The 125,467-nt window shown below is 41.0% G+C and overlaps 5 protein-coding genes and 1 long non-coding RNA gene across 9 annotated transcripts; 2 read left to right on the forward strand and 4 right to left on the reverse strand.

Moving 5' to 3' along the window:
- Positions 1-1,050: 1,050 nt before the first annotated feature.
- On the forward strand, positions 1,051-21,105 carry KLB (klotho beta). 2 transcript variants are annotated; one of them, XM_076336110.1, is made up of 6 exons: positions 1,051-1,120; positions 1,170-1,894; positions 10,593-11,100; positions 14,868-15,136; positions 16,761-17,904; positions 19,971-21,105. In XM_076336110.1, the coding sequence occupies exons 1-6, from the start codon at positions 1,051-1,053 to the stop codon at positions 20,330-20,332; spliced, it is 3,078 nt and encodes a 1,025-aa protein (XP_076192225.1). In that variant the 3' UTR covers positions 20,333-21,105. The 2 variants fall into 2 exon arrangements, with proteins under 2 accessions (XP_076192225.1, XP_076192224.1); XM_076336109.1 differs by having other exon boundaries at positions 1,095-1,894.
- LOC143159388 (uncharacterized) lies at positions 16,702-18,319 on the reverse strand. Its single transcript, XR_012995167.1, has 2 exons — positions 18,265-18,319; positions 16,702-16,835 (listed from the first exon to the last, which is right to left on the reverse strand). It is a non-coding gene; the product is annotated as an uncharacterized LOC143159388 (long non-coding RNA).
- Positions 21,106-23,211: 2,106 nt separating the features above from the next.
- On the reverse strand, positions 23,212-28,657 carry RPL9 (ribosomal protein L9). Its single transcript, XM_076336111.1, has 8 exons — positions 28,620-28,657; positions 28,125-28,171; positions 27,927-28,042; positions 26,933-27,028; positions 26,475-26,607; positions 24,965-25,045; positions 24,363-24,481; positions 23,212-23,321 (listed from the first exon to the last, which is right to left on the reverse strand). The coding sequence occupies exons 2-7, from the start codon at positions 28,168-28,170 to the stop codon at positions 24,375-24,377; spliced, it is 579 nt and encodes a 192-aa protein (XP_076192226.1). The 5' UTR covers position 28,171; positions 28,620-28,657; the 3' UTR covers positions 23,212-23,321; positions 24,363-24,374.
- A 163-nt stretch (positions 28,658-28,820) lies between these two features.
- LIAS (lipoic acid synthetase) lies at positions 28,821-39,582 on the forward strand. Its single transcript, XM_076336112.1, has 11 exons — positions 28,821-28,924; positions 29,668-29,840; positions 30,546-30,639; positions 31,421-31,501; positions 31,734-31,890; positions 32,750-32,807; positions 33,865-33,993; positions 34,891-35,036; positions 36,703-36,773; positions 37,554-37,665; positions 38,635-39,582. Exons 1-11 carry the CDS (start codon positions 28,844-28,846, stop codon positions 38,685-38,687), a joined length of 1,155 nt encoding a protein of 384 aa, XP_076192227.1. The 5' UTR covers positions 28,821-28,843; the 3' UTR covers positions 38,688-39,582.
- Positions 39,583-42,153: 2,571 nt separating this feature from the next.
- On the reverse strand, positions 42,154-59,984 carry UGDH (UDP-glucose 6-dehydrogenase). Of its 2 annotated transcripts, none has more exons than XM_076336115.1 (12): positions 59,827-59,984; positions 58,886-59,054; positions 56,422-56,523; positions 54,877-55,077; positions 54,594-54,791; positions 53,949-54,096; positions 52,116-52,210; positions 48,836-48,966; positions 47,968-48,101; positions 46,704-46,795; positions 46,513-46,623; positions 42,154-45,164 (listed from the first exon to the last, which is right to left on the reverse strand). In XM_076336115.1, the coding sequence occupies exons 2-12, from the start codon at positions 59,045-59,047 to the stop codon at positions 45,054-45,056; spliced, it is 1,485 nt and encodes a 494-aa protein (XP_076192230.1). In that variant the 5' UTR covers positions 59,048-59,054; positions 59,827-59,984; the 3' UTR covers positions 42,154-45,053. The 2 variants fall into 2 exon arrangements, with proteins under 2 accessions (XP_076192230.1, XP_076192231.1); XM_076336116.1 differs by lacking the exon at positions 59,827-59,984 and adding an exon at positions 59,187-59,221.
- Positions 59,985-68,493: 8,509 nt separating this feature from the next.
- SMIM14 (small integral membrane protein 14) lies at positions 68,494-111,303 on the reverse strand. 2 transcript variants are annotated; one of them, XM_076336118.1, is made up of 5 exons: positions 111,245-111,303; positions 94,697-94,807; positions 79,919-79,967; positions 72,263-72,411; positions 68,494-71,684 (listed from the first exon to the last, which is right to left on the reverse strand). In XM_076336118.1, the coding sequence occupies exons 2-5, from the start codon at positions 94,769-94,771 to the stop codon at positions 71,652-71,654; spliced, it is 306 nt and encodes a 101-aa protein (XP_076192233.1). In that variant the 5' UTR covers positions 94,772-94,807; positions 111,245-111,303; the 3' UTR covers positions 68,494-71,651. The 2 variants fall into 2 exon arrangements, with proteins under 2 accessions (XP_076192233.1, XP_076192232.1); XM_076336117.1 differs by lacking the exon at positions 111,245-111,303 and adding an exon at positions 97,277-97,345.
- Positions 111,304-125,467: the final 14,164 nt, after the last annotated feature.

The raw sequence follows: 125,467 nt of genomic DNA on the forward strand, positions 1-125,467 counted from the left end.
TAAGTTGTTCCCGCGTTCAGATTTCAGTGCATATCTTTCTTGCGTGTAAAGTTACTTTACACTGCTATCTTGTTCCGCAAATCTCTTCAGCAACTGTGGTCTACGTGTGGATACACTTTATATTACTGTACCTCAAGAAAAGCAAAAATGGCAGGCATCAGTCTTACTGTATTGAGTAAATGGACTATATCTCAACACGTGTAGTTTTGCTATAATTTGAAATATGTTAAAAGATGAAATTATATTGCATAACTGCTCTGTAAGATATTCGCTGTACTGATGCCCCAGCTGTGTATACCAAGATTGTTAAATTAATCAATACTGAAATAGCATCTTTTGGGGCTAATTATCTTTGCTAATTGTGTTTATTTGAAGAAATCCAGGGAAATTGCTTAAGGACTGAAACAGACCCCTGTTAATTTTGTACTGCTGCTGTATGTAGAGCTGTACAGCAGGCTTTTATATAGGATAGAAAAACAGTTGCATGTGTTTGAAAGAAATATTGACTTGCTTTGCACTTTTATATAATTAGTGGGATGTGTGTATATCTCTTGTCCACAGCAAAATTTCCCACGAGTCCAGGGAGAATTTTTCAGTGGAAGTAGGATGTTTGAGCAGGGCAGGACTGAGGAATGACGCACTGCCCTTCCAGCCATCCAATTACACAGATGGGATAAATCACCTTTTAATTGGAGACTCTGTAGTCTGAATTATATTTCTGCCACATTTCCTCGAAATACAGCTGCACGAGGAATAAAGGATGTGATAGCTTCTTAGCACCCTCTGTCACCTATGTTCTCCCACCCAAATGACTAAGCTTAAAATAATGACAAATTAGTTACTAGCATTTATATTGTTCAGGCAATCTATTTTCCTGCAGTAAGAAGCCAGCTAGGTGTCTCAGTGGTCATACAGAGGCCACCTCCCTAAAAATTACGCCGTTCTCTGACCCGTTTTAGGTCTCACAGTTCAAGCTAATCATTGACAGGCCTTTTACAATCACAAGCTTTTAGTGAAGCTTTGATAAGACACTCCAGCAGTTCGTGGCAAATGAAGACAGTCTGCACGGCGGGGACTCCAGTGGATGAATGGATTTTTTTTTTCAGCGTCAGTGCAGGAAATCTGACTTTTAACACTGGCACTATAAACCGGCATAATGTGTGGCCGACAACTGGAGAGATTTGTTGCTTTTTGGACATTAGTTTTCATAAGGATAGTTACTGGGCTTGCTGGAGAGGGAAGATCTGTGTGGAAAAAGGACCCCTACTTCAGCCCCGTGAGTGAAACACAGCTGTTTTTGTATGACACGTTTCCCAAAGAGTTTCTCTGGGGTGTAGGGATGGGGGCTTTCCAGGTGGAAGGCAGCTGGAGAAAGGATGGGAAAGGCTCCTCCGTCTGGGACCACTTCATCCACTCGGAGTTCAGGGATGCTGACAGCACAGATGCCTCCAGTGACAGTTACACCTTGTTGGACAAAGATTTGTCTGCTCTGGATTTTTTGGGAGTTACTTTTTACCAGTTTTCAATTTCATGGTCAAGGCTTTTTCCTACAGGAGTGGTAGCAGCTCCCAATGAAAAAGGACTCCAGTATTATAACACCCTTATTGACTCGCTACTCTACAGAAATATTGACCCTGTGGTTACGCTGTACCACTGGGACTTGCCCTTGATGCTGCAAGAAAAATATGGGGGATGGAAAAATGAATCAGTAATTGATATCTTCAATGACTATGCCACCTTTTGCTTCCAGACCTTTGGGGATCGTGTTAAGTACTGGATTACAATCCACAATCCGTATTTAGTTGCTTGGCATGGGTATGGCACAGGTATTCATGCTCCTGGAGAGAGAGGGAAAATAACAACCGTCTACTCTGTAGGACACAATTTGATCAAGGTACAGTATAGTAAGATTTTACAAACTGATCTTGCACCGCCACGGGAAATGATGGGAGGGATCAATCATGTAGTCAATGTTTAAAAAAAAAAAATCAAGGAATGTGAAAACATCGAGAAATTACCCTTAGCTAAGGCAGTCTTTTTTTAATCCTCATGTTGATTTTATTGTTGTTGTCACAACAGCTGACTCGGTAATTATTTGTTTTAAAGTGCTTGTTTATTACTTTATTTAGACTAGGTTTTGCCTACAAAATCTGGCTATTAAAAAGCATGATTTTCCTTCTTTATTCTTTTCACTTAAACACATTGACATGACCATTCATTTGGCTACACTGAAATGACTATTCTATCAGTTTAAAATGAAATGTATTTGCATTTGCATATTGGATCAATTCTACTAGCAATAGAGTATGTATATACTCTCTCTATGTAATATATATAATCCTTATATATATATTTATATATAAGTACCGTGTATATATATAAAGTTCTAGCTTAGTAAGATCATATTGCAAAATGTTTATCGCTGAACTAGCCAGGTCAGCAGTTCCTGGGTTTGGAAGAAAACGAATGTCCCCTTCACTATTTGAGAGTTTCAAAATTACATTATTTCCATTATGTTCTCAGCATTTTAATTTTTATGTCAGTCTTATTTTATTTATCAGCTGTCTTCTACAGAATTACACATCCAAAAGGCTTGATTGCATGATCAGTAGTTTCAACAGCTGCAGTACTGGGTCCTCAGTTCATGGTATTCTTTCTTTGGGAAGGACAAAAAGAGAAATCTGAAGCAGACTAAGGACTAAGGAGAAAGTGCAAACGTTCATGGTATTCTCAACAGCATTACAGAGTTTACAGCATCTCCTCTGATAGATTATTAATTTCATTCTACAGAATAGCTAGTTCCTATGCATAGGAGCTTATATTCTTATTTTCTTTTGCTATAATTTAAAACAATTTCGAATAACAGCAGTTTAAGATACAATACAGCATTTTTGTCATCTGTCGTGCTCGAAGTACTTTACAGAGCAGGTCACTATCCTGTCTCTGTTTGATAGAGCAGCTGGTATAATTCCCCCTGCTCAAACTATTCCTAGCTGTCACAAAGAGAATTTTTCTACTACTTACCATACATTATAAATGTAATCAACAAATAAATCTGAATGTATTTGTCCTACGGAAAGAAGTATGCATGTGGGAAAAAATTAATTGCCAGAGTACTTAAAAATATTCTGCAACTGACCATTTCTGTTTTTGCTTCTGGGCTTGAACCTGCAGAACCTCCTTTTTCAGAAAACTCACACTGCAGTCAATAGAAGTTTTACACATAGAAAAGTCATTGAGCATCCTGAGTCACTGATTTCAGACATAGCACAAGAATGATTTAACTATAGAGATTTGTGAAGCATCTCAAAGAGAACTGATGCTCAATCATTGTTTTTATTTTCAAATGCTATATAAAATATATGTGATACAATACACGTAAAAGATACAGCATAAGTTTGTAGCATTTCTTGCCTTCATTTCTGAGTGGCACAATCAAAACTGGGGTACCAACTAGGCAGTCTCTGCATTTTCCCACTCTGTGAAATCCATGTTAGCAGCACACAGCACGAAGAGAGTAATGCCTCTGCTGAAGAATCAATTGGGTGTTCCAGGGAGCCAAGCACAGCTGGGTCTGATGTACAAATTACTGACCTAAGTTCCTTGGTCAATATTATTTAACTCTCAGACATGATCTGATAGTTGGTTCTAGTTTTAAAGTCTGTGAATCTGGGTATAAAATAAATACTTCAATGAAACAGTTAATGAGACTTTCAGCAGCATTAACAATCCATTAACTAGTATTTTATTATTCTTGGGCAGAAATTATTTTCGTGTTCTATCTTTCTTACAGCCCCATCAACATTACCTAAAGTATTAGCAGTTCTCTCCTGTGGCACTGTAAAATTTCTGAAGATTTTAGGTCTTCATGAAGAATCTCAAATTTGTAGTAATATATTTGAGGAACTGGAGTTTGATGTTTGGGGTTGGAGGTGGAATGGAAGCTCTTGAGGTACCAGTCGACATGAGTCAACTCTTCTTATATTTTTTTTTTTTTCTTAATAAAATGTTATTGAAGCCAGTCATTCCACAGAAGTCATAGGTGGTATTGTATGTTTCAAGCCAACTAGCCAGAAGATTGTTGTGGGTATCTAAATGTTCAGTTTGTTTAGTATTGTTGATAATACCGTATTAATATAATGTATTGATGCACAATCAGGATTCATGTGTTGTGAAATGTCTCCCCTTTGAGACGTAGGGAATGTTACAAGAATCTCTCTTTAAAGAGATTTCACATGGCTTTTTATATCAGGGCTGGTATATGCAAATCTGTGTCTCAGACATTGTATTATGGCTACCTTCTAATTTACCACTGCAAACCAAAAATGTCCCCCCCAAAATAAAAGACCAACAAAAATGTTAGGTTTTGGCAGCCTGTTAAAGCTGTTGGAAAGATTCCCGTTTATGTCATCGGCTTTAGGAAGAGCCACATTCTTGTCCATGTCAGGGCATCATTTTTGGACAGGCTGTTGAAAGACAGTATTCTCCATGCCAGCCTATGTACATTACCAGGTCCACCCATGAAATATGCTGGGCAGGAAAAACAGGTTTAATCTGTTAACTAATCTGGTCATCACTCTGTTACATAGCAAATTGCTGAATGATCATTCTCAAGCCTTTTTGTAGAACCTTTAGATAAAATAAATGAGGCTCTCTCATGAGTCCTACTTTTAGTTTCATTTACCAGTGCACTGTTGCAGTTGCGGTGTTGTGAGAACTAATCACCATTTATATAAAGGAGTGCTTTTATGTGATATATCAATCATAAACTGAAGCCAAGTTTCATAGAATCACAAAAACAATATAACAAACCATAAACCTCTGCTTTTTTTGGACTTTGGATTATTTTATGGTAAAAACAGTTTGAAAGTTGCTGGAGATTTTTGTGTCTCTAGAAGAGGGCTGAAGAAATTTCTCTTAATTTTAAACTATCAATTTTAGTAGACTAAAGAAATCCAACATCTTAAAACTCAAATAATTGGCTGGCATAAGGAAAAAGTCCATGCATTTTAGAACTGACTAAAAAATGATCTGCTTCCGTGAATGAATTCAGGTAGGTAATTAGGTAGATAATCATCTTATTAAGGCTTTTCAACAAAAGTAGGATTGGTCTGTCTTCATCAAGCCCCAGAGCCCTATGGTGTTGGCTAGCACAAGGCATTGCAGATGCTGCATCACCTAATACGTGTGCTTTCCTTCTGCGCCTTGCATCCTTTTAAGGGAATGCCCCAGACACATCTACTTAAGAGGCAGTCCTGCCTTTTACATGGGTCTTGCTATTCAAGACCCATAAAGAGGGCTGGTGAATGTGGAAGCAAAGGCTGCTAAGCAGGGTGCTTAGGAGATCCACATGGGGAAAATAATCCACAGAAGAACTCAAAATTTCGATTTAAAAAACATATTTGCATGTTACTACGTATGCTTTTCATATGCAGAGGGTAATAATTGCTACTGATCATTTTAAAGGACCTGATACTACTTCCATGGAAATGAATAGGAAATTTGAAGTTTGCCGCTTATAAATTGCTAAGGGGTTCACGTAGCTAAATCTCTATTCAATTGCATGATCATTAACACTAACACGAGGAGCATGTGGAATCTTATAGCAGACGGAGAGTGGCATCAAAAGTGTATCTCCTTTCTTCATTGAAGGAGTCTGTACTTCACAAAAGCAACATCGGAAAACAAGTAATGGTAACATGTAACTTGCCATGCAATATTTGAAAGACACATCAAAGAAGATACAAAACATATGAGCTTGCTCCTGAGGCAGCTGTCATACTGAGGCAGAGAAGAAAAAAACTGCACACAGAAAAATTAGATTGATTTCTTTGATTTAACAGTAAATAAATCTGACAAGAAGCAAGAAAATATAAAGCAGATGAATCATTGTGGCTGGACCTAAATGAGATATATAGCTGATATATTATTACCTTTTTCTCTGGATCTAGTTATGTTCTTTTATACTTTGAGGTTTGTAAAGATCACAAACTGCAGACCAAGCTGTCTTCTTTTCGTCCTCTGTAACAGTGCCCTCCGGGCAGTTCTGCCTTTGCTACCTAACAGGCAGAAAGGGGATTTTTTTTTTTTTTCCCCTGTTAAAGATCATTCACACTCCTTTCCATCTGGCAGAAAAGCCCGGGAGAAAACTGTCAGAGTAAGATCTCCCTAAAAATTTTCTTCATGGACACACCTTCATATCACATACTGGGAAAAGGCAATAAATTCCCTTTCAAACATGGTGTCTCCATACAGATCTGTCACAGATCAGGTTCATCTCTGTGCCCAGCTGCATTACTCCCAGCTCTTTGTTAGCTCTCACTATGCCAGGATCTCTTCGTGGACACTGCTGCCTTTGGGATCTTTGGATGAGCATGTCCCAGAGAAGTCCATTATTCATTCTCCTTAAAAACAAATTTCTACTGAATGAATGGGGAATAATTCTTATCTCTACGTCCAACCAGACACTTTCTTCCCTTCCTCCAAAGGGGCCTTCTTTCCTCAGGATCTAGAAAGATGAAGCTACACCAGTGCCCGTATTTCTTACAGGAGGAGGGAAATCTGTCTCCATCAAGTACAGCTCTAGGGTGGACAGCAGAATTGTCTATGCTTGTAAATGTCTTTGCTGGAAGATTTTTCAAACAGTAGCAGCCATCAGTGATGATGTAAAAGTCAGCACTGATTCACGCTTTTTTTGTATGATTTGTTATTTTCAGGTTAGCTTTCTTATACTTCTTGGAAATCATCAGGAAAAACACAGTCCAAATGCAAGGCAGTTAGCATACAACAAATTTAATGATAAAGCCTCAGTCATTCAAACCACCCTCTTAGAAATTCAGTTGCCAACATCTCAAGAGCCCTTTTTTCCTTCACAAGTATTGAGCTTCAGAGTCAGTTTGCAAAATAAGGGCTTTAACTCTACTGACTACATGGCATCTTTACCACAGGCCAAAAGGGCCTTGAACTGAAATATACTCTCCAAATAAGCTGCACACACCTGCCCTTCTCCTAAGGTGATGTTTAACACCATCATCATTAGACTCTGTATTCTAGCTCTTCATGGTTTAAAAACCAAACAATTAAACACAAAGCCAGAATCATTTTATTAGCATTTTTTTAATTCTAGTTTTCCTAAATGTTCTTTCTCTCCAGCACACTAAAATAACTCCATATACCCCTGACATTGTTTTGTGTGCTCATTGCTGAGACATTCAAGGAAAATTGCTTGACTTTAATGTATCTTAAGAATTTGAAAGTATTGGTCTTTCAATAGTAAGCTCTTTGTGTACGTACATGATAAATTACAGGATCAGATTTTGAAGGAGTATGAGAATATTTCAAGGAGAAGAACAATACTGTTGTCTTGATTTTATTAAATTGACGTATCTAGCCTTTTTACAGGGTTAATACTAACTGACTTAGCACTGTGTGACTTTCAAGTCTATAGTATAATTTCTATATTAATACCGGGAAAATATGGTGAAATTAATGTGTCATATGTATCTAGAATAAATACACAGTATTGATCCTGCTTTCACTGTGTACTTAGCCTTGACATTTGTCCTTGATCTAACAAGGAAAGTGAAAGATTAGGGATTAAACTCTAACTGAAAAAAGATTAGTCAAGATTTACTCAAAATAGTCAATTTGATGTATGATACAGCTTTTAAATTGATGTTTGTTTCATATGTGATCTTACAAAACAAATTATATTAATCAGTTGGTTCCACCAACAATAGTTTGCACTTAGCAAACACCTTCCATCTGAGAATGTTAAGCTGCTTTACAAATAATTAACAACTCAAAACAGAATTATAGACAAGCAAATGCTATTGTCTCTACTACGTCTGTAAAAACCCTTACTATAGACAGAGTGACAATATTTTTTCAATAGAGTTAACCTTTAGAATTAAGAGACATCAGTGACACATATGAATTTGTGTATGGGGATCCTATCTTGACTCATATTAAATGTACTTATTTGTACTTGAGGTCTACTCCTGTAGAATCATACCTATGGCTGTATTCTCTATGGTAGACAGTATTTTTAATAGTAACTTTACTTTTCTCTAATCAACCGCTGGAAGGTGTGTATGAATACAATGGGTTGTCGCTGATTGTCTTTTACCTGTCAGTAATGCATTCTAATTAGTTGGGTTTTTGGCAAAGCCATCTTTCTCCACTTCACCTAGAAGTGTGTGATTGCTAAGATTTACCTGGTGCTATTGTCATGCTACTTGGCACTGTGCATAATACAGCTGAGTTCAGCAGGGTTTTTCTTGTTGAGCCAACGCAACCGTATACTTTTGATTAAACTGTGGTGTTAGTAGCCTGTGTCTGGGGAAAAAAATAAACTAACCAGGTGAGAAGTCACTAGAGGCAGAGAACAAAGCAAGCCTGGACCCAGCAGCCATCCCAGGCTGGAGGGACCTTCAGGAGAGGACGGTGAGGGTAACTGAGGAGATGGCACTTGAATTTTCTGATGAGACTAGTAAGACATCCATTTTATAATATTTTAACTGTATCTTGCAATTTGCCTCATGAATACAATTTTGCTGACTTCTCTTTTCAGCTACAGAACCTGCATTTCAAAGGTTAATGTTACTTTATCAGTATTTTCAAAGACAGACCTTGAACAAATGTTACGAGCGTGACCTTAGAAACCATAAACAACTGATACACAAAATTTCACAAACTGTAATTCTTCGGTACTCCCTAGCTTAACCAAATATCTACCTGCATCAGGTCTTTTGTTTTTTTAAACTGTCAAGGCTGTGTGTTTCTAGATAAATTAACTGAAATTATTGTCAAAGGTAAGCAATGCTGTTTGGCTTGGTAATGATGTCGGTCTATCTCGGCACTCTAAGTGTTTCACAATGCTTCTCAATGTTTTTTCTGGGTGCAAGCAGTTATTTTCTTTCCAGCTTAAGAGTATAAAGCCACACTTCAGGAATAAGGTAAACCCTGAGTTACTTGACAACTCCGTAGCTGGGAGAGGTCAGCTCCCCTCCCCTGTGTCAGATCCTCTGGTGTGATTCATGCTGCGATCCAGAGTCACCCTTCTCTGACAACCTAGCTCTCCCCTTTTCCCATGGGACTCGGACAATGCTAGTGGTTCCTCAGTCGCCCATGTGTTTCTTTTTTCGTTGCTGTATTCTCTTATTTAAGTAATTAACAATATGACATTTGAAGGTAATTCTTGTGTGTGACAATGTTAAGCTTTTTAAAACATGATGATAATCAGAAAAATGGAATTAAGATGTGATACCAGGTATGCTTTCATTGTCACTAACATGAATAGCAAACTTCTGTCTGTCCTAGGACAGTCAATATTTGGCCAATTATGAGTACTAAAACATGCCATACCTAATAGATCTTATGAGATACTGCTGCCAAATTTCCTTTTAAAACCAAAGTGTTGTTGCTCTCTACTTAAAATGAGTAAGCTTCATTCTGTGCTGTTGCACGTACTGTCAGAAAATTTATTATTATAGCAGCTTCAAAGAAGAAATGAACTAAAATCCTGGATCAAAATTCTCACACAGAACTGTGAAACTTGACATTTGGGTTCAAACTTTGCAGCTGGGTCCTTTCTCCAAGTTTTTACATTTAGGGACTGTGCAAATATCAAAAGTTGAACACTTACTCATATGGTTAGGACAAACTAAAACAAATGGAAGTGTATCCCAAGAGGAGGGATGGGGCGGATGTAGTTTGATCAGAGTAAATCCAGGTAACCCCCATAGCACAGAGCAGTTAATAGCACAGAGCCAACACTGACAGAGGAAACATCATTTGAGACCTTATTGCAGCCTATCAGTACTTCAAGGGGGCTTATAAAAAAGATGGCGGCAAACTTTTTAGCAGGGCCTGTTGTGACAGGACAAGGGGGAATGGCTTTAAACTGAAGGGGGGTAGATTTAGACTAGATACAAGGAAGAAATTTTTTATGCTGAGGGTGGTGAAACACTGGCACAAGTTGCCCAGAGAGGTGGTGGATGCCCCATCCCTGGAAACATTCAAGGTCAGGTTGGACGGGGCTCCTGCCCACGGCAGGGGGGTTGGACTAGATGACCTTTAGAGGTCCCTTCCAACCCAAACTATTCTATGATTCTATGATTTGAGATGCATAATTTATGGAAAAATTGTAAGGATGGTTTAAAATTTTAACAGTATCAGCAATCACTGCTTGACAAAGAAAGACCTAGATGGGACTGTCTAGATCACAGAGTTCAAATCCCACCATCAACAGCTGTTTAGTCCCAAAGTGTCCATGTAACAGCTATTCACATCCCTGCCGGGAACTCTTGTGACATTTAGACCTATGTTAAAAGGCAAAAAGCCACAGCCCTAATGTATCATAGGAATAGTGCACATGAGATACTGAGCATTAGCACCATCTTAAGGTACCTTGCAGTATAACAGTCATTGCCCATGACAGCTGTGCGGGGTAATTAGCGTGCCTTAACTGTTTGTTAATCTTTCCATAGAAGTCTGCAGTGAATCAGATGCAGCTACCTGCCTGTCTAGCTGCCGACGCACATGGAGACTTATTAGAGAGTTACAATTTAATGTTATTTTTCTCTCATCAGGCTCATGCAAAAGTTTGGCGTAACTACAAAAAACACTTTCAGCCATATCAGAAGGGGATGATGTCCATAGTATTGGGATCCCACTGGATCGAACCTAACAAATCGGAAGATGCTTTGGACATTTCTAAATGTCAGCAGTCTATGGAGAGAGTACTCGGGTGGTTTGCTAAACCCATCCATGGGGACGGTGATTACCCAGAAGAACTGAAAAATGAATTCTCATTTTTGCCACGCTTTACTGAGGATGAGAAAAACTACGTAAAGGGAACAGCTGACTTCTTTGCATTTTCCTTTGGTCCCAATAACTTTAAGCCTCCAAACACTCTACCAAAAATGGGACAAAATTTGTCACTCAATTTGAGGGAAGTACTGAACTGGATTAAACTGGAATACAACAGTCCTCGAATCTTGATTGCAGAGAATGGCTGGTTCACTGACAGCCATGTGAAAACAGATGACACCACAGCCATCTACATGATGAAAAACTTCATTAATAAGGTTTTACAAGGTTTGTACACAAGTTAGTTGTTGGATTTTCAGAGAGCTTTTTAAGATCATTTGATATTTAGCTCTGTAATGATTTAATCATTTTTTTAAAAGAGATAATGGCAAATAAGTTAATTATTAATTATTTACACTACATGAGTACAAGTCATGGATCAGGATCTACTGGTGCTAGGTGGTGTACAAACACAGAAAAAAACCATAGTCCCTGTCCCAGAAAGCTAAAGTCCAACATCTGCATTGGATTTTAAAACTAAATAAGTGCAAAACTGAGTCAAAAATTAATGAAAACAAATCTATTGGATATCACTTTTCACTGCTGGTAGCCCAGCTGTAAAACCTTTGTGCAGGTACATACCTTGACAGCAGGAAAACAAGACAGTGACTGCAGACTGTCATTGCCACGCTGGGGTCCTACTCCAACGTAAAATGCATGAAGGAAATCAGCAGGAGAAGGGTGATCATTCTTCAGGTTTATTACATGCCAAACAGAGATAATATGTTTTAAAGACACACTTTTAATCTTGATATTTTCCCTTCATAAAGCCAGCATACAGGGGGGTTCTCTGAAGGCAAAAGATTTAATTTTGTATGAAATATAAACGCTTGTAGTACCTAAAGCCTCTGCAAAACCAGTATTTCTTTTCCCCCTCAGCCAGTTTGTAGGTTCGGTGCTGGGAGAGGGACAGCTGCTGGTCCCGAGAGCCATCCTCCCAGCAGGCTGCCCTGCTGCTGATGCCATACTGCAGTGGTGGGATGGCTCGCAGCCCTTTACAAAAACCTTTCTTATCCTCCAAAAAGGGAAAACACGAGCAATCGTTTACTCTGACACCAAGTCAGGAAGTACTGTATCACCGACAAACATAATTAAGCTCCTAATGAAGATTTTCCAGATATATTTAAAGTTGGTTCAAATTGTAAACTTCACATAGCGCAACTATGCAATATGTCCTGCCTTTTCCAGATTTTGAGGAGGTTACATTCCGGTGTTTGGTTTATATTTTAAATACTGCCTTGACACAGCAGGAAAGTTGAGATGCAGACCTGGATTTGGAGTTGTGGAACAGGTAGATTTCTGGACACATGCATAAGAAAATCCATAGTGTGTTCTTTTTTTGAAGCCTTTACAGCAGACCTGGCTGTAATAACCATCCACGGATTCACACTTCTGAAATACTTGCTCAGTGTTCAACCAATAACTACTTCTCAAGAAATGTCATCATCTGTATGCAGATACTTCAACCTCTGCGTCAAAATGCAGGATTCTCTCTTAACTAATGCATTTTTTTGTGAAGCAAACTTTAATTTGTCTGATCAGGAATAATATTTGGAACATATTTTCATATTTTTACTTACAGAGAAGTCAGGTATGAATTTGCTGTTTGCAGCAAAATCGATTAGGTCATGTTAACCTCATAACACCATTTATATAGGCCAAATTGTAACGGGATGGTGGCTGTTCAGATAACATGTAACAGGCTATGAGGAGCTATACTGTGTGTGTGTGTGTGTGGTCAAGGAGAGTGCTGTAAACTTTGTAGTGTATGTCTGTATCTTACAGTCCTGTGAGTCACAAAAATATGTGATGTATAACATCACCATTGCAATGAACTGACCCCGATTATGCTGCAAGGATGCCATGGAAACTACAGCTTCTCAGTGGCATGCATGTGCCTGTCAATACTGAAACTATTACTTCTGCAGAAGGACTCCAAGGCTCCACCTATAGCAGGCACAGAAATGCCTTGAGATCTGCTTCCATGGATGTCACCTCTGGTGACACAGGGAGCTTAGTTGACTCCTGACCTCTCGCGCCTTCAGCCCCTTGTTCCTGCCCCCAGCCATCCCCTTGGTTTTTAGGAGGATTTTCTCATCCCCACTCTAACGTTCAATGAGGATCCTGACTTCTGCTTCTGCCCTTTCCTTTCACTGTCACTGCAGACAATGCTACAAACATACTCTCGCGCTGATCCACAGGATCTCTATCACCCGCCTAACTATTAATTCTTACTACAAAATATAGATAAAATAGTGCTTTTGTCCCTACCCATTTAAACAGCCAAAAATTCTCATCTAGGCATGCACCATCTTGAGTACCACAGCATCTTTTGCTCTGACAACTAAACTTAGTTCCCATCCATTCGGTATGCTTCTAGAAAAAAATATTTTTTCTCAGTTGTCACTTATGCTGTCCCTATGTGTCTACTTCCATTTGTTCAACCTTCCTCATTGCAGACATGAAGACTCATCTTTACTTGCAAGGCCCTTCTGGCCTATCGCTTTATCCTCTACATCATTCTCCACCTCTGTGCTTTGCAATTGATGTTTTCAGACATTTTTGTACTTTCTCCCATCGTTTCCCTAATATTTAGAAGTTGCTTTTCTCGAAAATACATGCCATTGTATTGCTTTGTTACATTCCCTCATCTCCTTACCAGTATTCTGGCCTTGTCTATCAGCTTCTCATATACTTACATTGCAAGCTCTTGGGTTTTCTGATTTCTTCATTCAGCAGCTAGTAAAATGTCACACTTGACTAAGGCAGTACTGCTGGGTACCTTGTTACTCTGCTGCATGAATACAAGTACTGTGCAAAACTGCCTCTGCCTCCTGCTGAAGTTGCGGCATGGTGTGACTAAGGCAAAGAAGTTCAGTGGAAATATAAAATTATGCAAAGTGAAAGGTCCTGAGAAAATAAGGCAAAGCAATGTTGGGTGAGAATAGAGCTTTAAATCAGAATACTTCATCTTTATTCCTTGGCTTACTGTCAGTGGACTACAGGTAAAATATGGCTGTCCGTCTGTCTGTGTCAAAATCCTCAGTAACCCCACTCGGTCACTGCTTTGCCCTTGATATTCCAGCCCTTGTAAGGTTAACGTGAGGAGTTATCCTGCGTTATTTCCTAGCTTAAAGGTGGTGACAGGCAGCTAACATGACTGAGCATGGAGTCTGGACTTTTTCTTCCAGGCTGCCAGCTGGTACACGCTGTAGGTGGGTAACAAACACTGTTGTTAGTTGGTGTCTAGCGAGAAGCTGCTTTGGAAGTTCTGCTGCCCTCCCTGGTGAATCAGGTTCCACATCTGAGAAAGCAGCAATTTTGTCACCTTTCTCATATATTGTATGTGGAAGATTATATGTATACTCCTTTGCAAGGTGGAGGGACATTAAGATTGACTGAAGAAACATACACGTGCTGCACCCATTCTATGAATAAATCAAGCACTTCAGTCTCTGGGTTGATCAACCCAGCTTCTTCTGAAGTTATTACATGTCCCATACCAACACATTTTTCCATTTAGAAGCTGAACAGACATTCCTAAATGTTTGAGCTTGCAGCGATCTTTCAAATAAAGGTAGAGATTTTTAGCTTCATGACAAATACAAAGTCACAAACTGGATCAACTGTCGCACCCTTAATTTTTAGTCATGATTCTCTAATTTTATTGTTATATATTAGTTGCAAATCATCAAATGCAACTTAAAACCTGGATGTGGCATAACATTTCATGTTTGCTCAGAGCAGAAATAAAGCATCCTACAGTAATTTAATTTCTTAAGGAACTAGTGATGTACATATTTTTTTAATGAATAAGGACTAAGATATATAATGTCTGTCACAGTTTTGCAATTAATTACAATGGGCCAGTAACCCTATGAGTGTTGAGAAAACCCTCAAGATTTTCAAAGTGAATAGACCTTTCTCATAAATATCCCTTACATATGTTAAAGTCCTAAATATAAGACTCATGGATGTTACTTTCTCTTATGCAGCTATTAAATACGACAACATAGATGTGTTTGGTTACACAGCCTGGTCACTCCTTGATGGCTTTGAATGGCAACATGCTTACAACATCAGGCGTGGATTATTTTATGTAGATTTCAAAAGCAAAAAAAAGGAAAGGATTCCCAAGTCATCTGCACTTTATTATAAACAAATCATACGAGAAAATGGCTTCTTCCCAAGGGAGTCTACCCCAAGCTTGCAAGCTCAGTTCTCCTGTGACTTCTCCTGGGGTATCACCGAGTCTGTTCTCAAGGTAAGCGTAAAATACTGTGAAGACCGCTGGATGCAGAGCAATCAACGACTTTACTTCATGAATAAATGACTGTGTATGGCACCTTTTGTTCAGGAATCTCAATGCACACTGCAAACAGAAGTTAAGCCTAGCCATAATTGCATAGGTTCAATTTTACGTACTTTACAGGTTTTCGGGTGAGCTAGTCACAGAGCGCCGGGTGCTCCTGCGGCAGCAGACCCCTCTGCAGGGGCCCTTCCAAGGCTGGCCTTCCCTCGCCTTCCCTCTGCTTGTGTCTCCACGGGGCAGATCAGATCAGGAAATTTCAGACCAAGAAGTTGACCCCGGCCAATTGTTCCTGGGTTATTTTTCAAAGAGGGGAGTTTCCCAATCCAGGTCGCCGTGTGGCCATATGACAGCGCAACGGAGAGAGTGGCGCAGGGCAGGGACAAGGTGGTTATGCTGGTGGCAGCAGAGCTACCCACAGGCTCGAGGTCTTGTCTAAAGCTACTGAACAAGGCAGAAACAGATTCCTGGGTTGAGCCTGGCTCTAAGTGCCACTTAGACAAGTCCGTAACAAGCCGTTCTTTAAAAAGACTTATACCACAGGTGAAAATAACCAACATCAGCACATATGGCCTTTATCATCTGAGCTCACATTTGAAAGCAGATCATACCACCTTTTTTCCAAACTGGTTCCTACAGTATCTATTTCTGCTTTAAATGTGGTAGATAAGCTAACCATACGTATGGCCAGTGTTGGGATACTCTTTTTGTCATCACATACAGAAAGATAGTCCAATGACCAACATCAGCCTCAAAAAATAACAGCAAAACTCCATAATTTAACCTACTCACTGACAACCATAGGGAAAAAAAAAAAGCTTCTATAAACTTCGTTAATCATTCTGAGGAAATATGCAGCACGGAAAAGTGCATTTCCTTTTAAAAATCAGATTTAATCTAAATATTTTGAACTTCACTATATTGTATTACAAATACTACAAAAAATCTTTTAAAAAATTGCAATAGTAAAAAAATATCCTGTGCTACACAGGGTACATCCTGTGCTAACCTTGTTAACTAGTAGATGATAGTAAAGCTATAACTAATATCAAACGCTACAAGCTGTTTGTGTCAGATGTTTGCATAGGCAGAAGGACTACCAGTAAGACCAGGGAACACTATGCCACAGTTTCACAAGGTTGATCTCAGCAGCAGTGCCAAAATAATCTGTGCCTGCCTTGTATACCCACCCAGTGATTGTTCTTACCACCCCGCTCTCCTGCCAGCTGCCTGAGAACTGCTGTTTGCATGACCACAGAGTGAACTCGATCCGGGAGATGTATCTGTGCAAAAATGTATGTCAGGTAGGCTGGTGGGAGGGCAAATGCCAGTGTGTAGCTGAATAGAAAGGAGAGTGCAATGTTTTCCGTACATGAAGGAACAGAACAGGTAAGACGACCACTAGCACAGACAAAGCCCATATAGATGAGTCAGTTATCCTCTTCCCCTCGGAGCATCTAAGCAGGATCTTCTGACATCCTGCACTAATCCTACAGCCAAACACAGGCAGAAATGCAGACTACGAGCAGGCATTCATTTAATTAAACCCCATTGTAACATATCATTTTTATTTTCACAGGCAGAATCCGTGGCTTCCTCACCGCAGTTCTGTGATTCCAGCCTGTACCTCTGGAACATCACGGGAGATGGGCTCCTGCACAAAGTTAAAGGGGTGAAGCTAAAAACCCGACCAGCACAGTGCACGGATTTTGTCAGCATTAAAAAGCAACTTGACCTCCTGGAAAAAATGAAAGTCACCCATTACAGATTTGCGCTTGACTGGTCACTAATTTTACCCAACGGAGATTTGTCTGTGGTCAACAGGCAAGTTCTTAGGTATTACAGATGCGTGATTAGTGAAGTACTGAAACTCAGTGTTCAGTCCATGGTCACCTTATATTATCCAACTCATGCCTACCTGGGCCTGCCGGGTCCTTTGCTGCAGACAGGAGGATGGTTGAACCAGTCTACTGCCTACGCTTTTCAAGACTATGCCGCTTTATGTTTTCGGGAACTTGGCGATTTGGTTAAACTTTGGATTACAATAAACGAGCCTAACCAGCTAAGTCATGTCTACAATAGGAGCAGTAATGATACATACCGGGCAGCACACAATTTATTAATAGCACATGCCATGGCCTGGAAAATATACGATGAGCAGTACCGGTCCTTTCAGTATGGCAAAGTGTCCCTGTCCCTGCATTCGGACTGGGCTGAGCCTGCCAACCCCTACTTTGAATCTCATTCAAAAGCTGCCGACAGGTTTCTTCAGTTCGAAATAGGCTGGTTTGCCGATCCCATATTTAAGACTGGGGACTATCCAGCTACCATGAGGGAATACATCAGCTTTAAAAACAGAAAAGGCCTCTCGTACTCTTCACTGCCATCTTTCACAAGCGAGGAAAAGCAACTTGTCAAAGGTGCAGCTGACTTTTACGCGCTGAATCATTTCACCACCAGATTTGTGATTCATGAACCTCAGAATGGGAGCCAGTATGAATTTGATCATGACATCCAATTTCTGCAGGATATCACCTGCCTGAGCTCCCCTTCCCGTTTGGCAGTGGTGCCTTGGGGAGTGCGGAAAGTTCTCAAGTGGATTAAAAAAACCTACGGTGACATCGATATTTACATCACAGCAAATGGAATAGATGACCAGTCCTTAGACAATGATGAACTTAGAAATTATTACTTGGGAAAATACATACAGGAGGTTTTAAAAGGTGAGTATATGATAGATTCAAGTTCCCCAGAGCCATTTCTGTGGCACAGACCCAGGCATTCCTTAAGCAAGCACCTAAGACTTGCCCCAGACAGAGCAAGCAGCTCTAGTTGAGATGCAGGAACCGGCCTGATTCTGCAGGCATGCTCAGGGCAGATACAACACAAAGCAAGGGCATCAAACCCTCATGTGAAATGCAGCCACAGCTGCTTCCAGTTTAAACCATGTGAGAAGCCATCTGGGCATGCATATATAGCAGAGTAGTTATTCAGAAGTTAGTAGGAGATGGCACTTCAGACCAACAACTCCCAAGAGACAACTCTAATTTCTACTCTACAAAGAAAGGTGGGGGCCTCCTTACTTGCTGCTGAACTAGATTCATTGAACAGGAAAGCACAAGCAAGTCCAAGGAGACCCGGAGGGACATACAGAAGAAGTACAGCGGGTCACCAGATTTTTAAGGAGCTGCTGTGGAAGGGAGAGTCAAACTCTAGTTCCTGTTCCACTACTTGCTTTCTCCTGTGCACCTACAGAAATCTAGTTCTTCACTTCAGAGAAAAATTAGTAACAATTATGGAGGTAGAAGACAAAAATGTTCAAGGCAATGATCTTCAGCAATAGTTTATTGTATAAGTTATAGTTACTGTATAAGAAATGCTGCAGGGACATCACACCTCCCATCCCTCTTCCTCCAACGTTTCCTCTTAACCAAATGTTAAGAGGAAAGTAGCAAGCCACAGGATACCAGAAAGGCCTCGGTACCTGAACCATACAGCCAAAACGAGACGTACAATACTTCATTGCACTCACTATTCCCTATTGGCAAGCACTAGCGAGTTCCCTGATCAGGACATGGGGCGTCCAAAAGCTCTTCTGAGGCACCTGTACCCAAGCATAGTCTATGTATCCTGCTTTCTCCTCTCTAGGAGTTAGCTACGTAAGAAATGAGACAGGTCTTACTCATGGCTAAGCATGGCTTCAGATTACTTTTAGACACCAACAAGAAACAGAGCATTCCTGCTCCAGTGCTTAGCTCTTTCTCAATTACTATAGGACTAATGAGCATTTGCTGATTTATTTTCCATGCTAATTTCACATTGCAAACAAAAGAACAGTAAATTATGTAAGGAAAAGGTTGTTTAAAGGGCACTTCATCATAGTATTCCCATTTTAATTTTCAGATAGCATGATGCTTTATAGTACTCACAGAAAGATCCCCCCAATTTACAATGTTCTTGCTTAACCTGGGTCACATCCCCGACTATACTCTCTGCTTACACATGAATTGGAGAGATGCTTACTCACCAAGGACTGCCATCTATGATTTCATTAAAGTATTTTCACCCAACAGTTGGGTGCAGCAGTGTAACATAGTCATACGTGCCATGGGGCTGCGCAGCTGGGTTTGGAGCAGGGCTGGAATTTTCAGAAAGCTCCTCTCATGGCACAGATGAGCAGCTGCTCCCCTTGAGTCATCGCAGCTGGGTTCAGTAAAGAGCAGCATCTGGCTTTTCCCAGGAAAGCAAGCTCCCAGCTCTAACCCTGTTCAAATCCAGCTTTCACAGAGTAGGTCCAGAAAATTCCCAAATTCTTTTTTTTTTTTTAAAACAATGCACTGTTTCTACTTAATTAAGACAGTGGGAGCTGAGTATTGTTAGAAGCAGTAAGTGTAAAGATTTTATGGTGCAATTACGCTTTTTAAATTGATAATCATTTGAAATCTGAACTCATTACCAGAAGGTTTGCAGGTCATGCAAGGTTTTTATTTTTTACAAGGGCAGAAAGAGGGTAGATTTAGATTAGATATAAGGAAGAAATTCTTTACTGTGAGGGTGGTGAGACACTGGAACAGGTTGCCCAGAGAAGCTGTGGATGCTCCATCATTGGACATGTTCAAGATCAGGTTGGATGGGACTTTGAGCAACCTGACCTAGTGGAAGGTGTCTCTGCCCATGGCAGTGGGGTTAGAACTCTATGATCTTTAAGGTCCCTTCCAACCCAAACCATTCTATGGATTCTATGATTCTATTAACAACATTTGTTGGTTTTTTTTCCCCCCCTTCGCAGCATACTACATTGATAAAGTCAAGATTAAAGGCTACTATGCATTTAAGCTGACTGAAGAAAAATCTAAGCCCAGATTTGGATTCTTCACTTCGGATTCAAAAGGAAAGCCTTCAATAAAATTTTACAATAACCTGATAAGCAACAACGGCTTTCCTGCCGACTATTCAGCCTGTGATCCCCCCTACCAAGAAAAGCAGTGTAGCTTCTGCTTGTTTATTTCTCAGAAGAAGCCGTTAATCTTCTTTGCCTGCTGCCTTTTCTCTACCCTTATCTTGCTTTTAACCATTATTGTTTTTCACAAAAGAAAAAGAAGAAAACGTTTTAAGGCAAAAAGCATCCAGCGCATCTGTGTTTCATTTTAAAAAGGGGGCACAAGCCCACTTTCAGTGAGATCCATCACCGTTTGCATTCTACAGAGGACGATGCAGATCAGAGAACAGTAGAAAAGCACTACGTGAGTCACTCCAGTCATGCACACCCAGCATTTCGTTGGAAAATGGAAAGTAATTGTATGCACAGGAAGAAGGCCTATGATGACATTTCTTTCTGGTGAAATTACTTTTATCCACCTTCTGTATGTAGAAGTAAAATTCATCTATTTAAAAAAAGAAAGAAGAAAATTTTATGACTCTCCTGCGCCTTGGAATAACCTTTCAAAGTTTGACTTGAAAAGAGATACTAAGCTGTGAGAACTGATACGCACTTTCTATGAACCTCTTTGGACCAAAGCATCTTGTGATGTATATTCATGTTATGAATGTTGTTGAGCATGAAACTGCAGTTGTTAGGGTTTACAAATAGAAGATTAAAATCCACACACTTTCAACTAAGTACAACACCGAGAATAAAATGTGCTGGGCCAGCTTCTGAAAATACCTCTAAAAGAACAAATCCAAGTTAACTCCATTGTCGACCAACATACCCATATCTCTTACCTATTGGGTGAAGTAGAGATCAGATGTTAACATTTTAAGCAAATGTCACTGGACCCACAGGAGACAAGTCAAAATAATACACAATCACTATTTTCATCTCCAAAATGGGGCAGCCGTAAAAATTTTTACTAGCAGAGAACATCAAAATAAATAGTAACTATTAATCTACTCAAGAGAGTGATGAATATAATTCTAAATTGCTCTTTTTCGTAGAAATAAATATATATTATCATCTTAGCTCTGGTCAAGTGCCAGCGCGAGCCATGGGTGGGATAAAACCGTGAGAGGAGTTTGTTGCTATTGCTGCATTAAACAAAAGCTACCAACCCAGGCATGATGCTCTTAAAGGATAAATGAACCTGCTAATCTCATTTAAACTTTTCAGGGACCAAACCCAGAGGTTTCCCTTGGTCTGGTTTTGGTCATCTCAAAGTGACCCCAACAAGTTTTTCCCGTGAACTGTACCATCATTTAAAATTCACATTGGCCAGCCTTTTCAGTCATTGCATCAAATTGCACGCTCAGATCATCACTGCCCAGGCAGGTACCACGCACCTCTGGAGAGGGGTAGAGAGGCTGCTCTAGAAATGGAAAGAAGGGCAGAAAGAGGCATCGGTTAAGTTCCTACTGCCTTCCTCCACTTTACAACCTTCTTTTCCAGTGGCTAGTACCCTTTTTGGGCCACAGTGAAACCCCCAACCTGTTCTCACTAGAAGCTAGTTACCTCAGTCTTAAGGTCCCCAAAACAGATAGATGCACTTTATCCGTACCCCAGTGCTTCTGAAGAGATGAGGCATATAAACACGTTGCCTTTTCCAACTGCATCTGAACACACAGGATAGCATCAAACACAAGGTAAATGATAATGTATTATGATAAAGTAAACAATAACGTAAATGATAAAGTATTACGGCCACTTACAGACTACTAGAAGCTTTGTGGAAGTGCCACTTTGAGGATTATGTGCAATCGACTGAACCCCAAACCGCCAATACTTGACCCAACCTTGAGTCTCAGTTCATAAATGCATGAGACTATTTCTCCATTATATTTCAAGTATTGGTCAACATCACAGCACGTTCATTAATTCAAAAGGTAAGTACTAGTAAAATGATGAGGGACTCTGGCCCATTTTACACTATAAAATGTTCTACCAGCGCAGCAAACCACTCAGCTGTTAGACGAACATGCATCCTTCCGTTGCCCAAAGACACGGACTAGTTATCACTCACAGCAACTGGGGAATCAAACTGAAGCATACTACAAGGGAACTCCTCTTGAATTCCATGTGCATCGTGGGAGCACAGAAAACTTTGGAAGACTCCTTTAGTTGCACAATTTGAACAGCACGAGAACCCCTCTTAAAAATTTTAAGCAGGCCATGTACGAAGTCCACGCATGCAAAGTTTAGTACCACTACTTGTCCAGGCTGAGAGACCGCTACCACACACCCACCCCTGTTGAACTCAGTAGAATCACGCAAGTGAGCGCTTTGGGCAATTTTCTGAATTTTTTTAGGCGTGCATAGATGCTTTCCTCAATATTAAGCTTTAGCCACTTGTTGCCAAGTACATTTCTGCACTATCCCAGTATTTTCTGTGCAAAATTGAATGTAACAAGTGACAATATGGATGTTACCACAGCACAGAAATAGCACAAAATCCCAACTAGACATTGCTACGTGGCAAGATTAGTAACCAAGAAAAACAGAGAGCTATAGCCCCAGATGACACAAATCACCGCTGGTGAAACTCAGCAATAAACTCTGCCTGAACTCTGGGGTCAAGTCCTTGGTTTTCTTAATTGAGCAATACAGATAAAGCATCGTATTTTCAGACTACTGCTTCCACCTGTATTCAGTTTAAACAAGTCTTATAAATTTGGTTCCACTGATTCCAATTTTGGTTTTAATCTACTTCAGATTCTGTCATCACAAGCCTGAACTCCCCTCCAGAAATGGTACAAGGAAATCAGTTTTTGCGGTCATTGGTTTGAGGTTCTGAGATAATGTGAAAGAACACTAGTCCTTTCTGTGAGAACAATGCTTTTGCTATTTCTTAATGCTATGATCTAAAACTACCACTTCATGGCTTTACACGCTGGGTCCACACTCCACCAGCATGAGGTTTCCAAACCATCAGACTTCATTCAGGCTGAATGTTCTCAGAGACCGGTAAGCAACGCGTCTGCAGCACTGCCTGCGGACTATCTGCCATTATCCTGTGACAATCTGCTTCTCCAAAAGCCAAAGATCTTGAACAGGTTCATGCAATCACCATTTAGTTCTTAAAAAAAAGAGGCCAAGATATGAAATATGTTTTATTTTATTAACCCTCTCATGGTGTTCAGGTTTTGTGTCAGACTCAGTACTTGCCGATATAATGCCTTATTGCCGTTCATTTCAGGATCCAGACAACTGTAAATAAAAAGTTAAGAGCTTTTAGAAAGGTTTTAGCACTGCAAATGTGAAATTGGAAGTTTACAGACATATGACAAGTTAATTTATCTGATAGTTTTGAGCTATTAATGTCTGTCTTGCATTAAAGAATTTGCTTAATTTTATGCAGACAAGATTACTTAAAGATGCCTTCAAACACAACAGCTCACAACCGTTTAACAAGCAGGTTACAAGCTGTTCTGTCTCTCAAGGAACTTGGAACAGCACTAAGATAATTTTTTCAGCAGCTTGCAAGTGTCTGGTACCTGGCTGGTGATAAAAAAATTTAGTTTATGAAACTCACTTTATCTGCATCCTCTGTCTCAAGCTTAGGTTCAAAAGGCACACAACATCTATTTGATTTGCAAGTCAGCCGGTCTCGTTCTGCTCAAGTGTTTTGTACCATGTGTGGAACTATACATAGCTGAAACGCATCAAATTCCTTTGGCAGTTAAAATTCTTAAAATTATCCCAAAATCCTTGTACTCAACTTCAGTGACAAAGGTACATACACAATGTTAAGTAGTTGTCCATGTTAAATTGACCTTTGTTTACAAGCATTTACACACGAACTACACAGAAGACCTTTGTATATAAATTATGTGCTGCCCACTTTTTTTATGGAAGTCAGTGGCCAACCAGGAGGAACCTTTGTCTAAGAAAGTCTTCTCTGTAAATAGCTGTAAACCGGTCTGTCATGCTAGGTCAGTTGGTTTTAAATCCTCAGCCACCATCGTAAGTAGCATGCACAGCACAGAATACAGCACTTGAGAGTTAGGTATTTCTCCATACGGTAGCGTAATACCAAGTTGATGAGAGATGGAAAGTTGCTGTCAAGAGACCTAGCGGAAGTTCAGTTTTATGATACCTCTTATGATGCCTTCTACAAGCACAACTGCATCCCTGCTGGGAACCTGCTTAGCCACAGCCTTGTTAAAGTAGGTAAACCTCGTCAAGTCCCCAGATCGAGTAACCATCTCTACACGGAAGATGCACAATCTGCGTTAAGATGATACCAACCTATTACGAGTTTTACTCATCTGCCTGCTGTACTGTTCCTTTCTCGGAGACATAGATACCATCCAAGAATTTCCTGATATCCTTGTTCTTGACCGTAGTGGCTTGCTGGATCAAGGCAGCTGCAGACAAAGCAAGACCATTAGCACAACGCAAGAGGTCCAAGCCAACTTGTAGCCTTTGTTTACTCTCCAATATTTCAACTAACAAATGAAACTGTCATCTGGAGAAAGGAATTACCAATTTGAAATCCTGTCAGTTCTAAGGAAAACAGAATGCATTTCACCGAGCCTGTCTTGGCAGCTCAGGCCAGTGACAATTTATTACTGCACACTCGTACAACTGAAAAGCTGAAAAGTTTGGTGCCAAAAAGGCCATCAATACTGACTCCAAAAAAATGTTCTGTGGGCTTGTAAAAACATCTCCAAGTTTAGAAAAAGTGTAAAAAACTATGAAAAGCAATTACGGTGACTAGAGGAAAAAAAAAAAAAGACTGAGCTGTCATTTACCTCAGGGTCTGAGAAAAAAGACAGTTTGCTAAGCTGACATCTTCAGATTAAAGTGGCCACATCATTATAGCTTCCCACACATCTACTTTCACAAACCTGAATTGGACACCAGTTCGATGTCATTCCCTTCAAGGATCAGCTCATCTTTCTGGGCTTGAGATACTGCACAGGAAACACCTACAGAAAGGAAAACGCACAATTGTTGGTGAAGACGTTACACGTACTAAAGAAACAGTATTCGTGTCCTGTCCCAGTTTGCAGATCTAGAAAGTAGTACTCTAGGCAATAATTAGCTTCTATGACTTTGTTAAGAGCCCCCCAAACCCCTTCCAGGACTGTCCTCCCTCACACAGTTTCAGAACTCAAAGATTAGTGCAAGTCATGCTCTGGATTGAAAGCAACTAAGTAGTATTCCTACTTAAATGTTACTACATTACAGCATTAATCACCAACACTGCGTACAAGCCAGAGACTTTGCCAGCATGGTTTCGTCAGCTAGGTGGTGCCATTTTCCACATTCTTATGTTCATTAAGACAAAACTGGAGTCACCCCAAACAAAAGTTATTAAAAAACCCTTGCCCTCGACACGTCAAGCACCATGTCTATACCAGCAACACTGCAAATACTCACAAGGAGTAAACACATTCAAGAGTCTAACAGGAAACTTTCATTTGCAAGGAGAACACCACAAGTAAGTTTGTATAGTTTTATCTGTTTAGTCAATAGATGTTAGCTTTTAAGCCAGCATTTTACTATCTTTGAAGTAAATGCCGACTTAAAAAATCAAATACAATAATCAAACCCACCCTTAATATCCCACAGTAAATCAAAGTCAAAGCCACCATTAAGTAACTGTGCTGTATATACCAGTGTTTTTGGACAAGTCTGATGCTATCTTCTAAAGCCACCCCAAAACACCATCAGTCACACTAAATATCCTTACCCATACCTTCACCAGAAGTGGAACTATCAAAAAAATGGATATGGAAATTCTTCCCTACAGTCGTAAGGCAACTGTGTTTACGACATGTCTTGTCTCCTCCTTTCGGAAGTTAAACAAGCTCCACCAAATGCCTACTCCGTTAGACATTTTGCTAGAACTCCAAGTACGCCAGACATAAGACCAACAGGTAAGATGACAATTTTCAAGTTTATCATACATGCTCCTAGACAATCAGGAAATTCGAAATACAACACCACTTCAAAGACCAAAAATATGATGCGGTGTGAATAGTTCACGGACAATGTTTAAAACGGAAACACCAATCTAAAATAAAGCACCTGCAGTATACCAACTATAAACACTGTCACGATCTCACAGTGATGAAAGTAAACACGGGACTCCTTGTAACTCATATTACAATAACTAGCTCTAAACTAGTTATTAGCTATTAGCTAGCTCTCATTACTAAAAATAAATTACAATAGCATTATTAATAATAAATCTAAACAGCGGCAAAGGTATCATAAGATTACGTAAATTTAGACAGGCAAATGCTGCTTCAACCATCATTCACCATCTCCTGTTATCAGTGGCAGTACCCAAAGAAAGTAGTTTAGAAACCCTAGTTAGAAATGGTGAAGTACATCTCCAGACACGCTCACCTGGCCTCATACGCACTCTGCGAATGTACTTCTCTCCCAAGAAGTTTCGGATTTCCACAAGTGAGCCGTTATCCTGGATAACTACGTTGATTGGGAAGTGAGCGTACACTGACCGCATCTTGTAACGAAATCCCTAGGATAAAGGACATCATCAGATATTGAAAGCAGAATGCATCCAAAAGGTGAAACAAATGCGTTAAGCTTACTGGAGAGAGACCTAAACCAAAATATATTGAAAATAGTTTCTTAACAAGGGCAAGCCACTGAGCCCACGAGACACCCAGAGTTTATTGTTTGTGCTTTCTTCCACCTGCAGAACTTGTTTGACAGGACGTGCGGGGGGGGGGGGAGAAAGCTACATCTTGGATGCTTAGAAAAGCTCTCACTGAAGTAAAAGGCTGTCTGTTGTTGTCGTAACAAAAATGACACGAGTTATCCTATTTCAAAATAAAACTCACCAGTGTAACACCCTTTATCATGTTCTGTACATGGCTGCAAATTGTACGAACTGTCGCCAGTTCCTTTCTGTTACCCCACCACTTGTCAACACGTAGCTGTGTTAAAAAAAATAAACAGAATTAAAGAAAGCTTGCAGCTACACTTCAAAACTAGAAACGAAACATTTTTGTGACAAAGTAAGAGCGAGAAGTTCAGGTAAACTGCTTAAAAGCCCTCCTAATAAAAGCACAAAAGTACTTTGTTTCCTTGAAAGACGACTATTAAAGGCCCACCTAGCTCAAGCCTTTTAAGCCCTAACTCCCAGACATATGAGAAATAATTTTTTCTTCATATCTCATTACTAACAAATCTTCAAAGAAGCTGGGATAGATATTCTGACATCTTAAGCTGAAACATGTTTTATCAAATGCTAAACAGTGAATGGGTTGTTCCAAACTCACTCTCCTAGGCCTTAGCTATCAACTTTTTAATGAAACACTGTTGTGGGGGTCCAGTGTTTTAATGGGACACTAGATGCCTGTGAAAAAGTAGCTGAAATCAGCCACTCTTCCCCTTTTTTTGTAGGTTTTAAGACAGCACAAAAATACTACACATTTATTTAGAAAACATCTGCTCTCGTGACGTAACTTGCCAATTCTGAAAATTAAACGTAGAGATTTAGTTTTATCTAGCTAAGACTAACCAGTTTATAAAACAGAGCACGTAGTGATCAATCCCCTTCCCAGTAACCATCTGACTGTAACTACAAAAGAAAATCAACCAACAAATTCACTCCAGCACATCGCAGAACTTCAAGAATTCCAGTTCCCGAGTCGGTCCCAAGGTTCCATGAGACCAGCCTCTTTCAGGAAACACAGCAACAAGCGAAGAATTAAATAACTCACCTGCGGCTAAAAGTTTTGGTTCAATCTCCTGCACTATCGAGAAGTTTTAAAGCTAACCGTAAAGCCACCCTCCCTCTCTGGGCAGAGACACGACCTCCGCAGCACTCACCTTCTTGTGTTTCTTTCCCAGGAGAGACAGCTCCACATTGATGTGGTTAAAATCCCTTCGCAAGGTTCCTCTGGGGCCCTTTACAATGACTGTCCGGCCCTTCAGTGAAACACTGACTGGAAATCAAAGGCAGACGCGGGTTAACCGGCTGCGGGGTCAGCACCCCAAAACGCCTTTCAAAGGCACACGCAGACGTACCTTGCTCGGGGATGTCAACGGTCTGGTTGCTGAGAATGGTCTTCATTCTGCAAAGGACAACCGAAAGAAGCTGCAGACCCTCCAGGCCAGGCCCTTCTCCCGCGCCCTTTCCGCTCCTCCCCCGCGCGTACCCCGGAACGCGCAACTACGGAGCGCTGACCCGACGCCCCCACCCCCCCCGCCACCTCCGAGTCGCCACGGCGCCGGGCTCTGCTTCCGACACGGACGCATCCCGCCCAGGCCCCGGGGGAGCGGCGAGAAGCGGCCGTCCCAGCGCCCGACTCCACAGCGGGGCCCAGCCCGGGCCTAGAACCGCCGGGGGAAGGGGGGCAGGGGGAAGGCGCCGTCCCGGCGGCTTCCCTCCCGCAGGGCTTGGGACGGGAGGTGGCGGCTGCGCCCGGCGCCGCCCCGGGGGGCTGCCCGCGCCCGGGCGGGGCGCTGGGGGGGCTGCCCGCGGCGGATGGCCCCGGATGCCGCCGCCGGCCGGCACCTCACCTTGCGGCGAGCACAGCGGAAAGAGGCAGCGTCTGACGTCATCACGTACTTGTAGCTGCTCGGCCCCTTGGCGTCATCACGCCGAGGTTGCCGTCCAGGAGGCAAGAGTAGCCGAGGACCGATGCTCGTGAGCTGACCGAGGCGGACAGGGGGGGCGGCCGAGCGCTGAGAGGATCGATCGGGCCGGCCGGCAGAGCCGGGCCGGCGGCTCCACTGGCGCCGCCATGTCGCTGCTGCCGCGGGGCTGCCGCTGCGGGGCCGCCGCCACGGCCGCCCGGCGGCTGCTGCTAGGGCCCCAGGGACGGGTGAGCGGGCGCCGTGTCAGGGCCGCGTGCCGCGGGGGGGCGTGCCGGACGGCGGGCTGCCAAGCGCGCCGGGGTGGGCGTTGCGGCCCGGCAGAAAGGAGACCTCGGGACGGTCCCCCGGCGAGGGGACGGGGCGTATCGCGGCGGCAGAAGACGCCGCCGGCACCCGAGCTCGCCTCTTGGCGGCCGCGGGCCGCCCGGCTGGGCGGTGGGGCGCCAGCGCGGTGGTTCACCGCGGGCAGAGCCCTGGCCGGGCCGTCCCCCGCACCGCGGGGGCGACGCCGGGACGTGAGGCAGCCGGAGGGCTGCCGCGCCCGCGCGCCCCCGGGAAACAGCCACGGCTCCCGCCCGCCGCAAACGCCGCTTCCGAGAACCCGGTTTGCGCGATGCGTTTCCATCGGAATCGGGTCCCTCGGTTACTGACTGGGCAGCGTACGGTTAATCGCCTCAACGTCTGGTTTTTCAGCCCCGGAATCTCAAATTAATCCGTGCAATGTTATTTATCCCCCCAAACTATGTGACTTAGCTGGATACTAAGGTATTTTGGAAGAGATCGTGCTTTATGTCTCACGTGACTTAAAATGAAAAAGAGAATTACGTGTTTAACTTAAAGGCAGTTGGGAAAACGCTTACACAAAGTGTACGTTAACCACCAAAAGGACAGGTAGTTACTTAGTGTATAATGCTAAATATAAATGCTAGTGCATTTATAATTCAATAAATTACAGCGTTGCTTCTTTCAGGTGTCTGGGAGCCATGTGTGTAACCAGTACAGAGCATCAGGTTCTTTGCCAGAGGAAAAAAAAGAGTTTCTGAAAAGTGGACCAGACTTACAAGACTTTGTATCTGGAGATTTGTCAGACAAGGGCGCGTGGGCCGAGTATAAAGGCAATTTAAAGCGTCAGAAAGGAGAAAGGTAGTTGTGATTTTAAACAAGTGCAGTTGCTTCCATGCACTATCTTGCATGTTTAGTATTAACTATAAATGTATACAATGTATCTTTATTAAATTCTGTCGTACTGGCTTGCCGATTTCATAATTTTTCAAGGAAGAACAAACACATTATTAACTTCCAATGAATGTGTAACAAAACATGAAGACGTGGTGGTGTTTTCTCACTTGAGTGCCTGTGCCATGGCCTGTACTAAATTACAAATATACATCAGTAGGCGAGTGTACCCTACTTTGGTGTTGAAAAAATATTATTGATAGAGTAAAACAAAAAAATGAAGACTAAATTAAAAAATGCTTACCGCCCCCCCCCCATATTTCCAGTTATAAATTTGATCAGACTTTGTGATAGGTGTGTGACATACGCTGCCATTAACAACTGTTGCAGTCTCCAGTGTGGCACTGTTAAATCCCACCGGTACAGTTAACCGTTTTAAACCTTCCAATGACAACAAACTCCTACTCTTGAATGTTGGGATGATGATAAACATGGAAGAGAGAAGTCCATTATAACCATGAATGATGCTAATCTTGGTTGCTGAATTGCGTCAGTTTTCAAGGAACCTTTCCTAGTTGGGATCTGTAACAAATTAAAGCGGATCTATGAAATTAATGGAAGCTTATCATGTAAATATTATACTGATCTTTATGTTTGCTTGATGTTGTTCAGGCTGCGACTTCCTCCATGGCTGAAAACAAGGATTCCCATGGGAAAGAACTACAATAAACTAAAGAATACCTTGAGAAGTTTAAATCTTCACACGGTAAATCTAGTACCAACCGAGTTTTCCTGTAGAAATAAGGCATTTTTTACAGATACAAAATTATTTCTCTGTGGAGGACAGGTAGAAATAATGTCTTGCATGATTTTCAATGCTGAAACCAAGCCAAATGCTGATCCTTTTTGCCAGCAGTGAATTTTACCCCTAAAGAATGAAGACGGATCAAATAGAGTATTTCATGTTTTTCCTGCTGTGATTTTAAATACTAGGATTTACTACGTGCATCACCAAAGAGATCAGAAGATGCTATGTGTGACTGTTTTTAATGGAAACACGCACAATTTCAGAGTTCCATACATGTTTTGCATGTAAAGAAATTCTAGAAATACATGTATTTCATTAAATATACCTTCCAGATGGTAAGAAGTGGTGGGTATGCATGGAGAGCTTTTTTCCTTTTTTTTTTTTCCCCAGGGTAAGATTGTGCTTTGGTGCATCATAGACTTTGTGAACATTTTATCAATTTTTAAATTTAAAATGTTAATGACTATCTGTGCTAATTAATAAGGCAGTTACGTGGTTGAGGAGATTTTGGAGTTGTGAAGTACAGGAAAAGAATGGTAATGCGTGTCGGGAAACAGTTCTCTTCCCAGCTATTCTACTGACTTCTTACAGAACAATATGCAAATCTGTTAATCTCCCCATTTATCACAGAAGGAATTATGTTTTGTTCGTAGGCTACTATTGAAATTGATCAATAATACAATAATCTTCAATAACAACATTGAAAAAAGACAGGTACGTTACTGTCTTTTAACTTTAGGTATGTGAAGAAGCACGTTGTCCCAACATTGGAGAATGCTGGGGAGGTGGTGAATATGCTACAGCTACAGCTACTATTATGGTAAGCCATTAACCGTTTCGTAAGTATTCTGTTAATGTTTGAGCTGTTTGTAGTGTATTGTTGGATCTCTACTGTAGCGGTGTGGGTTTATTACAAGAAACTTAGAGTAAATCACTGTCCTCGTTGTGTTGCTTAGTATTGGGATTTATCTGATCTAGCTTATGCAGCTGTCTCGCAGCTGAGCAACAGTGATGTGTACAATGTAAAGGTAGGAATGTCTTTCTTATTTCAGCTGATGGGTGACACATGCACTAGAGGTTGCAGATTTTGTTCAGTAAAGACAGCAAAAAATCCACCTCCACTGGATCCCAAGGAGCCTTACAACACAGCAAAGGCTATAGCTGAGTGGGGCTTGGATTATGTTGTATTGACGTCCGTGGACAGAGACGGTTAGTATGTTGTCTCTCAACTCTTCCCGTCTAAGCTGTCGTATGGGTTACACGGGGTGAGCGCAGGCCTCGATAAACATTTATCACTCAGCGCAATTGTTGAGGTTTACTATTTTAAAGAAGTGGACACTGCTGAAACTTTGGAAGGTTTCTACATATTCTTAGTATTTCTCTGTCTGGTAAAATATAACAAGTTACGCTGTTATTAAACATGAAGGATATTACTAAATATTTTATAACTAATTTTTTGCAAAATATGTACATATACACCATGTTCTATAGCTTGATTAGCAAAAAAACACCCCACATTCATTCATATACAATACCAGTATGGAACTTCCTTCCAAAAACTAAACCTGGAATATATTCTGTGTAACAAAACTGAAAGTTGCCTTTTTCTACGGTTGTAGTAGCTCCTTTGTGATGACACCACATAGGTGGGGAAAACCATTGTAAAGACTATTCAGTATACTTTGGTGGAAGGTCCAGTAGCTTCAAAGTGGCTTGCAATAGAAGAGCAATAACATATATATTTAAATTTTTGTAGAACTGTTTCTCAGACCAAAACCGTAAATAGATAAAGCCATTCTGTGCTCAGGCTGACAGTGAACCTAGAGACAGGTAAATTTGGAGTGAACATTTGAAGTCTGCCCTAGATGATCGCAGTTAGACTTTGTGCAGAACAAGGCTTGGTAGAGTATCTTGTAAACCTTTGGCATAAGCGGCAAGATAAGACTGGGGTTTGACTGCTTTGTTAGTTTGCATTTAAATTTGACTCTCTAGGTTTTTTATGGCTTTGCTGATAAGTAAATACATTTCTTGAACTGAAAAGTTAATTGAATAATTGAAATGCTTCTAGATATGCCTGACGGTGGAGCAGAACACTTTGCAAAGACAGTCTCTCATCTGAAAGAAAGGTATCTCATTAAAGTATTATTATAAAACTTTAGAATGTGGTACTGCATATAGGTCAAAACTACCTTTAGCTGGATTATTCCAGGGGCCATGCAAACACAAAAGTCTGCCTTTAGCCTACGTGTGTCCCTTTTTTTTTCCTGTTTTTCATCTTTCTCATATAATGGCCCCAAAGTATTTTGAGTTTGGATGCATTTCCAATTTAGCCCAGGCTTATTTAAAGCTAAGCACTGGATTATTTCTTTGACCATGCAGCTGGTTTACCAGGAGATGAGTACATGCTTTTGAGGTATGTTCATTCTTGAAGTTTAGGGCTCAAACACTAGATTTAGATAACGGCGTCACCACACTACAAAAGAAGTGGCGTTTCTCTTTCAGCAGTGATCAGATTGCTTTGTGTTTTCCCACAATGGCTGTTTCTAACTCTGTGATTGTACCTTCCTACTTTCCCTAGCCATGCCTTCTTCACTCTGCATCGGTGTCCTGTACTGCCATTTGATAGCACACTTGTCTACCTGCAGATTTAATTTGTATAACCTCATTTAAGTCTTTATCCAGGGTATCCTGGGACTCAAAAGGTCCCTACAGTTTTTCCCACCTGCCTCTCTGAGCGGAATTCTGACTCCTGGACACCAAGATTAGATTCCAGGGCAATAATGCAGAGTCTTCTTATCCCAGTGGGCAGGATTATAGCTCCTCTGCATTTTGGAGCTACGATATTAAGCTCATGTTAAGTTAACGTGCAACAGACACATGAAAAATCACGTATAAACAGTGAATGTGATTAAGAGACTGTTGGAATCGCTTTTATATTTATTACCTGGCTTTCATTCTATTTCAGCTCACGTCAGTAAAATCGGGAATTAAACACATGACATTTTGTTTGAATTGCAATACAAGTATTTGCAGAAATCTGTTGTTTTAGAAGTGTGTCCTGATATACTTTGCGTTGCTTATCAGAGCATCATTTAGTTAGTTTGGGTTTCTGCTCTGTTGAGTTTTTTAGCAGCAGTGACACAAACCCCAAAGATGTGCTCATTTGCGGTCTCTCCTTTTCAGGAATTCAAAAATTCTGGTAGAATGCCTAACTCCCGATTTTCGAGGGGACCTTAAAGCTGTGGAGAAAGTAGCGTTGTCGGGGCTGGACGTGTATGCCCACAATGTGGAAACGGTGCCAGAATTACAAAGGTAAGCAATCGTAGTATGTAGAGAGTATAAACAGGCAAGGGCTTTTGTAGAAGGACTTTGTGTGAAAGAGGTAGCCGGAGCCATTTATTTAGATCCGCGCTGAAGCTCTCGCTGCCGGCCCCGGCCGAGGCGGGGCTGGGCTGGCGGGGCTGGACTGCCGGTCCCGGCCGAGGCGGGGCGGGGCTGGGCTGGCGGTCCCGGCCGAGGCGGGGCTGGCGGGGCTGGACTGCCGGTCCCGGCCGAGGCGGGGCGGGGCTGGGCTGGCGGTCCCGGCCGAGGCGGGGCTGGCGGGGCTGGGCTGCCGGTCCCGGCCGAGGCGGAGCTGGGCTGGCGATCCCGGCCGAGGCGGGGCTGGCGGGGCGGGCCTCGGGCCGGGCCGTGCGGCGCGGGGCGAAATGGCGCGGGGCGCGCCGCCGGCCGGCCCCGCTCCCAGCCTGCCTCGCGCGCGGCGCCGCCGCCGCCGTGCCCGCCGCCGGCCGGCAGAGGGCGCCCGCGCCGCGCCGGGCCGCGCCCCGGCCCCGGGGCGGCCCTCGGGCGGTGTCGCCTCCCCGGGCCGCCTCCGCGCTGGGCCGGGGGAGCCGCGCCTCAGCCCGCCTCCTCACCCACCCCCACCCCCGGCGCGGGGGCGCGGCTGGGCGGGGCCACGGGGGCAAGGGTGGCCGCGGGCGGGGCCGAGGAGCCCGGCTTTGCCCTCAAAGCGGCACGAGACTGGGGTGCGTCCCGTGGCTGGTGATGCTTCTTCGGGGCGTTTTCGGCCGGTGTCAAACTAAAGTGCTAAAGCCTGCAAGTTGCCATTTTCACGTCGTAGAAACTAGCAGAACGCACCTTTCTGGGCATCGCTTAACTTCTGTGCACCCTTCCATGCGTTTTTCCCCCTTGTGCTGAAAACACGAAAAGGAAGGTCCGTGATCCCCGAGCCAACTTCGAGCAATCCATACGTGTGCTGAAGCACGCTAAAGAGGTCCAGCCCGGCGTCATTTCTAAAACCTCCATTATGTTGGGGCTAGGCGAGACAGATGAACAAGTATATTCAACAATGAAATGTAAGTTCGTATCGAAATACATGCCAAAATTCACCGGTATTGAATTCTGTTGTGTTGGAAAACAGTTGTAAGCATCTTTGCCTCTACATGCAAATCAGTTTGCTGGTGCAGGAGATGTTTGCTAAGCTTTATGGGGGAAAAAACCATAAAAGATTGAACTTCTGAAGTATTTTGCCTTCATATGGCTTTCAGGTTCAGTTTGACAGGTAGATCCAGCTCCTGTTGATCTCAATGGAAGTTATAACTGTCCTTGTGTGACTATATTAATATTCTTATGTTTGCAATACGTAAATAATGGGCTTGCAACATAGTTGCCTTATTGTGCATTCCTTTTTAGAAATAGCAGACCTTATTGATTACAATAATTTATTTCAACTTACTTAGATATAAAAAAAGTTATCATCTTTGGAGTTGTAGCATGTTCTTATGTTTTCATACAAATGTATTTTTAAGAGGAGAAGATTTCACAGGGGTAAGCGAATGCAGTGCGCTTGCAAGAAGAAATTCATAAATCCTATGGCATTTCTCCCATATCCGGAAAGAACATCTACCTGGTACTTTATTTTGTGTACAACAACCCATATTTAGAATGCAGTGATATAGTCTAGTTTTTCTGCAGCTGTCCCACAATCTGGACCATAAAATTACAGTTCCTGATTTTCCCATTCTTCCTGCCTAGCATTTCCTAGCCACAAGAGTATGAAAGTTCAGATTTGGTGCTATTTGTTTTCAGGCCGCTTTCATGGATGTATTTGGAGACAAACTTACTTAACACATTCGTTCAGTTACTCTAACTTTGTTCTCCTTCCCTCCTGTGGGTAGGAGTTAAAGAACATGTGAATGTGCTGGTATTGAACCAGTTTCTTTACAGAACCATATCGATCTAAACAGAGTCCAGGGTAACAGTGAGTGTAACGTCGTAATCAAAACACAGCCTTCTCTTTCTATTTGACTTGGGGGCAACCAGCCCAAGTAGCCAGAAAATATATGGAGATACTAAGCTGATTCCTTAGCCATCCCTTTGTTTGCAATACCCCACTAGCTGCAGTGAACATAATTCTTCAGGCTAGCTGACTATCAGGTGTCTGGATTTCCCTCTGTAGGTAGACTGCCTGAACTCATTTGCTGTATGTTGATTCTAGTATGTACTCAGATTTTAGCAGTTTATGAGATTCTGCAGGCATCAAAACTGACATCCTGAAGTGTGCAAAACTGGCAAAAGATGTTGGCAATTTCCCATGGATTTATAGCTCTTCTCAGCGTGAGGACGCTTGAAACAGTGGAGAGGTGCCAAGTGTATGTGCATACATCCATTTTTTGTCAAATGAAGGCTCTGACCTAAAGACACAATGAAAAGCCGTAAGATAAAACAGACAAGAGCGTGTCATCTCTGCAGTGAGACACGTGACTGCAGCGAGCGCAGCGCAATGGTATTCTCTCTAGCTTTAAGCTAGATAGCTCAGGTCTTGCAGCAGCATGGAGCTCAGAATGAGGTACGTGGCTACCGCTCATGGAGGTTGCAAGTTCCCTTTGCTGGAGAGCAGAATGTAACCCCTGCAGGGCGCTGCAGAGTGACCTTTGTTCAGACTTGGAAGGAGGGTGTTTACTAATTGCTGACCATCCGTCGTGATCCTTCTGCCACTAACAGGGAATTTTGTTTTCACAGTATTGCGGGAAGCGGATGTAGATTGTTTGACGCTAGGACAGTACATGCAACCAACAAAACGTCACCTAAAGGTAAAAATGCCTTTAATTTACAGGCAGCGTTATGGTCTATACCTCGCACAGTCAAGTTTCCACTTTCTAAATTGAGGCTTGATATGCATCCTTACCTTAAGGATGTTGGGAAAAATTTCCTTCCTTGTTTAACCTGATCTTCATCTGTTATGGACTCTTCACTAAAAATGACCTCAGCTATCTAATCCCTTCCATCTTCTGCAGACTTCCCATTGCTACTTGCTGCTATTAGCTGGGGAGACAGCTGGAGCTGAGTCACGATTCTGGAAAACAAGAGCTTCACTGTATGTCTCAAACATAATGGCTCAAGCCAGCTCCCCTTCACTATCTCATAGGCTCTCCCTTCATGGTGCCACTTCAGCTGGGGAAATTACCATTTGCTTGTTCTGTAATCTGTCCAGAGCTTGAGTCTCTGTTCTGTTATCGTGTTTCACTGAAATAACTGTTAGTGAAAAGATTTGTAGGACTATTGTATTTTTTTTTACTAACTTGGACAAAAGAAGGTTTGCTCGAAAGGACCATTCAAAAACAGAGTGAAGAAAATGATAAAGCAACAACTAGAAATTAAATTCTAAACTTTTCAGCTAAATGTGAAAAGCAAATAAAATACATTCTTTTGGTAGAAAGCAAGGAGAAAACTCAGTTTGTGACTTGACTGCTCCAAGTTTTGGAGTGTAAAATTTTGAACTTATAATATAACTGTGTTTCACGTCACTACATGCTAGCTATAGCCATTTCCTTTGCATTAATACCTGATCAAAACTAATTCTTTTCACTCAGGTTGAGGAGTACGTAACTCCTGAAAAATTTAAGTACTGGGAAAAAGTAGGAAATGATCTTGGATTCCATTACACGGCTAGCGGGCCTTTAGTGCGCTCCTCCTATAAAGCAGGTAAACTACTGAAAAGCATTAGATTCTTTAGCACATAACATTTTATTATATAAAGTTAAAACGGTGAAGTAATATGCAACAAAGCTCACCTTAGCTCAAGGACACCTCATGTAGGTTTTTTTTTTACTATTTTTTAAATTATTTACACTTACTGTCGTTCATAGGTCATCTAAATGCATCAGTATGACAGTAATTGGTATTTGTACAATTGCTGTGCTGCCTAAGCTAATTTGTTGCCAAACCTAGTTTGTACTATATTTAATGCGCGAGGCAGGATAAAGGGTACCCACTTTGCAAGCTTTCCTTTGCATTCTGCCTCTTGGACACTTCAGGGTTTAATGGGGCCCTTTGTTGTTTGTGATGTAATTTTGTTGCTTTAGGCAGAATTTATTTACAATACCCTAGAAATAATTAGACACATTTATGGCAGTGCTCTTTCTGACAAAGCACTGGGTATTAAGTAGCAACTTATATTAATGGAACTGTTGTGTAGGTCCAACATCCTGCTTTTTCCTAAGGAGGGAGCAGAGAACACTCATCTGGGGCACCTTGCATCTCAGACTGTTTTAATGCCAGCTCAAACAGGATTTATAGCAGGTTTCACTAGAAGTTGCTGATACTTTATGAAATAGGAATTAATTTTTGATTAAATCACTTCACCTTTGCCTGTTGGAAATCACAGAGAAGCAGAGCTATATCATAAAATTGGGCCTGAGGAAAAAATCAGGATTTTGGGGGTGGAGGGGTTGTTTGTTGGGTTATGGGTTTTGTTTGGGTTTTATTGTTTAGTTTTTTTTTAACATCCTTGCTGTATGTATTGAAAGTGCTGTGGTATAGAATTGAATTGCTATAGAATACTCGTAAGAACAATTGTATTGTAGAATAGAATACCTGCATTAAATGTGTATTGTTTTGCTTTATTGCACTGAAATACCTACAAATCATTTTTGTGTTTTGCCTTTTAATTAGGTGAATTCTTCTTAAAGAACTTGGTAGAAAAAAGAAAGACAAAAGCCATCTGAAAATGAGAGTGAACCTATTTAAAGCAGCCAGTTTTAAGGATCCTTTTTTTCAGCACATAATTATACTCTGTTCCAGAAATGCAGAAGACCAGATGGTGGATGTATGAATAAGCTTACTATCTGTCCAGAACACTTCTCTCTCACCAAAACACTTTGCAGTGTTTTACCTAATTCCTTCTGGCAAGGCTACAACTACATAGTACTTTTAGTGTTCAGCAAAAAAGTCAGAACTGACTTTGAAAGAGCGATGGAACCGAGGTGGAAGAAATGTAAGCTGAAAAAAAAAATGGACAAATTTAAGTAAATGCTACCATCAATATTGCTGCAGTTAGGTACTTGTAAAGATGCTCATAACAGGTAATGTGAAAGGTACTGATAGTTTGGTGTAGCTTACCATTATGTAACACAAGTTCACCTGGACTCTGGGAAATAGAGACGTTCTAAAGATTGTGTACACGTCAAAGGACCATATTAGGGCTGTCTTGAACCACACCAGGGAAAGTACAGGTAGTACTTCTTCAAGAGATGGTATCTCTTACCTGCATCTTAAGAAAATAAGCTATACCATGCCAATAGTTAATGCTTTTCAGGTGCTTGCATGTCTCAAAGTGCAAGCCTTGGTAAACACAAGGTATCAAGTTGGAGAAAACAAGAGCCCTTTCTGGCAAGAGAATCAGCCTTGTGTAGATACCATACAATTTAAACCACATGGAAAATCAGAGCTGCCATAACAGCATAAATGGAGCCACCCCTAGTTTGGGTATGTGACTGTAACAAACCCCACTAAGTTGCACAGGTGCTTCTTCAGTATTGGGTATGCAGAACCGCCACTATTCTGTACCGTGCTTCTCCTCCACAGGCATTGTCTTGTCATTAAAGGAAAGTTAAAAACCCAGTCTGAGGGTGTGGTGGTTGTGTTTGATTGGTCTGGTTACCTGCCCCCTTGAGACCTGGTCTGGCAGTTAAATCTGAATGCAGAGAAGTGAATGCATCGTAGATGAAATGTGAAATCCATTACATAGCGTACTAAGCTCGAGCAGAAATAAAAGCATGGCTTACAGTATCCTGGCAGCTGTAAATTCTTCTCTTTACAGTCATGCTAGTTCAAAGTGCATCTCTCCCTAATAATTCTCAGTTGTCTGCTGTGGACATTAGATACAGTTTTTGAACTGGCTTAAGCTGCATCTTCATGAAGTTATTTGGGAAACATGCCAGGAATTTGTTATCCGGTCCCAAACTCATCATGCACATAATCCTGTGGCTGGCTACAGTACTTGTCTAAATTACTGTAGTCTATAGGAAGAAGAGTGGACCTTCAGCAAGATGTTAGAAGTAAGGCAGCTAATTAGCAAGTTAATATTCAGGAGAAACTTAGTATTGTCATGAACAACAAAAATCAGATTATACCAGAGGCCAGCGATGCACAACTGACACTTCACAAAGTGAAGTACAGCAGTTTTAAAGCATTATGAAGACAAATAGCCTTAAGCTAGAAGGAATGTACTAATTAAACAGTATAATGGAAGCGTAAGTTGGGGGAAGAGAAACCTGAGCCATGAAGAACAGAGAAACAGAAGTTGTAATAGCTGTACTTTATAAAGGCAGAGAGAAAGGCAAGGCTTCTTTTTTTAATTTAAAAAAAAATTAATAATAAATTTTAAGATTTTAATAAAAGTCTGACCACTAGTCTTGTAAAGACCAGGCATGCTTTGAGCCAAAAATGCCCTGCTTCAGCTGAAGTACACTGAATACCAGAGCAGTGGAAGGTTATCAACTACGGTAAGGAAACTCAATACTCCCTCCATAGCAGCAGGCAGGGAGGGGTGCAACGTTAACTCCAGGATACCCTCACATTTAACAGCTGCCAGCCTTTATTAGAGATCCTACTATAAATAATGGTTTTGACTTGCCTACAGAGCAGATTTAACAGAATATTACTGTAGCTTTTGCCAAGTTACTGCTCTTTCAGGATATCAGCAGCAGAAATATAGAAAAAGGAATTCTGAGGCATACAGCTATTACCAAACTGGGACAAGAGGACATTGCACAGTAATTATCCATAATTTCTTTACAGTCAGAGAAATAATGCTTCTGGAAACACAGTCTAAAGTTACTTCATGTTAGAATTATTTTATGAATTGCTGCTGGATGGTATGGAAGATGATCTCACACTTCTACACAACTGTCTGCCAGCTGGTACCAAGTTTCAGAAGCTATATAAGCTATTTTCTAACTGCATGTTTTGCTGTGGTTTCTGAGGAAAGCAGTCACATTTTGACTTCACAGATTTTGTTTGCTTTTAACAGTCTTTGAGGACCTCTCACAATTTGTACTATAAAAAGGACAAGTCTTAAAGTTCCTAGTTAAGAAATCCTGCTTTTATAGCTATCATCTTCTTTCCCTATTGCCTGTTCACTTTTTCCATAACTGTATGTTAAAGCACCAAACTCTCAGAACTCCTGGTTATAAATTCAGCACAGGTTTTTCAATTTTGTTTCCGATGAAGTTTCATGTTTAGCGACATCTTTTTGTAAGTCTATCACTTCATTCTGTCAGTTTGTTTCACAAAGCAGCCATAAAATACTTTAAGAAACATTAATCTTCCTTGCAATCAGGAAAACAAACTGAGTTTTGGGAATATGATTTCAAGTTGACACAGACACTTTAAAAGAATGAATAGTCTTTTTCAGCATCATTACATCAATCTACTACACTGTGTGAAGCACAATTAAGTGTTATACAGCTGATGAGAGAACTGCTGCATCTTCCAGTGATTTCAAGTCTTTAGGTTAAATCAACAAAGCCAGAGTATTCATTTAAGAATAGTTTTAAGTTTTTTTTTTCCTACTTGATCAATAACTAATATTGGTGTCCCCTTCATTTAAAAACAAGATGTCAAGTGTTTATGCTTCTTTACTACAACATGTGGCAACTTATTGCAGATGTTCAACTTGCAACAGAAATTCTCAGCTTGGAATAGACAAAGCAAGTAATGAAAGTGGACTCCAGTATTCCTAGAGCAATCACAGATAACCCATTATGCTTTCATGAATTGTAAAACAAGGCAGTTCAAACTTTAGCTGTTGAGCACCATTATAGCACTACTGTAAATTCCAGATCAACAGAAGAACCTCAAGTGACAGAAGTGTAAACTTGTTGGCCAGTACAAAAATCTCACCACTAACTGCTCCTATACTAACTAGTCTTGGTCAAAAATGTGTTTGTTCTATTCACTTGCAATATTCTTGGCTACCATATGCCTGGAACCAGACTAGTTTTAGCTGCACAAAGGGTTGAACACACATACACAGAAGAAAAATAGTGCATCTTGCCTGGCATTTACAATTTGTCTATGCACATCTTGGGTTAAGAATTTATGCAGCCTATGTCATACTATTCATAGGCTTGTATTACAGCTGGATTTGCTTCAGCTGTTGTATTTACATTTTTGCAGTGAAAAGCAGCATTACTGTGGGATTGCATTTTATTAACACCATACAAAAATTTCAGATCACAGGAGTCCATTACTCATATTACACAATTCTCATCAAGAATTACATGCTGTAAGATCCCATAGACAAAGACTCAATAGCATTAAAACCCATCTCTTAAATACACTACTCAAGCCTTCAAAGCAGGAATGCAAGTCATCTCCAATTCTTATTTCCCTGGCAACTGTACTCTGAAGGGGATAACTTATGATTCACAGTGCTGCAAAAGCTTGTGAAGCTCGCTCTTTTGGAGTGTGTAAGGTTCTCTTGCATATATGCAAGGTAAGTATTTCAGCATCCTGAAGGCATGCACCAACAGCTGTTCAGACTGGATTCATCCCACAACCCCAGTGTCCCACTAAAAAGAATGCAGCCCCCAAGAAACTAAGCAAGCTGACTCTCTGAGAAAGCAAGGGAAATGCCAGTAGCAGTTTTACCCCTTGTTGCTCTTCAGACAGGATCTGCCGCTCCCCCTTTCCTAAGAAAGGGGAGTTAGAGTGATCCCACTATAATGAACTTTCCCATTCTTTATCATCTTTGTGATTAAGCCACAAGTCACTATCCAGGCTTTGACTAAGTCTGTAGGAGAAACAGAATAGGAATAGGGGTATAGCACCTGGTTCCTCCATCTCCTTGGGGCGGCGTGTGAAAAGCCACTGGAAGCCTCAGGAACACTGATCAGCCCAATAGCTCTTGCACATTCCTAACAGGAGCAATGCTTCACACAAGAGTTTAATGGTTCATCCGTCTACTTCAAACTGATGAGGACAGGTCCCATACAGAAGCACTACTATTACAGCTGTGTGCAAGTTTCTGAAAAGCATCCTGATTTTCTGAAGCCTCTACTCACCCCCCGTTAAGATGAGCCCTGAAGCAATGCTGTGCTACCCTGAACATAGTTCAGGACAAGAGATCCTTTGAGCACAACTTGTCAGTACCCTCTTCTTAATCCCCAAGGAGAAATAACCAGCTTGCCCTCTCAGGTGCTGTGGGGGCAGAGGTAGTCAAGAAGATGCCTACCTGCAAAGACAGGGTGATCTACCAGTTGGATCACAATGCTTACAAACACCACAATTGTATCACAGGATTGTCCCTGCTCTGCAGGTGTTGTATGAGAGCAGCACTAGTGAATTGGGAAGAGGAGATGGCATGATGAAAGATGACAGTTTGATTTTAAGCCCCCATAATTCCCACTCACTTTGAGTGGCTTCTGATGCGCTCCTCACAGAAGAATATGATAGGACAAGAAGCCCAAGGCATATTTGCCCAAAGTGCTGAGTGATTTCTGCATACTAAGTCCCTATGTGAAAGCCATTAACGTGCAGAATCTGAAAACATCTGGTTCAAGGATACAGCTATTTCAGTCAGATAATGCTGCCTTGTATTGTCTACCCAAATTGCTATACAAGTTCCTTAAATTTTCAAATAGCTGTTTAAAGCTTAAATTGTATCTGCATTTCTGTGGGTAAATAGTTTTGATAATAGCACTCATTGCCAAGATGACACTGCTCTTATGCTCTGTTTAACTACTCATACAGCATACTGGAAAGCACACCTGTTGAACAAATTCAGAAGGTATTATGTGACTAGTTACAGGATAATTCTCTAGCATCCCAACACTACTATTATTCAACTAAGACGTCTATGCCTTCTAGTCTGAAACCTGTTCATGGTCATCTTTCTCTATCCTCCCCTCCATTTCACAACCCCATGCAACAAGCCAAACGCAAACTCTGTCATCTCAAGGATTTTAATAGCACTGGCCAATTGAGAATAATAAAAACAAGTAGAAATAAAGTAATAGTAAAGGCAAAAATATCAAGATAACATAGGAAGTATTAATTCCTGCTGATTAAATGAGGTAGCAAGCTGACTAACTTATGGGGCTGAATTTTTAATCATTTCTTAACAGCAGAGAATAATTTTTGCAGATTCATTAAGAAAGCTGCTTTCAGTTGGAAGTATGTAAGCAGAAAGGAAGGAAAAAAAATAACTATCAGGTAGCTTTGAAGCAAACATTTGCTTTCTACTTGGGCTGACACCAGATTAAGGTAATTCTGCTTAAATTCAACGTTCAAACAAGCAGAATGCTCCTCTGCTGAAGATGGGTTATACTGCTGTAACTTAGGAAAAACTTGCCCCAGGAATCTGATTAGATCAATAATTTATGTGGCTGCACATGGAATGTAGGCAAGACAACCAAAGAACCAAAAGTAAAGATCTGCCAGTGGATCCGTTTATAGCTGCTAGTCCACTGTTATCAATTATGATAGATGCCTGCAGAACTATCTGGCCTCCCAACAGATGGAGTTTAGATTGCATCAATGCCAATTGATCCCAACCAGGATCAGGGTATTATTGTTGCAGTCAGCTCTATTTTAGGGCTCAACCCAAATCCTACCAAATTCACTTACCTTTTGACTTCAATGCCAGTTAGAGCAAGCATTTAACTGGGCAAAGAACTAACCCAAAAGAAAGTGAAAAATTGGTGAGACCAAAGTTCCTGATTACTGTCCATAACTGGACTAAAATAAGAAGATATTCTCTTTTTTTTTTTTTGCTTTCCTATCACTTGAAACAATTAAAGTGCAGTTTAGGAACACTTCTGGAAGCAGAAATCTGCAGTTTGAAGATAATTTTTCCACTTAAAAGATGATTCATTATTAAAAACAGGTCTGTACCGTCTTCAGTAACCAAAAAAAATTGCTATAAAAATAGAGATTTGAAAATAGACTGAATTCACATGTACCAGGTACCGTTTCTAGTGTAAAACTGGTTTTTAGTTTATGAAAAATATCTTTCCTTAAAAAAAGCATAGGCTTACAGTTATTATCACTAAGAAGGTCCACAGAATTCCTTCAGTACCTATTAAACATTATACTCTAGGCTTTTTGACAGGTGGGTCATGCAGGCTGAACTTAGGAATTTCACATGAAGAAGCAAAAGGAATTCTTTTGGCTGACACCTTCTTCCCAATTGTCTCAATCTGAAAGAGAAAAAACATTCAACAAGTGAGTGTGGCAAGCTAACATAATCATGTCAGCCTATGAGGAATCTACAAATTAAATCCAGGACCATGACTACATTTCATGAACACTAGAATAATACAAGCCACAAAGCACAGTGTGCCCAGGGACAGTTTCTGGGATTAGAGTCGCAAAGAGTTTTTAAAAAACAGCCTTTCACAGGTGCCTGCTTTGCCTACTTAAAGCTGCATCTTGCCAATTTGAACATTCATGTGCCTCAGCTTCTGTATGACTATCAGTACAAATATCATAAAATGTTTTGGGTATTCAGAAAAATGTGGATTCGGTCTCCTTTGTCTAAGAATTTACATCTAGTAAATTAGGATAGAAGCTTTTTCCCCTCCTTGATGCAGAGGGTTGTTTTTGAAACAATACAACTCTGAAAGGCTAAAGGCAGCCAACTCTATATAAGAGAAAGCATGTAACAAAGCCAACACACATAAGCCAGGTTCTGCAAAATTCAAAGACTGAGATAGGTTCCCCTAATTTCTAGGTCAGACTAATGTAAATCACTAAGGACAGAGCTTATAGAGGACAAAATGCCAACTAGCAAAACAGTTCAGACACCCAGTAAATAAGGAGAGCTGTAGCTTTCCTCTTAAGTAGTGCAAGTCAGAGGCAAAGCACCAAGAGACAAAATACTTCAACTATTTTAATTTAACAGAAATTTGATTAGTACACTCCAGACAGACATCCAAGTTAACTGTGAAAAGAGTTGTTTAAACAGTCATGTGAGCTGTATATACCGTATTTGCCCATAACAGCTTCAACTGACTGGTTAAATCAATTTATATAAGCCTGTTCACAAACAGTGTAAATAACTGTATGTAGTTTAAGCAGGGGAAAAAATATCAAGAGAGGAAAGCCTACAGCCATTATGCAAGTAACCACAGTACTCAGGAGTACATAGAATGAGACAACTGAAACATGCATCTGATCTGGCTTGTAGATTTTGTTCTGATTGTGTCTGGCTGAGATGCTTCTATCAGATTATTCAGGGATTTGGTGATTTTAGTATTAGTCAGATTCCATCTATGCTAGAAGTGCTTCAAGGCATGCTGATCCTGCTGAATGTTGATGACATCGTCTGATGTAGCTTGGATTTTAACAGAGCGGTCTATGAAAATAGTAGAGTAATGGAGGAAGACAGCACTAGTGAAGAGACTTAAGTACACACAGGTTTAGATTTAAATCCTCACCTGAAGAGGCTTTTTTCCCCTTGCTACTCAGTCATTGCAGAGGGATAGAGCAAGAGGGAAGAGAGCAGAAGGAAAGAAACATAAGAAGCAGCATCACCCAGCTGATTACCTGGAAGCCAATGACTTGTAGCTCATTGTGAAGATCATCTAGAACTCTCCTACCATCAAAGATAAATGCAGGCTTCAGCATCTTCTTATGAATACATTCATAATCCAACTCCTGTAAAGGGCAGTTAAAGCTTGTAAGTAGCATAACACTCCCTCTTTTTTTCTTTAGTTGAAATTGAAGATAACATTTACCTTAAACATGTCCCATTCAGTGCAAATTACAAGGGCATGAGCTCCATCACAGGCTTCATAGGGATCTTTACTGATAGTGACCAACCGAGACACTGTAAAAGAAAGTAAATAAAGTTTTATTCTGCACACATCTTTAGCATCAATCTGGTGCACTCCTAGTAAATGAGTCTCCTTCCTTGCCCTACACAGACAAGCAGTTTCAAGTCACTCACCTAGAGGTGTTTTCTATCAAGACATCTGTCACTTTGGTTTCACTTATTTAAATGAAAGCAGCTTGTACCTGGCATCTGAATAGTCAGAGCACTTAAATGTTTGAAGTTAAGCATTCAAATTTGATTTAAACAGTCAAGAGCTTCTCCAGAATGGTAAGTTACTATGGAGTGTTCAAATGCCAACTCTCACAGAGGTCACTGCCTGTACAATAGCAGCACATCACAGTTCCTATTTAACACTCAGTTCACACTAGAGAAGATACACAGGGCTCACTAGGGGCTGCCTTCATCCTTTGACTGCCTCAGCAGCTGCCTACAGGCAACCTTCACCTCCCCCTCTAGTTCAAGGGCATGTCAAATAATGTACGCCCTTCACTCTTCATCACAGCTCATTTTCCTCCATTCTCTTCACCTCTAGAAGCCTGATCTATCTTTCTCCCCCATCCATCCGTCATCTCCATTCTCTCCCTCCCCAATAAGGAAAGAAAATACAAATCCCAAATACCCCCTGCTTCTCCCCAAGAAACTTCTAGTCATAGATGATTACTTTAAAGTCTTCTTGAATTTAAGGGAACAAATTAATTTGGAAGTGATATGGGGGAGGGGAGAATGCTCTACAGTGAATTCCAGAATTATTTCTTTATTCCTACTTTGGATATGCAAGCAAGAACTAAGGCAAGATAGGACTCAGGACAAAAGAGTTGACAGACCACCACCAGTCTCTCCTACTTCTAGACATTCTTCTTTTTCTTCCTTTTAATTATGCAGAGAGAAAATTCCTTGCATGTATTCAAATGAATATTTATCAAAAGAACAATACACAATAGTACAGAATTAGCATTTATAGATAAAAGCTATGGGGAAAGGGGAAAGAGTTACAGTAATCCTCTGAGCTATGACAATCCTCTAATAAGTGTAGCCAACAGCACATCATTGCAATGGTGAAAATGTGAAAATTAATTTACGGTATTTAAACAGACCTTGTGTATTTTGAGAATAGGGTGGGGAGGGAAGGCGGGGGGGGAAAATAAGGTTTACCTGAGCTTTCTTACCTTGGTTATCTTCTGAGACACCCGGATGCGAGAGATCCAAGATTATTTGTTCCTTAGGTACTTTAGGATCATAGATATGGAGCTTCGCTCCTTCGTCCATTAAATACTTGCTAATGTAGATACTGGATGACTCTCTGGGGAAGTGAATCAATCAGTTAAAGACCCAGATGGCATGTTCTAAGTAATGAAAGTCTTCAAGTGTCATGATAAGCAATGCCAGAGTTTTTATACCAGTTTTACATTAAGCATCTTAGTGGTAATCCATGCCAGCAGCAAACTCAAAAACTTGAGGGACACCAAGAAGAGTAATATGAAAAACAAGTTTACATCTCTTTTGCTGAACCATGCAAGAGAGATACAAACCCCCAGGACTCCTATTGACCCTAATTAACAAGGCATCAAGCTTATAAGCATTCCCCACAAACTGCAGTTGGACAGAGTTGTATCCAGTTTGAGCTTTACAGGAAAACAGAATTAACCACCTTTGGGAAACAAAGCTGAAACTTTGGCTTCACATAGCAATTTAGAACCAGTTGCAAAAATGTTTGCATTCTTTTCTGTGGAGAATGGAAGGACTCTGTCAAAAATCTATCTTTGCTTATGCAAGTTAATAAGGACTAGAGTTATCTGCTCTAGCTTCTGAATGATTCAGGTATGTTGCAGAGGTAAAGGATCAATTGTTTCACCCATTTAAGAAAGACTAATCCTTGTTACAAACCAATTCAGTCACAAGAGGTTAAGGGTCCCATATCTGATCTATTTTTACTAATGCAATTCAACTGGGGGGGGGGTGTAGGGGGTGTGTTAGCCGCATAGCTGGTGACATATGTAGGGAATCCACATTAGTGAACTGAATTCGCTTCCTTACCTCGTGTCCCCAGTATCCTTTTTGAATGCAAACCCTAAGATAGCGATCTTCTTATCAGTGACAGTATTGAACAAGCTGTCAATAATGCGGGAAGCAAATCTTCTTCTCTGATAATCATTCATGTCTATTACCTGAAATTATATAAAACATGATGGTACAGAAGGGAGCCATTTTAAACTATAAACAGATTCTATTAACAATCAAGCCAAGCTACCTACACATAAGTTTAATAGAAGCTTAAAAGAGAGAGCTAAGTATTTTTACTCAGTATTGTAAGTAATCCAAAGATAAATTTAGTTCATTTATCCAATTCTGAGACAAATCCTATTTTAATCAATCACTGTAGATGCATATACACACATATTATCATGCATTATCTAGTTCAAAGGCTAGGATTTTTTCCAATTGCCTTTTTTTTTTTAGATCTACAACTCACTGTATTCTAGGCAGAAACATGGAAAGCAATTTCAGTGTTAGAGTACTTGACGTCACAGGGACATCCCATTGCCAGACCTATACTTCCTTACATGCTATGTATAACAACTGTGGGGACATTTTTAGCCTTTTAAATCCACACTGACAGATTTCAATACACAAAAATCTGGTTTAACCACACTAGTTTTAAGTGCCTCACTTTTGTTATTACATGAAAGTGGGCTCACTCACTCAGATTGTTCCTGTACTTTCTTCTAGCCTGCTTCATACTTTGATCTCCAGCCCTTAACACACAGAGGGCACTGGATCACTAGTAGAATAGGAAAAGTAGGTTCCCCCACCTAGTCAATGTTCAGTGTGGACTGGAAATAACTACACTTTCCTCTCGGTTTTGAGACTTTCAACCCAAATCAAGAATTAACAGCAGCAGCCTATGAAACATAAGGTATAAACTATATAGTAGAAGGATATTGGTGAACCAGATTTATTTGAAGAAAAGAAATACAAGCAGTGAGATTTATGCAATTCAACAGGGTGGTGATGGGGAACAAAGGTAACAGTTTACAGTGTAAGAGGGACACATTTCTTTCTGTAGGTATGTTTTCAAGGGATAAAGACTTCAGTATTAGAGAGCCCTGTCCTGTCTAAAGGCCAGAAAGAATAGAAGTTAGGATTCTAGGTCTGCTCTGATCAGCATATCCTCCAGAATTTGCATCCTGTCCTCAGACTGGTCTGAGGTCTCCCATGTGCATGCACTGGGATGAGCTGCTGACAGTGCAGTGCTCAGGCCACAAAAGGAGTTCACACAGTGGCTTATACAGGTGCCCATGTGTGTGCATTACATGACTTGACCAGTGTGGGCTGGGGCAGATAGACCTCTGCAAGATGACAGTGCTCTGAGGAAGCAGGAGGTGCAGGTAAGGGGTTGCACTACATGAACACAGCACTCTACCTTATCCTAACTCTGCAGCAGCTGTTCTTACTGATTTGTCCACAGCTTAATAAACCATATAGAAACACTGCAAAGAGCTGCTCTTAAAACAGAGTAAGATAGCATAAAAGCATTAAAAGCACTTTAAATTAGTTTGTTTACATTAACAATGCAACCTTTTAGGCTTTTGTTAAATAAAAAACCACCTCCACACAGAGCAAAGCCCAAGTGTTCCTATGCCTTTGGGTTCCCAAGATACCAAGTAGGTTGTGTTTTGAGAAGGACCCTTGTGATCTCAAAGGACAGAGCCAAACCAATTTGTCTCTTTCAAGACAGTTAATCTTCCCTATTCATCAGATTATCACTGAGGTAACATGGTTAGTTCCTGCAGCTCCTGCTGCTCCAGGGATTGCCTGTTGTCCGTTTACATCTTATACTGAGTAAAAGCAGTAGTTCTTGAAGCAAGTATCAGAACCTTGAGCTCCTTCTCTTTCCTACTCTGCCAATGCATCCAAGTCCTACACTGAACCAAACCTCTCCTGGATGCTTGCATGAGGTTCATGCAGTATGCTAGTCTCAGCTTCACTGATGGGATTGCAAGCCTTTCCACCATGGACTAGACTACCCTAATGAAGTGCGCTTTTTAAGGAAGATGTCAATCTGAACCTCTTCAGAGGCAGACAGCATAAACCCCATGTCTTCCTTGTCCCACGCAATTGATGTAAGAGTTATAGTTGCAAGCAAGTAACTAGGCTGCTGACTAGCCCTTGGCTGGCAGTTAAACTATCTGAACAGGATGTAGAAAGCCACTGGACATCACAGATAATGTAAGAAGCTGACAAAAGTCACAGATAGCACTGAGGGATGACTGAGTTTTACAAGCAGTTAGGGAGGAGTTATTAGTAAGATCCAGCCAAACTTCAGATAATTGGAAGGGAGTATTAGGGACCTTTTAGGGAATAAAACCTTGCAAAGCCAGAGCCTAGATAACTGCATCAACAGTACCATGTGGCCATGACAACCTAGGTAATGGTATAAGAAATACTGAACTTCAGTATGGATGTGGCACAACTGACCAATGATGAAAAAATATTATGGGCAGGTTGTTTATTTGGCAGCAGACTGGGATGGGGAAGAGTGAGGGGAGGAAAAAAGCTAGCCAAAAGGAAGATTGAAAAAAGAAAAAAAGGAAAGCTGCTCAGAAGGTAGGCAAATCATGCGCTTGGTATTCTGGGGTCATCTGCTAGGCAGCCTTGTACTTGATCACCACAGCCTAAATCAGGACAATAAACTAAAGCTGCTCTTCTGACCATAGCACACATGTCAAAGCTGCTTTCTCAGTCAGGACTGGGAAGAGGGGTGAGGTGCTTTCACTGGTTGATAGGGAAACTCTTGCTAGTACAGACTGAGCATCCTGGTACTGCTGCATTGGTGCCTCACCTGAGAGCATTCACATATTCCCAACCATTCCTAACATTAACCAGGGAACAGCAGCAACAATGTTTATTTAAAAGAATAGCAAGTTCTGCTGAGTTCCTTCAGAAAAGGAACTGTAAAAGTAGACCCTGAGAAAAAGATCATAAGCTCTGTATTCAAAAGTGGACAGAGATAACCAAGTGCAAGAGGAAGACAGGAGTCCAGACATGCTTGTACTTCACATTTTCTACTGCTAGACAACTTCCCAATCCATTTGTTCCAGACAATTCACCCCAAAAAAGCCTAAGCACCCACAAGAATCAAATGCCAGTGTTAGGCTGAGGGCCCTAAAATGTAAAGATGATCAGCATTAAAGTATCTGCTCCTTAAAGCCAAAACAGTTTATATGTGGACAATGCTCAAAAGCTCAATGCCTGAAAGCTGAATGCTGAAGAAACACCATCCCCCTCAAAAAAAAAAAAGGCAAAGAACTTGTACCTGTTGCCAATAGCGGGCTACTTCAGGTAAGTTCAGTGCCTCACAGAGGTACACTAAATTCAGGACATCCTTCTGAAAACAGCTACCTCCAAACCCTGAAAGAGAAAATGGTTATTTTACAGGTGACTAAGGTACTATTCTAACCCAATCTTTGGAATCAAGTAGTTTTTGGCAATCATTGACGTAGTCAGCATTATAATTTTTTGCCCAGTATTTCACTGCTAGCAAATGAAAACCTTAAGAATCTCTCAAAATGCAATTCCTGGACCTACTTACTTTGTCAGTTACAGAAGCCCTAAAATCTGCTTCAGGTCCCACTGAAGTCAATGGAAATTTTAACCCAGTCTCAGGGAAACATATGGTAATAAAAAACTAGGGTCTATCTTATTACAAGTGGGTGGACAAGCTCCTGGGTTTGCTCACCCCCCACCTAGATATTTAGATGAATATTTCTCAGAACAAGTATGTTAAGATTAGGTTCTTTCCTCCCCCATCCCCAAATGGGTATCCAATCGTTGCCAAGAACCAAAGATCACCACACCTAAGGGAGAACTGAGACAATTAATAGAGGGATCCTTGACCCCTAGAACTTTGCTCAGCACAGTCTCAGAAGCAACACATTGACAGTAGAATACTTCAGTTGGAAGGGACTTACAATGATCTAGTCCAACTGCCTGACCAATTCAGGGCAGTTAAGTTAAAAGTTAAAGCAGGTTATTAAGGGCATTGTCCAAATGCCTCTTAAACATTGACAGGCTTAGGGCATCGACCACATCTCTATGAAGCCTGTTCCAGTGTTTGACCACCCTCTCAGTAAAGAAATGCTTCCTCATGTCCAGTCTAAACCTCCCCTGGTGCAGCTTTGAACCATTCCCACACATCCTGTCACTGGATATCAGGGAGAAGAGATCAGCACCTCCCTCTCCACTTCCCCTCCTCAGGAAGCTGTGGAGAGCAATGAGGTCGCCCCTCAGCCTCCTTTTCTCCAAACTAGACAAGCCCAAAGTCCCCAGCCGCTCCTCAGAGGACATTCCTTCCAGCCCTTTCGCCAGCTTTGTTGCCCTCCTCTGGACACATTCAAGGACCTTCACATCCTTCTCAAATTGTGGGGCCCAGAACTGCACACAGTACTCAAGGTGAGGCTGCACCAATGTTAAATATAGCAAAGGAATTGTAGAAGGAATTATAATAACCCTAAGAGGAATTTTGGTAATGTATTTGCTATCTGCTTTTCACTCTTCCATAGACTCTAGGAGAGGTTATATTCAATAAGGTTATTTTAAAGTCACACTTTCTCTTTCTAGCATGAAGACTGTAGCCATACAGATAGGCTTTAGTCTTGTTCTGTAAGTTTGAAAGTTTGTTGTACTGATCACCACTTTATCACATCTTACTCTAGTAAATCTAAACAACTGAATTCATCCTACAAATTAGAAGTTGCCATCACACATTCTGACCTAGAGGCATCCCATTCCTCAGGCCACTGGCAGCAACTCCCTAACAAAACTGCAGCAGTTACAATTGGGAAGACATCCTGGAGAGCACTATCACCAGTGATGCTTCAAAAAATAAAGTTGCCACTTCTCTTTCCAGTGTCCCAGGCAGGATAAACTGAACTCTCAGGTTTCAGATTGCCAGGGTCTAGAGCAACCTCAGTCTTAAACATTTTACCAGAAAAAAACTGATTTATGCTAGCACTCTACAGCAATATTTTCACAGAGTCATGCTGTAGAAGACTTCAGAGTATCAGATCACTTACTTGAAAACACTACTAGTAGATCTATTGCACTATTAAACAGAAGGCCAGAATTAAAAAAAGAATTTTTTGTTTACCAACACTGGCTTTGAGAAACTTATTTCCAATTCTTTGGTCTGTTCCAATAGCTCTTGCTACTTCTTCAACATCTGCTCCTGTAGCTTCACACAGAGCACTGATTGAGTTAATGCTGCTGATTCTTTGGGCAAGGAAAGCATTAGCTGCCTGTAAATAAAAAAAACATAGTAAAGAGAACTTGATTCTTCCAGAAACCAAGATGCCCACAGACTGAAGGGAGTTACTGCTGGAAGGATTACTTTAGTATCTATGTACCTTTGTTGAGATACAAAATGGTAACATAACTAGTTTAATACATCAATGCCAGTTAATGGGATCTAAGCAGAGTAATGTAATGCTTAACTTGCAGAGTTTGAAACATTTTACGATGGTAACCAGTTTCTGCAGCACTGGAGGTTTATTCTTAGTAATAAATAACACAGCAATAAAACTAAGGAAAGGATTTCATGGAGAGTTGGTATCATCTATTAGCTCAACTGAGATAATTGGAAAAGATGAATATTCTTTGACATATATACTGGGTCCTCCCAGCCCTGTCTGTCTTTCCTAGCTGCATCACTCAGTGTCAGTGAACTTCTGCTTCTGAGCTTTATCTCAGTTACACCCTTTGCTCATTGTAGACAACAGCAGTGAGTAACACTAACCAGTTTGGAAAGTTCTGATGACCAGGTATTGGTTGTGAGGATTTTTTCTTTGGGCACCCAGTGCTCATAAACAGCACAAAGAGCACGGACAGCTTTCTGTCCCTCTGGAGAATCATCTCCACCGATAAGCACTCTGTCTGGATTCTTCAGGTCCTTGATGGCTGTTCCTTCTGCAAGGAACTCTGGGTTAGACAGCACCTACAGGCACAGAAATAAAGAACAACAGATAAAAGCCAAAAGCAACAACCAGCCTTTAAACACACAACTCAAACATTATGCTTACCTGCAAATCCAAGTTAGGCTTAGTATTAGCATCAAATATTCGACGAATGCTCTCTGCAGCACGTACTGGAACTGTGCTTTTCTCAGTGACAATTTTATAGCCATTTGAATTTTGTACAATTCGCCTAGCACAAGCTTCAATGTATTTCAGATCAGCTGCTCGGCCTTTTCCCATCCCATAGGTCTTTGTTGGAGTGTTAACCTAGTTACAAATACATGGAGAGGGAAGAAATATTACAGGTCTCTTAACACAAGCGGTACTGATGAGGTGAAATTGTTAAGAATGACAGACACCTTCCTTCCCAGAGTCTAGCTTGCTTCTACCCCAGAATTATTCTAGTTACCATATTAGACGAACAGTTATTAGCTTTCTCAGTTACCCATTTTGTCTTCTAAAGAAAGCTCATTGGCCTCTATTCAAATAGAATTTAAACAAGAGCAATTCATAGCAGCTCTGCAGGCTTCGGTGAAACTTAGTCCTTATTCTGGAAACACCAGTCATTTCTTCGTGATTACACGTTTTGTTTCCTGTCCCACATTAAGAGTGTGAAAATTCACATTATAAGAATCTTGCAGATAGTGAGGCAATTATGGTTTAAACCCACTTTGCAGTGAAACCTAAGTGCAGAGCTGCTGAAAATTGCTATACTGAAGTACACAGAAAAGGCAACATGAGGGAAAACACATCATTTAGATTAAGACAGAGGGTCCTTTTCATTACAAACTGAAAGAAGAAATGGCAACAACATGTAAAACACAACAGCACGTTTTAAGCCAAGGACAGGTGGCAGTCATCCAGCCAAGCAGCATTCATTTTAGACTTAATGAATGGAGAAAAAAATACTAGCAGAAGGAGAGCTCTGTACTGAGGTGCCTTAAAGAGGAGCTCTCAAGAAAAGAGGACTTAAGTAACAAAAATAACTCAACTGTGGCCTACCAAGACGAATAGCAATCGGTTCTTTTGGATTCTGCATTAGGAACAACCTTCCAGATTACAAAAGGTCACACTGTTTATGCTTGACTGGATCCTCTTCCTAGTGGTGTCAACAGCTTAGAAATATTAAAGCCAGAAAATATTAAAGCCAGCCCCTCTTCCATTAATACACTGTTTTTTAAAGGCCTCTAGAAGTAAGTCATCTTTGTAACCCAATAATCAGTATATGACTTTGCATCTCTATCTAGGAACCGTACCAATATTATTCAAGTCCCACAGATTTCAGTAGCACACTGCAATGACAGATCTGCACTATATTCTGCTCTAAGCTAAACATCAACATTATCATTTTGACTTAGAGCCTGTTCATTTGTCAAATGTTCTACTGGCTATAAGAAACAGATAAAAATAAAATAAAAAGCTTACCTAACACTTTTCCCACAGTACACAGAAAGACAAGGAGAAGAGTGACAGTGACATGACATTACTAACTGAATCTATATGACAAAAAAAAAAAAAGGCCTCTTCCTAACATAAGAGCAACATTATGATTTGGTAAGAAGGAAAAAAAAAGTCAACACACACACAACCACCTTCTCCCCTTAAACTTACAGAAATAAATACAAGATCGGCTTCTCTAATGGCATCATCAATACTGGTAGAAAAGAAGAGGTTTCTTCCTCGACAGGATTCTACCACTTCTTTTAACCCTGGCTGAAAAAAGCAGAAAAAAAAGCACTTAAGGTTAATGCAGTTAGAAGAACAGTAAACTGCATGTCCAAACCAACAGCATATCATTTCAGATACAGAAAGACTTCCCCCCCCCCCCAGTGTGGAATGTTTTTAGTCTGCCAGATGTAAAGTAAAGCTTCTGTAGATTTACACAGCAAAAGAAAATAAAGCCCTTTCTTATTCAAAACACTCAAAATGTTGTCTCGAAGCTTTCAGCCATGCTGAATTGCTGTTTGCACAACCAGATTTTAGACTCCAGTTATTCCCACGCTCAATTCTATTACGATGAGCAACAATTAAAGAAATACCCATAGAGTGAGGTTAAGTAGATTCAAGAAGTAAAGTCTTACAATATTACCTAGGCTGCAAACAAAAGAGGTGGTCCCAACTCTCCTTTTCCCTCAGTTACACATCCCATGATCTCCCCAACATCAGATCTAAAACTGATTCAGCACCAAAAAACCCACAAAGAAGTCTTCCACCAAACTAGCAAGCCCAGATCCAGCGAAAGAAAGGCAGCAGAGACACACAAGAGATAAAGACCACTCCTTTTGGCAACCACTCATGTTTGGACCAGATTAAACTTATTGCACCACACTTGCAGCATGGAAGAATCACAGGCACAATCTGATGAGATTCTTTCAAGAGACACATACTATGCCAGAACACTTTCCCTTCCCTTAATACGTTCACACAGACAAGAGGAGCAGGAGGCCACGTGTACATGAGCAATCCTCTGTATTAGAATGGTCTACAAAATTATTTAACTAAGATATAGTTGTCAAAAATAAAAGCAGCCTTTACTTTTTGTTTGAAAAAATGAAGTCATACACTGTAACCTGGCAATTGAATCTCCAACTTGAGACATGCCTATCATGACACCAGCTATTTGAGTAAGTGCCAGAAAGGCAAGGGTTCACTGGAGGGAGAGACGAAAACAAAGCAGAAGCTTTCTTATGCTGTCTCACTTTATACCAAATACCTACTTAAAAGGAAAACAAAGGTCAGCACAGACAGAATAACATGTGTTACAACCCATCAAATGTTCCAACTATGGTCTTACTGGGATGTAAATAGAAAGGCAGCCCACTAGACAATTTCTGACACTGGAAAGAAAAAACCCAAAACAAAAAATACGAAAAACCTCCCTGTGCAATGACTCAATGTTGTAACTGTCTGAACTAATTCTTGGCAGTTTTTGTACATTCTTTGTAAGCAAAGGACACCATTCCAGGAAGCAGATGTTTGAGTTTGTTTGTTATTGTTTTTTTTTTGTTGTTGGTTTTTTTTTTTTAAACATGCCAAGATTAGCCCTACTTTAACTCATTCAGTCAAAGGGTTTCTAGAAAATGAAGTATTTGCTTTCATAATCTTTATTCATGTCTCACCCGCTAATCTGAGCATTATACATATTTTCCTTTGAATATGTGTGACAAAGGAGGTCTATTCATCTTCGCTTGAAGAGTCACAGCATAGGTTTGGTTTTAAGAAGAAAAAAAAACCCCTCTATTAGTGTTAGAGCACAGACAGGATTCAGAAGACTTCTTATAGCAAAAGAGCAACTGTTAGTACCAGGCAACATGTCTCTGGGAGCCGAGTGAAGATAATTTTTCACTCCCTTTAAAGAAAAGAACTCAAACCTATAAAAACTGTATCTCATGAAAGAATGAAGGAAAGAAAGAGAGACCTATTCTTTAAGGGTAAAAAAGAGTGAAAAATAACAAGCACTAAGAGAAGCAAAATAGAAAAATGCTTTATACATCTTCAAATTAAAGTAATTCTGTAATAAAGAAGGAAGAGTGTGATACATTTAAAAATGATTTTTATCTGGCCTAGTCTTCCCAGGCCAGATTGGAGGTCTATGGTACAAATGAATCAGAAACATGACTGTCCCCATCTTACAACACGGTTAAGATGGGCAGCACAGATTGTATTTTGGCAGTATTCAGAATGAGAATAAAAGCTTACCACCTAGTACTACACATTCATATTATGCTACAACACAGCAGATAATATCTATAACTGAGTAAGAAGACTTATGATTAAATCAGGTCCCAAGAGAAAGTCAACATGATTTAGCACAATTCACTATATATACAATTACCTTTTTCCTTACATATATAATCCTTAAATACCTGCCTGCACTAGACATATTAAGTTATTTGAAAAATCTGGTTTAATAAGCAGTAGTGACAAGCAGTTGTTCCAGAATACTCTTTTTGAAGGACATCACTGTGGTATACTTATCAAGGTTTAGAAGTGGGCCATGTGGAAATGCCATGTGGTGGGAGGGAAGCAAATGCAACACTGGCTGGAAGAAGAGACAACAGTGACACACATTTACCTCATAGATTGGGAGCGTATCTGAATTCCAGGCATTGATTCTGGCCTCATTGACATCCACAACAGTAACTCTGATATTGGGACACATCTGGGCAATAACACTACAGGTTGGCCCACCAACATAACCAGCACCAATGCAGCAAATCTTCCTAATTTCAAACATGATTGCTCTAGTAAGAGGAGGGGGAAAAAGGAGAATCAGGAGTTATAAATGAAAATAGTGGCCAACAATTCAAGGAAATAATAAAATCTCAAATCATTAATTCTCTTTTATGCTGCCACAGAGAGAAACATTTTCTTACAGCTGATCTCTTGAAATGAACTGCAGTTGCTCTCTCCCGCCGGGAAGGCTTTGGAGCCTGCCCCACTCCCGGAGCGCCAGCACACACAGAGCATTGAGGAAGCGTCTTCTGCGGTCGCTTTGAAGCCTACCAGCGTAAATACCACCCCCTTAGGCCGAGGAACTACAGATGCCACGATAGTAACAGGCATGAGCAGAGGCCACTGCTGCAGGCAGCGCACAGGGGGAGGGACCGGCGCAGCCCCACGGCGGGCAGAGCCACGCCAGGCCGCGCTCGGCCGGGACCCCCGGGCCAGGCCCAGCCCCCGCCCTCTCCCCGTAGCCCGTGGGCCGAGAAAGGCGCCGTCAGCGCGGAGGCCGCAGCTCCCGCCTCCGCCCCAGTGGAGGGAGCGGGCCGGGAGCCGACTCCCGTCCCCTCCGGGCGGCTCGGGTCGGAGCCGAACCCCGCGGGCTCCATCCCCGGGAGCCCAGCGGAAAGGTTCCCGCCAGCCGCGGCGGAGAGCTGCTCCCCGGCCGCAATCCGGCCCCGCGCTCTGGGGGGCGGCAACTGGCGGGAAAGGCCACCATCGCCCCGGGGAGCCCCCAGGGAAGACAGCGGGGGGACCCGCGGCCGACACCGAAGCCGCAGCCCGGACACTTACTGCGGGCGGGCCCGGTCCTGCCCCGCCGCCGCGGATCGAGCTGGAGGGCTGCGGCGAGGATGCGCAGCGAGGATGCTCAGCGAGCTCAGGGCGACACTCCGCTACGAGCGGAGCGGCGGCGGCTATTTAAAGGGCTGCCGCGGGGCTGAGGCGGCCGTTTCATCCCGGGGACGCCGAGGCCGGCCCCGGCTCCTCCCTTCCCCTGGGGGCGGGGGCCGGCGCAGAGCCCGCCCGCCTCCCCGCCCCGCCGGCGAATGGGAGCGGGACACCTCAGTCGCCAGTGCCGGCCCCGCCGGCCAGGACAGGCGCCGCCGCCGTACGGGCGGCTGAGGGGCCGCAGGGCCCCCGGGCCCGGCTGGGGTGTCCACGGCCTGGCCTCGGACCTTGGGCCTGGGCCTGGGCCTGGGCGGGCCCGGCCGCGGTGGCTTCCCTCAGCCCTGAGGGAGGGAGAGCGGCGCCTCTCGGGGCGCTCGCCGCCCTCAGGCGGGACCGTGCCCCCGGCCCCTTTCCCCATGTGCCGGTTTGGGGGTTTTTACACCTCGTTCCCCTTGCTTTATTTTGGGGGTTTTTTTGCATCACGGCGGCTGGACTGGTGGCTGGTCTCGCTACCTCTTTCTGGGAGAGGGGTCTAGGCTGCAGCCTGGCCCACCTGAGAGCCACTAGGTCCTCAGACTGTCTTGTCCCAGAGACGATGGTGACGGGGACATCGCAGTGGGGAGCGTGTGCTCCTCTGGGCCCCAGCACAAACGCTGCCGGTGTCCCCAGGCAGCTCTGGCTTGGTGTGTCAGGCCTGGGCTCCCAGGGGAGGTCAGGTGCCACCGGTGGGGTAAGGGAGTTCAGCAGGGTGCCTCGCTGAACTGTTCCCCTCTTCTCCTGCCTCGGGGTGTTTTTATAAGAGAACCAAATTTTGGTGGTCAGATATGTGTGTGAGTCATTTTTGGTCCTTTAGTTACGCTTACTGGGAAACACAAAACTCACCGTACATTCTCTCTCCTGTAGTGTAGCACTGTCTCAGTGAAGATACGTGAATAGAAATGTGGATAGGCAATGGTAAAATACAGCGTTTAAAGTCCAGATTGCAAACATTGCCAGAGTAAGGAAATGCAACGAGCTTGCACTCTCTTGCCTTTGTGATCTGGGCACTGCCGAGGGATCTCCTGCCTAGTTGTATTAAAGTTTTCAGATACTACTCTTGCCTTTTGTATAAATGTGATATGATATTAGTATACTTCGTCTGACTTTGGGAGCAGAAAGATTGTGAGAAATCTGCCACCTTTCTTCTCTGTTGCATTCATGTTCACTTACGGTGCACTTCCTAGAAGCTGGGGGTTTTTTTCTGCATCTGCAATACTGCAGTTATTTATGCTTTTAACAGATTACAATTTTTACGTTAAATGTTGCCAAATTAGGTGGATAATATATATATGTCCTTGTTAACGATGCGAATAAAGTACTTCCTTGTTCTTAGATGGCATTTTTGTCCATAGATGTTACGGTATATAAAGAAGAAATTGGAATCATTGTTTCTGTTTTATATTTTACTCTGTTACTATTTTACTCTGGAGGATCTGATCTTTCCCTAGAAGAATCTGTGCCTACTTAAGTGAGTACATACTGTAACTCACTGGTCCTTTAGAAACGGTGCTGTGAAATATGTGTTTTTCTACTGAAAGAGCCTACTGAGGTTTGCAATCTCGGTGTGGGATCCTAGTGGAGTCAGTGTGATTAGCCAAAGAACCGCCTGGCGAAGGTGCAGGGTTCACAGTGTTTATCCTGAAGTAAAAACAAGTAATGCCTTGTCTCATTGCTAATTTGCACAGATGTCTCAATTTTGAACACATCCTTTTTTCCAGGGAAGGCTAGGCAAAGCAAATAGGAGCTTGGTGAGCTTGCCCTACTGAGTCAGCCTTATCTATACTATCATCTTCAAAACCCCTGTCTATCTCCTTAGGGCTCAGAATAGCCATAAATGCATACATATGTACTACTAAGAACTTCATCTGGTCCCTCTGTATGTGCCTGTTGCTCTCTTGGCAAGGCCAAATCCACTTCAGATCCTTTACGTGGTCCCCGAAGGATCTTGCTATGGTAAGTGTGCTTAGCGTGTGCCTGACAAGGAATGGATTTTCTAAACGCAGCGGTGGTCACTGTGTGCAAGGCCACATTTGGGAGAAGGAGCTCCCTTTGCATGTTGCTGTATGTATGGGTAGTTAGTAGTTCGTCAGAGTCAGCTAACACCTCCTAGTTACTGCGTTTGCTAAGAATGAGGGCAGGAGCTTCAGAGCGTTCCTTGGCTGGAGGGGTTCAGGCATACGTATCTCAGGAGAGTGCTGCGTCTGGTGGCTTATAAAGAAACATGGGGATCTAATTCTCCACCTGCAACTGTGCTAGTTTGCCCAGGAGATAGAAAGGGAATAGTTTTTGGGTCTGGTAATCATGGCCCTTCCCTGGGAGGAGAAAGGTCTGGGTTGTAGTCTATGATTTGGGAGCTGTTTCAAATGTCTGAACAGTCCTCGGAGCAGGCAGTGGACCCCAGTCTCTTTTCTCTTAGCAAAGGGCCTTCACTGATAGACTACACTGTCACACCTCCTGCCAGGGACGGGGATCTTAAATTCTCTCTTGCAGAACGGCAGAACTTCCCCAGAAAGGATGACGAGAGCTGCTTCTGTTTCCCTATAGCCTACACTCTGGTGGTTAGGGCACTGCTGGGAGGGGAAAAATGCAGGGCTCAAAGTCACTGCAATGAAAAGGCCAGGGAGCTTGGGTCTCCTCTCTCATTACTGAATAAAATCTGAATTACTGGGTAGGGTTTTCTTTGTTTTTCCGTTCAGGCAGACCCATGGTTTACCAGTACATAGAATTTTTTACAACACTGTGCAGAAGCAATAAAGCTTATGTAAGGCTTCAGGGCATACCATTAAACCTCCTGAAGCACGCTACCTGGGAAGTGCAGCCCTGGGCTGCTACAAAGCAGATGAGGCCAGTCCACTGCTGGCCACATTTTTAAATAAAAGTGCGAGTTCTGCACCAATTTTTTGAAGGCTCAGTGTAGGCTGTGAATCCTTTTGCAATGCAGGCTCAGTAAGTTAAATAACGCAAGGAATGGGATTTCAGGCATATGTTTTTCTTTAGCATTGCCAGTTGACTAGATCAGACGGATCCCTCTTCCAGCGTATTGGCCAGTCTGGACCTCACTCCGAGACAGCCTTTCCTTCCCACTGTGTGGGGAGTTTGTGTGCCTAACTCGGGGCTATAGAGTCCATTCTGGGAGGCAATGCCTAAAAATCAGGTGTGTAAAATTAAGTTTTGCAATGCCCGTTTCTTGCAGGAACAGAAATTTGATAATCCTTCCTTCAATTTAGCAGAACATAATGTATAAAAATTGAAGCTTGACAAATTCGGAGTCAAGACAGATGTTTTCTGATAGTGAAGATAAGTAACCACTGAAATGATTCAGAGATGGTCCATCTCTGGAAAGTTTTCTAGTGCAAAAAATAAATAATTAATACAAATCCTATGGATGTCAAAACACATGTTCATAGTAGTCCGGTTTGGCTTTATAATTTATGAGTTTAATATGTATATTATGCAAGATTTTAACTAAAATACTCCCTTAGCTGGTTGCTGAAAGTTAATCTTAGCAGGGCATCCATTCAGTTAAACAGCAGCATCAATGAAGGATTGCCACTCTCCAAACTAAGTTTCGTGCATTGCAGCCTGGGTCAGAAGTCTCCCCACAGGGTTAATCTCAGTGTTCATTTTTTTTCAGGTAGGTTCCTATGTGTGTTATTTTGGGATGAAAATTGGGAGAGGTCGAACTGGTAGGACTGATGAGTCATTGTTCCATTCATCCAGGATTTTACATTTTAAAGATTGTCATTTGCATAATAATTTACCTGTAAGTAATCTATACTTCCGAGAGCACTGCTTGCTCACACATCCTGCTAGATTGTCTTTTCAGACCCTGATATTAGACAGCCTGAACTGTAATTCATGGAAGCATCCATGTCCAAGAAAGGTGGTTATCATAATTCATACACATCTGCTTGAGGAGAATAGGCATTTTTAGAGATATTTGTAAATTTTAGGCTACAGATACACACAGGACAGAGTTAATAACCTAGTCAATAACCTAGTCTTAGGGGATGGACTCCAAAAGGTATATAAAATCAAAAGATACTCAAGTTTTGACAATACATTTCCTTAGGTACCTAAAGGTACATCTTCTGCCTCAGGCTAATCAGGCCTGAGCGGTTCAGTTGCCTGCCTCATCAACATCAGATCAAACTTGATCTGATCCTGAAAATGAGCAATCCCTTTGCTATATGCAAAGATCTGACCTTTAATGTGTGCTCAGGCGAAGGCTAACACCAGCAGGATCGAGTGGCATGCAATCCAAAGATTTAAGACTGCTTCATTCACAAAGCTTGGCCAAGGAAAGTGGTAATGTCTTTTTGATATAACAACTCAATGGCTAGAGCATGTACCAGTGTGAGATCGGATCCTACGTTCTCCTCTCTGTGTGAAAACTTAGGGGAGCAGGCTTATCTCCGCCTTTCCAGAAACCACCGAGCGAAGGGCGATCTGAATGCCAAAGGTGGGTGGAGGGGGCACTCTTCACCTCTTGTGTACAAGCTGTTCCATTACGCAAGGGAGAAATTATGAATAATAATTATGATTTATGAAGGATTTGGGGGATGAAGGGAAGGGAAGGGAAGGGAAGGGAAGGGAAGGGAAGGGAAGGGCAAGTGAGTGCATGATTGCATAATCTCTTGGCCAGCACCCTGAAGTTGGAGGTGAGAGGAAAAGCCAGCAAGGAACCCTGGATATGAAAGATGTTTTGTATCATATCTAGGGAGTGTTTAATGTCAGATTAATTCCCCACCAGATTTAGCTGATCATTATCTAAAGGCAGCTGTGTTTGTGTAATCAGTTTGTGACACTGGCATCTGACACAGATTTGACAACCACCATTGTCTATCAAGCCTTTCTTTAACTTCTGACACAGCACAACCAGGAGGCACCCCGCGTGTAACAGGTAAATCTGAGCTACTCGGCAACAGTCCCAGGCTGAGGCACAAAAGTGCCCCGAAGACTTGCCTGCAGACCAGTTGGGTCAGTATTTGAATCCGTGCTTTGTATTTTACAATGCTAAGAGGAAGGAAAGAGATGCAGCTAAAGAGATTACACAGGGACGTGTGGGACTGGGCATGCGTGTTCCTTTGGAAGAGGCTCCAACAGCTGCATAAAGCAAGCTGTATGCCAGTTTTGGACACAGGCAGCCGAGTGGCCGAACTCCTATGTGTGCTCAGAGCCAACCGTAACAGTTAACTGCACAGAACCACCATCACGAATTGTTACGAGAGACATTTTCTGCCCAGCACATCCCTACTTACACCCTCTCCTCACCTCCACCTCTCCGGCTCACCAGAATTCGACTTTGCTGTTTGGTCAGTTTGCCCAAACAGCTTATGATTAATCTAATACAATATTTTTGTTAGTGACAACCAGCACCCCGAACTGCAATTATTGGTAAAATTTGTCCCAAAATGCAGTGAGCTTTTGGTCAGGGTCAACGTGCCTGTTTGTATAGGGCCCAGACCATCTGGACAGTAATTTCAGCTGGACTCATGGATGATATTGCAATATAAATAAAACCCAAAAGCCATGCAGGATTAAAACAACGTTTAAAAATCAAAGGAAGGCCACCCTGAAAACTCTGATGAGAATGTCCTCTCAAACCCTGTTCTTTTAGTTCCTGCATGACAATGTTTTGTTTTCCAGTATATGACCTTCCTCTAATTAGATTATTTAAATCTCTCAGTGTACACAGAAATTATTCACACTTCCTTCCAGGCATGATTACGTTTGATGGCCTTATCTATTGTTTAGTAAATACCTCTTTCTTTTTTTTTCCCCCCTTCTGATGTTCTTCTGGAAACTACACGCATTACACCAGACATCAAAGCTGTTCCTGGGCAGCAGCATTGCTTTTCTGAACATGGAGCATACTAAATCTCCCCACAGGAGAGCCATTTCAGGCATAACAGCCATTTCAATGAAACAGTAAGGAAGCCTTAAATGTTAAAACTAAGGCAATGGAAATAAGAACAGCCAGATAAGGCACTGCTTTTCATCACAGCCCCATTGGAGAGAAATCGTCTTGTAGCATGACTTCTTTGAAGGGTTTTACTCAGCTCAGTTGTCCCATTGCCTTAAAAGTTGTTCACATAAAATAAGGTGAAGATTTGCTCCATGGTTACAGAATAGCTAAAAGCAAATTTGGCTTAATCTCTTCCCCCTACATACTGAAGCCCAACAGAAGCATACAGCCAGAGGGGGTGTCAGAGACAAGATGCACTTGTGATTCAAATTGCAAGCTAATATTTGATGAAGTGGGAAAAATGATTATTGGATTTTCTATTTCATCTATATGAAACTGAGGATGGAAAACAAGGCTGCGTGAAATAACTAGGAGAGCTGAGGAAACCGGATTTTTACTCACCATCACAACAACAAAGCAGATTGTGATGTGTTACATGCGGTGCTTGGTGTAGTGTCCAGTCCTGTGGGGGCTTCTGTGGATCATTTTCTTGCTAATCATATTCGGTTTATCATTTATCATTTCATCTACAAGTTCTGCTCTAAACTGATCTCCTACCTCTTTTCTAAGATTGACTTTTTATATTGAAGCAATGACTGTGATCTTCAGAATGTTGTACAATGGTGGGGGTTTTTTTATTGGTCTGCTTAAGAAACGTATTTTCTTGGCTCTAGTATCTTCTCTTACATTTTAAGAGTACTTTCTGCATCAGAAGAAATTAATAACCTTCAAGAATTTTAAAACAGGTATAAGTCTGAAAACTACATAGCCACAGAAATTATTCCTCTGTTTCATCATTTATAGCTTGGAGGACGTAATAACAAAACCCTTAAATACAAAAGACTTTTTTTTTTAAAGCTTGCTACTTGTGATCTTTGATTAGAAATTACTGCTGTATTTTCAATTAACATTGTATAAAATATTTTCTAATACCACTTCCCATGCAAGCAAGAAGAGCGAAACCTTTAAAAAGCTGGATATATATGGTGAATTAATATTTATTGTCATGTATTGAAATACATCTGTTTCAGACACCCTCTTTGACCAACACTCCTATCTGCGGATGTTAAAAGGGTCATGCGGAAGCCAGATTCTTCTAGTTATTAGGAAGTGCCTGCTGTGGGAGTTGGCAATAATTTTGATACAAGATCAAGTAACATAGGTGCAGTTATTCTTCTTGTATGAAAATAGACAAATCTTCAGCTGGTGTCGACGAGTGTAACTCCCCGGAAGCCAACAGAGTTGTGCTGTTTTACAAGTGAGGATGTGGTTCGCTGTGGGACAGTCAGCTTCTTCCCCCACCCCAAGGTCCGCATCTTTGCAGTGAATTGCACCGTAGGCTGTTGGCTGGTACTGAACAAGTAAGGGTAGAAGGAGAAAGGAATGCAAGTTGTCCATTTTCGCAAGGAACCCACTTCATGTTCATGGAATACTTTGCTGCAGTGATTTGATGTATTTCTCCCAAACATCCTAGATAGGATACAATTTTTTTCAGGCTTTGGGGCAGAGTAATCTTCTCCACTTACCTGGTGGTCCTGAACAGCCAGGCCTCATGCAGATCCATTCAACATAGTTAATTTAAATTTGTGGTAACTTCCTTTCTGCATCACTTTTCATAATAGGCATGTGCATTCTTGGCAAACATTTTAACAAGTGTACTTATAAGTAAAGTTTAGCTTTAGTTTTAGGGGTTATTTATAACCTCATGTTCGAGTAAAAGGTAAATCTTGATAAGCAGACATCAATGATCTCTGATTAAGATCATACAGTTTCTAAATTGACTCAAATGCCTAAAGCATTGTTATTAAATTATTATTTTATTATTATTACTAAAAATAAATTCAGATTTTGTTTCTGATTCTCTGGTATTTATTACCACTATCTCTGGATAGCTGTGTATTATTTTAAACCTTAATGCTCCCCTGGCGTTTTCCTTTATTTCCTTGGATTAACACAGGAATCCCTAACGTGCGATCTGAGCTGCTGCTGAGGCAGTGCTCAGCATTTCGTGCTCTGCTGCCAGAGGAAGAAGAGTGCTGCACTCCATGGGAACAGTGAGGAAGCAGCAGGTCTCTACCACTTCTACATGCTGCCTCAGATCCACTGGAGCATCTTCCTTCCTCAGACCAGCTCTGGGTCCAACACTGCCAAGAACTGGGACTAGAAAATAGACTGCAAATCCCAAAGTAGTAGGATTTGATCTAAAATGAAGTAACATCGTTGGCGTATTTGGCCTCTGTCATGACTTTTCTTACTGTAGTATTTCTAACTTCCTAGGTTGCATAACTACGCTGAAGAGCAAAAGGCAGAGACGTCCATGTTGGTCATCAAAGTATCTTAAACCTTGGAAACCGCTTATAATTTGTTCTGACTTGCTTGAGATACATACAGAAGGCCATTAGAGAAGTTAGAAATTATGTTTTAAAAGTTACACAGATGACATGCTGATACTGATTTTTAGATATTTTTACTGATACTTATCTTTAGATTATTTCAAATTACCTTAGAAATTGATAGGTTGGTGCAGTCCTACATCTTATACAAAGACTAACAAAGACAAAAGGTTACTAATGATTGCTATTTATTTTGTTAAGTCAATAAAAAGTGCATAGTACAAGCCCTTTATCCCAATCCAAGTACTCAGTAAAAGATTACTAGGAAACCGCAAATGGCACAGATGATTTTTTTGTTTGGCATAATTCAGACATTTTAAACCACCGATTTACATTAGGTACATCACATCATCACTCTTCCTTTTTCAATCATGAACATTACAAGGCTAAGTGATCTGCAGACAATACATGAATACATATGATTTCTCATTTCAGAGTATAATAATTGTGTTAAGCAGACTCTAAAATACTATTGTTTTAACAAAGTTCTAAGCTAAGGTATAATTGTAAACTTCCCTCCTTATTTCCCAATTGCTACAACTTGCGTCTCTTACTAACCGAGCTTAAAACCCTTGTTACAGAATTAATCATCTCCTGAAGCTTCACATACCACTAATCTCTTCCACGCCTCTTCTCAAAATTTACCATAAACATCTGTAACCATAATACAATTATTTCATCGCAAACTACATCACTAAAGGCCAGATTTCTGCCACCCTTACTAAAGCTGCTACTAGTACATTATCTCAAAGTAGTCCCACAAACTTGAGTGCAACTACTTGATGAGTAAGGCACTATTTAACATGAATAAGAGTGGCAAAATACAGTCCTACAATTATTTACTTTCATTTTAATTGAGTGGTGATCTGAAGGTTATATCTTAGAGAGAGTATCTGAATTTAGAAGGCATACATTTTGATGTGGGATAGTGGCCTGGCTCTTTAGTAAAACATTTTACAATAAAATATTTGCAATGTTTTTTTCTTTTACATAGAAAATTTAAAATAGCAATTTACATGAGGAAAGTATACATGTATAAAATCACTGGGACAATTACTTAGAGGAATTTCAAGCAAAGACAGTTCATTTAAATGTAAAACACAACATTACTCTGAACAAAAAGTTCATTTGCCAAGACTGTTAGAGCTGGGTGCACATGGTGAGTTTTATAAATACATACACAGACATTTAAGTAAAGCGAGACTGATCCTCACAAGTGAGGAGCATCTGCTGTAAATCTCACCAACTTCCAATAGGATGAGGAGTGGCACTCTGTCTGAAATGAAGCCTGTTTCAGTTGGCTTTTTAATCAGTTGGAAGCCTGTTTTATGCATCCGATAGTGAGGAATTCTGGCCAAAAATTCTCGGAGAAAAGGTCAGCGTAGGAGGTTATATATATTTTCTTGTTGGTTCAACAAAATTATTACTTGATCTGTTCAAAACAGTATCCCAAACATAAATGTACATGGAAGGCAAAAAGCAAGCACAGTCAGATTGTTTGTCCCAGTGACATCTTTACACAGTGTTTGTGGCCTGTACACCATTAGACATAATAGGACAAATTCTCTCAGCTTCTCTGCCGCAGCGCCATTGCTTTACATAGCACCGCACTGATGTCACTGAGAGCACCTGGCCCAATCATCTTCTTCATTTTTTAATTTTTTTTTTATTTTTTACACATGCTCCTATGCTTGGGAGCACACTATGCCACAGAAGTTCAAAGGGCAATTACATCAAATTACAGAAGCCTTTCTTCAGGTCTACGCTGTACCTTTACAAGGAGGCTTAGCTGGCCCGCCATTTACCCTGAGAAGGAAAACCCCGCGTCTGTCAACCATGGGATCTGATGTGAGATTTTTTTTTACAGCCCATTAATACAAACCTTTATGTATCTTAACAGTTAGTCCCTTCAGCTCCGTAACTAAAGTCCTCATGAAATAAAGGTTTGTGGAGTAAGGCTTTGAATTCCCATGTCTGTTCTACTGACCTTTACGGAAAGAAGCTTCATGTTGGTAACATAAAAATGTTCTTTACATTATTCTTATCAATTTTTCAAATTGATCAAGAAAAATATACAGTGTCGCTTTTCTGTACATCTTTAAAATGTTCTTAAATTAATGTACATAAAAAAGTCATTCCCATTTGCTACAATGGGAGATGTGCACAGGTATGTGCACAGCCACACATAAACACACCACACATACACACAAATATTAGAGGGAAAAGACATGTCATATGTAGTCACCTGCAAGTTTGTTATTCAACAATTACAACCAGTAGATAAGGATGAAATGTTAAGAATTGCTGACAACACACAGGTGAAAAAACCTGAATATCCAGTATATGTTGTATACCAAAAGTTGGTAACCTTGGTAACCTCTTGGTATGATTTCATTCTGTCCAATATACATTACATCATGGCTAAAAACTTGTTAAGATACCGATTATTAAAAGACTATACCAGGACAGAAAATTCTACCAAGTTCTTCTCACTAAATTACTCTTTTCATAAAGTCTGTAAGTAAACAAATCCATTTTTGGAATACATTTTTTTGACAACATATTGAATAAGATATATCATCTATTAATGAATAAGATTAAATTAATTTCTTTTTTGGTGGTATAATCTTTTATGTAAAGTTCCCAATATATATGTCAAAGCTTTGACAGTGGCAATTATCACATTCACTTCTTTGCGCATACACACACACACACACACACACACACACACAATATAATTCTAGTGGACAATCCGTGCTTTTGCCAACAACCCTGAAAACTATGTTAGTGGTCCAAAGACCAGACTAAAAGCTGCTCTGAACCCAGGGCAAATATAAAATAATTTCAGTTTTTCACCACATAACTAAGCTAATAGTTGCAACCATAATATAACTCTCAAAAGCATACTGGAGAAAAAATATGGATTCATCTGAAGAAAGGTCAATAACCTTCCATTATTATAGATGCACAGGGATTTTCTTTTTCTTTCAATGCATATCAGAAATCACTGCAAAGAAATCAAGATTATTCTAACAGAAAGAGACTGAGTGGAATGTCCACAGTAACGGCAACAACCAAAAAACCTCTGCAACGCCTTATCATTATTCAAATTACCATCTACTAGGAACTGTAATAACATAAAAAGCAAAAATTAACTTAAAATTGAAGTCGCTAAAAGCAGTTCATGAAAATAACCGCTGAATGATAATCCTGCTCTATATAAATGAGAAAAGAAAACAGTATTGAATGGGGTTTAGGAGTAATCTGGTCACTTCGTTCATTTGGTCGTGCAAGGTTTTAGCTGCTGAACTTTTCCAATACTGAACGCTCTAGTCCACTGGTGGGGCTGGTGGTTCTTGTCCCTAGGGGGAAGGAAGGAGGAAAAGAAAGAAAAAAAAACACGTACAGGATTAGAAACAGTGCTTCACATAAAAGGATTTAGCAATTAAAGAAGAACGCAGAAGAGTTAAATTGTGCTTTCTTTTAAGATCTTTCACGATCTCTTTCAATATTCAGAGTAAATGAGCACCAAAGAACAATACTGTTTCCTGCATCGATAGGGATTTTCCCATGATCCCACATCTAGGACAAAGATCACCTTCCCAGTTTCATGCTGTAATTTTGTTTACTGACTTCTGTTAAAGCTGTGATTTTCCCCTTGTACATAAGAAGGCAGGAGGCAGTTCCAACCACGGACAGCGAGTGTCCAGAGGACATTATGACCCACGCTCAGTCACCCGTGCCTGCTCCACCCCATGGCAGGCCTCACAGTTGGCCTTCGTGATTCTACTTTCACTTTGGTTTTACTCATTTTCATTGTTCCAAGAAAATACAGGAAGAAAATGTAAGGAAAAAAGGACTGCAAGGTCATCTGTATTAAAACCAAATACATTTAAACGATTGTAAAGTCTCTCTGCAGGGCACTTTAAGACGCACTTACATTATGTGGGCTGGTTGGCTTTCCGGCTGTGTTGGATCCTCTCAGATTACTAGGTCTCAGTAAGAACAAGACAAGTGCAATCACCACCCAGGCCATCATTATCATGGCAAAGCTGATGCCATTGTCACTGGAGGAATTTGGTCCTGGCACTATAGACAAGGAAAACTCAAGTTACAAACGAGAGTGACAGCAGAGTTCTTTCCTCAAGATGAAAACAAAAATGCAACATAAGTCTCAGAAAAAAAAAGAAATATTTTTCAATCGATTTTTCTGATTAGTCCTTCCTTTTGGCTTTAAGACAAATTCTTGGTTATTGTTACACTGGTTTTTTATCACATTTCTTATCCCTTTGAAAAAAGAATCTATTTCATAAGGTTTCACTGGAATTCCCAGAATTATCATGAATATTTTTTAGTTCACATTAACTCAATGAACTGGAGATCATAAACACACACTTTGTGTTCAAGAAATCAAACCTGATTTTTAAGAAATCAAACTTGATGCAAAGAAGACCCAGTAATATATTTATCTGGGGAAAAAACCAACACCTGCATGTTGGTGTTTCTTTTTTGCCTCACACAAATACAAAAATAAAGCTAAAGAGATGAAAGCTTAGACTCTGTTGTTAGCCTACACACAGAGAACATGCTAATTCTAGCGAGAAGGGAGCAAACTAATGGTTATAATTTTGTTGGTTACTGTAAGTTATTGAGTGTTTGTTTGAACAAGCGTCAGTGTCAATGTGCCAGATCTCCATGACTGGTCATCCAGGTCATGTGGTATCTCTGAGAGCATCGAGGAAAACGGATCGCTCAGAAGGGGAAAAACTGCTGAGGAGATACATGAAAAAGTGAAGCCGAGGAATACAATATTCAAATTGTACACCTAATTTCTGTACAGAATGGCTGAGACATCAAAGCATGGAAATAAAATTGAGAAAATCCCCTCAGACTGGAAATGGCTCGTTAGTCTTTTTGGATCAAGAAAGTCTTGCAAATACCTGCACATTTGAAAACATCAACTTTTCTCCTCTGAGACATAATTTCAGATGATCAAATTGTAACTAATGTTGTCAGCTAAAGTGTAAATCAATGTATAGTTAAGTACCTATGGTACTTACATGGCCCCATTTACAATAGTATCTAAAGACCTAACATCTTCATTAATGAACTGGATAATCAATTAATACAAAGCAATTAATATAAAGCTATAATGAATAACCTTCAGAAAGAGAAGAGCTATTCTATTTTACTACTCTAGTTGAAAACTTTAACATTCAGGGAAATTCGACAGGGACACTCGTATCCGTCAGATTTTTCAGTTGTCTCAACTCATTTGGATCATCTTGTTATGGCATCAAGTCTGGATTCGGTATTGGTTGGCAGTTGTTCTTATTTAACATTTGCTAGATAACTTATACCCAGTGAACTGCTGGAGTCAGTTATTTCCTCGGAGGTTAATGCTGATACCAGAGAACCATCCTCATCACTGTCACACTGGGTAGCATTTTTAACAGAGGCTCTTCTATGAAAGTGGTTTCTTCATAGCATAGCTAAGACACAGCAGAGGGGCACGAGGGCCACTGTGAGGAAGCTTACAGCTACTCCATTCACAACACTGCTGTTCTGCAAGTAAGACTTCATGAGTCGGGGCTGTCGGACCGACGTTCTTTACCAACATCACATGCACTCAAAAATGTCAAAGAAGAAAGAAAAAGGATTATAGGAGTTCATATTTCTCACAGTACCAACGAAACCATTAACACGCATGAGCAAATGAAACTGCCATACAGCTCTTGCCTTTTAAATGTCCAAAATATAGACATTTCAAAACTCAAGAAGCTGCTAATGCAGAGGAATCTTATGATTAGCAGTATATACAATTACAAGTGACAATTCTTTTGGAGATCTGAGTGAATAAAGGGCGCTGTATATGAGAAGGTATAGTGCAAAGAAAATAAATGAGAATGCTACAGCCTTTAATTCATTAAATTCTAGCATATAATTGATTCAGAAAGCATATGGAATTGTGCAGGTAAGAGTTTAGGCCTGCAATTGTGTTGAGGGAAAATATTATTGTTATCAACATGATATATCAATATTTTAAATCTTGGATGACCTCTATATATGCAATCCAGTAAACTAGCATATAATTCAGCATGAAAAGAACAACTGTTTTATTTTGGGGCTTCCAGACAACATTAATAGCCACCCTGAGACTACCTTCAGCAGCACGTAAGACAGCCTTAGGTACCTGCTTTGGCACGTATGTTCAGTAGAACATTGAAAATTCAGATCACCTGTTACGCTGGATTCCCCATACAATGCAGAGAAACAGGGACTAGTCAGGCTGCCTTCTGGAATTTTTGCTGACCCACAGTGCACTTAGGGTCCGTAGTGAAACAAGAGTTGTGGTAAGCAAATGCTGCTAGGTCAGCTCATGCTGCAGGTCAAGGAAGGGAGCAGAAGGAATTCCCCACAGAGGGAAATCACAGGCGTTCGTGCAAAACACAATTTCTATCCAGCCTGTGTTGTAATACGGTTTGGATGGAACCAAATGTGCTGAAACATGTTCTAAACCAAGCTAAGCAAGGCAACAGCTGATCTAACACAGCTTGGCCCTGTACTACCTACTCAAAGCATGCCAGATACTGAAACAGCCACAACACTGTTTACACTATTCAAGTACCATTAAATCCACATCTCTCACAAATGACCACGTGCTTTAATAAGGACGTGAGATATTTCAGAATCTGTTACTTTAATCTCTTAACATAAGGTGATGAGGATAAGCAAAATCTCACATAGCTGGGGCGAATCACACTTTTCAAAGCTTCGCATCACAAATCAAGAGAACAGACAAGAAGCTGTTTCAGCTACTGGGAGCAATAACATGTAGAATACGACAATCTTTTGCTACAAAGAGCTCCATCACTGAGATCACAAAATCATCAGATAAGACCAGCTTATGGATAAAGAACAGTTGAGTGAAGCTGAAACCAAGCAGGATGGAATTTATGCTGATGGGCAGAAGAAAAGATCTTATTTTTAAGAGTTCACAGCCACAGTGCTTTTACCTATAATTGGTATTTTTGCAGGTAATTCGGAAGTGGTTTTTTGATTCCTTGAAGAAGAAAGGCTATGCTATAAGAGCACCTGTGGATGATATTTTTTAATATTTCCAGGTGGCTAGAAGATTGTCCTGTTCTGACCTCACAGATGAATGTCCCTGCCACCATCCACTTTGATGGATGGATCTGGTTATTAATCTCCAGTGCCTGGGAGACACCAACTAGTACAGAATGTAGCAGTACGTATTCTCCTGGTAACCCGTGTCACTCTTACAGTCTCTAACCTGCCCTTCCACACAACACTGAATCCAGCCCAAGGTCTTTATTTTCAGAGTATCTGGTGCCCTGGGCTCAGCATACCTATATACCCACGCACTTCTGAATGAAACCTGTGAGCACTTCTGCCCCTCTGGTTACCTGGAATATTTTTACATCGCGGCTGAATTATCTCCATGCAGGAGAAAGCTTTATGAGGGGCTGGTCTGAGACTGGGGGATGAAGTCCCATGGGAGCTAATGACTATGGTGAATCCTATCTGTTGCTCCACATATGAGATACAGTTCTTCGGCTTGCTTTTTCCTATAGAAACAGACTAGGCCACATAAACTAGTCTTCTCGCAGAGAAATGGGAAGGGAAAAAATAATCTGCTGTGACAGATGTTTGCCACCTCATTTAATGTTCTACTAGAAAGCAGTCAAAGCTACTAAAATGATGAGTTTGGTAAAAATAATTTCTAAAGATTAAAGGTCAACCGCCTCCTGATTGTGCAACTGAAATCTCAAGAATACAATATTAAAATTAATAAATGCCTTTGTTAAATACTCCTTACATGAACTTAGTTCTCTTAAAGTGCTATTTTTCATTCAGAGTGAGGTTGTACTCTAAAGAAAAAGAGGAACGATTGCATTTCTTTTACTGTAAAAGTATATTCCATGTGGTGCTTTTTGTCTGCCCTCTCATGGCAGAAATATCTGCTTTTGGATCTTCAGCTTTTTACTGTTTAACATCTGCATGTGGGAAGGCAAAAGCATGCTCTCTGACTTGTGCCTTCTTCTTTTCACAGTGTGTTTAGCCTCGCCTGTTCTGTGGAAGAAAGGTAGGAAACCGTATGAAGATAGGTATTTTACAGATGAATCATCAGGGAAGACAAAGAGCCTGTGGGACCTTCAGCAGATAACCCCTGCAAGCTGACACTCTCAAAGGCAGGGATAAGGAAACTGAAGAAAGCCAAAAAGGACTTGAGCGGAGGAAGGGAGAAGGGAATTACCAGGAAAGGGAGGGAAGAGTTGGCAGACATTTCATGCCGTTAGGTTAGGCTGCTGTGACTCCCCTAGATGAGTCCAACTCAAGATGAATCATAGATACGCATTCATTTTCAAATACATAAAAATTTGGAAGTAGAGTAGACAACATTTGAGATCGTCATCTCTGACCATATTACAAGCTAGTAGAGCACTGAGAATAGTGTTGAAAATATGAATGTGGTAAATCCAGGTCACATCTGGGAATAGCTAGAACACAGAAAAAACTCAGGCGGTGGCCCCTCATTTCCTTTGACATGGAAGGCTGACTGTGAAGGGCCATGAGCCATCAGAGCAGCTCAGTACCAGCTGGGGATCCTCCTGGGCTGGATGAATCGCTGATGTTGCAACTGCAACACACTCCAGAGAAATCTTCCCTGCTCCACTTGCACTGGACAGAACTCAGAAAAGAATTATCGCTCTTATTCCTCATTTCAAGGGAAACTGTAAGATCTTCTGATTTGCTGAGCATAAACAATCCCAACAGAATATTAAATGTGTTGCACATTCAAAACTTGCAGCCTTTTTTTTCCAAGGCACCCACTGAAATGGAGGGAACAGTCATCAGACTGATACATGCTTTGCCATCATAGCAGATACTCTGATGGAGAATCAGAGGAACAGCCATCAAGCAGAGTGCCCAAATGCTCTCTGAAGCGGTGCTCATATCCTCCTGTATGTAGGAGCACAAATCCGAAAGCACTGGTCCTGACCCCGGCAGGAAACTCTCTGCAGGGTAGTCACTACAATATAATGGTGCCAACAACCATAAATAAAAATTTAGAGCTAATAACACAAAAATGCGAATGAGGGAGCCTTGGTGCTACTGCTTTGATCTGGCTCCAAAAACCTAAAAAAGATCTGAAATCAAGGGTTGAAGAAACAAAGTGTGCTCAGGAAGAATCAATGCAGGGTGCTTCTGAGAACTTCCAGCTGGTAGCAACAGCATAACACATGACGCTGCTGTGACACTGGCTGAACCACAGCCCTGATGTTTCCCAAAACAAAACCACATACATCTCATCAGTTATTCCACAACCTTGCAACTTAAGAATCTGTGTATGACAACATTCCCAGCTGCGCTTCCAGAAGGAAGACCAAATTCTGGGAATGAGCAAATGGGTGGGAGTGAAACAAGCTTCTTCATATCACGGTCCTGAAATGAGGAATCAAAGTCAGCAACAGGAAATGGAGCTGTGGGACCTAGGGAAGAGGAGACCCACCTCAAACATAAGCTCATCACAGTATAGCTCATCAGAACAGGATGAAGCAATGGACAGAAGACTGGCCTAGAATTGTTTTAATCTGTCTCTGAAAACATGTCTAGAAGCTTCTCCAGGCTCAATCTGTTTATTTTTGCCTTTGACTCCTGGGAGTCTTACAGAGCTCATGTTGGCCCAAGCACAGAATCACAGAAGCATCACAAAATGATCTGACAAATAGGCAGTCAGTGTCATTGCATCAGCAGAAAAATACCTTTGCTGGAACTAAATTTAAGGCAATATAATAACATAGGAGAGGATTTACCCTATAATTTTTGCTTTGGTTTTTGAAACAAACCACTGGTTTGGAACAATTGCTGCCAAATTGCTTGCATCTGCACAGACAGTTATCGCAAGGATCTCTTTCAGGATGGAAAGCTATTTGCTGCAAACCATTCACATCCCCACTGTACTATAGCTTGGTAGTATGAAAGCTATCCCACAAGCTTTGTGCCCACACATAACAGAACTTACTCATTTATACAGTCTTTAGCCCAAGAGCTTCATAAATATTGATAAGCCAAGACTCCCAAGGCTTGAGTGAGGATGACCTACCATCACTTGGTTTTGACTGCGGACTAAAGCTCAGAAAGCTGCACAGCCTATCTGTGCCTATTTCTAATACAGAAAAGATTCCGTCTCCTGTCACCTGCCTCTTTCCCTCTCCTACATGCCTGTGATTTAACCCCCCCACACACACAGAAGTCAAAGGCGTGGGAGATGAAGAAGTCTGGCTTAGGACAGCAGCATTTGGGAGAGGAGGGGTCCTGGAAGTCACGGACAGCATAACTTGGAAAGCCCATAAAAAAAGAGTGAAGTCAGCAGCACTGTTAGAGCACATGTGCACCCCACTCTTCTTTTTCAGGGGTTATCTGGGAAAGCTCATAGCTTTTCCCCTTCAGCCCAACATGGCAATGAATCTGGGACTGTTTCACACTGGGAGGGCACAGTGCAAGTCCAAGCTAGATGCCCATCTCTAAACAGGTTTTACTGGGGAGTGAAGAGGGAGGAATATGAGAGTGAACGAAGGCATGCGCTCTCCCCAAGATCCTGGAAACCTTGACTGCACTGCTCCTAGACCTGTAGAAGGCACAAGCACCAGCAGCTCTTGCTTCCAGGAGCACTGCTCAGGTGCTCCCTGCTCCCTCCGAGCATTACAGCACTCCTGATGCAGGCTAATTGAGTGAGTTCATATGCTCAGTTGGTAAAGCAATATAGGAAAAACAGATCCACTTCATTTTTATTTATAAGCATTTGGCGATGTTCCCTCTAGACCATGAAAAGTGTAAGAGCGCCTCAGGGCAAGCTTACATTAGTGCATAACCTCTGCACAGCTACGCTTCCCTGCAGATGTTGGTAACGTTTGACTATCCTAGTAAAGCTCACTGTTTGGGAGAGTTTTTTAGATGTATTTCACAGCAAATTTCAAGGAAGTGTACACATCAGTACTCTGCTTCATTAACTACACAGCCACCGAGTCAAACAGAAATGCAGTCACGGTGTATGTCAACTTATCAGTCAGAGCTCCAGGGAATCTCCTCTCCCTCACAGTGAAGTAGAGTGTTCACAGTACTGACAGTAAGTCACCCAGCCCCAGCCATGAACATGTGTGTGGGGGGGTCTGTGCTGAATATCCCATCCTCACTGGTTAGGCTGCTATGACTGTAAGGAGGACAAATAAAGCCCCCTCCAAATTTTCTCCACAGGGAAAAACTGAAATCATCCTATTTGGAGGCTAATGGTAAGAGTCAGTAATGCTTGGGGCCCCATCAACGGTCATGCTGGTATATTGATACCTCCAGCCTGCTCACCATTGCCGCTTCCACACCAATGTTCATCTGCATCACAGATTCTCAGAAATTACCTCCCCCACAAAACAACTTTAGTACTGTAGTATTTGATTTCATGTCGTATGTTCCTATAACATTAAATCAACTGCTGCATTTTAAAGACCAGTCAGACTGTTTTTTAATTACTACTGTTTATTTTACTTCCATGCACCTGATCTCGATAGTTACTCACATTCCTGAAGGCATTCTGTGTCTGTGCAGTACGACTGGGATTGTCTCAGCTGAAAGAGAGAAAAAGAAAGGCATGACACTTAGCGATGAGACTTGGTCAGCTTTTACCGAAATCATGATTTAGTATAATGTCAGAGCACAAGTTCAAGATAAGGAAGATTATAACTGACCCTTTACTGCTTTGCACTTGGCCTATGGTGTGTGAAGAATCCCAGGTATAGAGGTAGTTTCCGAACACTATTTACATAATACCTTTAAATCACCTGACTAAAGTGCTATTGCTTCCACACAGGTTGCAGCCACTGAGTGCCTTTTAAAATTCAAGTTAAAAATCTATAGTGATATAGACATTGTTATATACAGATTTAGTCTCTACACACATTTTGGGATTTATAATGGATAGGTGTTACTACTGTTATCTAGATCAAGTAACATTAAAATACTCTGTGATTACATAACAGTAAATGATCAGGCTGTAATAATCATAGTGGTTATGCACAGAGAAGCTGAATTAAAATTTCATATTTAAACTTAGCAATTACTATTTTTTCCACCTAAGATCTTTTTTTAAAAGCAGATTTTTATATGTATTTTACTGGTTTTTCTCTTTACTGACGGGTAAAATTTAAAATGCTTTTAGCAACTGTAATGACTATTTGCATTTACAGACTAGGTAAGCTTGCTAACTGCAGGAAAAGTCAACACTGGCTGACCTGCAAATTGGTATAACTATTTCACAGATGACAGAGTCAAAAAAGAAAGACAAATATCACATTCTTTATCAGGCACAGAGAGGTTAAATGGATGGGTTTTAATCTGCTGTATTATGGAAATAGGTTCTATCCTCTGCTTAGGTAAACTACATGGATTAATAATAAAAGTTTTAAAAAGTACAGAATTGTTACAATGCCTTGGTTAGAACTGACATTTCCTTTTTGACACGTTTTATGTCACAGTAGTGTCACAAATCCCAACACTTCTTGTCACAACAGGCTAATCTGTTTATTACCAGTGTAAATATACAAATGTAAAGGAGAAGAAAAGATGATGTTCCTTATGAAAGAAATATGTGAATAATTTCTACAAACCCAATTTCCCCTTGTATTGGCATAACTGATTTGCTGTATGTAGTTATAATATTATGCAAAGCACATCAAGGAAACAGATGAGCAACCAAAGGAGGAAGACATTTGGAAAAGTTTAAGCTCCTTCCTTTATCATAATGATTTTCAATGACTGACATCTTTGAGAAAGAAAAAAAAACGTAATTGGAGACTGATCACATTCATTCTTTCATTAATATATTAAGATCTGCTAGCAAATTTACTGAGACTACAAAGAAGTTCCTTAGGAAGTACTGGGAAGGCTGGATTTAACCTTTCAACTATTTCTATAGTTAAAAACAACAGCAGGGGAAATTCAAACAAAAGACTTCCTACTTACCTTATTAAAAAAATTAAAAATTAAAAAAAAAATTCTATCAAACCAGGCATATTTCCTGTCGTTCTTATACAAAAGCAAAAGCTCATTTTATTTTCAAACTTCGGAAGTCATTCTCAAAGGGGAGGTTTTATGTTAGCAATAGTACCAATTTGGAATATCTGACACTGAGAGATTCCTGAACTGGGAGAACTGGATATCACTATACCCACATTTTAAAGAGATCAGCAACATAATTATCTTCTGTTTGTACAAGGGTTTAATTCTGGCGGAGGCTTATAGTCCCTACTCTGTAAAACACAGTTTACAGGTATTCTTCAACACAGAATGATGCCCAGAATTAAAATGGGTAATAGTTATATGACCGGAAACATCGAAGACATCAACAAGCATATAGCATCTAGTTATCCCTCTGTCCCCAGGATGGTTAGTACTCATACAGCTTATCTAGTTTGCCCAGATAGGCAACGCTGTCTTGGGATGTTCTAGCCACAATACTAGTTATCTCCCATTCTAAGTGCTACACTCTGTCCAAAGACAACTTTTTTAAACCATGCAATTAACGTTTCTATAAAAGCCATCTCAAAAAATGGTACATGTACTTTTTGTTGCTGTTAACATCCTGTTCCTTCACCTGCCTACCAGATAGGCTTCCACTGCTACCACAAAAAAAAAATGACGGAGCTCCAGCTTTGACTGACATGAATATGTTAGCCACCAGAGAAGCTTGTTTAACAACAACAGAAAGATATTCTGGCTACAGCTATGCCTTTCTTGAAGAGCGGTCTCAGTGGTGACCATGATCACACCATGCTTTGTCATTCACCATCACCTTGACCATTTCTTCATGAAAAGCCTACACACTGTCTGGAAATGCCTGTTGATGTAGGAGGCCACCTGATTAAGACACAATAAGTATTACATCCCGGAGATTTTGTGTGCCCGGAGGGTGCACTCAGGTACTGAATTTTATCCTACGGGCATCCTTGGTGATTTCTCAAAAGACAGGACAGGCTCCAAGACCTTAGAATGAAAAGTACTGCTGGAAACACCAATGACACAAATATTACAGTAAGCAAGCAGTCTTAAGAAAAATACCATTAGGAGTTGCTCTACAGATCTCTGCTGAAAAAATGCTCTTATATTAGATTATATCCTGCCAATATGGGAAAAAGTCTGCTTATGTACGGAGGAACAATGTACAGAGGAACCTTTACAAAGTACAGAGCCACCTGTACTTTGATAATGGGGCTGTGCTTTCCAGAGGGCTTGGACAACAAATATTCCTTTTTTTTCATGGGGATTTAGAAACCAACTGTACAAGGTAGGTTTAGAAACCTCAAGTTATGTTGTGAAATAGTTACAAGAGAAAAGTATGAAAAAACTGCATTTTTTATAATTTGTATGAAATTCCTCTAAATTGAAAACAATACATAATCATATAACCATGCAGATTTAAAGATCCCACCTAAAAAAAAAATCACACTTCATAGTCTCTGCTACATTCATATCCAGCAATACAAATATTTCTTAGAAATATTTCTCAGAAATATTTCTCAACTATTCCAGGTAATATAAAAATTTCTTATAAAAACTACTTGTGCTGGAGAAGATTTGGTCAGAACAGGACCACCCATAGACTCAAATAGGTTTTAAGAAGCCATAGATCACGATAAAAAACACGCTCGAATATCTTCTCACGCTCACTTTCCCTCCCGACTACAAGCACATGCAAAACCTCAGTAGTCCAGGAGCAGAAGCTCTAGGAGGGCTCTGTGAGCCAGGGGGCCAGGTAACAAATCTGTTTTTAACAGCTCAGTGACAGGCTGCGTATTGTTCTTTTGGGATGAAACACGGCAGATGATGGAAATCGAGCAGCAGTAAAAACAGGTTTTTCTCAATTCACTTGGGTGAACTAGTTCCTAACTCTGTAACCCAATACAAATCTGATCCCTTGCAGTCACTCAATTAGTCAAAAGATGAGAAACGATTCTGGCACGTGTCTGAAATGCTTATGTAAGTTGAATGGCTGGGAAAGGTAACGCCTTTTGCTGAAACAAGAATGCTCCTTCTACCAATTAGCTCTCTCTTGATAACTACACCCTTAAGGGATATAGCAACTGTTGGAAAAAAATTGAATGTGAGACATTTCAATCATCAGGTAATTGAAAAAAGAGCAATTATCAGGGACTGGAAATAAACAGTCCTTTGTATTCAGATTTTCTGTGCCGATGTGGAGGGGGAGTTTAAATGAAAGTCTGTGGAATAACAGTAAAAAGTTGAACCAGACCTCCCCTCTTCTCAACAAAACCCTCAAAAAGACTTTTCAAATACACTCAATGTTTTTCCGACTGGGAACGCTACAGCCTTGATGAGAAAAATCTGAATAGAGAAGTAATTCTTAGAATATGTTAACTCTTACATGCTTAAAGGCAATATTATTAATGGTGATTTTGGTTTTATTCATATTTCAGAGATCCTTGTGTTGTCAAAAATGTGAATTTAGTGGAAGATTAATAGTTGACTGCCTGATCTGACACCTGCTAAAGTCAGCATCAGCCTTTTCATGTTTTTCAGTATATTCTGGAACAGGCCCTTAAAATGAACACAGAAATTAGGTGAGTGAAATATCAGGGCTTATTCAACAAAAGAAGAGGAGAATGAAAAATGTTACAAAAGTAAATATTTATAGAAATTATTATTTTCTTCCATTTAAATGAAGAGGATTATATCTGAATTTTAACATTCTCTGTGCAGTTTGTGATCCAAATACAATAAATGGCTTAGTGCATGTGAGCCAAAAAATGAACTAATTTATCTTTTATTGTCCAAAATGAAGTAAACACAAATTGTAAACAGCATGAAAGCTAAAAGGGAGCTAAAAAGGCTCCAAAATTTTCAGTCTTAATACAGTGCAAACTTGCAGGCAATACAAATAAAAATACTAATTATAAATGCACATTATTTGAAATACAACTGTGAACTTTAATTCTGTCCAAGTACTTTTAAAATCTTGAATAGCTTAAGTTAAAATAATTTAAATTAATAATCCCCACGCCACAAGAACTCTTGGTCAATACGAATATTTGGTTTCTGTGAAGCCCCTCATAAGTTCTTGGAACTGGGAGGCACCAGTGGCTGAATTACAGCAAATCAGCGTCCACTTACTGACATATTTTGAATGTAAACCCCACACAATGCCAAGAAAAAAAGAAACAGAGTTACTTCTAGTGGTAAAAGAGACAAGGGCTCTTCCTCACTCTTTCCCCATGACACTCAAATTTTGCACTGCAAAACTAAAACTAGCACATTTAAAATGGTTCCCAGTTCAAATTTGAAATAGCTCTTCCTTTCTTTTTTTTTTTCTTTTTCCAAAAGACACAGCTTTTAGCGCCAGTTCACATTAGCACAACAGTGTTTAGATCCTGCTCCTCTGACACTATAGATGAAGTACAGTTTTAACATGCCATCTTGTGGATCAACAGCATTTACCCATCAAGCATACCTGAAACCTGACTGTGTCCTGCTGCTACTCCTACAACAGATGCCATGCTCTGATAGGAGTCTGCACAGTTTTTAGCAATGAGAGCCACCGCTTTTCACAATCCCCAGCTGTGAACAAAACGTGAACAGTCACGGTAAAGGGACACCACTATCGGCCTCTGGAAACTTTTCTGTGAAGTCACTATATTAAGTAAAGCCTCTATTTTTTCATGTGCAAACCTACTGCGGGCGCACAAACGTGCCACTGTGCGGTGAAAACAGGGTGTGAACTTTTACTGCACGTTAGCTGCTCCACAAAATCACTGAAGTCCAACTGAAATAGTAAGCCCAGTGAAACAGCTTCATCTAGCTAAACAGAGAACTTGTTTTTCCAATACAGTGATCTCAGCCACTGGGATCATTTCAGTCTTCCCATGAAAGAAGTTAAGCTACTTTGCGTTTACCGCTCATCACAGATAGCTACTGTAGAGAAGGAAATTCAGACTTCTGCCTACCTTCACAGTAACGTGTTCTTCTGTCAATTCCCTTGCTTCCTCTTCAGAGGAGTTTTCTGAAACTCTTCAGATGAGTTTTCAGAATTTGCTACCCCGGGGTTCAACAGTCTCACAAACCCTGGGACTGGCCCTGCAATCTCTGCTCAGACAAACTTATATTTTTTTTATTAAAGTCAATAACGTCTTGCCTGAAAAAAGATTGAGTTCCTATCCAGTATGAATACTTTTTCTTTTTAAGAGTTAAGTGTATTATTTAAGAGTTAAAAAAAAAAAAAGACAAAGCATACAAATATCAGGAAGATACCGATGATCAGACAGCTCGCCAGTTTGTCATTTTTCAGAAGAAATAATGGCATAATCCCTGTCCAAAAGCACTTTCCAACTCCAGAAATGGTGCAATAAGAGGTAACAAAACAAGAACAGGACTAGTAGCAGGAACACAGTGCAATAATCAATGAAGTCTAGTGTGAATGGCAATGAGATGAAAATAAATTATTTATGTAGGGATAATCAAAATAATTGCCTTTTAGAGTAACTTTTGAGACAGCTCAAAGCAGAAATAAGTCCTTAGAAAAGACATGAATGAAAAATTAGCAAGTTCATGAGCCAGGTCAGGAAAAGACCTCCATAGAAAAAATTGTGATGGAAGAAAGCCCAAAGAAATGTGTGAAAGAAACAGATAAATTAGGTACAAAGATAGGAGAGCAGAAATGGATAATGGTGGCAATGGAAAGAAAAGAATAGGTAAGTAGGAAAGCAAGGACAAATAACTAACTTGATATGGTCATTTATCCCATGAATACAAGTAAATTTAAAACAGAATCATAAAGACTGTTGATAGAAAATTTTATGCGATAACAAGGGCAAAATATCATCCCTTGTGAAAACAATTTTTTACAATTTAGACCAGTTGTAAGCTCTGCTTTTTCTCTCCAATGATGCCAGAAGATGACAACACCATGGCATACTCCCGATGGTGTTCTCATGCTTCTGGGTAATGAAATCACTGTTTAAGCTTTGTTGGCAGCCACGTCTGTTCTGTTCAAAGTATATAAACGATTTAGTAAACAACATGATAAATAAATTGCTGTGGTAGGATAGGCCAGTCCTGAATACAAGCCAGGTTGCAAATTGAATTGTAGCATTATCCGCAGAGTTCAGATTTAAAGATACAAAAAATGACACCTACATGCATTATTCTGCTACAAGCTGGCCAAGAGAAATACGAGAAAAATAAGGGGAAAAGAAGGGCATACTGATGGAATGAAATTGTCTCTTAAACTACATTAGCTTCTCTTAGAGGGACAAACAAGGAAAAAGTGAACACTGCCTTCCCCACTCCTACATTTTCTATGAGCATATGCAGAATTAAAATAAAATAAATGATTGTTCATACAAGGACAGAATAACAGTCCGTGATAAAAATATGGAGTTTGGTCCTATGAGGTGACAAGTAATTTTCTCTCCCATGGCAAATGAGAGAGAAGGATGGTTGGTACCTTTCAGAATAATATTCCCAGATTACAAACCAACTCTTAAGACCCAGAACCATCAGCCAGTTATGACAGAGGGAGAACATTATTAACTTTTGTACTGAAAGACATGAAATCTTATGGAGGAAGATGCAGCAGATGGATCACTGTGCAAACAGGAGCCCTGATTCGGGCAAGAACTCATTCTTCCCTTTATTTTCTCATTTCTCCTGGGATTGCTGTTTCACCTCGGCATCATATAGATCCCCTCTTTCCACACGTCCCTCACTTTCCTACAATTGCATGACTTTTATCGGTACTTCATTTTATAATTTTGCTGGCCTTCAGGACCTGGGATATCACTGGCATCCTGCTTTTAGTGAATGCAAAGCAGAATGAATTAGCAGAACAGGGAGAGTCAGGGAAAAGAAGCAGCAGCAGCGTGATAGTCAGGATCATTACAAGGACTCACAGCACCTCTGACTACATGAAATACTAGACAACAAATGGATGAGATATAGAATATTACACAGTATTAGTACAGAGGCATCTGAAAACATTCATGAAAAACATACACAGATCTCCCAAAAGGGCATTAGCAAACTTGTATCTAAAATACAAAACCAGAATACATGTGGGTTTTTTGACCAAACAGTTGAGTATCTTCTGCAAAATGATGCATATTAGCAAATGAAAAGAGTACTCCCACGTAGACAGCCTTGAGGAAAAGGCTTAGAACTAGGAGTTCCAACAGATAAGTACAGTTTGCTCTAAGTGTTGTGCTCTAAGTGTTGATTACATCCACATCTGGCCTGAGAGAAAAAGCACAATTTTCTCCTTTTTCCTCAAATGAGATGGCTACAACACAGCTCTGATCATCAAACACAGTTCAGCCATTCATAATACAGGTTATAGCTATTAATTACTTCTGGAATATCAAGCTGACAGAATTGTCAATGCATATTTTTCTACACTGCTTGCAACACTGTCACCCTGTGAATGCTTTGAGGTGGTCATGAGGCGTGACTGAGGTGTTTGTTTTGCCTTTTTTTTTTATATATACTGGTTAAGAAGCGGCAGCTTCCAGCATACTACAAAGCTCAGGAATGGGAAATGCAAAGAATGACAGGCACCTTCAACTTTCAGTTAAGTCCTGATACCAAACCCCTTATAGGAAAAAATGGTCTCCATGGGACATAGACCAGAGTGGACACCATTTTTCATGGCTTTTTTTTCTTTTTTTTAAACATCCACTTGCCTGTCTAGAAAATAGTCTCCATTTAAACTGCTTGATCTGGAACTAGTTTCTAGCTTAAAGACCATTAGCAGTGCACGAATTCTGTGATACAGTTTTGGGGCCTTAACCTGTGCAACACCAGCACTTTGAGCACCCAGTGAAGGCAGGGAAATGGAGGTCAGCGCAGCAAGAGCACGCAAGAACAAGCTCGCTCCCTGCCACTCCAACCTTGTCTTTTATTCTTTTGGCCCAGTGCCTTAGGAGGTGCATCAAGTCTTTTCCCCTGCATCTCAGAAGGATGATAGCTTCTTTGTCCTAATGAGCAACCTAAGGTTCAGCTGTTAGGAAAGGTCCTTTTTGAACCAGCTTGAATGCCGAGAAATTGGGAATTGAAGGCACAGGTCTGGAAAAAAAGAGGGCAAGTGAGAGCAAAATGCAATTTCCTGCTCTTGGGGTGGTTGACTAAGAAGGGCTATAGACTAGAAGCAGTAGCAACTGCTATTACAAAAAAAAAATTAGAAGGCAAATGCCATGGCACATGTGTAAGAAGTCTCTAGGGCAACCTCCATATTTAGAAGGTCACTTTAAATTATCACAAATGTATTCGGTATAGTTCTGCTGCGCTTTCAGTAGAAGGCCACGTCAGCAGGGTAACTCACTTTTGCTGGTTGCCTGAGGGACTGTTTAAGTCGGGCTTAGCTGTGCTGACATCTTGAGAGCTTTTCAACCATTTGCAGCACACAACGCAGATCTATTTTAGTCATCTGTGTTTATTCTGTGCTGTTTGCACAAGGTCTCCCTCAGCCAAGATTCATGGCTATGCTGGATACTATTTCAGACTATGCCTGTTTATAATAGTAAGACTCTAAAATGACCTGGCCAAGAGAATTATGTGGAAACTTGGTTGACAAAAGAGTGTTTGAACCAATTGTGTTGAAACAGTTTGAGAATTTGCAACTTTTGCAAATTCTAGTGACACCTCAAAATACAAGAGAGGTTAAAATAAAGAATTATTTGCTTTGTATCCCCCAGAGTTTTTGAGACATTCAAGCCTTCTGGTATAGCAACATAACTAGACATGGGCCATTACTTTGCAATTAGCTACAGAAGAACAAAACACAAGGTTGTAATTCCCACAGAGGTCTGTAAAGCCATCAAATCTCTACAGTAGAACTGCTGGCAGTTCATCAAAATGGGTCCTTTTGTATTACAGAATCAGAAATGTTTTGGGTTAAAGAACATATTGCTCTTTTTCATAGAAACTAGTATGAGAGAATTCTAAAGTCACACTTTCTGTAAAGCAAATAATACTGTATCAGAAGGGAAGAAAAAAAAGGACGTTTACATCATACAAAGTTATGTGTGTTACCGGCTTGCTTTGACATTTCTGGCCACTCTAAGTAGTCACATGGTCTCAGGCTTCATGGAAGATGCTCTGTGTGTAATTATCCCCACCACCACCACATACACTGTGTTTTCAGTCTAGTTTTCAGACTTGAACTGAGCCCTGGACTAAGATACTCCATGGATCAGCCATGCTTACTCAGACAGCATCAAAGTCTGGAGGAGTAACATAGTGCAATCAGATTTTTATTTTACAAAAGAAGTGAAAAAAAGGGAAATAAAAAGGTTTAAATAAAACATCATTCTTATCCAGAGATTTACTATCTTCTGCCACAACTAAGACAGGAACGATTTCCTCTGGATACCACAGAATGTCCTTCACCGTGACTCTTTCAAACAACCAGCCCTTGTCTGACAGAGTCCCCCCATTAAAGTACTTGATGTCGTTTGTTGTTCTTCATTCTTGAACTTTGGCTCTTCTTGTCAAAGTAAGTTTTGTAGAGGGAGGAGACTGAACAGGAGATAAAATCATACAAGCTAACAGACTTGTCATTGTCTTCTGACAGCTCTTGTGTATCTGCAGAGGATGGAAAGTCTTGCGATATTTTTCTTCTGTGCTTACTTCCTCTTATGGAAGTTCCCAATTATATGCTATATCCATAGAGTAAATAGTGAGCCCAACATACAATAGTCAAATTGTTACACAACACCACCAAGTCATAACAGATGTTGCCATGGTTATTACATACTAGAAATTATATTTATGGAGTCACAGCCAAAGACTTTAGATTTCTATTGTTTCCTAGGAATATTTGGAAATCATAATATTTGCTTATTATTTACAGTGGCCATGCTACAGAAGTTTACCATGTGCAAAATTTTCCTATTTTGACACCAAGGAGAACCCTGAAAAATCCACTTCGGGAAAACGATAGAACATTCAGCATAAGAGAATTCAATGCCACTTAAGTATGTATATGTAAGTTATAAGAACTGTAGGTACGAACAATATCTCCCAGTTAATAAGCAGCAAAAAATCTTTTAAAAACATCATGCACATTAGAGATGTACAGTCCACTGTCTATAAAATCTTCATGGTATTATGAATTAAGAAGAAAAAAAATCAACAAAACGAACAAAACAAACTCTAATAGAAATCCTGTGTATTTGAATATGTATTTTTAACTCTACGTGTAATAGTCATAACTGAATACATCATGTGTTCTTCATTAGCAGAAGCCTTAATTCTTATCAGTGTTGTTCTATACAGGTATAAACAAATTAGTCTGTAAAAATTAGTTTACTGTAATGCAAATGCAAGTTATTAAAGTCTACATCAATCATGGGGTTTTTGCACAATGTCATTACTGGACTGAAGAATCCTAAAAGTACATTTCCACACTTGGGCATCTCTTATAATTACATTGTTATTCTGTTAAATTTGATCTTAAGTCTGAACTTCTGGATTTACAATGCTCGGTCTGGAGATAATTACAACCACCTTGTTATACAATTTGCTCCAAAATCCTGACAAGTACTCCCAGCTATAACACCATTCAAATGTGCTCTGGTGTGTTTTATACCTATCTAGGTTAAAAAGAATCAATAATTAAGTAGGCATAGGGAACCATTCTGGGTATACAGCATGTTTGGATATTTTTTTCCCCCCACAGGCTGAACAACTACAGATTGCCTAGCTTTCTTGTATTGCAATGGTTTTGGAGTAAAGGTTTTGAGGATCCAACTTTCGGAGGTAGTGGGCAGCCAGTCTCCTCTGAGACTTGTAGGGTTCAGCAACTTTGAGAACCGATGTCCAACGGTTCCTTTTAAAACAAATAGTAAAATTCCTGTTTGCTTATGTTGTGTAAGACTGAGTGACAAAACAGCAGCTTAGAAAGCAAACTCTTACTTTACTTTACTGTAAAAGTTACAGATGCAATAATGAAGGTTTAGCAAGTCTCCTGCTAAAATCATGCAACAGGTCACTTGAGGATAGTCTGGCTGCTGACTGAGACGTTTGAGACTGTTCCTTTCTAGATTCTGCTGAATTATCCCAGCTAGTGATTTGCTCTTATAAATATTTAGAAGCATCTGTTTTGCTTTTTAGGATAGATGAAATCTGGCATTTCCCCTTACTCCTCACAGTTTCAAGTGCTAATTGGTATGATCTTTTGGAAGCTGGACACTGAGCAATAAACTCCATTCCTGCAACTACATAGGAACACTGTTAGACTGGTCTTGGTTACCACCCAAGAGGGTGCACCTACGATGTGCTCTGTTTACATTCACAACGCAGGAACCAGTGTGCCTCCAGATGATCCATTTGCACCCACCTTACACCGCACAGAGCAGCCCAGGAACAAAATCTCACAGACCTTTGTGGCACTTCTTCTGACTTTGGCCACAACTCACCTACATTGTTCATACCTAGAATCCTCCAGCCACAACATAAAGAGAACTGGCTGACTGGTGCCATTGCCTGTCAGTACCTTCTCGCAAAAAAGGAAAAGATAAAAAATGCTGAATGGGGGTCAAAAGTCTGAACCATACTGGTTCAGATTTGCATCTGACAAGCCTCAGAGGAAAGAGCAGCCAACACGCATCCTCCTTCCTCCTTCCCAACTTCCTGAAGCTTATTCCTGGGGGTTCCTTTGTCACCACTGCAGCATGTGTCCAGAAGTCTCAAGGTCCAGAATCAGCACAACTGTGGGATATGCCACAAACGTCATGTTGAGGACAAGAGGAAAATCGTTCTTGGGAAAGGACATGTGTATGAGCGTCCATATGGGGGTAAGCAGGGAGAGCTCAGAATATTTTGAAATTGTGCCTCTAACTGGGAAGCATGAGCTAGGATGGCTGGGCCCTGACCTAAAGGCTCCACAGAAGAGGACAACTGTTCTCCACAGAAGCCTCAATTTTCTACGCCCTTGTGCCAACAGCATTGACCTTTAAACAGTGTGTAAGTACATTGAAGGATGCGATTACACCCCTGTACTCAGCACTTTAAACCCGTACCTGGAATACTGCATCCAGTCTTGGGCTCCCCTACATAAGATGTATTTACAGACTGAAGTGAATTCAGCAGAGGGTCACCAGGGGCTGGAGCACTTGCCCTGTAAGGAGAGGCTGAAGGAGCTGGGCTTATTCAGCCCAGAGAAGGTTACTGAGAGGACAGACACAGGCTCTTCACAGCGCTGTATGGCACAGGGTACGATACATTCAACTAAAACAGTGGATGGAAAAAATTCCCTACCACAAGGACTGTCAAACATTGCAGCATGTTGCCCCAAGAGGCTGCAGAATTGCTATCCTTGAAGGTTTTCAAGACTCAGCTGGAATAAAAGCCCTGAATGACCTGGTCTGAATTCACTGTTGACCCTGCTTTGAGCAGGAGGTCGGCCTAGATAACCTCCTGAAGTCCCTTCCACCCTGAACAATTCTGATAACACCAGCAAATGGGCACACATCCCTTTCACTTCCTGCACCTCCATCCCCCAGACAAGCCTGTTGCCTGTTTAGCAATATGAAAGTGAGTCAACCTCTAATGACTTGTAAGACTCAAGAGAGCACTGGCTGCACCACACTTGGGAACTACCAAAGGGAAATCATATCAGGTCCATAAAGCACATGGAATTGGCTATGCAGACATGCTTTATTTGTCTGGTGTCATTTTGGACTTTTGTGCAGCTGGCCACTACACAGATCTGGACTGTTTGGCAACTCCAGCTTTGATGCTTAGCCCAAGGGTCTTGTGGTCTGTGAGATGACAACTGCTTGTCATTTCCTTTCGTCCTTGTGCGGGATCATTTGGCCTTCTGCTGCAGCCACTGACGTAGCCCTCCCACTGAGAATCTGGTCTGGGGTATTTTGGCTCCCAGTGTGGCCTGTGTGTTTTTGAGGAGGCATTCTGTGTGCACAGGCCCAGGGGCGCAATGTGAGAATACGATGGCACAGGTTCTGCAGTGCTGCGTTATGGACACGTGTGGTGAACTCTGCTTACTCTGAGCAGAGTAATTCTGGAAAATGGGGTCAGCCAAGCTCCCTGAGAGAACACACAGGCGCAGCATCTGCCTGGCTTTAGGTCCTTCCCCTGGCACTCCAGACAAGATAGTGTAACAATGCAGTCCAAGGCCAAGAAAGTGCGGACACTCCGGATTTTATGTTCAGGGTGAAGCAGGGCTATATGAGTGCAACCCACACATCTGCAAGAACAAGCTATATATACTTCTTGCAAAGTGCTGTTTAAAACAATGTTCTCTTGTGGATGTATGCACGTGGAAGTGGTTTTATTTTAAGGGCAAGCACACAAGTTGATTCCTTATTCCCAGACATACATTCCTTGGGGACTTACACATTAGCCCTGCTCTTATCATAGGCTAGTGGATGCCATATTTTCCTGATAATCTTCCTAAAATACTGATAAGATACGTCTTGAAGAAGGGCCTGATCCTGGAGAGGATGCTCTTCACACCTACTGCCTTGAGCAGTTGATGTACTCAGTAACTTAAAAGGACATTAATTTAGGCCCTAAGAAAGAAAATGGGATAAAAACAAATTTATGAAAATCAACAAGGGGAAGCACATCAAATTAAGCTGATATAAAATATGATCTTAAAAAACAGTTTAACCAAATTAGAGTTGTAATCAAGTTCACCTAATTGCTCACAGTTCACAATTGTTCGTGTTATTTTTAAAAATATATACTGTTACTTAGAAAAAATAATTAGCACTTTGTAGCTTTTTCTTCAATGGACATTGAACTAAGTTCCATATGGAAGCAAAGAATCATTGCTATTTTACAGGTCACAGTTACAGCAGTGTAAAATAACTTGCTTGAAGTTGCTCAACCATATCAACGACATAGCAAAAAACAGAACTCAGAACTCAAAATCACTGGATTCTCAACTTCAGAATTTTTTAAAGATTAGTTTTAAAAATTTAGACATTGTTATCTTGCCATATGAGTACATAGAACTTCGTATGTGTGGTATCACCTTGAACTCAAAGAGTTTGCAGGGCAGTTTCTTTGTTTTTATGCAGACTGAAAAAGGGTTACAAACGTTTCAACAGAAACACTGTCAATGCTGTAAAATGAAGTCCTGGGAAATAAACAGAAAGCTATCATTTGTATTAACTATTCAAAAGCTCATCAGAAAGTCAGATACACAGATTCTAACTGTACACACAACTGAATAAGCAGAATCAAAAGCATCAGTAACAGCAAGTCTGCAAGAGCTGAAGTAATGTCTGAATAACCACCCTTCCAAATATCCTCATGTTATCCTTACCAGATTAATCAGTCTTCTCATTGCATGTTCATGTGAGCAAATGCATTCACAAGGATCAAATCCACCTTCTGCCATGGTTCTCTGGATAAACCTGAACTTGTCTGTGAACACCTAAGAAGAATAAGAATAAAAGGACAATGAACTCTTTTCCAACTGACCTTATTTTCCAGAGACTCACACATCAAGTTTCAGTTCATTTAATGCCAGGGTGAAAAAGCAAAACAAAGCAGGGTAATCCTATTATTCCTTTGGCAGCATGAATGAAGAAGTCTGGTATGTGCAGTTACATTTTGATGTTGCTGAAAGCAGTGTCTCGCACAGGCTTCCTTAGAGAGCCAAATAATTTTTTTGCAAGAATTTGTGTGTGTGTCCTGGGTTTTTTCCACATACCACTATGAAATACATCCTAACAAACAAGAACCTCAAAGATTAAATTCTGGTCTCTCATCTGCATAGTGGGACTCTTTAAGTGCATGAATACAATATGAAGACTCAGGGGAACTTGTACTCCTAAACCCCTAACAAACTGCTGGCATTCTCCCTCTGGACCAATGTACAGGAAAATAATTTAAAACCTGGTAACTTCTTTGCTAAAGGGAGAAACAATCATCCTTATTGTATAATGAAAGCAAGCAGCAGGGGTGCAAAAGTGGATGTACTTGGAAACACTTTAAAAATAGAGCTACACACACTAATTTTAGATCAAAGAAGTAGGTCATTCACTTAGCAATACAGAAAGTTCAAAGAAGCTGTAATAGACATGGTAGGGAATCAATTCTAGGTTATTCACCTGCTAAAACCACTTACACCAGACATGTCAAGCATATTCAAGCGTATCTTTACTATTTACCAATAGCCTTCTCAGTGACTTAATTGATAGTCAAAATGGGCAGCAGATTGCAAGGCATTTCTACCCTTGTGATCAAATCGGGGACTGATTTCTCTCGAATGAGGACTCTTAGGATGTATTAGATCAGTTCTGTGGAATGATACTTTCAAAATATTTTTGTTAACTTGGCATCAATAAAGCTAGATTCAGATTGTGTTTGTGTTGCACATGCTGGGGCCCTAATGTGAGGTAACTGGCAAGCTTAACAGATGCAGCAGCATAGAGCAGATAGATTCTCTCAATTTCCTAAAACAAGTAGTTTATGAAGGTGCCAGCCATGTGATAAGGGTGTGCTGAATCAGCAGATGTGCTCTGCAGCCATCACCTATAAAAACTTACAGCTTTGATCACACATAAGCATTTTAATGTTTAACCTCACTAGGAGAAATAGGAGATATCTTCATTCAACAGAATGTATCACCACAATAGTTCTTCCCTCTTGGGGGAAGAAAGAGATGGAAAAAAGAAAACGCATTTCAGAAGTCATTCTTCTGTCAATGCCTACCACTCTTCTGTATTATCCTCTGCCATGGTAGAGAGATCCAGATAGTAAAAGAAGGTAAGAAATATCTGTATCTTCATTACAGAGTCTGAACATCAGTGCCCTTATCTGCTAGGGTCTCCGCTTTTTAAAAAGAATACTGAAAACTGAAAAAGAGAAAAAAAAAAAAATTCAAGGGATGGAGGACAGGCTTTTTGCCTAGACACTAAGAAAGAGTAATCTGGCAATGTACTGAGAAGAAGACTGAGAGGTGACTTGATTATGTAGCGTGCAACTACCTTTGCATAGAAAAATAAACCTGAGTACTGAGAAGTTCTTCAATGAAGAGATGATCAAGAAGCAATGACTGGAAGCTGTAATCAACCAAATTCAAAAGAGAAGCAAGCCATACATTTTTACCATTAGAGTAACTGACCAGTGCAACAAACTGCCAAAGAAGGGGTGGATTTCCCATCTCTCAATGCATCCAGATGTGCTTCAGCCAAATACAGGTTGCTGAGTAAAGTACAGAAGCACTCAAGTTAGATCACAGCAGATGATCTAATGATTCTTTTTGAGAGTTAATTATAAAGCTACTACACTAACTTTCATGAAGTTATCTCAGAACCACCAGAACTGCAAGACAGCAATAGAAGAATTACTTTAACTACACAAGCTCCGTGGATGATATGCCACGTCAACCAGAATAGCTTTTCTAAAACTGTTTTAGCACAAGGAACAGGTAAAAGCACTGATTGCTAAATAGTGCAAAATGCTTTCTCTGGACATAATGCTGACATCCAAAAGAAGGTATTTGAACCAGTAAAGTTGCAAAACAATATTTAATTGTAACTTGAAAGAATTTAGGAGTCAGTAACACATAGTAATGTCACAGCAATTAATAGAGGAGTGTTAATCTATATATGACTACAAGAAATCAAAACATCAGATAAGAGTCCTCACCAATGAAACCAGGCTAACATTCTTTGTAGAGCATACAACTGAAAAAGATTAGACAATAAACGGGGAAAATTAATCTGTCATGTAACATCATAAGTTTAAGTAGAGGTGCGCTAGAAGGAATTTACCCCAAGGCATCTGAATTGTACATGATGAATTACCTTAATGAGCTAAAATAAAGCAGAACGCATGTCACGAAGTAAAATGCCATCCAAGCTTTCAACAAAAGATCCCTTACAAGCTTTCTCACCTTCACATGATGCTGAAAGGAATCATCCTTTATCTTTCCTTCCTTCAAGTCTATAACAAGCTCTTTCATCGGCAAAGGACCGAAGATGGACCATCTATTTTAGGAACAGCACTAGGTTCTCCCCTGATAAAGATGCTAAACTTGGGTTATTTTATTACTTTAAAAAACCCCAGGTAACTAATCCCCCTTTATGCAATTATTTTTTGCTGGGAACTGGAGGAAACAGAGATTTTATATGTGGCTGACCAGTCATAAAGAAGAGAGAACCACTCTATACTACATGATGATTTTCACTTGTAAAATGACACTCATGTCTGTATTCCTCATGAAAACATTCTTGGCTTAATAAGTGTATTATTTGTAACACACTTTGAATGCATAATTCAAAACTAAATATCAACTAAGGTCTGTAATCAGATCCTTAAGTTTATTGACGTTTTGTGACCCTCTGTAAGATAATAAGAGTAAGATAATACCCCTGTAGGGTAATAAGAGACTAGTGTTTTTATGTATCACAGAGCAGGATTCCTTGGCTGCACTGCATGCTCCTAGGCAGCCCGTTCGTATCAAAATCCTGTTCCAGAATTGCAATGTGCTTCCTGCCTGCCTCCCGGTACTTGCAATTGTCTGTTCTCACGTCAGCAGCTAACTTGTTCTGCCCAGCTCTGACCTCTTTGCTGTGAGTCACACCAGCTCTCCACCTTTTGCAAATACAGTTCTTCTACATAGAATCTATCACAGAAAATGGGAGGACGTGTTCCATTCTTTTCCTCATGACCTGGAGAAAGAAAAAAATCCTTGTAGTTTTATTTTACTTTACTTATTTTTCTGTATGTTTTCCTACCTGTCGTTACCTTGTTTTTCTTGGAATTTATAGAGTAACTGGTAAGACCACAGTGATTGGTGAGGCTATGATGTCAAATACCTGCAAATACTCTCACTGAGAGAGTTACTTTTACTCTAGTTAAAATTACTGTATTTTGGTTTGGCCATATTACTGCTAGCACAGTATTTAATTCACAGGGTTTACAAACAGTTGGAAGATACATTTGGTAAATATGTCAAAGCTCTCACTGATAACAGCTGAGAAGGTATATATTATGGCCTCTAGACTAAGCAAACTGATAGAGAGCATAATAAAGGAGAGAATTAGTAAAGGTGGACAAATACAGTGTACCATCAAAGAGCCAATATGACCTTTCCAGTGTAAAGAGGCCCACAGAAACAATCATAAACAGTACTACTGAAATTAAAATACCGTAGTCAGAGCCGGAATTACTATAATTTGGGAGCAAAGTGGAGGATGGTCTCTGATGGTTTAAAACAGAAATAAAAGCCGACCATTACCTTTTGACTTGAGCATCTATTTGAAATTGTAGGCAATAAAGCCATATTGAAAAATATTTCCAGTCTCTCATGATTTAAAAAATAGCATTCTCAGTTATAGTAATTATTGCAAATTGTTTCTTCTTTTATTATCTTCCCCAATCCCAGCCCTACAGCTGTGTATTATATTTTATACACCCTACTATCAAAAAAGCAATCTTTATGGCTACAATCTGATTGGTTTTTTGTACCTGGAGACTCTTCTGTATTTTAAATTATTGCAGTGACTATACATTATTTCCCAATTCAGCAACACCTCTCCTGAGTAAATAGCATGCAGCTGGTGAGCTCTGGGAGACAGAAATTATACTCTGCCTCTCTCCACCCTAATAATTACAAAACTTAATTCCTTTCTAGCATGAAGGCGAACAAGAAGTTTTGTCAATTTTCCATGTGCTGGATGCTCTCCAATGTGACTCCCATATGATGCTGATTAGCAAGATTTTCAAAGAGCATATATTGGTGATCTCTACTCCTTAGTATAAAGGAATGGGTAAAAATATTTATAATTCTAGTATTCAAAGAAACACTCACTCTGTATGACACACAAATCAGAGTCACTTCTGATTTACCACGGACTAAACTTGGCATCTTCAGCATCAAAACTCTAAGCCCATTAACTCTTATCTTTCGTGGATCCAGGCACTTTTAAAATGTTTACTATCTCACACACACGATACATACAATGGCTGAAGATTTCCTCTGCTAAGAACTATTTTTGCTGTGTTGCTCTTTTCTTGAAGATTGAAGGTAAGAAATCCTTGGGAGGAAGACATCTCACAGTACAGCAGACAAGTAACAGAATCTTTCCACCTTACTTTAAAGAGAAACAAAACCCTATTCAGCTCCTCATTACTGTTTTTCAGCCAACTGCAATAACTCAAAGCACAATTGTCAAATACCTCTAACAAGCCATAAAGTTAATTTTGCTTCTGAGTTCAGTTTGAGAGAAGCGTGGCAGAACAAATGAAAATATGTATAAAATTTAAAATAAAAATGTAGAAAGAAAGCAAATGACTTGTTATGCCTCTGAAAAATGATAAAGGGCTAAAATAGCAAAAGCCATACACAAAGCACGAACAATTCACTGCCCCAAAGATAAAATGTTCATTTTTATCTTACTGTCAGAGGCAGAAACCCTCTCTCCTATACTCTTCCATGATCTCCTAAAGGATCCAGGTTTCCATAAAAAGGATTTGCTCTCTTGCCTTTTTACCTGCACCTAAGCCACCTTAGTATCCATGTTTTCTTACAATACCTGACCCTTTCTGTAATTATTTTCTTCACAGCACGCCCCAAGTTTGGTTCTTCTGTATCATTTCACCCATCTCCAAATGACCTCCAAGTATTCTCTTCTACCATCTAAAACATCCTGTACATTGGCCTCGTGTAGCATAACACCCTTGCAATCCTGCACGTGAAGTCCTGTCCCAGAGAACTACAGGGGCTATGTGACCGTAGTACCCATTAACCCAGGGGGTGGAAATTTGCTTCAGTTAAAGCAAGAGACTGCTGTGATCAGCTCCTCATAAAGCTCCTGACCGCTCCTTTTTTAGGACTCTTTCTTCTCGTCCTTGGCCACTCTGTCCCCCTGGGTACCATCAGTGCTCCAGGGGCAACTGGCACCTCAGCTGACTCATTACTGGGCACTTCAAAATGCCTCTGGTACAAGTGGTTACTCCAAAATCTGTTTCTAACCCTGCCTCTTCTAGGAACTGGACTGACTGAACCCTGCGTAGTCACACAAAGTCCAATTCAACATCAATTAGGTAAAATAATAGATAAAGGTATCTTCAGTAGGACAGCTTACTAGTGACCAACCAACCAAGAGGAGCCTAAACATTTAAATCCAGTGAAAGCCAGCCAAACTCACAATTTTCTGTATTTGTTATAGAATGCATTTTCCTGTTGATTTCCATCTTCTGTAATATTTGTACTTCATGAACATCCACCCTCCCACAGCATCCTGAGTGTTTTGCAAGTCTTTTGATGAACTGCCTACATTCATCTCACTAGTCTATTATTTAACTTCCTATTATTTCAGTTGTACAGCTAAACTGTGTGAGTAAGACAAGCCAGGGAATTTTATCCATTGATTTCTGCATCAAGTTTCTCTTCAGACTGGGTTAGAGCATAGAGGGGAAAAATAATATGCATGGATTTGGGGTTTCTCTCTTAAAAAAATAAATCAGAGAGACGTGTAGATAGGACTGGCTGATTTTACCTGCAAAGATCTTTGTGAAATTTCTAGTTTTTTTCAATTGCTACTACCAGAAATGCAGCACATTTCCTATCACCAGAGCAATATAAAGGAGGAACAAGGCAGAAATGGTAACAGAGCCATTAAAAAAGCAAAGGAAGTGAATAACTAAACACAGGATAAAACTACAGGACAGTGTAGTTTTACAAACAAGTGTTTGTAGTTGAATAGGGAAGAAACATCACAAAAGGAACTACAGAAATAGGGAGAAAATAAAGAGAAAAATAAGAAGTACTTTAAAATAAATAAATACTATTCTGCCTCAAGTTAATGGATGCATGATCCTAAGGCAATAGGGGAGGACACCGGACTAAATCAAAATTAATCCAGAAGCCAATCTGGATTAATTATGGCCCCAATCCAGGGCCTGGCATAAGTATCCAGTGGAGACAGTCTGCATTTTTTATGAAAGAGTTTTAAATTGTTGGGGTTATAGAACTGGCAAAAATACGCTTAAAGATTTCTAAGGAAACTTCTTTCACAAAGCAACTTCCTCTGTTCAAACAAGGCTAAAAATAGGTTCTGTAAAAAAGAAGAATCTTGTATACAAATTGATACTAATTAAAACATTCCAAGGATCTGTTCTCCTCTACTATTGTAATTTAGATAGTTCAAGTAAATATTCCCTCATAGAACTTAAGTCTGAAACACTGCAACATTATACTTGGCTTTTTTAGAATAGTGATTTTTAATCCCTTTTATTAACAGTGCAAGAGAAGCTCTCTCCCATCATCTCTTCCACGTTTACAGCTCCATCCTACTTTTACTGAAACAAATACCAGCACTCCCATTGGCTTCAGTGGACCAGGATCTAGTAGTTCTGCAAGGTCACAAATCTCTGGAGGACTACTGGTGATATTTTTCTACCAGGCCTCCTCCTGGGCATAAAATCGAGTTTTCATGACAAAAGAAAACCAACTGGCTGACTGGGCAGCAAAAGCAAAACAGCAGGAGATAAATGTGGGTCCCACCAGGAGGAGCGCTGCCACAGTAAAGTGTGGCTCCAGTTACAGCTTTCTTCAACTAATTGTCCCAGTTCAGATCATCCATTTCGCTTCTCTAGGGAAAAGAGCTGCAATGATTTTGATGGCTGATACAATATCCAAAGATGGTTTCTAGACATCACAACAGTTTCAGAGTATAAAGTAATCCTCTCCACTCTCTCTCCTTATAATTCCAGTGGGCAGTGGGGAAAGCAGCTGATTTTGTACTTGAAAGCATCAGCATGTCTCCCTGGACTGCCAGCTGTAGCCTAATGAGTTGGCAAGCGTATTTTTGCACTGCAACTTTTCTCAGGATAATTAACAAGATCCAAAATGAACTTTTCAATGCAGATTAAGCTAAGCCAGTTCTTTTCCTCATGGAAAAGTCAGTGCTTAACCATGCACACAGATATACGCAAGTGGTGCTGTTCTTGTTGGTTTCAACAGAGACATCAAGACCAGCAGGAGCTCCACAAGAGAACTGCTCATGCAGTGTGCTGGTTTTGGCTGGGGTAGAGTTAATTTTCTTCATAGCAGCTAGTATGGGGCTATGTTTTGGATTTGTGCTGGAAACAGTGTTGATAACACAGGGATGTTTTAGTTACTGCTGAGCAGTGCTTACACAGAGTCAAGGCCTTTTCTGCTTCTCACCCCACCCCACCAGCGAGCAGGCTGGGGGTGCACAAGAAGCTGGGAGGGGACACAGCTGGGACAGCTGACCCCAACTGACCACAGGGATATTCCATGCTGTATGACGTCATGCTCAGCATATAAAGCTGGGGGAAGAAGGAAGGGGGGGGACGTTCGAAGTGATGGTGTTTGTCTTCCCAAGTAACCGTTACGCATGATGGAGCCCTGCTTTCCTGGAGATGGCTGAACACCTGCCTGCTGATGGGAAGGAGTGAATGAATTCCTTGTTTTGCTTTGCTTGTGTGCGCAGCTTTTGCTTTACCTATTAAACTGTCTTTATCTCAACCCAAGAGTTTTCTCACTTTTACCGTTCTGATTCTCTTCCCCATCCCACCAGGGGGGAGTGAGTGAGTGGCTGGGTGGTGCTTAGTTGCCACCTGGGGTTAAACCACGACACCCAGCCACATCCTGCTCAAGGCATATTAGTGGGTAACTTTGATACCGTCTCACAAATCATTTCGTAAGTAAATTATGAATTAATTTTCCAGTGTCATCCATCTGGTGCTTCTTACAAATGCTAATTTAATACAAAACAACTCCTTAAAAATAGGAGCAAAACCAAAGAAACTAAGAAATGCTGAGCCAGCCACTGAAGGATACTACAGTGACATGCCGAAATCAGGGAAGGAGCTTTTGAGCAGGGACAGGCTCAGAACTGAGAAGTAAGTGCTAGGGATCTTCCTGATGTTTTTTTCTGATGGTCTCACAGGACTGCTGGAGCACTGGTACATCCCTTGTCCCCACAGCACGAGACCACCACTGTGTGACCACCACAACATTGTGAGCATTGCTGGGCCACGAGCATTTTCACCCCGACGTGGACATTTGGACTTGCTCTGAGTGGGTCAGGAAATTCTTCCAGCGACTCTACCAACAGCGCTAGCACCTAGAGCAGTGAAGCAGGAGCCAGAGCATGAGAACATAAAAGACTTATAATTATAGTCAAAGCCCTTTCGCAGCCAACCATCACAACTCTTCTCTCACTGAAGTATGTGAAAAAGTTCACACAGCTTTAAAGGGTGGCAGGATCTAGTAGGAATCTGGTAGGAAACTTACTATTTGTCGACAAGGCTAACCAACATTACAGGTATGCTGAGGTGCATCAGTTCAACATAGAATGGTATACCAGGGAAATACAGAAGATGACACAGATGCTTCTTTCAGTTTAATTAAGGCTTGTCAGTGTCAAGTACAACTCTCGGAGGACAAGAACCCACACATTACAACCCCACACTGTTCCAGTACTGTTCCCTGCCTTCCTTTCCATGGCCAGTCCCCAATATGGGAGGAGGGAGAGAGACTTCAGGCTTTAAGGCTATAAGGCTGATGTCAGTGATCAGAACTGAATTCCCCAAGGGAGCTAAATAAGACCCACCAAGATTAAAAAAAGCTATTTACTTATTCCCATGCAGGTGGCTTAACATTTCTTCTGGGCAAAACACTCAAAAAGGAGCTAATTATGCACATCCAGTCATGGAACAAAAAAGCAGTCCAGCTATTTTAGAATTCATTTACTGATACTTGATACAGAATGTTATTGCCAAACTCCAGCTGTCAGCATTCGGTTATCCTTTTGTTAAAATGATGACATTTTTCTGAAAGAAATCTCTTAGAATATGAAAGCTAATTAAGAGAAGATGTCAATGACACAGAACATTGTCCAAGAATAATACCCTCTTTCTGCTAAGTAAATGCTTTAGCTTCCTTTAACATTTATTTCTAGTGTAGGAGACTGACAATGGTCTAGGACAACAAAATGATTCCTATTGCACTGAATCACTAATAGCTATTTAATCATTTTATTTGACATATGTTAATGCAAAAGGGTGGGCCATCCTCTGTAAAATTACGAACACATTGTATTTCAACCAGTTTACAGAGCAAACTGGGAGCCCTCTCCTGTGGTCTTCAGTAAGGCAAGAACTCTCATCGACTTTAACGGGATTTTCCACTTGAGTGGAAATTGGCCAGCTCCTAGGCAAATTTGCTTACTCTCCTGCTTTCGGTTAGTGTCTCCGGCACTACAGACTGCCCCACTGCTTGTGTCGACATTCCTTTTCCCATTCCCCAGCAACAATTGCCAATCTCCTAAATTCAGCACCCCTGCAGCTGTATGAGCGAGGCACTACTGCTGGAAGCAACACATACTGAATCTGAAACCTCTGCCGAGAGCACTTCTGCACCAGCACTGAGAGGACACCCATGCTGTGCCACGCCAACCAGGGCTACAGGCTTGTGTTACAACGTGTAGGCAAGCCTAATTCTGAACAAGTGGCTACACATAAAAGAGGAGCTGGCTTTCCAGGAAGCAGACTTTTGCAGGGAAGCAAGAATAAAAGGGTACTCCCTGCAACTGGAAAACAGCGGAGGTGAGCATCTTGCATCAGCCTCCCCATGGGAGTAGAACAGGGAAACTGACTTTGCTGTTGGTTACCCCGCCCACGAGATGTTTTGCACTTAACTTTCGGGCTTCGTAATGCAAAACTAATCATTTACTTTAAAAGACTAAGTATGGGAAAAGAATATGTTCCTATAACAAACTATGTAACCTATCCATAAAACATCTCTGCTCTTGTTCCAAGACTTATGAATCAAGATTATGATTAGTATGTACAAATGTACCAAAGCAACTTTAGAGCTCAAAGCAGATCCAGCTTTAAAGCTCACCCAGCGAGGCTCAGGACTCAAACTCATGAGCAAATTACCATGGTGTAACAAAGCCACTGCACAGCAGCTGAGCTGTGGCAACGGTCCCCGCACACGCTCCTAGCCCATGGCAACTGTGAGTGAATGTGACTTTGCCTAGTCTGTAAGAGAAAAAAGTTAAGCTGACACAGTTCACTTCAGAGCTGCCCCAAGCTAACCGTGAGCACCCAGGCAGTTACCGCAGCTCAGGTGGCCTGCAATAACTCATTATTTTGAAGTAATTTTTTTGGAGGGTCAATCATTCAGAAATTTTTAGACATTTCATCTCTTTGCAAAAATAAACATAAAAAAATTCTCTTATTCGCTCCTTTACAAAAATGCACAGTTTCAAAACAAATAAAAATGAAAGTTTTTCCACCACATTGAGCCAGCAAGTGCAGCCCTAAACCATGAGCTATGAAGTTTTTTGAGACTCGTTTATTAAGAGTACAATTGTTTAGATTATAAAATAACTTGCTAAATCCTTAAAACTGTAAAAATACACTATTCCTTAACGTTACTCCAATCACATAAACCACAAAATTATACTGAAATTCTTTGGAATATTTTCATTATTTTTTTCTCCAGGGATGACATATGTTTCTAATAACTTGCCACTGAGCAAACAGATTTAGCAGGGTAGCAGCATGCTGAGAAAGATAGCAGGATTTTCAATTTTCGGATGAAAGCAGCTCTGTTCCCTGGCAGCCCTACTCCTAGCCCCTTTAGGCCAGATCAAATTTTATGTGAAGCTAGCGGGTGCCTGTCTTTGACTTCAACGGAAGTTGAATCAAGTTTTCTACATACCTGCAGTAAACAATCTGAAGCTTATCAATTAGAATATTTTTAATCAGTACTTATACCAGAGGGAATCTGTAGCAATTAACAGGATTTCTGGGCTTGGTTATTTACATATGCTTAGCTAAAAGACGACCCAGTTTTTACCAGAGAATAACATCCATCTAATTCAGCAGACTCACAGACTAGTTTAGATTATCAAAAGGAAAGTGCTATGCAAATGATGCAAGTCTCCCCCGCACCTACTAGCAACAGTTTTTTAAATCTGTTACATTAATTTGCACAAAGAAAATCTATGGTACTATTTCACGAGATCAGGATTAGCTTGCAACACGCATCTCACCTTCGGCTCCACAGTTTTCCCACAGGAAACAAGGTATTTTTCATCTTCAGACACTTTTGTTCTACGTACTAACTTGAAACTGAAGCATCTGACAATCTCCATGGCTCAAAAAAAGTCTATGTATAAGAATATTTCTATATTTCATAGAGCTCTCCGATAAAAGCTTTATCTAGTATTTTCAAATAGTGGTGCTTAATGACAGGTGCCATCTAATCAGTCTCACCTAGATATGAAAGTGATGAGCCCCTAACGACATCATAACCACTTGCACAGGAATTCTTGTTAAACTAAGGCCACTCACACCAGGAAGCTTTGTTTCACACTTGATTTAGTCCAACTCTTTGAAGAGCTAACCCCCAACTTTTCTTTACATCTTCATGTAATTTCATTTGGACAGCTGTTTTTTCCCTAAACTAACTTTTTAATGTATGAAAACTGACATAAATTATTTCATCAAGTTCTCTAAAAATATTGCCTTGCTAAAAATAAAGCTTTCATGATTAACTAACAGGAAATATATGAACATATACATGTGAATATATGAACAAAAAAGACTAAAGCTCTATTACTAGAGGTCTGTATTTGACAGAGATTCGACAAATAAAGCATTGCAGCTGCTTATACCATGTAAATGGTTGGTGCTACATTTTTGTACAGCTTTTCTGTTCTTTCTGATAAAAATCTTCTTTCCTAGGAGAGCTCAGTGCTTTGGATCTGACATTTGTCTAGCAGCTTTATAAAGTAAGAATGGAACTATATTTAGCTGCAGAAAGCCATGGTTTTTAATGCATGCAAAGCTGCAGAAGAATCAGAACTAATCTTAATGAGGAGAACTTTTATCAAGTGTAATTCTATCTGTTCCCACCCAAATGGGACTAATTTGTTCCATTATCTGTAAAAATACCAGCTAGACACTTTGGCTAAAGCCTCTGAAGCATATTTTTCAATTAATAACCATGCAAATGTACAACCACTCAATCACACCAGAGGCTGCTCCCCAAGCATCTTCAAATCTTTCATGAAAAGATTTTTTCTTGCCCTAGCCGCAGCCAGTACCATGGAATAGGTGATGGGATGGAAAGAGGAGGATAGGACCATACTTCTCCACTGTACTGCTACTGAACTCCAGCAGAAATAAGACTAACATGGCTAACACAGACTGATCCTTCTCGTATCCCTGACTGTATTCCTTCATAATGAGGAGCTAAGGAGTCTTTCTTCAAATGAGGCTCCTTGGGAACTGGGGAAGCTAGCTGTTGGTGAGTCAAGGCATACCAGCTGAAGGAGCTATTCTGGGAAAATAATTCCTTTTTCTTTTTTTTCACCTGAACAAGTACTGCAAGATTTGGCTCTGTGGTATAACCTTACAAAGTTTTCTTAGCTTCCACTGTACTTATAGAGCTATGACTTGGGAGTACTTGGATCTTCCAAGAAGTACTCAGCATCTTGCAGAATCAGGTGCCTCATTAACAACTAGATAGATCTTTACGTATTAATAAATTGAATCTATAACCTAGGAAGTTAAAACGGAAAGCATGCTTAACATCAAGTGTAATAGCATGTATGTAAATGCATGTATGCAAAGCATGTATGTAACAGCATGTATGCAAAGCAGGCTCACGGGCTCTCTCACTTGCTTCCCAAGCAGAATATGGGCAGATGACATCAGTTTTTCCATGTTTAAATACACCTGCCAAAATATTTTTGTATTTGTTGTGATGAGTAATCTGATAAATGTTAAAAACTGTAAGAATCTGATACTTAGTACTGTCAGGGCACTGTACATGTGATTCATACGCACTTATAAGAGAAAGAGGATCTTGCTACTTTCATTGTACTGGCCCTGTGAAGACTCGTGATGTTGTTAGTCCCAATTCTGCTATGATGAACTTCAGCAGAGACAAAATTCGGTCTTTAAGAATGTATGTCAAGTACCTAAAATATCTAGGAGGGAAAATTCTGAAACACGAACGTAGACTTTGTTTTATTACACATCTGTTATGCAAGTAACATTCACACATCACTAATTCTGAAGTCTAAATATATGAAAGTAGAAAACGAGAAGTTAATAACAAAGCAAGAAGTCAGTTAGAAACCAACTTTCTCTAAAACCAAAACTTTCAAACCTTTTGAAAGCAGGTATGTCCTGGTTTCGGCTGGGATAGAGTTAATTTTCTTCCTAATAGCTGGTACAGTGCTGTGTTTTGGATTTAGGATGAGAATAATGTTGATAACACACCGATGTTTTAGTTGTTGCTAAGCAGTGCTTGCACTAATCAAGGACTTTTCAGCTTCCCATACTCTGCCAGCGAGGAGATGCACAAGAAGCTGGGAGGGAATATAGCTGGGACAGCTGACCCACACTGGCCAAAGGGATATTCTGTACTGTATGACGTCATGCTCAGTATCTAAACTGGGGGGAGTTGGCCGGGGGGCAACGATCGCTGCTCAGGAACTGGCTGGGCGTCGGTCGGCGGGTGGTGAGCGGTTGCATCACTTAGGGTTTTTTTTTCCACTGAGTTTTTGTTTCTCTCTCTCTCTCTCTCGTTGTTTTACTTCCCATTATTATTATCATTATTATTATCATATTTCAAGTATTAAACTGTTCTTATCTCAACCCACAAGTTTTCTTACTTTTGCTCTTCCGATTCTCTCCCCCATCCTACCAGGTGGGGGAGGGTGAGCAAGCGGCTGTGTGGTGCCTGGTTGCCGGACTGGGGTTAAACCACGACACGGTACAATAGTTACAAAGCAATGAAAACCATAATGCATTTTGAAATTCTTTTTATGTAGACTACTTCTTAAAAAACAAGTGCATTATTCTTATTTTTCCCTTAGAACAAGGGAAGAACATGGACTGCAGAATGCTGCCCATGTAACTGGGCCATGCACTTTGGACTTAATGGACTTGATTGTAGTTTGGGTAAAGTGCTGCAAAACCATCACAACGTGCACAGTATAAGGAATTGCATAGAACCATGTTCATTATATTTACTTCTGTAGTCAGCAAAATAATATCCAGCTAGGCTAAAAGAAGATCCACCCCAAGCTACAGAATGGCTACTACCACCATCTCATTTCTAAAGCAGACCCTCCTGGCTTATGGTCCTGAGTGGGTCAGGGACGTCCCTGCCTGCCAGAGAAGCACATGTGACAATACTTTGTGGAATGACCAGTAGCACATCCAGTACGGCTTTGCACTTGTTTAGCACCTTATACAAAATGATCTTAAACCACTTAAAATACAGAACTCTATACTGGAGAGTTAGGCAAAAATTGTAAATCTCCTATTTTACAAAACGGGACAAAAATAACCAAAGAGGTTGGACTCACCCACCTCAGCGGCAGGGGAAGGAACAGCGCTCAGGACTGAACCGACTAATGTACTGCTAACATTACAATCACTTTTATTTTGCCAACTGCTTCTAACATTTCAAGCCACGCTGTCAGTGACAGGGTCACTTTTTTAAATCAATGATCAACAACAATAGCTTGATTTCTTTCATCTTGATTCACAAGAATTAGATGGAATTATCAAGGATTTATTCTCTCTCGCTGTATATAGGAAGAAATCAAGTAAGATTGATTTTTTTTTCTCCTCGTTTTGATTTTTTTGAGCTGATGTCTGCTTTTGGAAAGTAACAGAAATGAGTAAAGGTGGATAGCACTCTAATAGCGAAGCATGTAAAGACTTCTAAGACGTAACCCACTAATGCTCACTGCAGATACGTACCTTCCCCAGTAGGCACACTAGTAACATTAACGTAATAAGATATTAAGACCAAAAACGTTAGAGGTCCTCACCTCTAAAAACTGGAGATGGTTTTCAAGACTTATCTATATACATAGACATGGATGTTCAGCCACTATACAACACAAACAGTCCCTACACCAACAAATCTATCACCTGAAAGGCAATCCTGAAGACTGACTAGACAAACAGGTGTTTGGCAGGAAATAAAAGTTTTTGATGTAGGTCGCGCGCCATTCACGTAGAAGCAGTGGTTTGCTGAGGCCTCAGAACTGCCATGGAAGGCAGCGGCTGAGCTGCAGGGCAGGACATCTGGGGAACCCGGCGTGGGTGACAGCTGTGGAGGAATGACCATGGACTATATCCTGTGGTCTCCAAGGCCAATATACCCCTTCCCCACTGTAACCCACTACGAATCACATCTTGGAGCACATATATGAAGAGTTCCTGACGGGAATCCTAGCTTTAATAAATTAATGGCAGTGTGACGCTGTCCTTTTCCTGATATTATCTTTCATGAGACATTGTTCAATTTTTCCCACTTTAGTTGCATGCGCTTTTCAAAAAGCGGGGAGCAGCCTGGGAGCACATACCCTCGTGTCAGCATGCCACTTCCAGCTTCTTTAAAGAGAGAAAACAAAAACCCTTTGGCTCGAAGTATCAGACTGAGATCCTTTAAAAAAAAAAAGAATGGGCAGAGGAGTGCCACTTTGCACTAAAAACCCCAACAACCAGAAAAAACCAAATCAGACCAGCTGTAAAGAAGAGGAGCGGACCTTTCACTGGTTTGAAAAAGAGGAGTGCTGCCTGATAACGAGCGGACCAGCTCCGGCTCTCCTGGTGTTTACCTTCCCGGGCACCCGCCGAAGCGCCCGGCAGCGGGGACGTTTCTGTACTTCAACAGGCTTGAAGTTACCCCTGCAGCCCCCACCGGGGGCTCCCCAGACTCCGCGCCCGGAGGGACGGGCGGGGGTGTCCGCGGAAACCCGCCCGGCTCTGCCTGGCCGCGGCCGGCCCGCGCCCTCCCCTTCCCCGCCGCGGCGCCCCCCGGCCGCGGCGCCTCCCCGCTCACCGTGCTCTGGCCGCCGTCGCGGGGGCGCGGAGGGCTGCGGCGGGCTGCGCGGCTCGGGCGGGCGCGGCGGCAGGGGCAGGGCGGCCCGGCTGGCAGAGGCGGCCCCGCGGCTCGGCCCCGCTGCTTCGGGCCGGCTCACACGTCAGCCCGCGCCACGAGACCCGGATCTGCCGGCTCCCGGCGGCGGCGGCGGCGGGGCCGGGGCGGTGCCGCGCGGCTCCCGCCCCCCGCGCACGCCCCTCCGCGGCCCGGCCCAGCCCGGCCCGGCCTTCCGTGGGGCGGCCGCCGCCCCGGCACGGGAGCCTGGGGGCCGCCCGCGCCGCGCCGCCTCTGGGCTGCTTGCCCGGCAGGGACAGCCGCGTCCCGGCCTTCGCTGCCCGGCTCAGGCAAGCTTGGGCGCTACGCGGGCAGGAGGATACGCGGCCGCGGTAGCCCGGCGTGCCGGGCGGTGTCGTTTTCAAGCAACGCATCGGCCTTAAAATAAAGCTCCAGTAAGTCAGCGCTGAGAAGACACAAGGAAAGTAGCTGCTCTGGGGCCTGGTGTGCGGGTGGGTCTGCCACAGCCCTCCACGGTCAGGACTCTGCACCCCTGTCAGAAATAGGGTCACGTCGGTTGCTTGGCCCCCAGCCATCACCTCTGAAGTATGAGGCAACTCGCAGCGTAGTTTCTCACCTAGAAATCTAAAGCCTGTTTAGGAGCTCATGACTCACAAGGCTTCCCTGCAATTAAAGCATCCCTCAAAATATGCATTTAGATGCTGTGGAGTGAAGTTAGAAAGGAAAATTTCAGATCATGGCTTCTCACGTCAGTCAGTTGGGTTTACCTGTGCCTAGCCAAGGAGCTGGGGTGTCGTGCTCCCATATGGAAAGATGGACCACATACTGTCCTGGGGACAGTGATACCATGCCATAATGCAAAGGGGATTACAGAGGGAAGAAAATCTTGTCCTCCAGTATTTCCAAGGGTGGCTGACCTCCTCCAAGCCAGAAGACAAGGAAGATGCTGCAAGTACAGTGAGAAAGGAAGTTTGGATAGAAGTTGTGAGTTCTCACAAGTCAGCACCTCCTCATGGCACCAGTGCCTCATACAGTCTGATACAGCCCACATATGGGGACAACCCGTATGCTATTCTCATCACTCTGCTGTTGTCATGGGGCTTTCAAACCTCCTTTCATGGCTACAGTTTTCTTCTGAAAGTTTATCTCTAGCCTTGGGTGTCAAGCCTACGTTACTCTGCCAAGTCTCGGGTGCATTGCCAGTTGGCAGCCTTGCACGTCCAGCCATTGTTGGTGTGCAGAGCCACCCCTCCCTGTAAGACGAGGGTAGGCTAACTCTGCTTATTTAGGGCTGGCCCTGGACATAACGTTCCGCTTCCTGAGAGGCAGCAGGCAGGCTATCTTTGTCCAGCCATGCCACACAGTCCTGACTTACTGTGGATCTTGCCTCTCCTTTCCCATGTTTCAGCCCTTTCTGTTGTGTTAGTGCCCAACTAAACAGTGCCAATACTGAAAGTGAATCGAGGCACTGGCAGAAAGCTAGGCCATCACACAAAAAAGCTAAACTATGCAGAGTTCGTGTTGGCTTCCTCAACCAAGGAAACTGAACCTCTGGTAAGGCACTAAGGATGCTAAAATTTATCTTTAATTTGGAAATATGAAACTACATCCCTACAATGTTTCCTGGGAGAACAGGTTTCTTGACAGCCTGTCCAGGAGTTTAGAGTGCAACAGGAACCATAAACATCAGCAACATCAAGATACGCTTGGCTTGAAGTATACTTTGGCTATCCTGGCCAAACACAAAGCTATCCAAGACAACGATGTCAGAGTGGTCATAAGCAGAATGATCAACTGTAGCTGCATCCTTCCTCCCACCTCTCCCTCAGCCATGCTCCTAACCCTTCCTCAGGGAACGAGCCATCCTAGAAGCAAGCAGAGACAGGTTCCCAACACCATTAAGCAGCTTTGCCTATCTGTCTCCCACACCTGGCACACAGGGCTAGTCATTGTTCTAGAAAATGGATCTGAGATCCTGAAATCCCAAAACCAGACACAGCTTACCACCAGTCCTGGCTCAAACAAGAGAAGAGAACAATGGCAACCACACAATAGTGCAGAGGAAGGTTCCTCCTGTCAAGCGGAGGCAGAAACACAGAACACTTCTATTTTCTTGCCTGTGGGTAAAGCCAAACAGCCTGCTGTTGCTAAAAGGATGGCAAGCATACTTGGAGCAACTGTTGCAATTGGAAAGAGAGTCTCATAGTGATTGATTCTTGGAGAACTGACTTTGTAAAATCCTAGAACTGGAAGGGCAAGACTAAGTGAGCGAGACAGGCAGTCTCAGATGCCTTGTCAGAAATAATATGAACGTGCAAAGAGTCTGTAAAGGAGAGGCAAGAGCTGATGGGGATGATGACTGAGTGATCTGCAAGAAAGCAGTATGCAATGATGGCACTTAGAGCTAAAGCTGTGACATCTTCCTCTCTTACTTTGAATCAGATGCAGCCTCCTCAAAACTCGGCGCATCACATCTTTCTGGCTCATTTCTCACATCGCCCCATCCAGGAACTCTCATCATGTGTGGTAATCTCTTGAAATTGTCCCTTGATGAGGCGTGCAACCAGCACTATCTGGCCGGCCAGCCAGCCCTCTGGGTGAGATGCAAGCACTCACACCAAGCAGCTCCCCCTCCCTACTCTTGTTTCTTCCCCCCATGTTGTTACTGCAAAGTTCTGCATATCTGTAAATAGTTTTACATAACTGGTCTCAGCAAAAAGCTGAGCTTTTTTTCAGTATTGTATTCTGCATATTTGCACTGCCTTTTTGACAGCAAAATAGCAATTATTTTTCTGATTATTTTTCTTTGTTCAACATACATGTTTCCATTGGCATCCTTGGAAATACGGGACGCCGATGGGCCTAATGAAGGATGGATTCATGAAAGGGTGATCCTCATGGATGAAACTTCAGAGTATGAACTGTCAAGGAAGAGGGGCAGGCAATAGGAGCTACAGAAAGTATAGACCAGGAACAAGAGAAACAATGCATAAGCTTATTGCTTTCAAATCAGCAAGTCCTTATATATAAGCAGAAAGTAGCTAGGTATTTTGCATAAAACATTCTGCCAGAGCATCCCTCAGAATTTGGCCCTCCTGGTTCCCACGGGCAAATGAACAAGCCATAGCAGGCACTGATTCTATCTCAGCTTCCCACTCCCAGGCTTCAGCCATCTGCTCCCCCTTACACTCACAAATTTAGTGCACGATACAGCAGGAAAACGAGATCCTGATATGGAGGCTGTTTTCAGACTCACTCTATGAAGTCTCCTTTCTGGCAGTCAAACTATGATGAAAATAGTGATGACTTAGGCTATGTTATGAACAAAGGCATGAGATGCATTCAAGATCAGCTAGTAACAAGGACAGAATAGTAAATCCATTGATTTTGGCACATTAGAAAGAATCGTGCTGCCCACTGCCAAGCTAAAACTACGAAAACAACTCTGCTTGAAGGGCAGAAGATGGTAATGTTCCTTCCACCAATAACCCTGTACAATGGAGGAGGGTGGGAGTTGAGCAAAACTTACTATGACATTCTCTACATCCGTCATCTGAAAGTAGTGCGGATTGGGCACTTGGTAAAGCAACAGGCAGCTGTCACATTCCACATCACACTGCTAGCTTTCAACTTTTCTACCCTGATAGGCAATGGAAAAGCAGGAGTCATGTTGGTGATCTAACTTGCCAAATAATGGATGAGCTTGTTTACAGATACCCGAGAACATTACTTTTCCCATTCTGAAGTTTTCTTTCTGCTGATGTTCTTCTCATCTTTGCTGCATAACTCATGCCACTAGGCATTGTATCGCTCACATCGAGATACTTTGTGGAGTGGAAATTCTTCAATTCATGCAGTTGCATCAGATCTGAAAAATGACCTAGAAATGGGGCAAATCCTCTTAATGTAACTGCTTTACTGTCTGCTCCCTCTTGTATGCAGTCCATAATGAGTAGATAATGCTGTTCCCAGAAGGAATCGACATGAAACTCTACTGCAAATTTTGATACCGATGAGCCACTTGGAAGACGTCTGCAGCATGGTCTGAAAATGGCATCCAGTAAGTGGAAAGGAAAAGATTATAAAGTACCCTTGCAGCAGCAAGGTAGGAGTGGCTTTTTGGCAGCAACACTGGGCTTTTGGAAAGAGGGATCTGATTTTGGAAAAAGCAGCCAAGTCCTTAGAAAAGTTGCTCACAAACATTCCTAGAATTCATCTGGGCTGGCATCTCACAAAGCACTGCGAGAATTGCAAAGCACTTTGGGATACTAGGCAGCAAGCCTGTGAATTAGCTGGCACAAAGACTATATTGTGTACTTAGGTTAATGTAACAGAAATTTAGTCATGTGATCACCACTGAACCAAATTTATACTGCCAGATTTTCTGTCAATGTGCAGATACAGGCTTAATAAACATCCAACCACAACCTAAGCTGTCACGACTCACAGAAAAAATATGGCTCGGTGGCCAGAAGAAACTCCACTGAAGTTGTCAGAGGATCTATGGAGGGCTTTTGTGCTCCTGAAGCATCAACACACCAACACAGACTTTGAGATAAATTAGCCACAGTCCAAGGGAAATAATCACAAAGGATCGCTGCAATGCTGCCAGATCACAGCTGCCCAATGAAGTTTTCCAAACTAGGAAATGGAGGAAGGAAATCTGAAGTTGAAGGGATGACAAGGATTATTTTACATTTAACTAGAATATCGACAAGTAACTTACAGTAACTATGAAATGCAAGCAGGCCAACTGGGACACTTACAAGATCAGGCTTGCAAAAAACATTTAAAAATAGAGGATTAAGATCCAACCCACCAAATTGTTAATGTTAACACTCGCTGGTAAAGATATACCATCTGAACTAGTCTGAAATACATCTGAACTAGGCTGAAATGGATCTGTAGAATTAGAACAGTAAGTTCTCAGTAACCACACAAGTTAATGAGACAAAGGTCCACTAAATTTCATTGTGATTGATAATTTTGCAATCAGTGTCAGAAACATATTTTGCAAATACTTTGGAAAATCCCCTGTAAAAATGCGGTCTAAGTGAACCAACACTGGTATAACCTTAACAAATTGTTTTTCCTCTGGGGCAGAAACCATAGAAGCAGCTGCACAATTGTGGTGGCTTTCTTGCAAAGAAAAGAGATGAGAAACAGTGTGAACTGCTTCCTAAGCAACTGTAGTTCACAGCCATAAGCTATCTGCAGCCATAAATTTACCAGCAGCTAACATTGCTATATTCATCTGAAAATTGCTGCCACTCGGGAAAAACACATCTCATGTCACCCGCTCTCTCTACGTTCAGAGCCATTTCAGCATTCAGTCTGAAACTGCCTCTGAACATGAGTCAGAGCCCTCAACTGTTACCGTTCTCACAGACTTGAAATAAAAATTAATCCCTGTTCATTTTCCAAGTGAACATCTAATAGAAGAAGCCATATCTAATAGACGAACTACAGGCACAAAATGCAAGCCAGAAGATTTGATAAATGTTAGTGCAGAAGAAAATGTGAGAGAAGAAAATGAAAATAAGATCCCAAAGGATTTTTTTGGAACACTTTACTACATCTAACTAAGAAGCAGCAAAGAGTCAAACTTTTCTGGTCAGGAACTGGGAATTACTCTGATCTGAAATGGATATATGCAGTTTTGCAGTTGGTATTAAGCACACAGTATATGACTGAAATTTAAGAGTAACCATCCATTAAAAAGCCAAGGCATTATTTACCAAGAAAAAAGAGAGAACAAAGAGAGAAGACATTTCACGCATCACTGAGGAGGTGTATCAAAAGGCATAACTCTGCCAGTCAGTCCTTGGAGATCAGTATTCTATCACATAAAACGTGGCAGCATCTCTGTATGGACTACAGAGAACTAAATCAAATTGTTGGAAAAGAATCTGATCCGTTATCACTGTGATACTCTGGTTTCTGTAGCACGTTCAACCATGCTTTTCATTTTGGATCTTAGAACATGAGTATTAACGAGTGAACTAGAAATGACTGCTTTCTCAGCTGGCCAAGATCTGTGTGAACACAATGCAAGGGTTTTAGCTTGTGCACATTTGCTGTTTGAGGATGTGGTATGATGCAGCTAGAAGTTTGCTGCGGTATGTCAAACCTGTTGAACAGGAGCTGTAAACCCTACAAGTGGTTTGGTATAAGAAAGAAAATTAGGATTTACAGAACTTGATAACACTGTCAGGTCAGGAAGAAAAAAGAATTCTGAAGTATTCAGCTCATGCTTCACAGTTTACAAATTTGCAAAAACACTGCACAGATTAAGGGAAAATGTTGCAGCATTCAAGAGAGTGAATTTACATTTTCAGTGTTTAAATGGCTTCTTCTGGTTACTTTGTGTTAAGCTACTAAGGTCAAAATTCGACATAGATTTTGTCTCTAAAATTGGAGGTAATTACTGAAAAAAAAAGATGGAAAGATTTGAAGCCAGTACCATATTATAGCAGAAGTCCAACTCCTCTGTAGAGAAACTACTGAGGGAGCCAGACTCTTCTCAGTGGTGCCCAGTGACAGGGCAAGAGCACTGGGCACGAACTGAAACACATGACATTCCAGCTGAACGTAAGAAAACATTTATTTACTCTGATGGTGGTTGAACACCGGTAGAGGTTGCCCAGAAGAGCTGTGGTGTCTCCATCCTTAGAGATATTGAAAACTCAAACGGACATGGTCCTGCTGGGCAAGCTGCTCTGGCTGACCCTGCTTTAACAGAGGGGGTAGACTAGATGATCTCGAGACGTCTCTTCCAACCTCAGCCATGCTGTGGTTCTGTGATACGGTGCCACTCAAGAGGGAACCCAGGAGTAGGTAGATCTGCAGAGCACTTTCTCCACAATTTCAGTGGGAGTAAAATAATTTGGGATGGGTGATATTAAAATACAGGGGTAGTAAGACACCTAGAAATATCTGTGCAGGAAGACACTACACACAGACACACACAGACACAGACACACACAGACACACAGACACACAGACACACACACACTATTCAGTGTTAATCTCTTTTATGTCTGCTGTATGTTTGGGGAAGGGACTAACAGTGTAACATCACAACATTCCTAGGACTGAGAGTTAGGATCTGCAAAATCCTGGGAGACAATCATACAGCATGACTGAATATCTCCCAGCATGACTAACCTCTAATTGGGGAAAGAAAGATACAGTCTAGAATACTGCCTTTTAAAAGATGACAATTTCCAGTTTACCATGTGATCTTCTTGCACTCTGTCAGGAAGATGGGAAAGCTGTAACAGGGAATTTTATGAGATGGGTTATACTTCACTGAAACTGCTAATATTGCTACCCCTCATTTGAGAAAAATGTACAAGACAAGAAGCTCCTCATATCTAAACTAGATCTTCCACCTAAACAAAGGCATATGCTACTACTGAAAAGAAAGACACATAGAATAGTAGGGATTTTCTAGATACTGTTCTGTGAAACATTGTGTGCCTGACAGAGATCCAAAGACCAGAGAAATTGCTTACTTCTGCTGTGTTCAGGGAAATTGTACATTACTCAATACATTAACAGAATGCTATTTGAGCCTTGTTTGTTTAACCTGACTTTATCCCAAATTTTCTCCTCTGATAACCTGCCAGATCCTACGTTCTTGCTAGCCACATGGCCAAACTGGAGACAATCAGATTAGGAAAACAACAAAATCAGCTTGTCTTAATTCATATTCTTGAATTGATCCTTTACGGTTTCTATGACTTCAAATGCAGTTCAAGTAACTTTTTACATGACTGTGGTCTAAACAGTGACTAGTGATTTAGACTGAATGATTTAGCCCTAAATTAGTATTCCACTGTAGTGAGATCAATAGAAAAGTTTTTTTCCTGATACAAAATTGTTCTAGTCTCCAAAATGCAGATATTTTAGGATGGTATCAACAGCAATACAGCTTGATAAATTACCCATCTGTCATGGCTGAGCTCTTTCTGGATGATCTCTGAAAAACTTCACTATTTTGTGAATTTTTATTGTAGACAGTTCCAAAAGACTTCCATCAGTTGTGGATTTGGTGCCCGTCATGACAGATTGTACTGCAGTTTAGCAAGATGGCCATCATTAGAAATAAGTTCAAATTCTAGTCAGAATTTTCAAAAAGCCTCAAAATCCTGAAATTGCTAGATCAAGCAATAATAACTGAATTCAAGAGCTCCAGATTTCTTTTTTATTAAAAGGAATGGTATTTTCCTACCTTTCAGGATCCCTAAAAAGTCTTGTGCTTTACAAAACAGAGAGACCATTGAAGGGATTCATAACAATTGACAATGCAAAGTATACTGGAGTGTGTTCTCTCTGTGGTTTGGCTTCTAGTAGATTTCTGATTTTACTGCATATATTCTTGTATTATACAGTGGTTATTCATACATCTTTAATCCATATTCTCTTCTAGCTGGAAACCTTTTTGAGTTGGGACCACATGTACTGTATAACACTACTGCCTGCAGGAGTTGGATCCCCATTTTGCATACACCTCTTCGTAGCCTGCATTGATGGCTCTGTGTCTCAGGTTACATACGTGCAGAGGAAAAGGTGTCCAGTCACATCCTTTTCTCCCGAGAGGACACGGCAGTGATGTAGGAGGACAGTTTGCAACATGCACTCCCTGAATAAGTGTTGTCTGGCTTCTCAAAGGAAAAGGCAGGAAGCCAGGTGGAAGCATCCTGGAGACCCAAATTTGGTCTACATGCTGTCAGCAGGACCACTTTGTACACAATGAGCTTTCCAGCAGGTAGCTTATCTACACTTTCAGGAATATGAAAATATTTTGGCAATTAAAGACCACTACCAATGCTGTGCAATTAGGCTGTGACTGCATTTACTTTTCCTCTAACAGAAAGTGGTTTTAGTTTTTATTTATTCTGGATTCCCTTATTCATTCAATTAATGCTTCACAATAATTTGCTGTTCCAGTTCTAATTCTAAACTGAACTCTCCTAATGAGAGACCCTAACTCTACCCCCAAGCAATCATTCCAAAATATTAATGTCGTTTTATCTTCTCTCTTACTTACTTGCTGCATTTAGATACTTGCCTGTCTACCACTGCACTGAACAACAAATTTAAGCTTCCAGCTTCAAGGTCCTATCTACTTCAGTCCTGATGACATTTATGAAATGGAGGTTTTCTGAGCATCAGCCTGAATCTGATTTCAGCCCCTATAGTTATTAAAATAGCAGGGATTGTTATTCAGTCACAAATCCTAAGGACATGAGGAGAAGATGATGTCCAGCTGGCCAGGAAAAGCTGTCCAGCTGCCCTTTTAAGGCAGCTTTAAGTCCATTTTGTACATATCTGTGAAAGGAAGACTGCCATATTTGATTAAATAAAGTTACATAGATTTGATAATGTACTATAAGTTATTACATTAATAGATGGTAATACGGAATGCTTAAAATGGTACAAATACTTCACACAGGGTAGAAAATGTTTCTGAGTGGTAAACAATATGCCAGCAATGTAGCATGGTGACTATATGCTTTACATTATTGGCCAAATCCTCTCTTCCCTTACAACTCCAATACTCATAAAACTAATAATAATAGCCATGTTAAGTTGTGAAATCTATTTCTGTATTCCCAGCTTGCTTTCATTTTGAAAAGACCCTCAAAAAGATTGCTGTCTTCTTTTTGTAATACGAAGAAAGAAGTGTAGCTTTACACCTTTTCATTCATAAGAAATGCTTTTAGTTCCCTGTGGTCAACTTGTCAGTCTGCTGATGCCAAATTTTTCAAGGCAAATGCCCGCTCATTGAGAATATTAATAAACTTGGGACCTCCTGCAGAATTACAAGAACTATCTCCCAGCTGAACTAGTTTTTTTCTTTTTTTTTTTTTGCCTTTCATGAACCCACAAGAAACGGCCCCTAGATTCCAAGGTGTATGACCACCAGTTGAAAATCACTCCTCTACAAAGAAGCGGAAGTTTAAAAAACCGGTAATTTTGCTAACGGACTTAAAAGCATTGGGGCTGTTTGCATCTAGGTTTTCCTACCAAAAATATCAGGTTCAGATGTAATATTAATTTAGAAGATATTGCTAGGCCACCAAATTAATGACAAGTCCAGGGTGTCCTCTCAGTTTCTAATAAAAAGTGAAGAGCAATAGGGTGTTATTATTAAACTACCAAAAAATTCTGCACATGCACTAATTAACGAAAACTGCTAAATCTTCTTTAAGCCATAGATTGATCGATGTAAAATCAATAGCTGAATTAATTTCTGATCTAACTCCACTAAGTCAGATGAATTGCATCATATGAATTCAAACTGAATGACTTCAGATGACTGATGTTTAATTAGTACGCTTACTGCCCTTTTAAGCATATATATTTAAGCTGCTAATGAGACGAAAAACACAATTTGGAAAGCGCAGACATCATGGGTGAATACCGCCTCTCTCTACCAGGAACACCGAACAATTTCTGTTCTACTGTTTTAAGCATTTCTGCCTGCAGAACTCCTGCAAGTTCTTCCTCGACACCTTTACAGGAAAGATTGGACAAGGCAGCAGCAGTGCCACGAGCTCTTTGTAAGGCGAAGAGCTCCCCAACAGAGGGATCCGTCTCACAGGAGCAAGCCAATCTGCCCTGTTCCCCCCAGGAGAGGGCACTCTTACACCTGTCCACACAACCGGACGTGAACACGTATAGGAGGAACAGGAAAGTTAAGGTGGCAACTTAAAACTCGGTCAACTTGCACAACCAGTTGGTTATTTTTATGATAAAGCCGATCTTCGGAATGAGTTGAGTCATCCAGACGCTGCCACAACGGGAACACAATATGACAGACAATAAACGTGCAGGCTAAGTTTATTTTCATAGTCTCTGAAATGTGCCAAATGATATGCAGACAAAAAAGACAACTTCTGGCATGTAGGCCTCTCTGTTAAAAGCTGGGATGACAGAAAGAGAGCTGTAGGTATAAGTTTGGTGGAAAAAGAGGGTTAAATTTAAAAATAACCCAGGTTTATGAATATTATTTGTTGCTGATTTTTTAAAATAAAGCATTATTATAAATTAGCATATGAACATTTAAATGCGAAGTGCATACCATCTCATACTAATCAGCCTGTAAAGTTAATCCTCGTATGGATGCCTCATGAAATAAACAAAATAAGAATTGAAAATATGTTACAGGTTCAACCCCTGTTTCTAAAGTGTTTGAAATCAATATACAGATCTCTTGAGACAGCTCTCCTCTCCAATAAGAAATCCTCCAGCAACAATGAGAGAAGATCAAGCCTGGCATTTTTGATTTTTCTAAACTAAAGAGGCCAAGATGAGGAGATATGCAAGACAAAGCAGCAAAAGAGGAACAGAGTGTTGCACGCTGGAAAGTTATAGTTTCAAAAATGGCATTTTCTTCTAATCATAGGGAACAGTCTCAATAATTCCAAATTCTCTCTGAGTAATTCTAATAGAAAAATATCCTATTGATGTGAACAGAATAAAATTAGGAAAATATGGAAATGAGAAAAAGATCACCAATAATCTTAAGTTGAAGAACAGAAATTTAATCATACTTAGTGCTGTTATAAGTATCTTGGAGTCCCCAGGCAGTATACTGGAGTTGAGGGGTATCCATAGCCTCAGACAGATGAACCACTCACACAGTGACTGTACTGTATATACAGCAAGTGAGTCCAACATGCGCAATTTGTGCATGAACAACAGCCACTTTTCCATGAAAATGGCGGGAACTGTTTCCTGTATATACGTTGTAGGAATGCGAAATGATAGAGTGTTTAGGATGTTTGGTTATCCTAGCATCGGCTAATGAGTATTGTCAGCCTTTCCATATTGAGAGCTTGGGCTGAGGTCTTACAACCACTGATCTTACTTTATAGGCACTGATCCTATAAACTTTCCTCCTGCAGTAATCTGACATAGTTTGAACTTCATTTAATATACCATATTTCCGGCTCCCACTTCCAGAAGTATTTCAAAGCAATATGCCAAACACACTAAACAATGTGTGGATACCCAGAATCATATCTCACACTCTATTAGTTATGATCAACACCAACGAGCAGAAGTATAGACCAATTTGCTGTATGTGAAAAGCTGCTATTGAAAGAACTGTGTCGTGGTTTAACCTCAGCCAGCAACTGAGCACCACACAGCCGCTCGCTCACTCTCCCCCCCCGCAGTGGGATGGGGGAGAGAACTGGAAGAGTAAAAGTGAGAAAACTCGTGGGTTGAGATAACAACAGTTTAATAATTGAAATAAAATAAAGTAAAATAGTAATAATAATGACAATAATAATAATAAAAATAAAAGAATATACAAAGCAAGTGATGCATGATGCAATTGCTCACCACCCGCTGACCGATGCCCAGTGAGTCCCCGAGCAGTGGCCCCCCCGGCCAGCTTTCCCCCAGTTTATATACTGAGCATGACGTCACATGGTATGGAATGTCCCTTTGGCCAGTCTGGGTCAGCTGTCCTGGCTGTGCCCCCCTCCCAGCTTCTTGTGCACCTCCAGCCTTCTCAGTCGGTAGAGCATGGGAAGCTGAAAAGTCCTTGACTAGTGTAAGCACTGCTTAGCAACAACTAAAACATCGGTGTGTTATCAACATTATTCTCATACTAAATCCAAAACACAGCACTGTACCAGCTACTAGGAAGAAAATCTCTATCCCAGCCGAAACCAGGACAAACTGTTTGGTATAAGGCTAAATTGATCATGGGATCAATGAAATAACTATCTCCTGAAATCAGACATACGACAAAATTTTGTAATTCAAAAAGTGCGCTATGTTCAACGGACTACAGTTTTACATTTTATGTATCGATTTTTCTAAGGGTGAAAGACTAACGAGAACTTAATTCAGAGGATAGACACAGGACTATATTGTCAACATACTGTAAAATATATTATGAAGTGAGACATAGAAGTCACTGAAATCACACAAAAAGGCTATGTTCTCATTTTTTCTAAGCATTTTCTTATTTCACAAAAAAAACCCCCAAACAAACCCTAAACCAAACCAAAACCAAAACCAAAACGACCTATTCAAAGACCACTAGTCTATGGTCCTGTTCTGGCCTAAAACCCTGTAGAGTCTTCTGTAAATTAGTAAACTATAGTAAAGTGTAAAACAGTATAGGAGGTATACAATGATAACCCCAGCATGCTGATTACATAAGGTACTGATTTTTATGTAGTATTTTAATCCTGGCAAAACTCGCCACTACTCTGTTCCACCCCCAAAAAAGCCTTTCTATATCTACCTTTTACCAAAGCGAAAATTAACACAGTATATGGCAAGTATGAAACAGCTGTGAGATAAGTGAAAGATGCCTATTTAAGGACAAGGGAAAGGAGCTGGGTATACTAAGGCAAAGAGATGCAGTAATTCATATTAATTGGATTTGCTTTTTGCAGTAACAGACTCTGACATTTGTAATCCAAATGAACACATGAAAATGAACCTAGATACAAACCAGGCAAAATCATTGCCCTTCACTGTGGCTGTTACTGGATGTCTACTACCTGTAACATACAAGCATACTCACAGGAACACAAAGGATTCTGACACTTGATAAAGGTCATGTTTTCTACTCCATTCAGAGCAAAATCTGAACATTAGAAGCTCAGCTTCTTTCTATGAGCTGTCTGAAAAGACATGAGGCATTTAACCCGGAGATTTTATGTACTACCTTTGTAGTTTTTGTATATAGTACTCAATAGGAGCTCAGCACACCATAAACCTAACTTTCATCTATGAGCTCTAAGAGGCAGAGAAGAGTTATTACCCTTATTTTACAGGTGAGAGCCTAAGGCACAGAGAAAGCACAGAGAAGCCACGGCCTACCTCCTCAAAAGGAACTTAAGACACATCAGTGGAACTTAGATGTCTAAATTAGTCTGAAGATGAGGGCCCAAGATCACACTAGAAGCCGTTAAAAAGAAATCAGGCCTAATGCAAAATGTTCCTTTTCAAAAAGGTACTGAAAACCTCAGCTGAAAAACTGCATTGTGTTAAAAACAAGTTTCAGTCTGAAGAAGACCTAATTTGATGAACAGATGCACATGGTACAACATTCTTGCAGGAAAATGGGCTTTTTCCAGTCAAACCACAGGGGAAGAGTAAACACACGCAGAAAAAGGACTATATGCA

This window comes from Aptenodytes patagonicus, chromosome 4, assembly GCF_965638725.1.
Source record: "Aptenodytes patagonicus chromosome 4, bAptPat1.pri.cur, whole genome shotgun sequence".
Taxonomy (NCBI): domain Eukaryota; kingdom Metazoa; phylum Chordata; class Aves; order Sphenisciformes; family Spheniscidae; genus Aptenodytes; species Aptenodytes patagonicus.

Excerpts from the sequence above, each read along its gene's own strand:
- KLB (XM_076336110.1), top strand. The coding sequence starts at position 1,051 with ATGAAGACAGTCTGCACGGCGGGGACTCCAGTGGATGAATGGATTTTT. Across the intron at positions 11,101-14,867 it reads CATTAATAAGGTTTTACAAG|CTATTAAATACGACAACATA; the intron begins GTTTGTACACAA and ends TCTCTTATGCAG. Across the intron at positions 17,905-19,970 it reads CATACAGGAGGTTTTAAAAG|CATACTACATTGATAAAGTC; the intron begins GTGAGTATATGA and ends CCCCCTTCGCAG.
- LIAS (XM_076336112.1), top strand. The coding sequence starts at position 28,844 with ATGTCGCTGCTGCCGCGGGGCTGCCGCTGCGGGGCCGCCGCCACGGCC. Across the intron at positions 32,808-33,864 it reads GTCTCTCATCTGAAAGAAAG|GAATTCAAAAATTCTGGTAG; the intron begins GTATCTCATTAA and ends TCTCCTTTTCAG. Across the intron at positions 33,994-34,890 it reads ACGGTGCCAGAATTACAAAG|GAAGGTCCGTGATCCCCGAG; the intron begins GTAAGCAATCGT and ends AAACACGAAAAG.
- UGDH (XM_076336115.1), bottom strand. The coding sequence starts at position 59,047 with ATGTTTGAAATTAGGAAGATTTGCTGCATTGGTGCTGGTTATGTTGGT. Across the intron at positions 54,097-54,593 it reads CATCAGAACTTTCCAAACTG|GCAGCTAATGCTTTCCTTGC; the intron begins GTTAGTGTTACT and ends TTTTATTTACAG. Across the intron at positions 46,796-47,967 it reads TGTCTCAGAAGATAACCAAG|TGTCTCGGTTGGTCACTATC; the intron begins GTAAGAAAGCTC and ends TTTCTTTTACAG.
- RPL9 (XM_076336111.1), bottom strand. The coding sequence starts at position 28,170 with ATGAAGACCATTCTCAGCAACCAGACCGTTGACATCCCCGAGCAAG. Across the intron at positions 27,029-27,926 it reads TGGGAAAGAAACACAAGAAG|CTACGTGTTGACAAGTGGTG; the intron begins GTGAGTGCTGCG and ends TTTTTAACACAG. Across the intron at positions 26,608-26,932 it reads TGATAAAGGGTGTTACACTG|GGATTTCGTTACAAGATGCG; the intron begins GTGAGTTTTATT and ends CCTTTATCCTAG.
- SMIM14 (XM_076336117.1), bottom strand. The coding sequence starts at position 97,345 with ATGAAAGAGCTTGTTATAGACTTGAAGGAAGGAAAGATAAAGGATGAT. Across the intron at positions 94,808-97,276 it reads CCTTTCAGCATCATGTGAAG|GTGTTCACAGACAAGTTCAG; the intron begins GTGAGAAAGCTT and ends TATTCTTCTTAG. Across the intron at positions 72,412-79,918 it reads CACAGAATGCCTTCAGGAAT|TGCCAGGACCAAATTCCTCC; the intron begins GTGAGTAACTAT and ends CCTTGTCTATAG.